This window comes from Orbicella franksi, chromosome 3 (genome assembly GCF_964199315.1).
Source record: "Orbicella franksi chromosome 3, jaOrbFran1.1, whole genome shotgun sequence".
NCBI classification, from domain to species: Eukaryota; Metazoa; Cnidaria; class Anthozoa; order Scleractinia; family Merulinidae; genus Orbicella; species Orbicella franksi.
This window is the reverse complement of record NC_138147.1, coordinates 25613456-25755707: the sequence shown is the minus strand read 5'-3', so window position 1 is coordinate 25755707 and position 142252 is coordinate 25613456. Positions and strand designations below refer to the sequence as shown.

The following is a 142252-nucleotide window of genomic DNA, read 5'->3' as shown; positions in this document are numbered from 1 at the left end:
GCCAGAGCTAAGTAAGTTATACTCCAAAGAAGTTGGTGTGGTGCCTTTGTGGCAAAATTGTACTACGACTTGATCGTCGCCAAGAGCTATTATTCAATTTCGACAAAGTTACTACGAACTATTCTCTAAGGGACCGTTCATTTTTATGAGGGAGGGGGGAGGGGCTTTCGGAATTTGGGAAGCATCATAAAACAATCGCAAGACCCCCCTCAACTTACCAATTTTTTTTTTTACATAGTCCCCCTCCAGCAGTCATTTTTTCGGATGACCCTCCCCCCCCCCCCAAAAAAAAAATTAACCCTCTCTCTCTGGCGCTGACTGGCTCATTTTTATCCATAAGAGTACAAATGGATAAAATTTTAATTTGTGCAAGCTTTCAAGAGTTCAATGTTCAGCTGTCAAACTGTCAACTTTTTAACCAATGGGATTTTATTGACTTTCTCAAGTAGCTAATCATAAAGCGAGAAAAGCTATCGACAATGTTCAGGTCATTTTGAATAAAATTCACTTAGCTTTGTTTACGGCAAGTTTACGGCGACTTTTCCCGTCATTTATTCCCAGCATTTGACCACTTTGGAGTCTTGTTATTGTAAAAAACAAATTGGCAGTTTTTTGTGCGTCTGTCCTCTTAATGAAGAGACCTTTCTTAATGAAGAGGTTGCAGGAGTTCTTGGTCTCAAGGAGAGATACCACACAGTTACAGTTAATGTTTTGAACAATGAGGTGGAAACATTCAAGTCAATGCCATTGGATGCGACAACTGAGAGCCTTGATGGGGAGTTTAGTAAAGACATTAAAGTAAAGACTTGCCCTAAAAGGATAACTGGAAACTACAAGGTAGAGAACTGGAAACAAAGTAAGGATAGATGGTCTCACCTTAAGGAATGTGACTTTGCTGAACCTGCCCAAGATGTACGTGGTGAGGAGGGGGACCCAGTTGCTCGCCTGGGGCCTTTGGGTTGGACGTGCATTGGCTCACCAGAAGGAAAGTAGTGGACAGGAGCAAGGGCACACACTAGCCGTACTTTGTTTACCAGAGAGCCCAATGTCAACGTCAATGATGTTTGCAGTGATATTGATCGTACCTTGAAGGGATTCTGGGAGATAGAAAACTGTGGCATTGAGAGACATGACACTGTGATTTTCACCGAAGAGGAGCGAAGCCTTGAAGAAACTTAAGGAATCGATTAGTTACACTGGAAATGGATACTAAGTGGGAGTACCGTGGAGAGAGGATAAGCCTCTGTTACCTGATAATCATCACACAGCATTATCCCGGTTATGCAACAAAGAAAATAAATTGAAGAAGAACTGTGCTCTAGGAACAGAGTACTCGCAAATTATCCAGGCTTATGTCGAGAAAGGTTACTTGCGAAGGGTCGAACCAGATGAGCTGTTGCCACCGGAAGTTTGGTATTTGCCTCACTCCCCAGTTATTCGTATGGACAAGACTACGACTAAAGTACGCATTGTGTTCGATTGTTCTGCAAAAACGGACGGTGTATCATTGAATGATGCCATTTGTGCAGGACCTAAATTGCAGAAGGATTTGTTTGATACGCTTATTCGGTTCAGGAAAACCCCATAGCTTTGACATGTGACATTAAGGAAATGTATTTGCAGGTGGAGATTGAAGAGAGAGATCGTTCTTACTTTCGACTATTATGGAGGGACCTTGATTCTAGCCGTGATGATGTGATGTCTATGAGTTCAGTCGAATAGTGTTTGGTAAAAACTCTGCACCAATGGAGGCTCAGTTTGTCGCTCAAGAGAATGCCAAAAGGCACTAGGATGTGTATCCATTGGCAGTTGAAATTGTGCTCAAATCCACTCACATGGATAACTCGATTGATAGTGTGGAAACAGTGCAAGGTGGCATTCAGTTGTACAAAGAGCTGGACAGTCTGTGGGTAATTGCAGGCATGCAGGCGAGGAAATGGGTATCAAATTCTCTGGAAGTTGTTGCAGCCACGCCTGAAGCCGACAGAGCTACTGAGTTGTCGATTACTGCGGGGCAGGAACCTGTTGTCAAGACACTTGGTGTTTCCTGGAATATTACCGAAGATACGTTTACTATTTCAGCTGCAAACATATCTACAGAGCTTCCAGTGACAAAGCGAAATGTACTGAGGAAGGTTGCCACCGTATTCGACCCATTCGGGTTTGTGGGTCCTTTCGTTATCAAGGCGAAGATCCTGCTTCAGGAACTGTGGGCAAGGGGCTATGACTGGGACGATGTTATTCATGATGAAATTGCAAGTAGAATCGGAAGTTGGTATGAGCTTAGGAGCCTAGGTAATGTGCAGGTGCCTAGATGTCTGCGTGAAGTAAAGGAGGTAGTCGCTAAGAGAGTCATCACATTTGTGGATGCTTCACTGCAAGCTTATGGGACTGTTGTATATTTACAGTGTGTATAGAACGATGCTACCGTTTCAAGTCGTTTGGTCGCTTCAAAGTGTAAGGTAGCACCATTAAAGCCTGACAGTGCCTCGGTTGGAACTTGCAGGAGCTGTATTGGGCTTGCGCTTTACACAGCATTTAACGCTTGTACTTGGACTACCCATGCAATCTCTAACATTTTATTCCGACAGCATGGATGCGGTGTGGTGGATTCGGGGTCATAGGTGGAGCTTTCGTCCCTTTTTCCCTATGTTGTATCGGAGAGATACAGATGGTGACAGAGCCATCGCAGTGGCAACATGTACCGACAGGAGAAATTCCAGCTGATCTGTGCACAAGGGGAGCAACACCAGATGAGCTATTGGAGAACTCACTCTGGTGGCATGGACCAAAGTGTCTACTGTCAGAGGGCTTGAACCCACACACTTTTCAAGTTGGACACGCTTAGTGCGGCTACAGGCCAGGGTGTGGCGACTGATCTACGATATGCGCAGTCCAAAAGAAAGAATAAAAGGACAAGAACTGTTGCCAGAAGAAATTGAAGATGCAGAGGAGGAAATTATTAGTCGAGCACAGTTGGAGACATTTCCCGAAGAGTACACGGCATTATTAACGGGAAAGGATATTCCAAAGAAGAGTCCACAGAGCAAGCTATGTCCTTGGTTGGACGATCAAGGTGTGCTGCGATGTGGTGGTCGACTTCAATTCGCTGAATGTCTTCCGCGCGATGTCAGGTTTCCCATTATACTGCCAAGAGGTCAGTGAGTGACAAGATTGGTGGTAAAGCATTACCACGAGTTGTCTAACCACAGTGCTGGGACAAACTTTGTACTATCGCAGATTAGTGGAAGATTCTGGATTGTTGCAGCACGTGAGGAAATAAGAGCGTGGGAGAATGAATGCAGTGAGTGCAATAGGTGTAGGAACAAGCCAGCCACACAGATAATGGAGCCAGTACCACAAGTAAGGCTGCGCTTCACATTTCGTGCCATTGAGGTTTTTCCTAGTAAAAATAAAGTCAAACGTTGAGTTTAACCGCGGATTTATTGCGTCGTTCTCAACGCCTGGGTTGTTCGAAAAGTGGATAACGCTATCCAGTGGATAGCGTGGTTTGTTTTGTTAACACTTATCCACTAAATAGCGTTTTATCTGGTGGATAGCGTTATCTAGCCTAGGCTGGGCACAGGACCCCCAAACAACTGGGCCCTGGAGTATAACAAACACACAACATGAACCTTACAGTATGACAAGGTAAAGGTATCAGCACATCAACATATCAGCAGTGCTAGGTGGAGTTAGGTGGGGTGGGGGAATAGAGGAAAGGCAGATAATTCTGCGATGGAGGGGTCGGTGAGTCTCTTCTGAGGAACGGTGATTTGCGGCGTGTTGGGGAGTTAAGATGGGTATGCTTTCGGATCTATACTACACCAAACACACCAAAGAGTAGCACTGATTTTATTATCTAATATTATCTAGCCCTTTATTGCGTGATTGTTCTTTACTCTCAAGCTATTAAAATACATCAAGCAATAAAGTATAGTTGGTATTGACAAGTGGAATATGACTCGTTTCACTTATGCTAGAAGTTTAAGCATTTAAACTGTGGTCAATGAGCTCTGTAGTCTACATCATAGCTCTCATCTAAGGTTGTCACAATTCTGTTATCTTCCCCCTATTAGCCATTGTGCAATAGCCTTAGGTTAATGTCCAATGTAACGCAATCGTTTTACCATATGGGCAATCATACGACAAAGCTCCCAGTGATTTTCCACCATGCTCTCATGTGATTTCAGCGTGTCACACCCCTCCCAACTCCTTTCGCCTGCTGAACCTTCTCGGTTCATTCACTGCCACGTTCTATTTCTTATATTGTGTGTAAACCATAGCTGCTTAGTCAATAAAAGTTTTCAGTGGAAGGGAAGTGCAACCTAGGCTGCACTTTGCCCCACAGTAAGTGCTGTGGCCACCCTTGGAAATAGGTCCGGATCTCTCCAGGATAGTGCCATCGTACCATCTGACCCATTGTCCTCCCAGAAGGGTACCACTCTTCTGGTCTGTCCTATGTTACCCCAAGGAAATACGTCCGAATCTCTCCAGGATGATGCCATCGTACCATCTGACCTATTGTCCTCCCAGAAGGGTACCCCTCTTCTGGCCCCCTTAATAACATAGGTTCCCCTAGAGACGCCGCTACTCTAGGGGAGATAGGCTCTGTCTTCCCTGCCACCCATGTTTTGCTACTATAATCAGTGTTTTTTGTCTCTGTTTCTTGCATCTACCCAGCACAGGGGGGGGGGGGGGGAGGGGGGAGGGTTGCAATTTGGTTACCCATATAAATTTCCTTTTAGTGTGGCCAAGGAGCCAAATCTTCTCGCTTTTACTGTTAGTTCTGCCCCCCCCCCCCTGTATGGGCGTGGCTGTCATATATTAAATTGCACAGCAGCAGGGTCTCATTAATCATTTGCTTATGAAGTGCATACCACTGAGACCACTAATTATTTCCTAAACTGATATAATATGTCTTGACCAGTTCTGTTAATCTGTGTTAATTGAGCACACATACTCGCACTACTTATTGTACAGTTGAAGGTCTTACTGAAAATCTTATCAGGGATCCATAGTCTTTCAGCAATGTTTCTTCCATTTTATCAGTGGTATCGTGTTATGCTACGACATATACTTCGACTGCCATAGTGTTACATTGAATAGATTCGTTTCCATTTATACTGTACGTGCTTTTAGTATATCAACGGAGCTCCGGCGGCCCGAAAGACCGCCAAGTGGAGCCCCATTCTCAAAGATACCCGTGAATTGCATTTCTTATGGTAACAATGGCAAGCGGTATTGCTCTTGGGCCTGTTCACACGACAACGATGACGTCGAGCAACATGGCGGCCATACTCCAGCTAATAAGTTGACGGAGACATGCAGCCTCAGTTTACAACGTATTTAAAAGTAAACAGAGGTAGATTTGCGTTGATTAATCGATAAGGAAAGTGTAAAAAGTTAAGATTGACGATTACCGATAGTACTTTCGTTCACAAAAACAGGTCAACACGACAATTCCGCCCGCTTCCGGAACCAATCAGATTGCAGAAATTGTTGAATGCCGCTCTTTCGCGAACTGAGTTAAAAAAAAATGTGTACTTATTGACTGAGTAAGGTCGGGCCTGACGGAAAAATATTTGGCTCTCGGTCAGGACGTCCTGACCGAGAGCCAACTATTTTCCGTCCGGCCCGACCTTACTCAGTTAATAAGCATTTTGCCATATGACCACTTAACGCTGGTTTTCACTAGCGACGGAGTCGGAGTTGGAGTCGTAGTCGGAGACGGAAGAGTGCTTACGACCTAGTGAAAATCAAAAATCGGAGTCGTAAGCGGGAGTCATGAGCTCGACGGAATCGGAGTCGGAAGAATTAGAACGTTTCCATTTCTTCCGATTCCGTTTACGACTCCGTCGCTTATGATTTAGTGAAAACAGATTATCGGAGTCGGAAGTAGAAGCGGAAGAACCAACCAATCACAAGACCCGGAATCGAGCACTGTGATTGGTTTATTCTTCCGGTTTTGCTTCCGACTTCGGCAATCTAGTTTTCACTAGATCGTAAGTGACGGAGTCATAAGCGGACTGGGGTGTTCTTCCGACTCCGTCGGTTTGATTTTCACTAGATCGTATCGCTTTACGCTTCTGATTACGACTGCGACTACGACTCCGTCGTTAGTGAAAACCAGCCTTTAGTGCTGAAAATTTTGAAAATTCTGTTTGAACATAAATGGGACGCGATTACATAACATCAAAAGGCCGCGCGCGGAGATACAAAAAGGATTCTATAATAAAAACTTGTCATTTATTTCTTCACGTCGAACAAGAAACTCACCATTCATCGAAAAACACGACTCGTTTTCTCATTTTTGTTTCTAGATGTGAGTCCACAATTACGACTCATGCAAACGGGATTGGCTAACCTGTTTAAAATGACAACAGAAAGTTGACATAAAGCTGTCAAAAATATGTGAAAACCATCAAAAACTTAGCGAGTGACAAACGTTCGCTTCACGCCTCGCTGCAAATGTTCTCAAATCTTCAAGCTTCATTTGAAGACTCAATAAAATGTCGGCGTCGCTTCAAGCTATTTGTCTACCTCTTGGATTCTCTTGAACAAGGGAGAACCAGCAACTGAATATTAATGAGACCGATGTTGGCTCCTGCAAACAGTGCCTGGGTTTGCTGCCTTTGCTGGCCTTGCTGTGTAGTGGAAATTCAAGCGAGTTTTATTATCTGGATGAACTGTACGGTAACGAACTCTGAACTTGTGTTCGTACTCAGTTTTGTCTCTTCAAACAACAGTGATGTAGAAACTGCAGAGCAATTTATCCTACTGTACACAAGGTATGTTTGTGGTTTCTCTGGTTCAACCAACTTCTCCCAGAAACTCTGGAAACTCGAAGAAAACTGAAGAAAACATTAAACTTATGTCGTATTTTGTTTTCCTCACGTTGTTTTCTTGCTTTTGACCCATGCTTTCCACTGAAAGAAGTTTCGCCTCAAGAGTCTGTTTGCTTATTCGAAAGGTTAATTATCGGACAGTTCATCCGGAAAAGTTGTTTTCTTGACAACCTGTTTGCTTGTTGTTGACTTCTGAGAAAGTTGTGAACTTCTTCACTTGTGAGGAGTGTTGACTTTCGTTCTGTGCTTTCCGAGTGTGTTGGCGACTGAAGTAGTTCTGCATGCCGGACAGTTTGACTGGATAGTAAAATTTGCTCTCAGAATTTTTCAGAAATGCTCACGTTCATTACTCATTTTAAAGGAAACAAAACTTTACAGCAAAAAAATAAAGTGTTTTTGCCATTATCTCGCATCGATTTTGCCGTACGCTTTCCTTTTAGGGCCGTACGTATTTCTAGTGGGGCCGTTACGCGTTTTTCCGGTCCTATCACTTCGTGGCACACGGCCCTCATACGGGACCTTTTTTGTTTTGGTTTTCCAAGTAAATTGCGCGCGGGGCCGTATGAGTCATATGATAATAAACCGTATTTCTACATAAGCTTAGTATCAAGGCACATTTTGAAGCTTTCTTTGTGTTACTATGGACAACCGCTTCTTAGACTGTAAAATTTATTATTCTGTCATGATTGGAAACCAAGAAAGGATTTGGGTTTTGACCCTAGTAGTTCTGTTAAATAAATGTCATTGAATTTAACACGACGGCATTAAGCTTGTATCAAAAAGACAGACGCAGCGAACAAGAAAGCGTAATGGAAGTTGACATTTTCATGTACGTGAATTTTATTTACTTCTATTCTTTAAGTTAATATTCTATGAATGCTGAAAGAAAGAATCTAACCTAAGAATATGGAACAAAAGCAAAACAACAAGAAGAAAAATAACTCATGGCTTAAATGTTAATTTTCATTTAAGCACAGATAGATAATCGTATATTGTCATGGTAAATTAAAACCTTGTATGATGTTACAGGGTTAGCCCTATCATATGTATTTTATAGACATGAACTTTCTTAATGCAGGGTACACAGGATTCCGTGACTAACTATTTTTCTTTCATTTTTCGTGTTTTGCAGGTGATGGATTTTACATGTAGAAAAAAAAAAAAAGAAAAAAAATCTTAAATGAGATAGAAATGGGTGGCTTTCATGACGAGTAAAACTATTCATGGATATGTTGCTCAGCTCTGCTAAATTGTCTCAGGAACCTCTATTTTTGCAACCTAGAGTCCACACAAAATTCTAACTAATAACTAACATGTGTGTATCAGTGGCCCTTGCTGTGCACTATATACTGTTATCCTGCCTTGACTGTGCACCAGAAACAACTTTGACAGAACAGTTTTAACACCTACAAACTGACATATTTTATTCACTTAATTTCCAAACCATTGGTGTGTTCAATGGTATTAAACATGATGGTAACATTGCTAGCAGTGTTATTGAGTATGTACTGTATGGATGGTTTTAAATGTCAGTTTTTTTTCATTACAGAAGACAACAAAATAAACACATACATAACCTGACGTTAGTGATGGTTGCGAATTAGATTATAGGTAAGGGGAAAAAGTACAGAAAGTTGGGACCATCTGTCCTTCAACACACCTCCTGTCTGTGCATTTGTGAGAGGTTATATACAAGGAGTTATGTAAAGCTATAAACTTTAAAATATGACCAACTTCTCTTTCGCTAAAAAGGGCTTGAAGGATTTAATTTTAATTGTTTTCACTCTCTGCGAATAGAGACTCCACAGGCGAATTACCAAGTAATTCTTCAAGTGTGGGAAAATAACATTGCAAAAAGTTACTGAAAAAGTTACAATGGAAGTAAGAAAAATGTTAATATTGTCACAAGTTCTCCGTGAGACATGATGTGCATTGTACATCATGTAAAGATATTTGACGTCTGCCAAAGACATGTAAATTTACATGTATTTACTTTTTTAGGAACAACAGCGACGTTTTAAATAATGTGATAAGAAAAATAAAGAATATTGTCCATGCAGTACCAGTTTATGGACCGCATATGCAGGCAGCAAGAGAGGTACAAGGAAAGTTTCATGTGTTTCTTCAAACCCGAAAGTTTTATGCTTATGACTTCTTGTCCTTAGATATTTGTCATTAAAACAACACGTAATGAAAGATGCAATTTATTTTTGAAGGTAAACATAAAAATCTGCCTATACTGGATACCGTGCAGCCATGTGTAAAGTGAATTAAAGCAAACACACTGTTAAAGAATTGCGCATGTTAAACTTGAATGATCTGAAATTTCAGAGAGTTTGAAAATATCATATCATATCTTTGATGGTTTTGTGGTGGAGGGCTGCTACATGTAGACGGCTCATACACGATTTTTCACTCGTAATAATGAATTATAATTCAGCTGCCAACATATATGTTATCTAAATTAATACAATTGTCTGTTGGTGGGCAACTATCTACAGCAATAAATATGTACCGTGTACGTATATTAACCAACTGTTTTCAGTTGACCAACGATCCTAATGTGATGTTCAAGCACAAATTTGCAAACATGCCAGGTGTCAACTTGTCAAATGTATGAATTGGGCAGTCTGGATTACAAAATTTTCTGAAAGTTGGAATTACCAAGTGAGATATTTTAAAAGCATATTTTGTAATTAATGATTTCGCAGACATTGTTTTCTTCAAAAAAGATCCCTACCCCACATGGAGGGTTTTCCTTTAAGGGCTCCTTCCTCCTGATATTTTTGGATTTCCAAAGACTGCTCATGCATGAGCATTGGGTGAGAATATTTTCTGGAACTGCACATTCAGATTTACTAAGCAAGAACATCAGTATTTATCGTGACGATGTCATTCTGACAAAGCTTAACAAATACATAGTTGTATTTATACGTACAACTAATTAAACAGTCTGAATGCTTCTTTGATTGAGACTTTGCATTGTTTTAGTGCAATGTTCCAGTTTCTTGTTTAAAGCAATTTGCATTTGCTGAACCAAGTTGCCAAGTTCATAACAGTTAGTTTGCATCTCAGGGCAGAGCCTGCCGTTGTGAAAGTTAGGGGGTACCTACCCCGCCCTTGCATTTGATTCACAACCGACATTCAATAAGCAACTAATAGTGAAGTACATTTTATATCATTGGAAGGAATGTCATCCGTTGGTGTGCAAAGATTATAATAACTTATAATCGACATGTCTTTGTATAAATAATAGTGATCTTCAAGTATCAGCTACAGTACGACTCCTGTCAGTCAATATATGAACAGTGTACATATGGGCGGTCTGGATTAAAAAAAAAGAAAAAAAAAAAAAATTTTCAAAGTAACAATGGCTACCTAAGATATTTCCAAAGGAATATAGTATTAGGCCCTCTATTTCTTCAAGGCATTCATTTTTATTGTAAACAATATCTCACTTGGTGTATGTTCCATGTGTATAAATTGTTGTAGAACACAGAGACCATTGTTATGACAGAGATGTTAATGTGTGAAAAGCTTTATTAAAAAACTGCATGGAAACACAAATTAATTCACAATCACGTCATTTCATAGACACTAACCTGTTTGACACCGCGTTCCACTGAATCCCGGTACACAGCTGCACGTAAACCCATTTACTCGGTCGGTGCAAGTTCCCTTGTTGAGACATGGGTTACTAGAGCATTCATTGACATCTAATTCGAGATAAAAAATAACAATAAAATAGAAATAGAAGCAACGTCATCTCGTATTCTATCATAGGTCCCTGTTAAAGGCATCCATTTTTGACCTGATGTACATCCTCCCAGCTTTATTGCTTTCAATTTCTCAGTGTCATAGTCCTAAAACCCCTTCCGCACTAGTCTCGCTGAAACACCAAAAGTATGGTCTACTATAAATGTGGCCAAAGTTAGGTAAATTATACTCCAAAAAAGTACGTGTGGTGTCTTTGTGGCAAAATTTTACTATGACTTGATCGTCGCTCAGAGCTATTATTTAATTTTTGATAAGGTTACTACAAACTAAATTCAAAGTCTCTTGATTTTATTTACGAATGTTACATGCCACTTCTTTTAAGAGTAACTGGCATGTAGACACTAACCCGTTTGACAACGTGTTCCACTGAATCCTGGTACACAGCTGCACGTGAACCCATTTACTCGGTCGGTGCAAGTTCCCTTGTTGAGACATGGGTTACTGAAGCATTCATCGACATCTAATTCGAGATTTAAAAAAAATAACAATAAATAGAAGTAGAGTCTCGTACTCTATCATAGGTTCGTGTTAAAAGCAATCATTTTTGACCTAACATACATCCTTCAAGCTTTATTGCTTTGAATTTCTTAGTATCATAGCCTTAAAACCCCTTCCGCCCTGGTCCCACTGAAACACCAGAAATATGGTCTACTCTATAACTGTGTCCAGAGTTAAGTAAATTATACTCCAAAGAAGTACATGTGCTGTTTTTGTGGCAAAATTGTCCCATGACTTGATCGTCGTTTAGAGCTATTATATTATTAAATCTTAGAGAGGTTACTACAAACTATACTCAAAGTCTCTTTATTTTCTTTACGAATGTTGCATGCAACTTCTCCAAAGGATAACTGGCATGTAGACACTAACCTGTTTGACAACGTGTTCCACTGAATCCCGGTACACAGCTGCACGTGAACCCATTCACTCGGTCGGTGCAAGTTCCCTTGTTGAGACATGGGCTACTAGAGCATTCATCGATATCTAATTCGAGATAAAAATAACAATAAATAGAAATAGAAGCAACGTCATCTCGTATTCTATCATAGCGGAGCTCCGGCGGCCCCAAGGGCCGCCAAGCGGAGTCCCATTTATCATATAGGAAAGAATACGAAACCCATGAGTTGATTTTCTCATGGTTATCATTGCTAGCGGTATTACTCGTGGGCGCGGGCGCATGACGGCGACGACGACGACGACGACGGAGTCGCTCAACATGGTGGCCATACTCCAGCTAATAGGTCGACAGAGACATGCAGCCTTGGTTTACCATGTACTTTTTGATATTGGACATCCATGTTATGCTCAATTGACACCTGTCAAGACAAGGTATCCGCTGACCAGTATCACGTAAATATATCGCCGACTCAAGTTTACAGCTCATTTTTGTTAAAAGCAATCATTTTTGACCTAACATACATCCTCCAAGCTTTATTGCTTTCAATTTCTTAGTGTCATAGCCTTAAAACCACTTCGGCCCTGGTCTCACTGAAACACCAGAAATATGGTCTACTCTATAAGTGTGGCCAGAGTTAAGTAAATTATACTCCAAAGAAGTACATGTGCTGTTTTGTGGCAAAATTGTCCCATGACTTGATCGTCGTTTAGAGCTATTATATTATTAAATCTTAGAGAGGTTACTACAAACTATACTCAAAGTCTCTTGGTTCTCTTTACGAATGTTGCACGCAACTTCTCTAACGAATAACTGGCATGTAGACACTAACCTGTTTGACAACGTGTTCCACTGAATCCCGATACACAGCTGCACGTGAACCCATTCACTCGGTCGGTGCAAGTTCCCTTGTTGAGACAAGGGTTGCTAGAGCACTCATCTATATCTGATTGGAAATGAAAATAATAATAAAAACACAGAAAGTGATAATAACAATTTAAAAAAAAAAAAAAAATGTCCTGATACTCAAGGATCCCGATGTTTCCATGACAACTGGTTTCTGACTAACATTTTTTTTTTGTTTTCTGAAGTTTCTCGCGGTACCTGTTGCTACCTGCTTCGGTGGCTTGTCAGATGCGAGATCCAACATAAGGACTGAACATGTGACTAAACAAAGAGTTTAGCGTGAACTGGATCTGCTTGCACGTCCAGTTCTGGTTTGAGTTTGTCTGTGAATAGCATCTACTTAAAGAGGCAACCATTTTTACTGGTACATTTTGCATTTCGCAGGCACTGTTTGCTGTGGTACCCGAGCATTTTGTTCGACTTGGCAATGTTTGTAAATGAATTACGACTTCAATATAAATTTGTGTCCGTCCACGTTCTGGTGAAGGTGCTCACGAGTGTATCCCAAATAGCCTGCATCATGCGCACAGGTTCCAACTGAATTTATACGCTTAGTGCACGATGTAGGGCTTAGTCTTTTGCATCTTGAGATCTTCATTGAACTTTCAAATTGCACACACAAGTTGGATGGCCTCAGTATAACTGGTCGTAATTGAGAGTTAATTGTTAAACAAGCTCCGCTCTTCGGTTCAGTGTGGGCCACGTGTATGACCGCAAATCGAATTGGGCTCAGTCCTGTTACCGCTGTTCGTTACAAAACGCTAGAACGTTTCACAATACTACCTGCTACCTACAACAGCTACCTGTTTCACAATATTTCCCTGTGTATCCCTTGGCACATACGCACACATAGCTGTTCTTCTCGTAATGTGCAGCACAAGTTCCATTGTTCTGACAGGGCCAACTAATGCATGGAGACTGAAAAGGAAAAGAAAAGGATCTCCTCGTGCCGAGCAGTTATACCAAGGCGCTCTGTCGGCTCTGTTTTAAAAGTTTATTACTTTCCCTGATATTTAGTATTTGCATGGCTAGTGGCAATCAAGCAGTTTTTAGAGTCTCGTTTTAACAAGTTTAAGATTTTACACCTGACGGATAATTTTTGGCCAAGTCCTCCAATTAAACAGACAATCCACATGGGTAAGAAATTTACTCCTTTTTTAATATCCTTATTTTTTGTTTTTAGGTGCTACACTCAAAGATTTTTAGTTTTGAGCTATAGCAATATCAGCTCTTCCGTTTGAAAAGGAAATCCGCCAAAAATGGGCTGTAAAGGCCTTCCGAAAGACTAAACTGTTGTGGTAATTCAAACCCAGCAATGTTCACACTTTCAATTCAGAAATGAAAGATGGTCGAACTTTCGAGAAATGACGTGACATTTAGTAGGATGTCAACAAAGTTACCACCTGTCCCATTAGAACCCTTGGCTACGTAATTAAGCATGGCCTCCGCGACGATTTGAAAGTAATTAGAGTAGAAACGTCACTGAGCTAGAGGAGTAGAAGTTGAAAGAAGCTTTAAGTTAAAATAAACTGAACCCTCATATCTTAGGAAACTGCTGAACGTTTTAATTTTGAAAGTTATATTTTATTTACAGTAAATTCAAAATAAAGGAGCTCCGAGTTCTTTTAAGTGTTTTTTTTTCTTTTCAGGCTTAGTTTTTTCAGCAATTCAAACTAAGACACGACTTTAAAAGGTGAAAAAAAGAAACAGATAGAAATTTTCAATGTTTTAAAGTTGAGTTTTCACTTACCGCGATGCTATAGTGATGATAAATATGGCTTGCGACGAATTTCTTGGAATTGTTGTAAATGTCGGATGGGAGCAACTCACATAAGATTTTTCCGTTGTTAATATCTGAGAATGTAGCCAGGTTAAAGGAGAAACATGACGGTATGTTGACGCAGGCAAGCCCACACTCACTGCCTTTGAGAACATAATCCGAACCAATGTTGGTGATGTCGAGGAAGGAGAATTTGTGAGCCTTAAATTTGGCGTAAGCCATTCCTCTATCTGTACCTCGGCTGAGAGTTTTACCACCAACATCAATGACTTGAATTATAGAGATGAAAAGAATTAGAACAGTGCAGTTATGACAACTCCAAGAAAAAAAAACGGACTGTGACTAAAGTAATGCCTTAAAGTTACAAAAGGAGAAAAACTTTACCATTAGAACCATTTGACGAACAGACAAGTATTACCAGTACAAGCAAATAGTTGCCTAGTTCATAAAATCGAAGTTCCATTTTCTGTTGCCGATGTGAACCAACTTCACAGTAGGACTGTAAATTGAGAACGATAAGTTTCAAGCAACGTTTTTACCCGAGTTCGTGGCAGTGGACTGCAATCTTATTATTCGCATGACGAATACCAAAAACTTTGGCTCTGATATTCGTGCAATTTTCTACACTAATTGTCATTATAATTTCAACCCGTGTGGTATTTTTAAGAAAACGACGTCATTTACTCCAATTCTTAACCAACACTTAGAACAAGGAAAATTAATGGCGGCCGTAAATTCTCGAAGATAAAGGTCCGAGAAACGTGAGTTCTAATGTTCGAAATGTAGATTGACCAGAGTAAACCAAAGCAGGAGCATCATTGCATGTAAATTTTAACCTAAATTTTCGAGCCTGTACTTAGGAGAGATTTTGCTGACAAAATCTGTGATGAGAAGAGAATTATTGTGTAACTTAATTGTATAGATAAAATAGCGAGCGAAAAGCAAGGAGTAGTTAATCTTTTTTTATTTTCAGAAAAAAAATGTAAAAAAAAATGGATATCGAGAATTTGGTCATAGTGGCATAGTGCATATGACATAAAAAATTATTCTGGCTTATTTGAAAGGCCTTTCAAAATACAGAAGAATCGCGTTTTTCTTTTTGAAATATCTTTTTTCGTTTTAAAGATATTGACGTTATTCTGCCATGCAAAGTAGATCTGTGATGACGTCATATTGCTTACAACTAAAAAATGGTAAAATACTGAATAAACAATATCTCAATTATATCAATATCAATATGTCAATATCAATATCTCACTTTTCGTTGTTTCCGTATCTGTTCGTCACCTTCTCTTTTGCGCTCTTGTTTGAATGAACTGAGGAAGTTGTTGTTACAAAATGGATACCCTGCGGGTGTTATCAATCACAACATTAATGACGTTTTGAACAGGCAGCAACGCAAACCGAAGAATCCAACCACCACAGTCCCTAAAAAGGAAATAATCTTAGTTCTACCTTATTTAGGGGTACAAAGCAAAATTGTCACCAAGCAACTGAAGACCTGCATTAAGAGTGCCTGCCTGTAAAAATCAGACAGATTCCTAATTTCGAAGCAAGGGTCCAAAATTCGATTTCGCTCATATTTTTACGTTAGATAGGCTAGGGTATGACAAAAACTACTGGATAGTCTTTTTTGGCAAAATATCCTTTTATTTCAAAGAAATGTGCAAATTACCAAATTCCGTTAAAATCCGTTTATTAAACAAGTTTGAGAGCCTCGCATGCAAAACTGCATCATTCTTCCGTCTTTAAAACATTCAAATATTTTTGTGCAAGTTTAATTGTGTTAAAAATGCAGATATTTGACCATCCGTCGTCAAATTTCAATTTACGGGTTAGACATATATTTTAGCACGCGCCACATGTCTTGAGCTATATTAAGTTGAAATAGACACAGAGCTGATAATTTGGAAACGTTCTAACCTTATTTGCTGTAAAAGGCAGGTCCAAAAGGCGATTTGACGTGTTTCTGTCACCATTCGTCGCACATAAAGCAGAAGTTTGCTTTTGCCTTTTACACAACGTCCGATGTACATTGCCAACTGTCAACTTATTTAATGGTCGAATACCATGAATCTATGACCCTCTTTCGACACATATGATCCCCACTGCATCTAAGTCAAAAACTGCTAAGTGATTTGTAGATAGTTGCTTGCTTTGCACTACACCAAAATATTACGTTTGATCATCGTTTGAGCTATTGCTGCTTGAATCCTTGCTTGCAGCGGTTCCTTGTTTGTTTGTCACGCAATGCTGTTTTCCCATTTTAGAGGGTAGGGGCAGGACAATTTCTATCCTAATACGTAAGGGTCCGTAAGGCTTGGAACCACAGGGAGCACACAATCTTGTTGAGTAAACCATTGCCCGTGTTGTCATCTTTTACTAGACAACCACTACCTACACGCCATGCGTAAATACTGTAACGCTAGACTCGTACCTAGGTCTTTTCGCGTTGTGCAATTATTTTTGGTTTACATATAATACAGTGGGCTACCCTCGGGGAAATGGAAGGTGGCCGCTTAATAGGGGCTGGCCGCTTAATAGAGGTTGGTGTACCTTGAATATTTTTTTTACCATCGGGTTATAAATCTCTTAGTGAACATGGAGTCAATTCAAGACAATCATGAAAGACGTCATCCTCGAAGACCCAGGGGCAGTTATTAGAAGCGGGGAAAACTCTAAACGGGTGAGAAAAAAGTACGGGCGAAGACCCTTTTAGACTTTTTCCCCGCCCCAATGTACATCGGGCATGGCAATGTACATCGGACGTTGTGTAAAAGGCAAAAGCAAACTTCTGCTTTATGTGCGACGAATGGTGACAGAAACACGTCAAATCGCCTTTTGGACCTGCCTTTTACAGCAAATAAGGTTAGAACATTGCGAAATTATCAGCTCTGTGTCTATTTCAACTTAATACAGCTCAAGACATGTGGCGCGTGCTAAAATGTATGTCTAACCCGTAAATTGAAATTTGACGACAAATGGTGAAATATCTGCATTTTTAACGTACTTTGAAAAGCTCTCGCGTCGCTCACAATCATTTGCCCAAAGAAATTTTTACAGGAATCTGTAGAACATCCTTCTGCGATTCAACCACCAGAAGCTTAATCCATTTGAAGGTTTCGCACATGGTGAAAATCAATTATTTTTACGAAGTACTTTTAAGTAAATAAAATACATGTCTCCGAAATTTAATTATTTTGCACCCAACAAAAACCGCAACATTCCCTAAAATCAACCCAGTACACAATTAAACTTGCACAAAAATATTTGAGTGTTTTAAAGACGGAAGAATGATGCAGTTTTGCATGCGAGGCTCTCAAACTTGTTTAATAAACGGATTTTAACGGAATTTGGTAATTTGCATATTTCTTTGAAATAAAAGGATATTTTGCCAAAAAAAAACTATCCAGTAGTTTTTGTTATGCCCTAACCTATCTATCGTAAAAATATGAGCGAAATCGAATTTTGGACCCTTGCCGAGTTATTTTCCATATTTATGGACAGGGACTCTTAATAAGTTTTATGGCTGCATTAATCCTAAGATTATTTTCCAAAGCGCTTATCGCATCAAGTCTTTATTTCCTACAAAGATAGGATCAACCGTTCCCAACTGTCAAAAGTTGTGTATAAGGCTAGTTGTTGGGACTGCCAGGATTCCTACATTGGAAAAACAAAACGTAGATTGCATGACAGAAAAACTGAAGATTTTAAATCGATCACGAGTAGTTATGCTGCTGCTATTGCAGACCACGTCATGTCAACTGGTCACAACTTCAAATGGGACCTCTTTGATATATTAGCAAAAGGTCGGACAGATACACATTACAAGACAAAAGACACTCCGCTAATAAGGGAATTAAAACCCACCCTAAATGATAATGTAGCAGCGAAAAGCTTTATCTCTATTAGTTTGCATTTTTTATATACAAATTTTTCTCAGCTTCTGTCATTGTAATTGTTAATTAGTTACTTATTTTAAATTGAAATTTAGTTGTTACTTCTATTCCTAACGGTCACTTCTGAAGACGTATGTCGAAACATACGAAACGTCAAGTAAATGAACTTTGTTTTTTAACATGCGTTTTATTGCCATGTTTATCACCGCAGTTTGCGTGTTACTTCTTATCAAGCTACGATGGCCAAAGAAAAAGAGTATTGAAGCAGTGTTCTTGAAACTTGGCACCACAAACGTGCATCATAAAAGCAACAAAATGACACCCTTAGGGCTGTGGCCATAGCAACACTATCGGCCCAGTCTCTTTCTGTTAAAAAAACAAATATCCCCATTTGCAACCTCTAAAGTGAGACAAAGGGTCCTACTTGGAACAGACAGTTCCCAGATTGTCTTAACTCCCATCATTAGATTGGGTGGAGTAGATGGTTCTTGGTTTCAGACAAAAACTGGGAATTTCAGTTTTTATTAAGACAGCACCAGCGACAAAAACTGTTTTCATGGCAACAGCACTAAGGGTGTCATTTTGTTTTTTTCGTGATCCCATTTCTGGTGCCAAGTTTCAAGAACACTGCTTCAATCTTTCCAGAGATAATAATCTAAATTTGCAACTAAAACTACGAAAAGGAAACGTACAAATACTCTCATTCTTCGCAAAGAAACTACCTAAAAGATTGATATTTTTACAGAACTTGGCATGGACGAGGAAGACGAACATTTATCAAGCGAATTTTATTATCCTGAAGATCTGGAAACGTCTGGTGTAGAAAGTGAAACAGGCGTCAGCGAAAGTCAGAAGGCCATAGACGATTTTTATATAAACAAACAGAAAAGTGCATACTCAATTAAGAAGACAGCTACTGATATGAACAGTCCTCTCCGCTACATGGAAGCTAACGGTGTGACAAAAGAAAGAATTGAAAGCCTACCTGCGTCGGAGCTTGACCAGCTTTTGTCCAGATTTTTTCCGAACACACGCAGGAAAAAATGGAGAAGAGTACGAGCTAGCAACAATTTCCAGTTTCCAGCGCACTATACAGAGATATTTAACTGAGAAGAAATATCCATTCAACAGACTCAAGGACAATGAGTTTGAAAAATCGAGAAGCGTACTAGCTTTTGTTTTTTCTTTTTAGATATCGTTTTCTTTATTTTTATCGTCATAATCAATTATAATCCCTATTTAGTGCTGTCTTTGTCCTTCAATCTCTTTTTTTTAATCGTAAGTTAATTACATATACAATAGTAACATTACTTACCCTACTAACACTTCTTACAATACTAGCATTACCTACAGTACTTACATTATACTAATATCGTAATACCCCTTATATCGCTTACACCGTTGCTGACATTAAGTAAAGAAGCGTACTAGCTGGTAAGCGCAAGTCCCTTGTTTTACGAGCACGGCAAGGAAACTGAACAAGCCGCAAGCCGCTAAGGCGACTGACGAAAACGAAGAAGATGCTCTTTTTCAAGCGGGAGAATTCGGCGTGTTTGCACTTTTCTGTTTGTTTATAAAATCGTCTTGAAGTCTTGTTTAAATTCAACATGATCTACGCTCAATAAATTTGTTTTCAAACTCGTGTAATCTTCCAGGTTTCCACCCTTTCTGAGTTGCTCGAGTCATCAAAAACCCGTCACAGCGGAAGCCCTTTGAATAGGCCCTTTGCACGATCCGGTCAAATGGTAAGGAGTAAATTATGCTGGGACGCAAGTTACACAGTGGGATTTCCAAAACAAAGGAACTCGTACCAGTCCAGCCCGACTTTTCTTTGTTTTGAAAGTCCCACAATGTAACTTGCGTCCCAGCATAATTAATTCCGTACCATGTGATCGGATCGTGCAAAGGGCCTATTCAAGTTACCGGAAGTGCGTTCTAACAGTAAACGAACAAGCACGGCGCGAGGGTCAAAAGATAAACTACTTACTAACCTAGCTGACTCGAGCCGTACTAGGGAATATTGACCCTCGGTCGTTTTTGTACGGACCTCGCTGCGCTCGGTCCGTACTGCCACGACCTTGTGCCAATATTCCCCAGTACGGCCCTCGCGCTCGGTTAGTAAGAGGTTTATATCTTCATCGGGCTTTTTCAGTGAGTTTGGGTGGAGTCTGTCTAGGTCGGTCACGCAAACTCTTGTTTTATTTCGCGAATATGTGCAATTTTAAGCGTTCTCTCATAGACCGCAGCCTAATTTCCTCAGAAATTTCCCCGTCCCTAAAGAGGGTGGATCTCTAAATTTCGTTTAAATGTGATAAAGGTAGTCGGATAAAATATTTTCTCAAGTTAATAAGTGATTTCCACAGAGGAACAAATTGGTTTCTTTCAGGTCCCACACAATGTCAGACTTTTTTAAAATGTAATTACAATATAAAACCTGGGAGAGTTGTGAAATGAGCGATTCCATCTAGATATCTTCTGGCTTCACACTTAAGGTGGCTGGTGCCAGTTATCTCGCGCGGGGAGTAAATAACCATCGCGCGTCATGCGTGAGTAACACGTGCGATAGAGGCGCGAGATTTAAAACCCAAAAGACCAAAACAAATATGGCTATTTTACAAAACAGAGCAAATCTACCCAGAATTTGTGTGCAAATCCTACAGAGTAAGCCCAGGAGGTTGTCTTTAACGACAACTACAACTGTAAATGATGTTTTAGCAGCAAACAAAACAAAACGCTTGTTCGGAGCCCGCTCGCCCGCGTGGGCACACGAAGCAGTCAGCAGTAGTCAAAATAGCTCATGAGCAACTGCTGATCTTATAAAGTCTGGATTTTTGAATGCGTGTCTACGCCCGTGGGAATAATGGAACGAGCGAAGGCTTTTACATGAAAACAAGCTCGGTGACCCCTTCTTTTTATTGTTTTAATATAATATTATTATTGAGAGGAAGCGACAAGAAATCGGCTCCGTAAAATTATTTTAAAATTGTCGTGCATTTTCATTTTCAGATGCCAAAAGCTATTGACTAAAAAAAACTCGGGGTCACCGGGTTAATGTTTTAGTTATTAGTGACATAAGCGAAAAATCAGGTCTGGAAAATCCTTTTAGAATGTTGCCATGGTAACTGCTGACGACCAAAAGAAAAGCATATTTAGGTCAAGTATAAATTATATAGTCCAAACCTACAAAAATATTACAATGGCCCTGGTCTGCCTTTTTGTTCTATTCTTACAAAGATATGAGCGGTCAAAAACCTGAAAACTGGTACGAGCCACCTTAAGGCAGGTATTATTGTTCAAAATGGCTAATTTTCAAGGCTAATTTTCTGCCAAAACAAACAAAATTTATTTGACAAATGAGCCACATAGCGATGAATAGTTCAATATGGACTACTCATAGCCAAAGCCTGAGCGATGTTGAAATTTTCAAGTTTGCCACTCAATGTCTTATTTTTGTGGACACATGGTTATAAAATTTTCTTTGAAACTCAAGCGTAAACGGAATAGGCGTAAAACTTTGGCCATGGAAATTAAAAAAGATCAAGCATTATATCGCGACCAAATTCTGGTCTCGTTTGTCCTTAAAAATTTCTTTGGATATGGTGAATCAAATAGGTTTTTGACCAATCAGAGCGCCCGTAGTATCTCAATTATTTTATAAAAACGGATAACAACTCAGGCCTGGGTTATTCGAAAAGTGGATAACGCTATCCACCGGATAAATCACTATCCAGTGGATAGCGTGGTTCGTTTTGTTAACACTTATCCGCTGAATAGCGTTTTATCTGGTGGATAGCGTTATCTCGCTTAGGCTGGGCACAGGGCCCCCAAACAACTGGGCCCTGGAGTATAACAAACGCGCAACATTAACCTTTCAGTATGACAAGGTAAAGGTCTCAGCGCATCAACATATCAGCAGGGCCAGGTAGAGTTAGGTGGGGTGGGGGAATAAAGGGAAGGCATATAATTCTGCAATGGAGGGGTCGGTGAGTCTCTCCTGAGGAACGGTGATTTGGGGCGCGTTGGGGGGTTAAGACGAGTATGCTTTCGGATCTATGTTACACCAATGACACCAAAGATCAGCACTGATTTTATCATCTAATATTATCTAGCCCTTTATTGCGTGATTGTTCTTTACTCTCAAGCTATTAAAATACATCAAGCAATAAAGTATATTTGGTATTGACAAGTGGAATATGACTCGTTTGACTCATGTTAAAAGTTTAAGCATTTAAACTGTGGTTAATGAGCTCTGTAGTCTACATCATAACTGACATCTAAGGTTGTCACCAGTTCTGTTATCTTCCCCCTATTAGCCATTGTGCAATAGCCTTAGGTCAATGTCCAATCAGTAACGCAATCGTTTTACCATATGGGAAATCATACGACAAAGCTCCTAGTGATTTTCCATCATGCTTTCATGTGATTTCAGCGTGCCACACCCCTCCCAATTCCTTCAATCACCAGTCAGTAAAATCCCATTGTTTTCTGACCCTGTCCCAGTTGTGAGCTGGTATTCAAGCTAGGCCGTTGTCCGCTTTCCCCTCCCTCCCTCCCTGTATTGGTGGCTTTGTCCTTTCCCATCTTTTTCCTCCATGTGGCTGTAATTACCTTTCGTGAGAAGGTGGCTTTCGCCTGCTGAACCTTCTCGGTTTATTCACTGTCACGTTCTATTTCTTATATTGTGTAAGCCATAGCTGCTTAGTCAAAAAAAGTTTTTGGTGGGAGGGAGGTGCAACTGAAGCTGCACTTTGCCCACAGTAAGTGCTATGGCCACCCTTGGAAATAGGTCCTGATCTCTCCAGGATGGTGCCATCGTACCATCTGACATATTGATCTGCCATAAGGGCACCCCTCCTCTGGTCTATCCTATGTTACCCCCAAGGAAATGGTCCGGATCTCTCCAGGATGGTGCCATCGTACCATCTGACCTATTTTCCGGGCACCCCTCTTATGGTCCCCTTAGTAACATAGGTTCCCCTAGAGACGCCGCTACTCTAAGGGAGATAGGCTCTGTCTTCCCTACCACCCATGTTTTGCCACTATAATCAGTGTTTTGCTTGTGTTTACTGCATCTACCCAGCATGGGGGGGGGGGGGGTGCAATGTGATTGCGTGGCTTTCATATATTAAATTGCACAGCAGCAAGGTCTCATCAATCATCTGCTCATGAAGTGCATACCACTGAGACCACTAATTATTTCCTTAACTGATAATATCTCTTCACGAGTTCTGTACATCTGTGTTAATTGAGCACGCATACTCATACTACTTATTGTACAGTTGAAGGTCTTACTGAAAATCTTATCAGGGATCCATAGTCTTTCAGCAATGTTTTTTCATTTTATCAGTGGTATCGTGTTATGCTACCACAAATACTTCGACTGCCAGACATGGCCAATTTTGGTATGTAATGAGATAAAATCGAACGAATCTTCCTTGTGCGAAATAGCTCAATGAATGCTGCATAATACCAGTGCGAGTGATTTGGAACACCTAAAAATGAAAGGAAAAGAAACCTCTTGTTTATGTTTTAAAACAAAATGTAGAAACAAAAATTTCATAAACGATAGGTGATAACTTATAAAAATTTGAAGTTCAAAACCTGTGCTTATGAGCTTCAGTGATGTTAAAAGGTCAGTAGAGTACCTAACCAGGAACCCCCGGAGAATTCTGTCAAAATACATCCCCTATCCCTAATTCCCCCCCCCCCAAAAAAAAAAAGAAAAACGAAATTCGACTAGCCCTTCCGTTACGTCAATTGCCATTCCTGTAGTAATTTTAAGCGGCGTGGGGAACAAAAGAATTTGTGCGGGGACTGAATGCACAGCTACTAAAAAAATTTACCCTCAAGAAGGAAATAGCCTGTAAAAATTCCCTATGCCTCCCCCTTGTCTCTAAGTACGCCGCTAGGGTATTTCGCATTCATTTTAAGTTGCACCATTCTCTCTTGTTTCAACATGAGAAAAGATAGTCGAAGCCCCCAGGAAGTCTGATATATTTTACCAAACAAGCATGAATATCCTTTTCAAGGGCAATGTGCATGCACTTGTACTCTACCAGTAAGAAGAGAAGGATAATAGAACCAAGCAGATTCTCCCATTTCCAATGGAACACGATGGGTGTCTGTTAATTACAAGAAATTGATCTATGAGATGACAACGATCTGATATCGATTAACGTACAATCGCAAAAAAAAAGACGCCTCAGTTTTTTTTGTCTCAGTTTTAGTTGCGTTTGGAGAAAGCTTGCTAATCTTGCGTGAACTCCTGGGTGTTTTGTGGTTGTCATAATCTATCATAATCTTCGATTACTACTAGTCTTAATATACCCCTTTCATTTACTTACCTTGTCAACATTGTTTTCGTGGTAGACGTTCCAAGTCACGTTATCTGTAGAAAGTTGTAATTTGAAGCTTTTGGCATAGAGTGCATTTCTTGGTCCTTGCGTTGCCACTGCACATACAGAATGAACTGCACCCATATCAACTTGAAGATAGTCTTCATCAATCTGATTCTTCTCTGTACACCACACCCCATTATATCTTGTTCCGTTCAGACGTCCATAGTGGGGAAGATCTCTTGGGTGTGTTGAGCTTGCCGTCATTTTATCATCTGGTATTATTTTTCTATCCGCTACACCTACAGGTGTGCATCGTGTTTTGAATACTGAAGAACAAGACGAAAACAACTACAGTCAATCACACACGAGCGTGGGAATATCACAGTCCAGTTATGTCAGGGTTTCTTACTTTCTTTCTTTCTTTTTTTTTTTTTTTTTTTTGCTACAGCATCTCTTTGAAGTATTTTTTAAAGACAAGGTTGTAAGCAAGGTGTTATCAATTTTTGAGCAGGAATTTAATTTTTTTCAGACAGGGCTTTTTATTATCTTTTACTAACGGGGAAGACGGATTCACAATCTCAAGAGTATTAAATCAACGATAATGAAATTCTTTACAATGAAAATTAGCGATATGAAAAGTGAACGACGTTTCGATGACTCCATGTGATCATTATTATGTACGAAATACCTGATAGAATTGAATAAATATAAATAGTAAAAATGGTGTGAAAATATTTAATTGTTATGTAAAGAGTTTGGCGCGAACTGAATCTGTTAACTGAATCAGCGTGTTAAGTTTTGGTTTTTATGTTCCTGATGAACAGCATCTCGTAGATCAAGCGGTCAAACTTTGTGCGGCATTTCTTTAAAACTGTAAATTGGTCTTGTAGATTAGTTGCTTGCAGCTTGTGTTCTTCTTTCAGGTGTTTACAAATAGAAGAATGTTAATGTTCGGCGATGCGTTGAAAGAGATGTCGGGAAGAATATCAAACATAATCTGTATCGCACAAATCACATGAAAATTTGTAAACGCAATGTTGGTTGATCAGGGGAGGTTTGACTCTACCACTTTGATGTCATCAATGTTTTTTCTACTAGTAAACAGTGGGCGCTAATCACTACAAATTTTCTTGCTAAGTTCGCTGAGATCTTTTCATATAGCGTCGGCCGATATTTTCACACCATTTTTACTATTTATATTTATTCAATTCTATCATGTATTTCGAACTTGATAAGTCATCGAAACGTCGTTCACTTTTCATATCGCTAATTTTCATTCTAAAGTGCTTTACGAAACTTTTCATGATCAAATAATGAAATGGTATATGGTATATGGTATATGAAAATTTAGCCGTTGACAAAAGTAAGATGAGATAATGACGTGATATTACGTTATAGTTTTCGGCATGAAATTCAAGTAACCGGAAACAACTTGACGATTTTATGGTAACGAGGTTGTCTCATCATCATCAGTTCTCGAGGCGCCAGAAGGCGCATAAGGCCGTCTGTTTAAGTCTAATTCATTCGAGTTCATAATTGCGAGTGATGATAACCGTGTAATTCTTCAAGTGAGCGGAAATGACATTGGAAAAAGTTACCAAAAAAAGTTACAATGGAAGTCAGAAAAATGTTAATATTGTCACGAGTTCTCTCGAGAGACATAATGTACATTGTACATCATGCAAAGATATTTGGCATGTGCCAAAGACATATAAATTTTCATGTATTTAATTTTTCAGGACTAACAGCGACGTTTTAAAAAATGTGATCAAAAAAATAAAGAATATTGTCCATGCAGTACCAGTTTATGGAGTGCATATGCAGACAGTAAGAGCGGAACTGTACGCATTACCAGGTAAGTTATATGTACTTCTTAAAACCCAAAAGTTTTATGCTTACGACTTCTTGTCCTTGGATATTTGTCATCGCAAGAACACGCAGTGAAAGATGCAATTTAATTTTGAAGGTAAACTTAAAAATCTGCCTATACTGGATACCAGCCATATGTATAAGTGAATGTAAAACAAACACACTGTTAAAGAATTGCGCATGTTAAACTTGAATAATCTGAACACTTCAGAGACTTTGAAAATATCATTTCATATCTCTGATGTTTCCGTGGTAGAGGGCTGCTACATGTAGATCGCTCATACATGATGTTTCACTCGTTATAAGCCGCAAACACATATGTTATCTAAATTAATATAGTTGTCTGTTGTTGCGCAACGATCTACAGCAATAACCTATGTAGAGTGTATATATTAATCACACTATGCTGTTTTCAGTTGACCAACGGTACTAATGTTATGTTAAGGTTACCGTATACCTTCAGGGGTGTCTCGCGTCCAAGCGATGTAGCGCGTCCGGTTTAAGCTGTAGATACCTAAGCCCCTATATCAAATTAAAGCTTATAGAGCTGGCTATCAAACCATACCAAAAATTTTGAGATAAAATGAATTGCCAATTTTTTCACGGTCACCAAATGCAAGCGTCCTAATCACCTTTTGGAAGCTACAAGTCAAAGCGAATTTTGTGTTTCGCCAATTTATTTTTTTCCTCGGTTTCAGGACAAAAAGCGCTAAAAAAGCGTGTCTGCGTTTTTCCATATTCAATTGTAGTAAAAAGTTACAGAACATTTTCGAAATAGGATTTAAAAAATGTGAAGTGATCGTACGAAAATCGCTCTCGGAGAAAAAATATTTCGAAATAAACAATTCGCAGACATGTTTTTGTTTTTTATATGTTAATCTAGCTACTGTCCAAATTTGAGGGCAAACAAACAAATTCCGTTTGAGTTGTAACTCTTTAAAGTGTCTGCTTCAAGTGAAAAAATTTCTTCGAGAAAACAGCGCTAAGAAAAATATCTTGCTTCGCAAACAAACTCCGCCCACAAACGCCTTCAACTGGGTTCTCAGATCACCGAGCCAATCAGCGCTTGGAAAATTTATTACCATTAACTCGCGGTGAAATTTACGTGTGAATCTGCAAAAAAACCTTGCGTTTCGCAATGCACTCAAGGCGGAGAGATGATTTTTCTGCAGCTGGGTTTTTCTTGAAGCTGGTTTGGCAAAATGGGGAAGACGAAAAAGGATACAAACATTAGAGTAGCTGGGCGACGAGAACAAACAAAAGAAAGCGCGGCAGAGCAAATGTGCATGGCTAATATTACAATGGATCTCAATGAGTTGGACGATTCATCGGTATCGAACTCAACAAAAGAGTCACTGTAAACATCGCTGTTATCGCTGTCGAGTTCCCAAATTTTACACAACCTTTCTCTTCTCTTGACTCGATCTTTTTGCCCGCTTGACACGTGCGTAGCTTCATCCGCGAGGCCAACTTTCGCTTCTTCACTTATTGATGTAATTTTATTCATTCTTCGCTCTTTCGAACTGGTAAACGGAGTTTTCCGTGGTCCATGTTTACTCATAACTTAATAGAATTACATCTAATACGAAAAATGCTTGGATTAACAATGCTGATTAACTGAGTAGCCAGCCAATTCGTGGTATCCATATCGGTAATATTCCCGCGAAAGTAGTCTCGGTTGATTGCATACACGTTATAGGGCTGTCAATCAAGAGGGAACTTTTACTTCCGGCCATAACGTAAAACATCCATTTCTCCGCCAATATTAGGTTTTTTTCAATTTTGTTTTCAGAAATTAGAGATTACTCTTCGACCATTAGTTTGAACCAAAAATCCAAATTTGAAGAAAATTGCCGATCTGAAGGTATACTGTAACCTTAAAGCACAAATTTGCAAGCATGCCAGGTGTCAACTGGTCAAATGTATGAACTGGGCAGTGTGGACTACAAAATGTTTTGAAAGTTGTATTGGAATGACAAGGTAAGATAGTTTTGAAGCATCTTTTGTAATTAGTGATTTCGCAGACATTGTTTTCATCAAAAAAGATCCATACCCCACATAGAGGTTTTCCTTTAAGAGCTCCGTCCTCCTAGACTGCGAAACAGTCGTATTTTTTGCGAATGCGGGCGACGGTCAATATTCGAACGAAAGGTCTGAAGCCAGGCTCGAGCGCTTTACACGCGAGGATTGCGCTTACGGCGCTTCGCGCCCTCCGAAAACGTCCAAAAACGACGGTTTCGCAGTCTACCCTCCTCCTGATACTTTTGGATGTCCAAAGACTGCTCATGCATGAGCATTGGGTGCGAATATTTTCTGGAACTGCACATTCAGGTTTACTAAGCGAGAACATCAGTATTTATCGTGACGATCTCATTCTGACGAAGCTTAACAAATATACAGCCGTATTTATATGCACAACTAAACAGCCTGAATGGTCCTTTAATTTGATTGGGACTCTACAGTGTTGTAGTGCAATGTTCCAGTTTCTTGTTTAAAGCAATTAGCATTTGCTTAACCAACTTGCCAAGGCTAATAACAGTTAGTTTGCATCTCAGGGCAGAGCCTGCCGTTCTGAAAGTTTGAGGGGTACCTACCCCGCCCTAGCATTTGATTCACAACCGACATTCAATAAGCAACTAATAGTGAAGTACATTTTATATCATTGGAAGGAATGTCATCCGTTGGTGTGCAAAGATTATAACAACTTATAATCGACATATCTTTGTATAAAGAATAGTGATCTTCAACGACAAGTATCAGCTACAGCACGATTCCTGTCAGTCAATATATGAACAGTGTAAATACGGGCAGTCTGGATTAAAATAATGATAATAAAAAAACATTTTCAAAGTAACAATGGCTACCTAAGATATTTCCAAAGGAATATAATGTTAGGCCCTTTATTTCTTAAAGGCATTCATGCTTGTTGTAAACAATATTTCACTTAGTGTATGTTCCACGTGTAAAAATTGTTGTAGAACACAGAGACTACTGTTATGACAGAGATGTTTTAAATGTGTGAAAAATTTTGTAAAAACTGCATGGAAACAAATTAATTAATAATCAAGTCATTTCATAGACACTAACCTGTTTGACACCGCGTTCCACTAAATCCCGGTACACAGCTGCACGTGAACCCATTCACTCGGTCGGTGCAAGTTCCATTGTTGAGACATGGGTTACTAGAGCATTCATCGATATCTGATTCGAGATGAAAACAACAATAAAAACAAATAATAAACACGTCATTTCATATTTTATGGTAGGCCCTTGTTAAAGGCATCATTTTTGGATCTAAATCCTCCAAGTTTCATTGCCTTCACTTTTTAGTGTCATAGCTTTAAATCCCTCCCCTCCCCCTGTCCCAAAACACCAGAAACAAGGTCTATCTTATAAGTGCGTCCCTAGTTAAGTAAATTAAATATACAGCGCAAAGATACATGTTAAGAACTTCACTCAGAGTCGCCTCAGAGATATTATTTTAATAAGGCTTATACAAACTGTACTCAGTCTCCTGATTCTCTTAAGGAATGTTGCATGCAACTTGTCCAAAGAATAAATGGCATGTAGACACTGACCTGTTTGACATCGAGTTCCACTGAAACCCAGTACACAGCTGCACGTGAACCCATTAACGCGGTCAGTGCAAGTTCCATTGTTGAGACATGGGTTACTAGCACACTCATCGATATCTAATTCGAGATAGAGATAGGAATAAATAGAAATAGAAGCAAAGTTATCTCGTAGTCTATCATAGGTTAAAAGCAATCATTTTTGACCTAGCATACATTCTCCAGGCTTTATTGCTTTCAATTTCTTAGTGCCATAGCCTTAAAACCCCTTCCGCCCTGGTCCCTCTGAAACACCAGAAATATGGTCTACTCTATGAGTGTATTCAGAGTTCAGTAAATTATACTTTAAAGAAGTACGTGTAGTGTTTCTGTGGCAAAATTGTACTTGATTGTCGCTCAGAGCTATTGTTTAATTTTTAATGATGTTACTACAAACTATACTCAAAGTCTCTTGATTCTCATTACGAATGTTGCATGCAACTTTTCCAAAGCTAAGAATAACTGGCATGTGGATACTGACCTGTTTGACACCGGATTCCGCTGAATCCCGGTACACAGCTGCACGTGAACCCATTAACGCGGTCGGTGCAAGTTCCATTGTTGAGACATGGGTTACTAGAGCACTCATCGACATCTGATTCGAGATAAAAAAAAGTAACAATAAATAGAAATAGAAGTAACGTCATCTCGTATTCTATCATAGGTCCTTATTAAACGCAACCATTTTTGACCTAACATACATCCTATAAGCCTCATTACTTTCAATTTCTTAGTGTCATAGCCAAAAACCCCTTCCGCCCTGGTCCCACTAAAACACCAGAAATATGGTCTACTCAATAAGTGTGTCCACAGTTAACTAAATAAAACTCCAAAGAAGTAGGTGCGGTGTTTTTGTGGCAAAATTGTACTATGACTTGATCGTCGTTCAGAGCCATTATTTAATTTTAATAAGGTTACTACAAATTATACATAAAGTCTCCTTATTCACTTTACGAATGTTGCATGCAACTTCTCCAAAAGAAATAAAAAATGGTATGTAGACACTAACCCGTTTGACAACGTGTTCCACTGAATCCCGGTACACAGCTGCAAGTGAATCCATTCACTCGGTCAGTGCAAGTTCCATTGTTGAGACATGGGTTACTAGCACATTCATCGATATCTAATTCGAGATAAAAAATAACAATAAATGGAAAGAGAAGCAACGTCATTTTCGTACTCTATCGTAGGTCCTTGTTAAAAGCAATCATTTTTGACCTAACATACATCCTCCAAGACTCAATGCTTTCAATTTCGTAGTGTCATAGCCTTTAATTAAAACCCCTTCCGCCCTGGTCCCACTGAAACATCAGAAATATGCATATCTCTTTTACAAGTGTGTCCAGAGTTAAGTGAATTATACTCCAAAGAAGTAGGTGTTGTGTTTCTGTGGCAAAATTGTACTTGATCGTCACTCAGAGCTATTATTTAGTTTTTAATAAGGTTATTACAGACTATACTCAAAGTGTCTTGATTCACTTTACGAATGTTGCATGCAACTTCTCCAAAAAATAACTGCCATGTAGACACTAACCCGTTTGACAACGTGTTCCAGTGAATCCCGTTACACAGCTGCACGTGAACCCATTCACTCGGTCGCTGCAAGTTCCGTTGTTGAGACATGGGTTACTAGAGCATTCATCGATATCTAATTCGAGATTAAAAAAACAAACAAACAAGTAAACAAACAAACAAGCAAACAAACAAGCAAACAAACAAAGCAATAAAATAAATATTAACAACGTCATTTCGTATTCTGTTATAGGATTTTGGGGACGGAAACATTTTTGGAACCAATATGCATCCTTCAAGCTTCATTACCTTCAATGTTTAGTATCCCCCTCGGTTCCCACCTCCCCCCCCCCCCCCCCCCAAAAAAAAGATACAAGATCTGCATAATAGGAAGTAAATTATACCCCGCAGAAGTACTTCTGGTGTTTCTGTGGCAAAATGGCACTTGAACGCTCAGAGCTATTATTTCAATAAGCTATTACAAACTGCGCTGAAAGTTTGAGATTTTTTTCACGAATGCCGCTTGCGACTTCTGACGAACATGTTTTTCTGAACTTCTTTGCAGTAACTTTTGCCACCTGCTTCGGTGGTTTGCCAGATGCCAGATCCAACATAATGACTGAACATGTGGCTAAACAAACAGTTTAGCGCGAAATGGGCCTGTTTGCACGTTCAGTTCTGGTTTGAGTTTGCTTGTGAATAGCATCTTCTTAGAGATGTAATCAACTTTGCTTGTACATTTTGCATTTCGCAAGCATTTGAAACTGTTCGCTGTGGTACCCGGGCATTTTGTTCGACCTAGTAATACTTGCAAATGAATTACGACTTTCATTTGTGTCCGACCACGCTCTAGTGCAGGTGCTCACGAGTGTATCCAAAATAGCCTACATCATGTACACAGGCGGGTTCCAATTGAATTTATACACTTATTCAACACTATGGAGGGTTTAGCCTTTTGCATCTTCAGATCTTCTTGAGAGCTTCTGACTTACACACACGAGTTCAATGGCCTTATAACTGGTTGTAATTGAGAGTTAAGTGGTAAACAAGCTCCGCTTTTTCTATAATGTATTTCTTGAACTTTTTCTTCGGTTCAGTTTGGGTATCTTGTATGACTGCAAACCGAATTGGGCTCTACCCAGTCCTGTTACGTAACCGCTGTTCTTTACAAAAAGCTAGAACGTTTCACAATACTACCTGCTAGCTACAATAGCTACCTGTTTCACAATATTTCCCTGTGTATCCCATGGCACATGCGCACACATAGCTATTTTTCTCGTAATGTGCAGCACAAGTTCCATTGTTCTGACAAGGCCAACTAATGCATGGAGACTGAAAAGGAAAAGAAAAGGATCTCCTAGAACCAAAGTTACACAAAGTCGTTCTGTCGGCTCTGTTTTAACAGTTTATTACTTTCCCTGATATTTAGTATTTGCATGGTGAGTAGCAATAAAAAAAGTTTTCAGAGTCTCGTTTGAACAAGTTTAAGATTTTAGACGGATAATTTTAAGCTGGGTCCTCCAATGAAACAGACAATTCCTTATTGTCTTTAGGTGCTACACTCAAAGAGCTTTAGTTTTGAGCTATGGCAATATCAGCTCTTCCGTGAAAAGAGGAAATCCGCCAAAATTGCACTGTAAAATCCTTCCGAAAGACTAAACTGTTGTGGCAATTCAAATCCAGCAGTGTTGACGCTTTCAGAAATGAAACACAGCCGAAATTTCGAGAAATGACGTGAAATTTATTAGGAAATCAACAAAGTTGCCACCAGTCCCATTAGAACCTTTTTGCAACGTCAATAAGCATTAAGCCTCCCTGACGTACGCTTTGAAAATAATTAGAGTAAAAACGTCACTGAGCTAGAGCATCAGAATTTGAAAGGAGCTTAGGAAACTACTGAACGTTTTAATTTTGAAAGTGACATTTTATTTACACTAAATTCCAAATAAAGGAGCTCCGAGTTCTTTTAAGTATTTTCTTTTTTTTCTTTTCGGGCTTTGTTTTTTCATCAATTTGAATGAAAAGGCACGACTTTAAAAGATGAAATAATTAAACAGAGAGAAATGTTTGATGTTTTAAAGTTGATTTTTCACTTACCGCGATGCTATAGTGATGATGAAACTGGCTTGCGACGAATCTCTTGGAATTGTTGTAAATGTCGGATGGGAGCAACTCACATAAGATTTTTCCGTTGTTGATATCTGAGAATACAGCCAGGTTAAAGGAGAAACATGACGGTATGTTGACGCAAGCAAGCCCACACTCACTGCTTTTGAGAACATAATCCGAACCAATGTTGGTAATGTTGAGGAAGGAGAATTTGTGAGCCTTAAATTTGGCGTAAGCCATTCCTCTATCTGTGCCTCGGCTGAGAGTTTTACCACCAACATCGATGACTTCAATTGTAGAGATGACGATGAGAATTAGAAAAGTGCAGGTACGACAACTCCAAGAAAAAAACCGTTTGTGACTAAAGGGATGTCTTAAAGTTACAAAAGGAGGAAAACCTTACCCTTAGAACCATTTGACGAACAGACAAGTATCACCAATACAAGAAGATATTTCCCTGGTTCATAAAATCGAAGTTCCATTTTCTGTTGCTGATGTGAACTTACTTCACAGGACGACTGTAAATTAAGAACGATAAGTTTCAAGCACGTTTTTACTTGACTTCGTGGCAGTGGACTGCATTCTTATTGGCTAATTGGTCGATAGGTAATGTAGATTATTTGTTTAATGGTTTACTGCTATTTTCATTCGTAGCCAATTACATGCTGCTAGCCGACGAGTAGTAATAGAGGACCTGCTTTGCATAATATATTCGTTGACAAAGTAGAAAATAAAGTTACTTTTTAATTTCTCTCTCTTGGTATGTAACCTATTTATTTGGAGATTCTACGACCTTAAATTCTTCCGTTTATCGCAAACAAACTGGGAAAAACAAATGGGGAAATATATTTAAAATCTAGGCAGTGAAGGAAATTGACAAAATCTCGAATTTCTCTGCTGATAGAACTGAATTTCAATTTGAAAATATCAACAATGTCCGTTCTTAAAACCATGGAATTAACTGGTGACGTTATATTGGAAAAGCACGCATCATACCTTTAACTTGTGGCTCTATAGTACTGTAGCAAATTGAATTCACAGGGTTAATGAAACAAACTCTAAATTGCCCCCGCTAAATCTTCTCGGTCTCCATCTCTGTCCCTCACTAACTTATGTATGGACGCTATTAAATTAACAGGTAAATTGATGTTTGTCTCCTAGCCTGGAACGCAGCCTCCCCTTATTTTTCCATCCGGCCCGACCTTACGTAGTCAATAAGCATTTTGTCATATGACCACTTGTGTTGAAAATTTTGAAAATTCTGTAGGACGCGATTACATAACATCAGACGGCCGCGCGCGGAGCAACTACAATAAAAACTCCTCAGTTATTTCTTCGCGTCGAACAAGAAGCTCAGAATTCATCGAAAACCACGACTCGTTTTCTCGTGCAAACTCCACATTTACAATTCATGCTAAAAGGCCAACAGAAAGTTGACATAAAGCTGTCAACAATATGTCAAAACCATCAAAAACTTAGCGAGGGACAAACGTTCGCTTCACGCTTCACTGAAATTGTTCACAAATCTTCTTCATCTGAGGACTCAAGAAAATGTCGGCGTCGTTTCAAGCTATTTGTCGACCTCTTGGATTCTCTTGAACAAGGGAGAACCAGCAACTGAATATAAATGACACCGATGTTGGGTCTCGCAAACAGTGCCTGGGTTTACTGACTTTGCTGGCTTTGCGGTGTAGTCAGTGGAAATTACACTATTAAACAGAAGCGAGTTTTATTACATGTATCTTGATAAACTGTACGGTAATGAACGTGTGTTCGTACTCAGTTTGCCTCTTCAAACAACACTGATGTAGAAACTGCAGAGCAATTTATCCTACTGTACACAAGGTATGTTTGTCATTTCTCTGGTTTAGCCAACTTCTCCCAGAAACTCTGGAAACTCGAAGAAAACATTTCACTGATTTAAGCCTATATCGTACTTTGTTTTCTTCGCGTTGCTAGTTTTCTTGCTTTTGACCCACGATGAATTCTTTGATACTCTCCACTGAAAGAAGTTTCGCCTCAAGACTGTTTGCTTATTCCAAAGGTTAATTATTGGACAGTTCATCCAAAAAAGTTGTTTTCTTGAACGCCTACAGGTTGCTTGTTGTTGGCTTCTGAGAAAGTTGTGAACTTCTTCGTTTGTGAGCGGTATTTACTTTCTTTCAAAGCTTTCGGAGTAGTTCTGCATCGGACAGTTCGCCTGGATAGTAGAATTCACTCTCAGAATGTTAACTTTGCAGCAAAAAATTGTTTTTGTCATTAACTCCCATCGATTTTGCTGTACGCATTTCTAGTAGGGCCGTACGCATTTCTAGTAGGGTCATACGGGTTTTTCCGGCCCTACCACTTCGACGCGTACGGCCCTCACACGGGACCTTGTTTCTTATGGTTTTCCAAGGAAATTGCGCGCGGGGCCGTACGGGTCATACGATTAGTGACCTTCTGCTATATTTCAAATTTTCGAAAATTTAAGCTGTCTGTGATCCCACTCCTCTTACTTCTCCCCTTCTTGGGCGTGGGCAAACCTACGCGACCTTCCGCATGCCTGATATTAAATTTTCGAAAATTAACGGTTGTTGCTGGACCCCACTTCCTCTAGAGAGTTATTTCTTTTAAAATTTGCCAAAAGTTTGAGTTCGATATGCTTCTCACAATTCGATAATACAACGAGCCGCGTTTGATTGATCAGTACCTTAAGCTAACTAAAGGGTGCTTTTAACAGGTTGCATTGTTGCTATGGGAGCTTATTGTTCCTTTCGTGAGCTTCTACTAAATTTCAAATTTTCGGAAATTAAAGGTGGCTGTGTCGCCACTTCCCCTACATATGTATATATATTTTTGTATACTTTGCCAAAAGTTGTAGCTCGATATCCTTCCCACAATTCAATAATAGCACTTTAAACTAAAATAAGGGGTGCTTTCACAGTGCAACGAGCCTTACCGTGGGCACCCAGAGACCTGCAGAGAAGGATTTGAAGACATGATTCATCGCAGTTATGCACACAACTTAAGTAACTGTGAAATTAAAGCTTAAGTTGCTTAAGTTGCGGGCATAACTTCGATGATCAATCATGTCTTCATATCTTTCGCCGCAGTTCAAATATACGATCTATCTTTCACATATTTACTTGTATTCTTCAACATCTGCGGGTATATTACTAACTCACAAAGTGACCAGCTCCCAGATGGCATGATAGCTCAGTTGGTAGAGTACTGCACCGATATCGCAAAGGTCATGGGTTCGAATCCCGTTCTTGCCTAAATTTTTTTTCAGGTTTTTATTTCACAATTACTTAAGTTTTGTGCAAAAACTACGATGATCAATCATGTCTTCATGATGAGTGTTGTTGGCTCAAATTTGATATTTTCATGCAACATCTCTGGATGCTGCATGATGTTGTAGTCGTTTGGTCAGGTTAGTGCAACAATGTTGCACCCGGGCATGCGCACTAGATCGATTTTCAATACCCAACATGTCGCAGCACGTCGCAACAGGGTGGCTAAACGCGCGCAACATGTTGCGCCCAACAATGTTGCGATGTGTTGTGTTCAAATGTTGCGATCGTTTGGCCGGAGCTTGCAAATGCTGGGCCAACAATTTTGGGATATGTTGTGCTGAAATGTTGCGACCGTTTGGCCTGGGGTTTACATTTGAACTAATAAATAAAAATATCTACATTTACCTGCAATAATAATAAATTTCAAAGCTTAGCAGCGTTGTCATTCATAACTTGCTGTCCGTAATTTCTTTGGTTTTGACAGAGAAAACCACTTCAAGTGGGTATCTCAGTATCGATTCTAAGGTACGTTTTAACGAGAAGACGGTATTTTTTAATACTCCGTGAACAGCACTACTTAACTGAAGCTTAATTAAGACTGAAAAATTCTGCGTAAGCATAAATAGTTTGGGATTAATTCTTTTCTCGTGAACTGCACGTATTGCAAATGATATCGATGGGAGCCTGACGAATACCATCACTGACGAAAACCTCCTCGCCATCCCAATAGTGCATTTTGGACCAAAAACAATCGTCCATGTCCTAGAAATCACTAAGTTGTCGAGCGGATAAGACCCGGTTCATTCGAAATTTCATGTAATGTGAAAAGCAAAGCCTTGATGATATGTTAGTATATTCCAAAATAAGACTACGATTACTCGTCCAATTATGGAATTCAGAACTCATTTAAAATCCGTCTACAAAGTCTTGGGCTTAACCATAGTAAACAAAGCATCGGGAATGTCAGAATATGTCCAATACAAGAATAATTCTTTCTGTTTGTTTCTAAAATCGGGATGAAATCTTCACACACATGATTCGCCTTTACAAGCGGCAATCTGATTGATTGTTTGTTGGTGTGATATACATTCACTCACTCACTCACTCACTCACTCACTCACTCACTCACTCACTCACTCACTCACTCACTCACTCACTCATCCATTGACCCGCTCATACCATAACCCAGATCCGTTGACTAAAGCCTGGTTTTCGCTAGCGAAGCAAGTACAAGCGCAAGCACAAGCGCAAACACAATTAATCTTATTTCACCGGCCGTGAAAACGGCCTTGACCCAGGCATAAGCGCAAGCACAAGGATCAAAATTTTTGCTTTTTTTTGTGCTTGCGCTTATGCTTGCGTTTGCTCTGCAGCAAGAGAAAGCGAAATACCTTTCAGGCATAACACAGGCACAAGGATATTTACCACACGTGGTTACGTTTGGCCAATGAAAGCACTGTATCCAAATTACCTCGCGCTTGAACAATTTGGAAGGTTCGGATGATTTTGCTTGTGCTTGTGTTTGCATCGAACTTCGTTTCACTCAGTTGGGTCTTCCCTATTGCTTGCGTTTGTGCTTACGTCGCTAGTCTGTGCTTGTTTACAAAAAAAAAAAAAGAAAGAAAAAAAAAAAGAAAAAAAAGATCAAAAATGTACGATGAGCTAATTATCACATTACATCCGACCAAACCAATGGGATAAAAATTCACGAGCTATGGCATTCATTAGGAAGCTTCTATACTGGTTAAAACCACGCCATCCACGTGAAAATAATCAAATTAAAGTGCCGGCTACGAGCCGCTCAACTTGGTAAGTGGATCATTGTGGCAATTTTGATGCCACTGAACTGAGTTTTAATCCGTTGGTCATATATCATTTATATATCAAGCTAGACAGGCGAAATATGAAGTTAAAGCCAACTGGTATTGTTAAGAAATAGTGCAAAACGCAAGGGTAAGAGAATACATGACGAGATGTGACAGAGTTGAAAACATTGATAAAGTTATCGGTGATCCTTGTCCGAGACGTTACCACAAAGAATTGAAACTACTGCTTCCTATCCAATTGCCAAAGCAAGTCAAAATCTCCGTATTGCCGGTCCTCATTATCTTTCCTATTTTTTTTTTTTTCGTTCTTAGTTTTCCAGTATCACTGATTTTCCTCCCCCTGCTTAGACCATCCGTTGCGAGAGTTTGAACGCTCCATCGATGTAAGGTTGTGTTTATATAACTTTGATAAAATCTAAACTGAATGATCTTCAGTTAGGCATTTACGATCGCAGGTTCTAGGGTCTCAATGGAAAATGTTCGTATTCTCGTTATTGACCTGGAACTAACTTGCAACTGAGGCCAATACGGGAAGTCTTTTCAAATGCAAATGACATAAATGTTTTTTTAATGACATTTTCCCGCATGAGCCTCCATTGCAAGCTAGTTCCAGTCCAATACCGAGAGTACGAAAAATGGTCTATTTTAAGTGTAGGCTTCCATTTTTTTTTAATTTCTTTGCTATCTTTTGAAAGATCTTAGAAATAAAAACCTGTGTTCAGCGTGGAATCACCATACCACCAGTACAGCACGGCGTTTCGCCAGATCAACAAAGTTAAGCCCTTTTCGGCGCGCGGGTTTCCTGATTGGCAAGGTAATACCCCTTTTTCTTTCTTTCTGTTCTTCCCTTTTCAAGGCGACATCAGTAGCTGCAAAACTCCCAGCCCTGCGTAATGTCTTTTTCTTTTCATCAACAATTTGTTCACTGGATCATTTCGCCATGTCCATATTTATTTACGGTAACGTATAAAGAGCTTAAGCACATCGATTTGATTGAATTTCATACAACTTCAAATGCAGAACATTTAGCTCAATTGCAATATAGCTAGTGCTTCTCAGTATAAAGACTGCCTGGTTACACGCAGCAAAGCGTCTAGTTTTATTGAAACTGATAACAACTCTGGAGCATAACGAACACGAAACATGAACCTTTAGTATCACATGGAAAAGGCATCAGCATATCAACATATCAGCAGGGCTAGGTAGAGTAAGGTGGGGTGGGAGAATAAGGGGAAGGTAGCTAATTCTGCGATGGAGGGGTCGGTGAGTCTCTCCTGAGGAACGGTGATTTGGGGCCCGTTGGGGGTTAAGATGGATATGCTTTCGGATCAATACTACACCTAACACACCAAAGATCGGCACCATTATTATCTACTATTATCTCACCCTTCATTGCGTGACTGTTGTTTACTCTCAAGCTATTAAAGTAAATCAAGCAATAAAGTAAATTTGGTATTGACAACTGACAAGTGATGTATGACTCGGTCCAGTAATGTCTTTCCCCCGGGGGAGGTACTTTGGGAATTTCTGGGTGAGGATGTGCCCCTTGGATCCTGGAACCCTTAGCCTATACCAGAGCTAGTTCAGCTAAATTTTGCTACCCTATACTACAGTAAAGTCCCCAAATCCCCCATCTATCGACACTGTTGAGGCTGATTTGCGTAAATTTAAACTTGCTGATTTGAATTTTTCATATTTTTGAGTGGCAATTCTTGGTTTCCTTAGTCTAGATAAAATCTTCAACCAACTAGTCAGTTTTGTGAAAAATGATACCCTATTCTAGACCCAAACGCTCTGATTTATATACCCTATCCTAGAGTAAACTGCTTGAAAACCATACCCTTCACAGCGGCACATACCTATATAGCCCATATATGGCAGTGCTCCCCCCCCCCGAGTCTTTCCCGATGATGTGCAAACTACCGAGACCACTTAATATTTCCTAAACTGCTATAATATCTTTTGATGAGTTCTGTAAATCCGTGTTAATCGAGTACACTCATACTCATACTATTGTACAATAGAAGGTCTTAATGAAAATCTTCTCAGAGATCTATAGTCTTTCAGCGATGTTACTTTCCATTTTATCGGTGGTATAACGTTACACTACCACAAATACTTCAACTGCCAGACATGGCCAAGTTTGGTATGTAATGGGATAAAATCGAACGAATCTTCCTTGGGCGAAATTGCTCAATGAATGCTGCACAATACCAGTGCGAGTGATTTGGAACACCTAAAAATGAAAGGAAAAGAACCTCTTGTTTAGGCTTCTTAACAAAATGTAGAAACACAAATTTGATAAAATGATAAGTGATAAATAACCAAGTAAAATTTAGCCATAACAGCGAAAGACGTTTGGAGTCGTCAAGATACCATTTTTAAGTTCTAAAAGATAAGAAATAAACTGCCAAAAAAATATCAACATAAAAACAATTAATAAATATGCACTGTCACGCAAATAGTTTCGCCCGGATTGAGTCTGATTTGACATTGAGAGATGGTGACAAGTCTATAATAAGTAACATTTCATGCACCAAACAATCAAACTTATTGTGGCACTTCTTAAGGACAGAAAACTGTCTTTCGGGACAATACAGTGTGTCTCTATAGTGCGAGTGATTTGGAACATCTGCGAATGAAAGGAAAAGTAACGTCTTGTTTATGTTTTAAAACAAAATGTAGAAACAAAACTTCCCTAAATGATAAGTGATAACTTTTAACAATTTGAAGTTCAAAACCTGGGCTTATAACCTTCTGTGATGAAATAAAAGCCTAGCACAGTCCGAACCGATATGGCACCCACGTTTTTTCACAGGAAGAACAATTACAACAAGGTTTGACATACAGCTCGAGAGAACAGAAAGAAAAAAAAAATAAATGGAGTATTCTGTCAAAAACAACCCCCTCCCCAACCAAAAAAGAAACAAACAAACAAACAAACAAACAAGCAAACAAACAAATAAATTTTACTTCCTTGCCGTTACGTCAATTGCCATTCCTATGGCAATTTTAAGCGGCGTGGGGGAACAATAGAATTTCTGCGGGGGCTGAATGCACAGCTACTAACAAATTTCAACCTCACGGAGGAAATAGTCTATAAAAAAGTCCTTCCCCCTCCCCCTTCTTTACTAAGCGCGCTTCTAGGGTTCTTAACAGTCATTTTAAGTTACGCCATTCTCTCTTGTTGCAACATGAGGAAGTCTGGTATATTTTACCAAACAAGCATGAACTTCCTTTTAAAGGGCGAGGTGCATGCAATCGTGGTCTACCAATGAGAAGAGAACAATGATAGAACCAATCAGATTCGCAGATTTCCAGAAGAACACGATGGGTGTCTGTTAATTACAAGAAAATGATCTATGAGATGGCAACAATCTGATATCGATATTTTCACAGTTAGTAACGTACGATCGCTAAAAAGACGCTTGCCTCAGTTCTAATAATTGCGTTTGAAGACTGCTTACTAATCTCGCGTGAAATCCTGTTTGTCCTGTGCATACAGTCTTCAGGATATTTTTCATTCGTCGTCGTTCTTCTTTTGTTCTTAACTGACGTCACATTTTCGCGGCGCATAAGATCCTGCATGCAGCAGGGGAGAAAACAAATTAGTTCTCATCACAAAGCACGTGCATACGAGTTGGTTTGTTTGTTTGTTTTTTCATCGTTTGCTCATTTGTTATGATTCTGCACCATGCAAATGAAAACAAAGGTGGCCGGTTTTGACGGGATGCGAGATAATTACGCGTTACGTGACTGAGAAAGTGCTTTGGTCTGTTCACGAACACGTGTAACTTCGAATCGCCTTGGCTTTGGGATGTTAACCGTTGGAACAGCTATATTTCGATGGCCGTTTTTGAATAGAGGACGCATTATCCGTCCAGAAGGATAATGCATCCTCGCCTTTTTTATACACTTAAGGCGCATTATCCGTCTGGACGAACTTGGGCAAGCATTTGTAGTTCGTCTGGTTATGCGTCTTTAGTATAAAGACGGACACAAGACGCATTATACGTCTAGACGGACTATCCTTCGAAATGCGTCTTGAACAACGTACACGTCATCTGCCCGTCTTTATAATAGAGACACAAAACCAGACGAACTACAATTTTGTTTGCCCAAGTTCGTCCAGACGGATAATGCGTCTTTAGTACGAAAACGGCCATGGTTGTATTTTGATTACATTTGTTGATTAATTCCAGTGGCAACGGAAAGTCTGGTCTATATCCCGCCAAGGTCGAATATTGCTTGGAATCGCGGAGAAGCTCTCTGACGTCTTGAAGCGAAGATCTACTAGAGTAAGCCTGAACTAAGGATCGGCAATGTAAATGCTTTTTATATCTATTCATTAGTGGAAATATTCAAATTGAATTTGTTTACGAGTTTGTTTTTGTTTTTTTTACTTTTCAGGGCTTACGCATTACCAGTAAATGTTAAAATATTAAGCCGGCATGAGGTTTGAAGGCAAATTGAGTAAGTCTACTTGCTAACCATAAAAACAGGAAATAATGAAATTTTTCATATTGTTACATTTGTCCGAAAAACTTCGGTTGTTGATATAAAAATGTTGATTTTAGCAATGTACAGGAGTTGAAAGTCAGCTAATGAAATCATTCATGGTAGAAAGTGAAGCTGTCCAACAAACTCTCGTAACCTTTGATTACTACTAGTTCTAATATACCCCTTTCATTTACTTACTTTTTCAACATTCTTTTCCTTATAGAAGTTCCAAGTTACTCCATCTGTAGAAAGCTGTAATTTGAAGCTTTTGACCCAGAGTTCATTTCTTGGTCCTTGCGTTGCCACTACACATACAGAATAAACTACACCCATATCAACTTGAAGATAGTCTTCATCAATCTGATTCTTCTCTGTACACCACACCCCATTATGTCTTGTTTCGTTCAGACGTCCATGGTGGGGAAGATCTTTTGGGTATGTTGAGCTTGCCGTCATTTTATCATCTGGTATTATTTTTCTATCCGCTACACCTACAGGTATGCACGGTGTTTTGAACACTGAAGAGCAAGAAGAAATCAAAACAACTAGCGTCAATCACACGAGTGTGGTGAATATCACAGTCCAGTTATGCCAGTGTTTCTTTTCCTTCCTACAACATTGCTGTGCAGCAGTTTTTGAACTCAAGATTATATCAAGGTGGTATGAATTTTGAGTAGGAATTTAGTCTTTCTCAGGCTGGGCTTTTTATTATGTATCCTTTAACATAAGTAATTTGAGATGGTGATGTCATTTCACGCGATACTTTTCGGCATGATATCCAAGTAACCGCAAACAACTTGACGTTTTTATGGTAACGAGGCTGTTTGTATAAGTCTAATTCATTCGAGTCCATACTTGCAAATGAAAATTAGCTTATTATCCTTATTAATTAACTTAATATATAGATTTAGGCCAGCCTAAAAGCTTAGCTCCTGGGCCGGGTTGTTCAGAGCCCGATTAAGCTAACCCAGGAAAAGGTAGAATTTCGATTTGAGTTTTCAACTTTGCGGTGAGGTTTTCTGTATATTGTTTGGCCTTCTGTTTTGAGTTTTAATAATCACCATATACGTAAAATAAGGTAGCAAAAAGCTTTTGTATAGAAGAAAAAGTTATAATTCGGTTAACTTTTAATCCTGGGTTAGCGTTAATTGCCTTCCGAACAATCCTGCCCTGTTTTCAACAAGTTAACCTGACATGAACCCGCAATCCAATCGAAAACCAGCACTTGGTCAGCGGTGAACTTCAAAAAAACGCGTGACCGCGATGAGCTGTAAACTTGAGCCCGCGATATGGTCACATGATACCAGTCAGCAGATAACTTGTTTTGACAGGTGTCAATTGATCATAACATGGATGTCCAATATCAAAGAAGTACACGGTAAAGCAAGGGTGCATATCTCTGTCAACCTATTATTTGGAGTATGGGCGCCATGTTGCGCGACTCCGTCGTCGTCGCCGTCGCCGTCGCCGTCGTGCGTACGCGCCCACGAGCAATACCGTTAGTCATGATAACCATGAGAAAATCAACTCATGGGTTTCCTTTTCTTTCCTATATGAGTATGAGGCTCCGCTTGGCGGCCCTTTGGGCCGCCGGAGCTCCTCTATTAATAACCGGACAGTATATTTACAACATTCTAATTTAACTTATTGAGAGTGATCAGTGTTACATGGAATATATTCGCTTTTATATTCTTGCTTTTCGTCTTGTAAATTTTAGACGAGTAACAGAAAATTTCACAGGAAGCCCAAAGTAGCTCACCTTCCTCACAGTTTTTGCCGTTATATGTTTGTTTGCAAGTGCATCTGTAGCGATGTAAATCGTAAAGCGCTCGGCAGGTTCCACCGTGCTGACAAGGGAAGCTTTCACAAGGACTCTGGAAAGCAGAAGTAATTAAGATCATTTAGATAATCTGGTTTAATTTATGGTTAAAGAGCTGCTGGTAAAGTTCTCTAATTATAAGTTGGAACAAAATACCCAATTGAAGTGCTGAAATTAATGCACAAACGAGAAGATAAGGGTTTAATAGAGTTAATCTGACATAAATGTCTTATGCTAATGGCAATCCCTCTCAATTTACCGTTGAATCCAGGTTTTTCGAACCTCCATCGGGGGTGAAATAAGGGGTAAAATTACAGTGTTCAACTGAGGAGAGGGAAACGACTCTTTGTTCGAGTTATCGGGAGGCTCGAAAAAATGAGGGTTCGAGAAATCGGGATTTTACTGTATTAATTTTTAGACCAATTCTGGTTACAGAGTCTATAATTAGCCAATTCTGTTATATAATAATCAAATTAATGCACGCGCTCTGATTGGTCAATCAGCTATGGTTTATTGTGCCCGTAAACTCGTGGAAATTTCGCGTGTCTTCTGAATTATTAAATAAAAGCAATAGATCACAAGTTTTTATGGTTTATAGGCTGATAAACCACTTGAGATGTTGGAAGAACACTCGAAGAATTCGTAAATCACTCACCTGCGGCTCGTGATTAACGAATTCTTCTCGTGTTCTTCCAACATCTCAAGTGGTTTATCAGTCTATAAACCATAAAAACTTGTGGTCTATTGCTTAATTAACTGATCTTACTCACGGGGACAGCCCATGTAGTCTTGCATGTATTTCCATCTTCCACGAAAACATCATCGTAACGCGCATGGTAAAATTACCCGGGAGGGTCTGGGTTTCATGTGTTAAAGATAACTTGATAAAGATTACCGTAGGCTTGAGCGAAGAAAAATGGAAAAAAGAAGAAAAAAAGAGGAACACAAGAAAGCCAAGAGCCCTTGACATTTATTAATTGAAGTACCATAGCAGTTTTTGTACAACCTGGATGCATGTCGTTTTCGTCAACACTAGAGCGAGATAGGAGACATGTCTGCACTGAGAGCGATACCTTTTGCAGGGAAATTCTGACTGTCTTTATCACCAGGGAAGTCCTGTTGTTGTTCCACTGGCTTGCGGTATCATGAGGTGAGATAATCTCCCGGCATGGCACGAGTTGTTTACAAACCTTTGTGAGCTAAAATCTCGCGTGCAATTTTGGGAAGAATACAACAACTTTTTGAGCGAAAGTATATATAGAGTATGTAGATTTGACGGATTTTGGTGAAATTTAGCCAAACAATTCTAAGGATAATGACCAACAATGCAATGTCAAATTATTAAAATATTTTTCCCACGGCACCCATTTACGCAGCACGTCACATAGGTTCTCTAACTCAAGCTTTAGATGCGGATATCTTGACAAGCAATCAAGATATCGAAAAAATCTGATACGCACAGTTCCTGATTGATGCTTGGTGAATAAGACTGTGCATCCATCTTTAGTGGTACACTAAATTTTTTGACGTTTCTACTGATATATGGTTTGTTTGAGTTTGGTTTAAAATGACACCTAAGGACACTTGCCAAGGTGGAAAGTCATTTTCATAAAGACGAAGTCACTCGTCTAAATATAACTTCATTCGTTATCCCGCGCACTGAATAGAGCCAAACCGAACGAAAGGCCAGCGGAACTTAAGGCCTGTGAGGTGATCCTAGTTATTAGAGAGCTTAGGCAACGACGAGGGCGACCCCGAGGACAACGCCTTGTAAAAATGACTTAATATTTTACCTTCGAATTTCAAAATTGTCTAGATCTGTTCAGTGCGCCTATTGGTCTCAGAACTTCCTCGTCCTGAATATGTAACGCTAGCGTTCAATTCCAAATAACGAAAATACGAAACTTAGCCACCTTCGTTCGCGTTCTCCAAAATATGCAGAACCTACTCATTTCACGTAATTGTTGTGTAGACGTCGGCACGTGCAGAGCCATTGTTCTACTCATTAAACTTTTTGTTTGGTGGTGTTCTCGTTGCCGTTGCCGGCGTGGTTTGCCTTAGCTCTCCATTCACACGCTAACGTATCGGTCAAGTATCTTTTTTGCTGTTTTTGTTTCAAACATTAATATACTATGGCTACTCTTTTCCAATTCACTTAAAAATCTGAAAGTGAAAGCGACTGATTCTTAGACTATTAGAGCAGCATTTGCCAGAAACTTTGAGTCATTAGGGGCTGATACAGCGTCGTCCAGCTGCAGATAACGTAGAAACTTCACACATGCACCGTAAAATCAGAGCAAAGCATGCCAGACGAGACTGTACATAGTTAAAATAGACGTAAATAATACTCACCCTAATGCTGTAGTGATGGGAAGTATAATTCGCTTTGAACTTCTCGGACGCACTGTACTTGTCAGTTGGAAGTAACTCACAAGAGATCTTTCCGTCTGGTAGATGAAAAGCTCCAATGTTTGTGGAAAAACAGCGATCGTTGTTTAAGCAATGCAGCAGGCATTGTCTTCCCGTTTGAACAGCGACTTCTTCCACTTTTGAGACGTCAAGAGCATGATAAAAATGTTCTTTGAATTGTGCATGGCTCAGCTGTTTTTTCGGGTCGCGATGAAGGCCGGCCCAGATAGTGGCGTCACAGAAGCCATCGTCTAATATCTGATACGTAAAGCAGATAAAAGTACTAGCCGATAAAAGCGCGAGTCCATTCATGATTAGCAAAATGGGTTAAATGTCATGACTTGGTCTCAACTTCTCAGATAAACTAGTAGCACCCTAACATCATTTATTAATCACTTTTTTCCCCCAAAGAATTGCGTCTCTGAATTCATTAATGTACTTAACATTTCTTTCTTTCATTACAATGGTATCGCCTTTTTGTCCTAATTAAAAGTGTTTGTCGAGTTCTCCCAAATTTAATTTCACTATTTTTCATAGCTAATATTGCCTATAAAATTACAAAGTAACGAATAAGAGGTTAGGCCAGCTACAGGATTGAATATCGTGATTTCTTCGAAATTGACATAATACTTATTTTTGTGGTCTGACGGTGTTTGTTCAAAAGTTGTGCCCAACTTTACTGTCAAAATCTTGAGCTACCTTAATTATGGAAAATGAAGACCAGTCTTTTCAAATGAATATACGCAATAATGAACACACACAGGGTAAAAAGTTGTAAAATTTCCTCAGATGCATGCTAAATCTCAAATCGCCGTAAACTTTTCAAGATTGACAAAGAATACCACTGTCGTAGTTTCATGCAGTGACATCTATGTAGCTGATTAATTGTGCTCAACTATTTCGCTTATTTGTACTACTTTATGGAAAAATAATTCTGTCTTTTTAAGGCCAAAATCTTCCTATGTAAAATTTAAAAGCTATAAATAATGAATACATTCAAAGAGTCAATTGTTCCGACAGTTTCGCAGATGGCAAATTTCCGTGAATTCTTTGAATTATACATTTGACACATATTTAACAAACTCAGGAAGCAATAAAATAAAATAATTTTCAGAGGTCCCGGCTTATGCATACATTAGCACTTTTTGAGGGGGGGGGGGGGGTATTTGCCGAAGGAAATTAAAAAAAAAAATTATCGAAGGAAATAATAATAAAAAAAAGAAACGTAGACCGGAGTCGAGGGAGTGGCGAAAATCAAGTCCAACGACATTAAGAATCGTGCGTGTGAAATGCTTCAACGCATAATGGAGCACTTGGCGATTCCAGAAAGTGCCCAGTAGGGGCACCTGTTTATCCCTCGACTCTTAATGGGGGGACGGGGGGGGGGGAGGGGGAGAAAGCAGTCTTCTGGGGTATGATTTTTTTTTACCTTATAAGGCTGTTTAGGATTCAGCTTTTTTGGTGGGCAAGAGCTTGTGCGTATAACTTTTTTAACATCGAAAACAAGACCTGGATATAGAAAGCGCATGCTCGATTTTTCCTTTCCCGTGGCTCCGATTGCACGATTTTTTTTTCACGGTTTTTGGTGTGTAGGAATTATTAATAGTTTTTGGAAATTGCCTCCCCCTCAAAAAAATAACGGGTCGGTCCCTTAGTACACCCCTATTAGTGCACGTTTGATTTGCGAATGCATATTCGCTATATAAATTTCCTCGGCTTATCACCATTTGAGTCTCTTGTGAGAAAATGACGTTGATCACTTGATACTAGTTTCCGATCAAAATTAGAATCACAAGCATTTATTGGAACACACGTGTTGGCACAACTTTGATATTTGCTGCTGCTTAATTTATAGCCACTCGAGTATTAATCTTGCACTGTTGGTGCCTTTTGACACAATTATAGTGCAAGAATTTATTTTATTTTGTTTTATTGATATTGTTTCCTTATACTAGCATTTCAAATCTCTATAGCTTTCAGAAGTCCATATGACGTCTATTTTAGGTACCTTAACTTTAACATTAAGTGCATTCATACAGATTAACAAAAAAAGGATATACTGATGGTCTTTAAATTTTTGAGAAAATTTGGATCAGTGATTTCCTACTTACTTTGAAATGTAGGTTCACTAAAATTTATTATCTAATAGTTCTAAGTAACATTCAAACTTAGCCTTTTTAAAATAGCCTTTCAACGCTACTTCATTGTAGCAACCTTATGTGTTTTTCAAATAATTCTATTTCAGCTAATACCGATGCTGGACTCTACGCGGTCTTATGACGTCATACGACGTCCGCATTATTAATGGTAGACACAGACTCACGGCAGGCGTATTCTGATATTTAGAGGTATACGAGCCTACAATGGAACAATCGTGAATTTGAGACTTTCCATACCTCTACGAAGATTTAGATGATCTTCTCTTGATATAGGCTGTTGTATTAGCATGCTACGAATTACGTCTTGAAACAGATTGATAAGTTCATTGATAAAACACCCTGAGAGAAACAAGTGCTAACAAGCCTTACTTTCCTAACTGGTACCAGCACGAGCGAGTGAGGTAATTATGGAACTGATAAAGAGAACTTGCATTTTGATAATCGAAATAAACAAGCGAGTTTCTTTTCTCCTTTACTCAGTGTTTCCTAAAAGAAATAGAAAACATTTTTTTTTTTTTCGCGGCGTTAGAGACTGCATTCATCGAATATACACTATCATCACATCGGCAGTTCCAACATCAGCTGAAAAAGAAAATGAATAAAATAAGGGAAAGTATAACTAACACAGATGGTAGTCAACACCATCTTTATAGAACAGATTCATGAAGTGTCTTCCCCAAGGACACAACTCAGTGACCCTGGCCAGGGCTTGAAACCGCATTATTCGATCCGGACCCACTGGACCAACGCATCTCCCGTATCTGCCCTTTATAATATCTGATAAAACAATTTGACTTCCCGATCACAACGTTTTCTAATAGTGATGGTTAATTAAATTTGCTTGACATGGGAGATCGACATCTTGCTTAATTTCTTTACCTTATCCGATAGTATCTATCATTACAAAGAAGATTACGACAAAATTCGAGATACTTGATATTCGCAATAAAACACTTATCTACAGTGTTCGAATTGTTTAATAAATCACTTTGCAACCACTATCAACTAATTAATGACATTGTCTAACACACCATGATGTGTATTCCAGGTGATGCGTGACTCTGCTTACTGTAAAGGATGGACGGGACAGGGTGTTTTGTTTCCCAAGAACAGGCAGATCCCGTGATCAACATCCACGTGACAGCCGCCATAGTTAGCCATGATCTCAAAGCCACGCGAGCAGCAAGCACCAGGAACGGCAAAATTCAAAAGGTTTTTTGGGTTCTTTAGATCACTCCATGGCGATTGGACAAGATTATTCTGTGAAAACCAGTTGTTGTTGTCTGTCCCTGTGACATTAAACTTGAGAGAAGCGACTTCCTTTCCACCCTTGTATAGCACTACGCTGGCCTAGAATCATATTCGATTTAAGCAATTCAGTATTAACGGCATTAAATATATACTGCCATGTACAAGCTAACCCAAGCTGGAAACGTCAGCGGCAGAGGGGGGGAATATCTCGCCGGCCTAGATGTCCAGTTTTTTTTTAGTCTGATCATTTTGTCCCATTTAACTGAAAAATCCAAATTCCAGCAATATGTCGCAGGGCCAGGTTGTTCGGAAGCCGGTTGACGCTAACCCAGGATTAAAAGTATCATTTTTCTTGTAGGAAAATGTTTTTCACTGCTAATTCTTTGTGTAGTTTAAGGTGATTCAAATTCAAAACTGGAGGACAAACAATATAAACAGAAAACCTCACCGAAATTAAAGTTACAAAACTTAAATCAAAATTCTCGCTAATCCTAGAGTAGCTTAGCTTTGGGTTAGCTTTGAACAACCCGTCCCTTATTGCTATCTTGACTCCTCGTTTTCTCAGTAAAATGATGCGATAACGCAAGGTCTGGATGGGGTTTAACTGGTTTCTGTGACAAAGTATTAACTGCCAGTTGAAAGTTGGCACGTTTAGTACCAGATAATATCTGAGATCTTGGATCGGCAAACTTTTCTGATAGCTGAGAAATCGCCAAAAATGTACTGACGACTTAGATCCTAGCACTTCCATCCAGACCCCCCTGTAGTGGCCCTCGTTTGAGAGCTCTTAATGGCATCAATCATCTTGAATCCGGGGGCACTCCCATATATTGGCGATAAAGGTATGTCTCGCGGCAAAGGGTATGGTTTTTGAGGTAACCGATCCTTAAATATGGTATCATTTTTACCCCTGTTGCCATTGTGTTCCTGACGTGATCCTTAGATAGACTAGATACGGTAGCTGAATTGTATCAGCTACGACTGCAGTGCGCAAAGGCCCACGATCATGGACAAAAGTCTTGGGACAAATTTGCACTTTTGGCACTTTTGCGCACACGCCAGACGCGAATACAGCTTTACCTGAAAAACCTCGCCCCCCACCCCCACCCCCACACAATGTTGAAAAATACTACCTGCAATTTCTTCTGATTTTTAACACTGTATTGGGTGGGGAGGGGGAATAGCAACGCGTTCTTGAAATAGTACGTAGCGCTTTTTTTCAGACTTCAGTGGTAAAACACATACAATCCGTTAAATTACATAAGTGTCCCGCGGACTTTTGTCCACGATTGCAGCTAAACGAAAAACAAATTCTATGATTGATGCTTGATTTTCTATGTTACAGAAACGAAATAAACCTGAAGCGCGAACGCCATTCTTAGTTTTTGTTTTTCCCTTGAACAGGCCGGGTGTGACTTTTCGGGTTTGTGTCTTAAATAAGGTATCACTTGGCATTTGCTTCATCCTTAAATAGAGTAAGGGTTTAAGACCTGTCGCGGCAAACACCTATCCGAAATTCTGCGAGTAATCCGACTCCCCCCCTCCCCCCCCCCTCGTCTTGAATACGTCGTTTCGTTTTTTTTTTTTTTTTTTTTATGATTCTCCTTGTAAGGGAAATCGCTTGAGATTTAATTAGAATGCTACAATAGTGGTAAACTGTAGTGTTCTAAAGTTATATCCAGCCCTGCCTCAGAACAGGACTTCAAGGAAATTTGAATGACAGATGTCACTTGAAATAAAGCTGTTTCATCTCAAAATTCACATCTGCTTACCTCTAGAGGATTAAACGTTTGCCAGTTTTGTACAATACGGTTTTTGTAGTGACCTCTATGAGTTGACGTGGTATCTAACGTGGAAATCACATGCTCAGAGATTGTTTTAGATGATGTCCACAAATGGTTAGTGCTGGGTGATGGTATATTTCCTCCAACAAATTTAAATACCATTGTCCAACCTTAGATATCGCAAAACCAAAAAACAAAACAAAACAAAACCAATGCAAAAGTGAATATCTGATTTTCATGGCTGCATGCATTTAAAGTTGACTGATAGACAAAATGCTTTGTTCAGGTAGCTTGTAACGGCTGACAGATTTTTTTTTTTTTCACTTTAATGGATTGATACAACCAGCCTTCCAGCTAATGTCAAGCTATATAGCTAATTGCATTGGGGACGCGTCCAATCTTGGTGCATGCGTTATAACAGGAATCTTCTCCACATAAAAAAGAAAAAAAAAACATAACAGATTAACGTGGTAACCGTACAGTCTGTCAAAAGCAATCTTAACCTTTAAAGCACGTTATTAGGGAGCTTAAGCAGCGACGACGTCGACGCCGGGGACGACGCCTAGGAAAAAATGAATTTATATTTTACCAGCGAAATTCGCGATTGTCTAGATCTGTTTGGTGCGCCAATGGCTCTAAAAACGTGCTCAAGCTAAATATGCAATGACAGCGTTCAATTCCAAATGGAAATACGAAAAATTAGCCGTCGTCGTCCACGTTCAGTAGACGACGCAGAATTTGGTCATTTCACGTTGTTATTTTGCAGAGGACGGCAAAGAAATGTACAAAGATTTATAACGCACATGCACAGCTATTGTTTTGCTCATTAAACCTTTTGTTTGGTGGCGTTCTTGTTGCCGTCGTCGTCGTGGTTTGCTTAAGCTCCCCATTATACATTGTAGTCACCATCTACCTTCGGCATCGGCTGATAACACTTACCTCGACCTTGATTATTCCGGATATCACAAAAACCTCATCCAATAATTGTTTATTATTATACTCGCTTGAGGTTGAATTTGAATGTTTTCAGGTCTCAGATTTAGGAGCCATCCATCAAATCCACCAATTCATAGCTTAGTTGGGAATTTGTTGTGTCAGTTTCAGTGGCGTTATATGGCGTCATAAATGAGAGGTGATTGCCACTGAATATAAACATGTTGTGATCCTTTACACAACGTATAAGTTTAAAAAAGAGAGGGAAGACGAGGGAGTGTGTGGTGAGTGTGAAGTATTTAGCGTCTGTTTGTGCCACGCATAAATTAAAGCACGACCAGGCTAACTCAAGTGATCTAGTTATAATGCTTTATAATGAACATATCCAGGCTGAGAGCTAACGTGTGTTATATAATGACAAATAAGATAGTTACTGTACCTCCTCCATCAGTGGTTTGGTCACAGTACACAGGGAGTAGCTCCGATCCTTGATTCAGACTTGTGTTGAGTACTCCGGTTGTCGAAGATGCCTCCGAGCAATCACGCACAACTATAAAGCAACCAGAAAATAGCTATCAGGATATATAATATTATATTAATCTATTAAATATTTTCGCTGAAAAGCGATTGGTTTTAACACGTCACGTGACTGAATATACCCAAACTAAAACTAGGGAATATCCAAGTGATATTCCCAAAACTGCGGATGTTGTGGAAAATATTCGGAGTAGAATCAATAGTCACCATTTAGCGCGAAAATATGCTTAGACATTTGTTCTTGGACATTATCTGTTCCTCAAAACTCACAGTTTTCCTCGAGCTACGCTCTCGAAAAACTGTTCTCTTCTTGGAACAGATAATGAAACAGAAAATGTCCGCGGACAAATATCCGTGCATCTTTTCGTGTAAATGGAGGCGAGTTTTCTATCTTTTCTTTTCATAGTCCCCCCTCCCAACTAAAAGAACGCCAGGAATAAGCCACGGCAGCGTTGGCTAGAGTGCTTGTCAAAAGAGGGAACAGTTAGTACCATTTTGCTTCCTTGTGCGGTTGAAAATTACGTTGGCAATGTTTACGCCTTATAAAGAGAAGGAAGTAAAAGTCATTGAAACACTAAGAAGAACAGGGTAAGTAATCGTTACAGGGTATTCAAAAACCTTTTGTATTTCCCAAGTGTAATGTTTGTAGCAAAGATAGCAAAGACAAAATTAACAAGATGAAAAGTAGCTCATTACAAAATTGCAAGTAAAAACGGAACAAAGCCGAAGACCCCAGTTTTTTACTAACGTAGGTACTAGTTGCACTTTAAAATTCATGAACAGTTAGTAACTACGAGAATTCCATTTGACTTTCTTAGTTATCTAAAGGATTCTCTTTAAAGTGGGAGCCGCATAGCGACGGAACTGATTTTTCAATCCGATGCCTTCTGGATTTAGTGCATTTCTCAATCGGTTGCAAGAAAAAAAATTAGAAAAAAAGTTTACCTACAGTAAGGACCATGGTAGACATCGCTTTGGCAATCACCACATTACGCGTAGCCATGCAAGTATATCTTCCCTAGTCTTCCAGTCTAGCGCCCCAAATAAGAAGTGTTCCATCCACACTAACATTTGATCTTCCCAAGGGCAGTGGCCCGTTTTCTTTTCTCCACATGACTGTCGGCTTGGGATCCCCAGAAGCCTAGCAAGGGACTGTAATATTTTGATTTCCGAAAACTTTTAGCTGCGATGGCGGAGTTACTGCCAACTGTGGCAGTTCAGCGATAACGAGTTGAGTGACAGCTGATTCGTGCCCTAAGATATTTACCGCTGTACACTTGTACAAACCAGAATCTCTCTTTTGAGCATTTTTAATGGACAGGTGTCCATCATTGAAAACAACTCTTGCTTGTTCCATTTCATCGAAAACTCTAGACCACGTGATCACTGCTGGTGGAAAGCTAGTCACGTGACATTCTGGTAAGGTGATATTCTTGTCCTTTTCAACGTAGGATGGACCAAGAGTTAGAGATATCTTCGGTTTACCTGAGTAAAAAAGCCCTTTATTTTCTGACAAAGGCAAAACATAGATGTCAATTTAGTTTAGAAATATTACAGAGATAAACGTCTCATTCGGTAAGGTATAACTAACAAAATGATACTAGAGCAGCTTGTGAGCTTGGTAAAATAACCGTGGCAAGCTTAAGCTCCTAGTTTCAGCCTTATGTGCCACTTAGGCGCTAAGAGGATCATCATTCAAGCTTAAGCTTTAGGTCTTAATCGAACAAAAAGCTACGTTTTTCTTGTAGCATATCATGCATAAAGAAAATCGTATATTACACCCTGTTTTATTTCATGTTTGTACAATATAGTTTCTTGCAAAAACAGTTTAAGTGGGTGATAAAGTAAGTATTTTAGTAACCTACTTTGCACGATGAGACTTGCAACTTTTTCATCATTCCCCAGAAGATTTTTCGCCATGGATCTGTATTTCCCGGCATCCTCTGGCCGAACATCTTTAATCTGCATTAGGCCATCTGACGTCACCTTGGCCCTGTCGCTAGGTAATGAACCATACACATTGGTCCAAGATATGTGAGCTGTTGGCTTTCCAGTAACAGAGCAAAAGATGACAACAGTGTCGCTTTCATTGACAGTCAATTGTGAAGCCGCAGAAATGGTCACTTTTGGTGCAGAAATTGATTCTCCAGGTTCACCTTTAATCCCTGGGATACCTCATAAGATGGCATTTTGTTTACGACGGAAGGTCGTGAGGCTTTTACATCAAATTAGATTGTTACATGTTATTTTGAATGTATGACTTGCTTTAAGATGAATTATTTCTTTAGACATAAAAAGTAAATATATAGATAAACGTAAAAATTGAAAAGCAACCAAGGAATTGGAATCAAGGAATTTTAAGAATGGCCAGCTTTGTTTTTTAACTTATTTTTGTAATTATTATTATTATTTTTTTGCTACATGTAGTACAGTAAAAGGGAATGAGAAAGAACAGCTATGACATTACATAGAGGGCTGAAAAATTATATTTTATGTTCGAGACATCCTACCTTCAGTGATCGAAGCCTTTACCATTTCACCATTGTTCTCTTTAAGCTTCGGAATGACTTTCTCGACGTCCATTAACCTTTGTGGCAGATAAGCTTAGTTGTCAATGATACGATTACATACGTCCCCTTTCAGGTCAATCATTCTGCTGTTGTTTATTTGTTTGTTTGTTTGTTTGTTTGTTTTTCGGGCTATAAGGCTATATTAAAATTGTTCAGTTTTCAATCGTTTCGAATGCAATCCAAGCAAGAGTACGCTTTTGCATTAATTTGCAAGCATACACGCTGTTTCACACGGGAGTTTCTTAAAACTGATGCCATATAGTTTTCAGCTTCGATTTTACCCATAACCAGAGCTCTGCAGGGGAAATTGTTAGCTGCCAGGTCTGCCTCTGGACGTAATGAACTACATGTCGGATCGCCGACGCACACACTATTTGACAGTGCAGGATCTATAGTTCGACGTTAGAGAGCTGACAATAATGTGGTAATACGTTTTACTTCAATTGCTACTGAATTGAGTATTACATCAATTATATATCTAATGAACATCGTTCTATTTCTAAGGTATTGGACTATTATTGCATTGTATTATTAATATACTTTTTACACTGGGACCCAGTTGTTCAAAGCATTATTTAGCTATTTCAGAATTAGGTTGAATTTCTATGTCATTTTGTAACTTTTCAGTGAGGTGTTCTGGTTATAGTTTTGACTGATGTTAAACTCAGCAAAATGGTCGCTGTGAAAATAACACTTTCAAAACCACAGCAATTGAAATGTGGTTAAAGTTTATCAAGAAAAACTGTTCAGGATCCGGGCTGTTTGGCCAGTGCACACTAGAACTGAAACCAGCTATTAGACACACTTGTTACTTGAGAAAAATAAAATGAAATAAAATAAAATAAGCAAAAAATAAAGTATTTACTCAATTTTAAATAAATAAATATACCGTTCAAAACATTAAAACCTCTGCTACAAATAATCTAAATAACTAACGATCATTTAATACCAGATGAGGATAACACTCCAGGAAACAAGTGAAGCATAAATTTATCTTACAAAGGAACAAACGGGCTGATTTTTTGTTTGTTTGTTTGTTTGTTTTTTACAATTCAAAAATTATAATAGAAAACTGCACTAAATCTCTAGCAATCACAACTGTTGAACATACAACTACTAAACTTCCCATCTCTTCTCATCTCAATCTCATGCTCTGTCTATAACTGATACTAATTTTATTTCTTTTTATATTTATATCTATGTATATATATTTTTTCTCTTTCTACCTCTTCTTTTCTTTATTTTTCCTACAACCAATTTAAAGCGTAATAATTCTTGTAACTACTCAGCTCGTTTAGTTTTAACTATGTTGAGTAGTTTTTTTGCTTATTTAAGTTTAATGTATTCTTTTGCTATATGATATTCTCTGTATTATGCAAAATAAAATGTTTGTTGTTGTTGTTGTTGTTGCTCGCTCTAGAGGCGGCAACATTCACCTTCATTCATGTTCTGCGTTATTGTATTTTAATCCCTATTTTACAATATAGAATGATTTTCAACTGATTGTCGTAAAACCAAAACCAAACCAATTACTTACCAATAAGATTACTCAGCCAATCGCAAACTATATTAGAACCAACACCAAAGTAATTCTCTGATTACATTCGACACTCAACTGAAAACCGCTCCCGTCTCTCTAAAGACTTCACATATAATTTCCATTAGTGATCGAACATGATAAAAATGTACTTTGAATTGTGCATGACTCAGCTGTTTGTTTGGGTCGCAATGAAGGCAGCCCAGTAAGTGTCGTCACAGAAACTGATAAAAGCACGAATCCGTTCTTGATTAACAAAACTGGTTAAATGTCAGCGAAGTAAAGTAGAGTAAAGAAACAATTTTACGATAACTGTAGAAATTCTCGCGCGCTCATTGGCTAATTTCTTTGTCGATAAGTGGACAGACTCATGAATTTATAATTTATGCGATGCTTTTACGTCAGTTTTCCATGCGTCTCTCCTATCATTGACAATGAATTCCCTAGTAACATGGTCAAAGTAGTCTACGGATCCACTCGGCTATCGTCTCGTGGATCCACAGCTACTTCAACAGTTATGTTATGACGAAATTCATAATTAATAGCCTAATAGACGCATGAAAATTGACTTCAATTTGTTAAACAGAACACATGCCACACTGTGCCTTGGTTCGCTGAAAAACGACAATGGAAGATATTTTTTAGACGTAATTTGGACCAAGAGCTTGACTCGTTATGACGCGGTTAAACACGTTTGTAATCCTACTCTGAGAATATATCAACGCGCAACATAAAATGATTTGTTGTTACTTTTTTTTTTTTTTTTGTCTGGTATGCAATGGTTGTCTTAGGGTATCAGCAAAACATTAAAAGCGCGCGCGCGTGTGTGTGTGGCGGGGAGCGGGGGTGGGGGAAGAGACAGTCTTAGGTTTCAATGAGTCCTGTTGTAGGTAGGTCACTGTGTTACAGAATGTGACCTCACACATGTAGTACATAGTATGAAAAATAAAATAAGATAAAATCCCCGGATCTTGTTCCTTCGGGTCTAACGTAACTGACTCATGTGTTCTGAGTGTGATCTTTGAATCTTTGAAAATCCCACCCCATCATGACAGAAAAAGTGAATTCAACAGGTTATGGGCCCAGACGAGATGTTCTTGGACGATTTGGAAGGTTCATTTTCGATGGGGATGAGCGAAAATACGAGCAATGGGATGTCAAATTCCTGGGCTTCATGAGATTGCAAAAGTTGAAAGACGTTCTCGTGTCCGAGAGCTGGGATGAGGAAGCTAATGCTAGCAAAAACGAGGAGGCGTTTGCCGAACTAATCCAGTTCCTAGATGACAAAAGCCTAGTGCTGGTAATGAGAGATGCAACTGACGATGGAAGAAACGCGCTGCAGATTCTACGAGCCCATTACGCTGGTACTGGGAAGCCAGTGTGATTTCGCTTTACACCGAACTAACATCCTTAGTTAAATCGGTGAATGAGTCTGTCACTGACTATGTAATCAGAGCGGAGACGGCGGCGACAGCTTTGAAAAATGCGGGAGAAACTGTAACTGACAGTCTTCTTAGAGCAACGGCACTCAAAGGATTACCTCAAAGTTACAAACCGTTTGTTGTGGTTGTCACACAGAGCGAGAGGCAACAAACATTTAGCGCATTCAAAGCCTCTCTAAGAAGCTTTGAGGACACTGAGAAAACAAGAACAGCAGGTAATAACGACTCCATTTTGAAAGCAGAAGACAATTTCCAACAGCTAAAACCACCAGTGAGAGGAAAAGGAAATCTTACCTGCTTCAACTGCACTCAACAAGGTCATATAGCTCGTTTCTGTCCCTAGAAGCCCAAAGGAGGGAAGTGTGCAATACTTGTCGCTCAAGTTCGCACAGTGATCAAGCATGTCGTCACAGAAGAAAGAAAGGTGACAGGGTTAATCAAGTATCTGAGAAAACAGACCAGGACATTGAACACTCATTTGTTTTTGAGACTAATCCCCATGAGGATGAGAATGTCTCTGGTAAGCCTACATCTGGGAGGCCAAACACACTATTAGTTGATTGCGGTACAACTGCTCATATTATTACTGATTTGTCTAAGTTCACAAAGTTTAATGACACGTTTAAACCAGACAAGCACTTCACTGAATTAGCAAATGGAACTCGAGCAAATAATGTTGCCCTAAAAAGAGGAGATGTTGATATTACTATCGTCGATTCGCCTGGAACACCTGTGAAGGCAACTTTGCCAAATGCTCTGTTTATACCATCATACCATCTGCCAGTGCCAGTGTGACTTTCCAGCCAGATTCTGCTGAGTTGACGTATAAGGATGGCACAAAGTTTGTCACTGAGAAGCATGGCAGACTGCATTATTTGAACACATATGATAACATCACTGACTCTGATTCCGTAAACTGTGTACGCTCTATGAATGAGTGGCACAAATCCTAGGACACTGTAATTATGATGACATTAAGAAACTAGAGCATGTTGTAGATGGTATGAAGGTTAGCCATGAGAGTTCTGATCAGTTCTAGCAAACCTAGCGACTGTAATGTATGTATACTAGGAAAACTTACACAGAATAGGAATAGAAAGCCTGATGCACTTGCAACTGCCCCTCTAGAGTTAGTTCGCACTGACCTCGCTGGACCTGTTGATCCAACCTCTAAGGAAGGTTTTAAATATTGTTTGGCCTTTACCGATAATTTTTCAGGGGCACTTTTTGTCTACTTTCTGAGGTACAAGAGTGACACAGGGGCTGCTACAGAGAGATTTTTGGCAGAGTCAGCCCCTTATGGTAAGGTGAAATGTATGAGATCTGAAAATGGTGGCGAGTTTACTTCTGTGAATTTTGAGGCACTTCTGAGGAGGAATCGCATAAGGCATCAGATACCTCTGCCCCCTATTCACCACACCAAAACGGCACAGCCGAGCGGCACTGGAGAAATGGAGAGATGCCTGCTCATACAAGCCATTTAGCAAAGGTGTTCTGGCCATATGCTGTTATGGCAGCGGCATACACGCGTAATAGGTGCTGTAACAATCGCTTAAAGCAAACACCTTACTTTGCTCTCACAGGTCAGAGACCTAACTTGTTTAACATGAGAGTTTTCGGGTCTGAATGTTATGCCTATGAGCAGGGGAAAAAGAAGAAGCTAGACGCTAGGTGTACCAAAGGGATTTTTCTGGGGTACGACAAACTAAGCCCCGCTTACCTTGTGTATTTCCCAGAGATTGGTAAGGTCATGAAGCACAGGGTGGTAAAATTCCCTTCAGAGTGTTAATGAGAAACACACTCATACCGGAGGTCTGTTATGTGGTGAAGATGATTTCATGTTGTTAGGGCGTAACACTAACCCAGATATGTGAAGTGCATCTGGTGTTAACAGATCTGAGAAAATCTCAGGCGGACAGGCTGAGGACACTAACCCTGATATGTGTAGTGCATCGGGTGTTAACAGGTCTGAGGAAATCTCAGGCGAACAGGCTGTGAACACTAACCCAGATGTGTGTAGTGCATCTGATTTTGATAGGTCGGAGAAAGTCTCAGGTGAACAAGCTGAGAAGCTTGTGACTGAAGACAAAACTGATGGGAACCCCCAATCTGTGACTGAAGATGCGAGATACCCCACCAGGGAGAGGAGACGCCCAGCATACTGATCTGGATGAGGTTATTGCTGAGAGTGACCAGGTATCATCTAGTGTTGATTATTGTTCTAAGGTTTCAGCTTTTCCCCAGACATGCCAAGAAGCGATTGAATCTCCTGAGTCAGAAAATTGGAAGGCAGCAATGAGAGACGAGATGGATTCTCTTATCGAGAATGAGAAATTTATTCTAACCACCCTACCAGAGAGTAGGAATTCAGTGGGGGACCGTTGGGTGTACACTATCAAAGAAGGTTCTGATGGTGCTTAAACCTACAAGGCTAGGTATATTGCTAAAGGCTATAGTCAAGTGAAAGGTGTAGATTGTCAGGAAACATTTGCCCCACGGCAAATCTCACATCAGTACGTGCTCTGTTGCAAATAGCAGCACAACACGATTTAATTCTACACCAGATGGATATCAAAACGGCATACCTAAATGCATGCTCTCATTGATTGTGAGATATATATGGTCCAAGCTGAAGGTTTTGAAGCCCCTAGTAATTCTAATGGGAGACTTGTGTATAAGGTAAACAAATCCCTGTATGGAATGAAGTAATCAGGTAGAAATTGTAACAATGATTTACACTGTTTCCTACTTGATAACCAGTTTGTTCAGAGTCCAGTTGACAACTGTTTGTATACTAAACAGTTTGGGAGTAAAGTGGTTGTAATACTTGTTTGGGTCGACGACATCATTATTGCAGCAAGTGACATGGTTCATATTTCTTAGGTATTGATTTTGAACAGGGTGATGGCTTTGTGAAGATGAGTCAGAGAAGATACTTAAGCAAAATCCTTGAGAGGTTTGAAATGTGTAGTTGCAAGCCAAGGGCCTTACCTTCTGAGCAAAAGCTTGAGTTTGGTAGCGAAATACATTGTGATCCCAGAAGGTATCGTGAAGCTGTTGGTAGCTTGGTTTATGCTATGACGTGTACCAGACCTGACATATGTTGGGTGGTAAGTAGGTTGTCACAGTTTCTGTCTAGCCTACTTCAGGAACACTGGACTGCAGTGAAACATGTTTTAACGTACTTGAAGGGCACTCTCTACTATGAGCTGTGTTACAGGAAATGTGATGATGGCCTAACTTTGGTTGGTTATAGTGACGCTGACTGGGCGTCATCGGCAGATGATAGGCGAAGTACCAGTGAGTACTGTTTTAGTCTGAACAAAGCTGGCAGTCTTATTTCCTGGAAGTCGAGGAAAAGCCAACGGTGGCGCTGTCATCTTGCGAGGCTGAGTACATTGCACTGTCGCCAGCTGTACAGGAGGGTTTGTACCTCACTCAACTGTTAAGAGATATCGATGAGGTGTGTGGACCAGTTGTGATTTTTGAGGATAATCAGGGCGCAATCGCTCTATCTAAAAACCCTGTAAATCGGCAGTGATCGAAGCATATTGATGTCCGAACAATGCAAAACACTGGTAACGTTGTTGTCAAATATTGTCCCACAGCAGACATGGCAGCTGACCTGATGACTAAGTTAGCAACAAAGTTCAAGTTGCAGAAATTCAGGCGTTACATTTTTGAATAGAATACGTGGTTTTAGTTTACAAAACTTTGTTCCCATTCATAATTGTGCATAACTTTGCTATATTTCACATTTGTCAAGATAATTATATAAACATGGTTATGTCCTAGGCAATATCAGATCAAGTGGAGGTGTTACAGAATGTGACCTCATGCATGTAGTACATAGTGTAATAAAAAAAAAATCCCCGGATCTTGTTCCTTCGGGTCTAACGTAACTGACTCATGTGTTCTAAATGTGATCTTTGAATCTTTAAAAGTCCCACCCCATCATGACAGAAGAAGTGAATTCAACACACTGTACTGAGGGTTACTTTATGACAGATAAATTATCTATTTGGTTGTCTTGCTTCACATGTTTTTGTAGGTATTTATCAAGTTAAATCAGGATGGCATTAGTTTCCGGTTCATCTCTTAGATGACGCACTATGTTTAAGTTTCACACATCAGTAGAATTGTTTCGTTTGACGATAAATGGAGGAGTTATAAAATGATTTCATCCCGCTTGAGGAGCTCCAATAATGTTAATGCAGACTAGACAAGAAAGAAGGCAAACGCAAACAATATTTGTTATTGCATTTTATTTCAATAGCGAATTGAGTATTACTTCAATGAAGTATCTTCGTGTCATCTTTATGAACCTCATTTTAATTCAAAGGTATTAGATGTTCTACATTAGGATCCGTTAAGTTTAAGTTTAATAATACTTTGCCACATAAAAAGAGGGGTGGGGTAGTGACAGCGGGAGACTTACTTCCAGTCCAAGGCCACTCTCTTTTCATTAGTTTTTCTGAAACTGAATTAAGAGTGAAATTGCCTTCTTGTATTGCTATTCAGTCAAGGGGTTTTTAACTTACGTTTTATCCGATAGATGCAATGAAGAAAATTAGTTATTATATTATTTTAGCACAAATATTTCAACTCTCAAGCAGGGATGACTGTTATGTGTGACAGGATAAAATCGAATAAATCTTGCTTTGTGGTCAGTGATCAGGTAATGCTTCACAATACTATGTTGATCTGTGTTTCCTGGGAACACCTGCGAACGAGAAGAATACATCTCAGATTACGTAGTGTGAAGAGTGAACTGCTGGGTGGAATAACACGTTGAAACCTTTGGTATAAACTGCAAAGGAATTTCTTTAATTTCAAAATCTCCGAAGAAAGTAGCCATGCCCATATTATTATATAACGTAGATAGGAACCAGAAAGTGTACCAACGGAAACTATATGAATAAGAAATGAATATCAAACCATGTTATCGACTTCTTTCGAGTTATGTACCTTTTCTTCATTGTTCTCCTTGTAGGCGTTCCAAATGACTCCATCTGTGGAAAGATGTCCTTTGAAGCTGGTGGTCCACACACCGTCTTTCGGTGAACCTTTTATTGCCACTGCACAAACAGAGTGCACTGCACCCATATCAACTTGAAGATAGTCTGTTCTGTCTGCTGTTGTCTTTGCACACCACACAGCCCTTCCCCTCTGCTCATTCAGTCGGCCATAGTATGGAAAATAATCACTGTGATGTGTGCTTGCTGTCATTCTAGCATCCGGGATAATGTTTCTGTCCGCTACACCCACAGACTCACATACTGAAAAAAGGGAATGCGATAAAATGGTGGATATCCTATAAAACAGCAATATCAGCAGTCTCCATGCCCTTGCTGCAGCTAGATTTGCTTACAGCAGTTTTCAAAAACTGAACTTTAAAGGAAGAGTGTAAGTGCTATTGCTATAATTTTGATGGGTTACAATCGGCAATCTGCTTTACCAATTTCCGTTCCTGAGTCAAGCTTTTTCATTCCCGGGCGGGTTTGGCGACAATACCTAATGGTATTTCTTGAAGATGACTGAACGAATGTGGTAACGGTACTTAGGTTATAATGGTGGTTAAAGGAGGAGACAGACTGAATAGGGCGCCATATATTACAAATAGAACGGCAAATTTAAATATTGCGGGTAGTGAGAGGGTGGCCAGTTGGCTATTTACAAAGCGCAACACAGATGAATTCGGGAGCACCGAAAACACAATCATCTAGTGACAGAACTGAAAATTTGAGCCGCCCGGAACCTCCCGATCACAAGTACTGCGCCTATTCATAAGGGCACGCCGCCTCCTGACATCAAAATGAAAGTTACCACTGTCCTGCTCTACTTAATTGATTCAGTCCCTGAGTACGTGTAATGGTTACTAAACGGTTAGAAAGAAACGAAACAGCAGTCATACGCCACCAAATTTTGAGACCGAATGAAGAAGTGCGTTTAGATTTCGTGGCCTATTTGAAAGGGTACCATTTTTTTCTTCATTTAGCTTAAATGACTCGGAAGAACGAAGTCTTTTATGTACTTCACTCTAATTCCTAATCAATACTTAATATTTAAGGTGGGATTAATAGCTGTTGTAACGGTTGATTAGTGTTAAATTCAGAATAGTAATGATCAGAATGGTCAAGTCAAGATGTTTGTTACCTCCTACAGTCAGTTTCATTGCAGCGAACGCCTTGAAAACCTCCGCTGATGACGCCATACAAGTATATATTCCAGAGTCTTCCTTTTTCAGGTTCCAGATTTGAAGTGTTCCATCCACACTGAGTTTTGATCTTCCGAAAGGTAGCGCGACGTTTTGTTTAGTCCACGTGACCGTCGGCTGAGGGTTCCCGGTAGCCTGACAAGGGACTGTTATATTTTGCTGTTGGCCCACTTCCAACCTCGCAGGCGGACTGACTGTAAACTGTGGTAGTTCCACGACAACGAGTTGAGTAACAGCTGATTCATGTCCTAAGATATTTGACGCTTCGCACTTGTACAAGCCGGAATCTGTTTTTTGAGCATTTATTATTGACAGTTGTCCATCTTTTGAAACAGCTCTTGTTCGCGTCAGCTCACCTAGTACTTTAGTCCACGTGATCACTGCAGGAGGAAAGGCGGTCACCTGACATTCAGGTAAGGTGACCTTTTTGTCCTTTTCAACCTACGATGGGCCAAGAGAAAGAAATATCTTCGGCTTACCTGTGAGGAAAACAAAACAAAACCAGAAAAAGAAACGCATAATTTTACATAATTTTTTTTCTTTTTCTGACGAAATATCAGCAATTCATATCACTTAAGTGTCCTAGATTATTATTATTATTATTATTATTATTATTTTATTTTTTTATTATTATTTTTTTTTTTAGTTAAATATTTGCGAGATTCCATACTGAAAAAAATTCATCATACATAGATGGGACATTCTGGGCTCATTTCTAACATGTTTTCTCTTGGGTACGGCGAAGCAGACATCAGGAAGCTGGTCAGCCTCTTTGAAGACAAAAAAAGCGGTTCTAAACGAGGCATTAGTATTTCTTTAACCTACACACTATCTGCGTCAGGAAACGTTTCGTTTTGTATGTTTCTAGCATATTTTCTTTCAAGAAAGTTATGGTTAGGAAGGAGATAAAGTGATGAAATTTGTAACCTACTCTGTATGATGAGAGTTGCAACTTTTTCATCAATCCCCAGAAGATTTCTCGCCACGCATATGTATTTCCCAGAATCCTCTAGCCGAACATCTTTTATCTGCAGCAAACCATCTGACGTCACTTTGGTCCTGTCGCTAGTTAACGATCCATTCACCTTGGTCCAAGTTACATTCGCTGTCGGATTCCCAGAAGCCGAGCAAAAGAAAACGGCAGCGTTGCTTTCGTTGACAGTCAGTTGCAAAGCCGGAGTTATCGTCACTTTTGGCACAGAAATCGATTCTCCGGGTTCACCTTTAATCCCTGGGATACCCGGTGGCCCGATATCTCCTTTAATTCCTTTTTCTCCTCTAATCCCCGGTGGTCCCATAATCCCTTGTTTTCCGCTCTTACCAGGCGGTCCCATAATTCCTTGGGAACCTTTCCTACCCCTCCTCCCTTCGTTGCCTTTGTTGCCCTTGGTTCCAACTCTCCCCGGAGGTCCCGGCCGTCCACGTGGGCAGACGTTGAAGTTTCCACGTTTTTGGCAAATCTTTAAACTGGTGGTAAACATATCTTCGAGTACTTGTCTTATGTGGTACGAGTCATTAGAAGAAATAGGACCTGGAATAATTCGTTTGAATCTTTGTTTTGAGTCGTTGTCTGTGTCTTGCCCTGTGGGAGCTGTAAGACAAAAACAAGGGAATTAAGAACGCACGATCATGGAGTGTGGCTTAGAAAACTAACTTCTACAAAACATATTTTCATTTATGGAAACCTAAATGCGAAGGTCAAGTTAAAAAAGAAAAATACCTAAATGTGCTGAAGTCGTTAAATGTGTGATTGTTACAAAATAAGCTAAGAAGGAAAGTTACGTCAACTTGTGTTATCAAATTGAACAGATTTGGTAGACTTTTCCCTGTCCTGTCGTTGTAACCTGGAAAAACCGATTAAAAATAATTACATTTTCCTGTTCCTTGAGCAGTTACTTTCTTTTATTCCATAAGTATACTCAGACATGATTTTTGTACAGCTTCAGACCAAAAATGCAGCCAAATTGTCGTCATTGATAAAGTTGCTTTAATGAGTATTAATGGCATCTTAGAAAATTCTTTCATTTCCGCTGTAATAGACACTGTGTGTTTTTTTTTCAGTCTCGCGATCCAAGATTCAAAGGGCTTACTAAAAGAATTTCAATAGAAGTTCACATTACACCATGCGAGACGTTATGTTTCCCTTGAGATGCCCTACTTCACATCACGTTCCTTAGTCCCAGAGAACTTCTATTTTCTTTTTATTCCTTAATCAAATTTGTACTAGGGTACACATCACATCTACTCCAAAATGAATAACGGCATGGCATAAACAAGGATAAGCGTTACCCTATTCTAACTTAAACGTAAGTATGTAACGCAATTCAGTGGAATCTACAATAGAAGGTCTAGAAGGATTTTGTTTACGACAGAAGGTCATGAGGCTTTTATATCTAATTAAATTGTTATATGTTATTTTGAATGTATGACTTGCTTTAAAATGAATTATTTCTTTAGACATATAAAAAGTAAATATATAAATAAATAAAAAAAAATTGAAAAGCAATCAAGGAATATGAAGAATGACCAGCTTTCCTTTTTTTTTTTTTGCTATGTATAGTTAAGTAAAAGAGAATAAGGAAAAACAGCTATGACATTACAGAGACGACTGAAAAATTCTGCTAAGTAGGAGCTTTCATGTTCGAGACATCCTACCTTCATTGCAAGCCTTCGCCATTTCACCATTGCTCTCTTTAAGCTTCGGAATGACTTCCTCGACAGCCATCAACCTTTGATCGTAATCACCAAACTTTAACTCGTTCCTAATGAATCCAGCAGAGTAAAGAAGCAAACAGAACACAGACAACACTGTACCAGGGCTCACTGAAGAACTACGATCTTTGGAAGACATTTTGTATGGCGTTGTTTTTACCAAGAACTCGACTTGTTATGTCACGACTACGACTTCTCAATGAGATTAAGGGAATACCAACACGTATCGCGAGAGCAAATTTTTCCCAGTGAGGTATGCAAAGGTTATTTTTGGGCATCAGTTTAACCACAGGGGTCATGTGGAGAGTGTGGAAAATGGGTGGGAAGAGGGGGCGGCGGGGTGAGGAGGTAGGGACCGGGGTGGGAGTCAGAACATCTTAGTTTTCAATGATACGATAGTCACAAAGATTCTAGATACGTCCTGTTTCAGATCAATCATTTTGCTGTTTGTTTGTTTGTTTGTTTGTTTGTTTTGGGGGGGGGGGGGGGCTGCACTATAAGGCTATATTTAAAATTGTCCAGTTTTAAACCGTTTTAAATGCAATCCAAGCAAGAGCAGGCTTTTGTATCGATTGTTTCACACGGAATTTCTTGAAACTGATGGCATATAGTTTTCAGCTTCGATTTTGCCGATAACCAGAGCTCAGCAAAGGAAATTGTTCGCGGCCAGGTCTGCCTCTGAACTTTACAACCTACAAGTCGGATATGCGCACAATATGAAGACAGTGCAGGATCTTTAGCTAAGGTATATTTTATTGTGTAAATAGTGTCCCCAATTAGTTTTTTTAAGCTAAATACTATTGACACTTAAATAAAGTTATTCATTCATTCATTCATTCGACGTTCGACAGCAGACGAGGAAAGAAAGAAGACAGCATACCCAAATAAAGTGTTACCGCGTTTTATTTCAATTACTACCGAATTGAGTATTTCCTAATGAACATCGTTCTATTTCTAAGGTATTGGACTATTAGAACGGTTTTCAATTGAGTGTCGTAAAGCCAAAACCAAAACCAATTACTTACCAATTAGACTTCTCAGCTAATCTCAAACTGTAGTAAAACCAAAACCAAGACCAAAGTAATTGTCTAATTACTTTCGACACTCAACTGAAAACCGCTCTATTGCATTGTGTAATTAATATACTTTCTATACTAGGGCCCAGTTGTTTAAAGCATTATTAGGCTATTCCAGAATTAGGTTGAAATTTCTATGTCATTTTGTAACTTTTCAGTGAGGTGTTCTGGTTATAGTTTTGACTAATGTTGATCTCAGCAAAATGGTAGCTGTGAAAATAACACTTTCCAAACCACAGCAATTGAAATTTGGATTAAGTTTCAATCCTGGATTAGCGTCAATGAGCTCAAGAAAAGCGCTTCTAGACCCACCTGTTTCGCCAGTGCAGACTAGAATTTAAACCAACTATTATACACACCTGAGACTTAACGAAAAAAAAAAACGACTAAATAATAATAAAAAAAAAAATAAGCAAAAAGTAAAATATTCAATTAAGTTTAGATAAATAAATAAATACACCGATGAAGGCTTCAAAATCTCTGCTACAAAGCAAAGGCTAAAAACAATCTCAAAACATAACAATAGTTAAATACCAGCTGGGGATAATACACCAGCAAACAAATGAAACTTACATTTATCTTACAAAGGAACAAAAGTGATGATTTTTCACAATTTAATAATTATAATAATAGAAAACTGAACTAAATCTACAACTGTTGAACATACAACTACTAAACTTTAAAGAGACATATCTTCGAAAATATTGGCGCTTTTTCATTTCTTTGCTCGCTCTAGAGGCGGCAACCTTAACCTGAGAAATGTTCTGTGTTATTATTGTAATCAGTATTTTACAATACAGAGCGATTTTCAACTCAGTGTCGTATACCAAAACCAAACCAAATACTTACCAATCAGACTACTCAACCAATCTCAAACCGTAGTAGAACCAAAACCAAACTCACGTTATTCACGTTATTCACGTTAAACTCACGTTATGCCTTCTATTATTTTAAAGGTTCCGTTATTAGTTGATATCATTGCATACCCGCTCAATGACAACCAATCCGTTTCGATCCCATTGCATCAGCCATTGGTCTTAACCCTCGGACGTACAAGCTAACTCATACCCCCACCGTGGTACAAGAGGGGGTGGATGGACCCCCCTGGGTTTTTGTACTGTTAAGGCAGAGCGAAAGAAATTTACATTGATTAGATAGCCCTGAGTTTGCTCTATAAGATGATACCATTTTTGTTGGCTATGATGTCATATGACATCAAGTGACGTAATTTGACCCCGCCATCTTGGATCCGCAGTCTTGGAGTTTACTGTTTTCTTAAAAAGTCAAGAATGACGGAAATTAACACAAAATGAAGCCGCAATGCTTATGAAATATACAAATACATGAATTTCTGCAATTTGATGAAGAAAACTGGAAAAAAGCTACTCAATTATCTCAAAAAAGTTGATTTTTGGCCAAACTTACATGAAACTTGATGATTGCCATGGCATCATCAATAATGATGGACACGCAACTGACATATCAGAATTTCCGCAGAGAATGAAGGAACAGCTAATGAAAGTTTCAGCCCCTTAGAGTAAATCGTCTCTTCAACACTTTAAAAAAAGCCTAATTGGGGAGGGGGGTGTTGGTGGCATCTACCCCCCCTCCTTGTACGTCCGAGGGTTAGGTGCAACGCCTTTTTTTCCGTGCTGGATGTCTAGAAAAGACTCGTTGGAAATGGGCAATATGTTAAACAAGGCTGACCTTAACCTTTGGACACAAAGTTTCGAAATCTCTTCAGTCTTGTAAGTTCGTGTGAAAGAAATAGTCTCTCTTATTTTCCGTTAACGTTAAACGTGAAACGCCTATGTTATTTTCCGTAAATTGTCAAAAGACCCTTTTTTCCTGGAACGCGATCAAATCCCTTTTACCACGCTCTAAAATTGAGGATTATATGCATTCTTTTCAACTTTAATATAGGCTCGATTTTAACGATTTTAACCGATAACCAGAACTCTGCAAAGAAGCAGTCAGGACAGCCCCTAGACTTTGTAACCTGGATCTCGCATGCTAACACGATATGAAAACAGTGCAGGACCTTAAAATTCGAATTGAGTATTATATCAGTGAAGTATCTTTGCGTTATCTTTATGAACATCATTCTAATTTAAAGGTATTTAGATGTTCTACATTAGGATCCGTTTAATTTAAGTTCAAGTTTAAGCATAGTTAGTAGAGGGGACTGGTTATGAAGCCCGGTAAACATCAAAGGAGCAAACAAAGATGCCAAGATTTATGTTGGAAGGTCCACAACCGTGCACAATCTTTTGTTTTGCGCTCATACACTATGCATGAATTACGTAACCAACACGTTTCTATTGGTTAGTTCCTCAGTACGGAGTAAACTACTGTTGTGTTTTGTGCACGGTCAAGGCCAAAAAAGCGAACAAAAACATACCGCAAAGAACTTTGAAGGGTTTCATAACCATTCCCCTCTATTAACTATGGTTTAAGGTTTAATAATACCTTGCCACATACACAAAATCAAAAACCCGAGTGGCGAGATAGTGACAGAGGGAAACTTATTTCGCATTCTAAGGCTACTCGCCTTTCATCAGTTTTCCTGAAACTGAATTAAGAGTAAAACTGCCTTCTTTATTGCTTTCCAGTCAAGAACTTTTAAATTTAAGTTTTATCTGATAAATACAATGAAGATGAAAGGCCCTTCGGGCTGCCTCGTGTCATTAGTGCCGGCGTGTTGAATCGATAAAATTGATAATCGATAAAAAACCAATTGAAGAGATACTCTGTAATTCGTAGAAGAAGATATTTTCTTAACCATTTAACTATAAAACACTGCGACAGTATGGAAAATCTTAAAACCAAAATAAATAAATAAATAAATAAAACGACGACGTTTCGACGTTCGATTAACGTCATTATCAAGTCAACTGCGTGAATAAAATGGGTCAAATTTAAATATAAACTAAGAATTCCTAAGAGACACGAATGCAAAGAAACAATGATAAAAATTGATAAAAAAATTCTAAAAAGTGCTAATAGATATATATAATATAACATATTTGCGCGCAAAGAGCCACGTAAAAAGTTTGGCACGAATCGAGTCTTTCTGTATATTTAACATAGGGCTCAATTCTTCAATGAAAAGCATTTCAAAAAATAAACAATCAAACTTCGATCTGCATTTCTTCAAAATAGAAAATTGTTTGTAAAGCAGACTTCGTTAGCTTATGCTCCTCTATGTGCCTGCCGATTGCTGAGTATTTGTGTTCGCTGATGCGTTGGTGTAAATGTCGGGTTGTGTACCCAACATAATCTGCGTCGCACAGGTTACATTGAAATTTGTAAACCACGCATTGATTCAGTGCTAACAATAAGGGGCTTCTTCTCTTTCGGAGCGAGCACCTGGCCCATCGTCTTCCTTTGGGAGACAGGTTTAATGTGGACAACGATGTTGGTGTTCAGAATCTGCATTTGTCTTTCGACTGAATAAAATGGTAGTGGAATCATGATAGAAGGGGTGTCGTCACTATCAAAATTTAAGGAATCATCAAAAAGCGATCTTGTTAAAGATTATTAGTTACATGATTAGTCATATGTATTCACATTATGTTAGATTGCAGTTGTGTCATTGGTGTCATTTAGTCTTTCGTTAAATAGTGTCACCGTTCTGAGCCATATTAGATGTTCTGTTATAGCGGAGCTCCGTCGGCCCGAAGTGCCGCCAAGCGGAGCCCCATACTCATATAGGAAAGAAAAGGAAACCAATGAGTTGATTTTCTCATGGTTATCATGGCTAGTGGTATTGCTCGTGGGCGCGTGCGCACGACAACAACGACGACGGAGTCGTGCAACATGGCGGCCATACTCCAAATAATAGGTTGACAGAGACATGCAGCCTTGGTTTACCGTGTACTTCTTTGGTATTGGACATCCATGTTATAATCCCTTGACATCTGTCAAAACAAGGTATCCGCTGACTAGTATCACGTGACCATATCGCGGACTCAATTTTACCGCTCAGGTCGCGTGTTTTTTTGAAGTTGACCGCTGACCAGGTGCTGGTCTTCGATTGGATCACGGGCTAATCTCAGGTTAACTTGTTGAATACAGGGCAGGATTGCTCGGAAGCCGGTTAACGCTAACCCAGGATTAAAAGTTAACCGAATTATAACTTTTTCTTCTACACACATGTTTTTTGCTGCTTTGTTTTGTGTATATAGTGATTGTTCAACCTCAAAACAGGAGGCCAAACAATATACAGAAAACCTCAGCGCAAAGTTACAAAACTCAAATCAAAATTCTACCTTTTCCTGGGTTAGCTTAATTTGGCTCTGAACAACCCGGCCCAGGAGCTACGCTTTTAGGCTGGCCTAAATCTATATATTAGTTAATATAAATATCCGCATAATGTTACTATGTTTTATTAGTTGTCAAAGTTCTAAAATCGTGTGCTTCTCTTATATGAAAATTTTATACTCATATATAAATTCAATTATTGCAGACTTCCCTAATAGCGTAGTAATAGCTTTTTTTCCCTCGTCTTTTCCTTTCTTTTAATGTGTGCATTTGTGCTATCTTGCTGACCTATAATTTATTTCCATTTAACGCTGATGTCAATTGGCTGCTTGTATGTTCAGATTTCAACTGTTCAATATAAAAAAACTCTCTTTATTTTAAGTTGAGAAAAATTATAAGTATGATCTAGAATTTCCGTTAAAACTAGAAACATCACACTTATCTCGACAATTCCCCCAATATTAAGACGTTTAAAAACATGGGAATTCTTGTCCTGAAAAAGATGCCCATTAACACGTGTGTTAAAATGCCTATTGGTTTCACCAATATAACGAACTCCACAGCTCGCACAAGTAAACTGATAAACAACACGTGATTTAAGAGAATCGGGAACGACATCTTTAGGACTAAACATATCTTTAAGTTTGAATGGAGAGAAAATAATTTTTACGTGTAGGTTTTTGCAATACTTTTTAATAATTATTAATAGATGAAAATTGTCTTCCCGTGTAAGAATAATAATAACCGATATAAGGTAACTTGTAGAAATGACAGTTGGATGTATCAGATTTGGAAGTCTCCTTTTCTGTTGTTCTAACCCTACTAAGATAAACTTTAACTGATTTGTCAATAAGCCACTTAGGAAACATACTGCGTTTCAAATATAACAAAGATTTTTTATGTCATTATGAAAACCCTGAGAAGTGTTATTTCTTTTTTAGGCCCGGTCTATGAGAGTTTTGATCAACCCTAATTGAAATTTACATGTAAAGGGAGTAAAGCTAAAATGATAAAAACAAGTAATATGTGCACAAGCCTTGATGATCACAAGCACTGTGCATAGATAACAATACATCTAAAACTGGCAACTGACCCTTTTCCTCTGTTCCATAGTAAACTTAACTGTTAGGATGGCAGGTATTAAGATATTGAAAAAAAAAAACAAACGAGCATCATTAGATTTTGAAACAACAAATATCATCTACATACTATCTATCTGTAGTACCTTGGGACCAGTGTAGTTCTTTATTCAAAGCTTTTCATAATGACCCATGAAAAAATTGGCTCACTTGAACACGGGGGTTAAAGGGGAACCCATAGCTATTCCACCTATTTGATTATAAAAGGAACCGTTGAATTAAAAAAAAAAAAACATGGGTGTGGCTAATAGTATTAGAGAGTTTCTTAAGTTGAATTTTCTTGCGTTTGAGGTCTGGCACAGCATTTCTTTTAAAAACAGCATTGACAGCTAAATCGAAATTTTTGTAAAGAGACTAGTAGCATCATATGAGACTAAAAAAAATTCACTGAATCTACATCTTGAATTTCCCTAACAAATTAAAGAGAAAGTATCTGTAGCACAAAACTCTGACGAGAAGTGGGGCTTAAGTAAACAACAAAGATACTTTCCTCCCGTGGAGGAGACAATAGGTCTGAAAGGAGGAACAGTTGATCTAGAATCTTTGACTTTATGTAATTTAAGTAAACCATAAAACCTAGCTGGTTGAGAACCAGTAGGATAAACATCTCGGTATGAACCAAACCATTTTTCTTAAGCTTACGTGAATACCGTTGTAACGCGATATTAAATCAGATTGCAATTTCTTAATTTAGAATCAGGTCACTCTACAAATCACCCATTGCATTATTGTAGACTACCTTATCAAGCACCACAACACCATTACCTTTATCAGGTCTTAGGATAATGATGTTTTTGTTCTTTTTGAGTTTCTTCAGTCATTTAGCGAAGGCTTGAACAAAGTTGACATAAATGGTTGCCAAAAGCTGGATTTCACTTCTTACTTCATTGCTTTTGCTTTTGTCCGCGAGATGTCTTTTAAGATCTTGGTGAAGACGTTCAAATGCTTTAAAAACGTGACTTTTGTTTAGATACGGTGGTTTTATGGAACACGTAAGACCAAATTTTAAAAATGTCAAGTTCTTCTTCAGACAATTTGTTATACGAAATGTTGAAAACTGTATCTTTGTGAGTAAAAAGAACAGGAGAATTCATTGTGAGGCCCTAAAGCTTCTTCTTATGTACCTTGACAAATTCGTTGACTTTTCGCTGAACATTGTCTTGCGTGACTTTCTTGAGAATGAGTAGTTCACTGTTGTTCAAACCCTCATCGACGTGATCACAATGAAAGCGTTACACCGCCGGCAGCATTGCGAATGCAGTTCGATATACAGTAAGATATTTATCACAAACCTAACAATTAATTTTTGTGAGTTATTTACCTGTTTGCTTATTCGCCGAAAATGCGCTAAAGAGATTAGTTTGCGTGACTAAAACCCATATTTGTTGTCAAATTTAATTTAAACGCAAGCGAGTTGCGTGAGCCCAGGGATCGGACATTAACAAAATAAAATGCTAAAAACAGCCTGTCACAAATGGTTACAAATGCTTGAGTCTCCAAGGTCTGCGTCCCAGTCCCCCCGACAAACAAAATCAATAGTGTCTTGAATCTGTACAGCGTGATTGAAACAAAATCAATAGCACCAAACGTTGTCAATTTATCGCCGGTTTTGTACCTGGCTTTCGAAGCCAAAATTGATTAACACGTATGTTCCCTGAACCATATCTGTCTACCTATCTATCTTCACAGGAATCTTACATTAGAAACGTTAAGAATGGTTAGACAGGAATATTTTACACAGGAATGTACGGCTTTGGTCATGTGGACACGAGGCAAATATTAGTTATTATATTATTTTAGCACAAACATTTCAACTCTCAAACAGGGATGAACTTTATGTGTGACAGGATAAAATCGAATAAATCTTGCTTTGACGTCAGTGCTCAGAGAATGCTTCACAATGCTATGTTGATCCGTGTTTCCTGGGAACACCTGCGAATGAGAAGAATAGATCACAGATTACATAGTGTGTACAATAAATTGTCGGCAAAATCTCCGGAGAAATTCCGTTTAGTTATGCCAATGGTCATCCCCAACTACCAGGCGCATTTTTTTTGTTAAGCTCTGATCCCTAAACTCTTACCTATCATGAGATAGTCTTGAATGGAAATTGTAAACAATTATTGGATGAGGTTTTTGTGATATCCGGAATAGGCGTTATCAGCAAAAGCTTAAGGCTTAGGGCGAGACCTTGATTATTTCGGAAATCACAAAAACCGAATCTCATAATTGTTTTATTATACATTGTTTTAAAGAAAATAACGACAAACGCATTATCGCACCGAACACAGTTTATTTTCGACAAGCCATGTTCTTACGTGAACTTGACATTGCTCTTAAAAATCATGCATTGCGCGCGCAACCTACAGATTATTTATTAATCTACTAGCAGATTAGTGAATAATCTGAAGGTGAATTAACTGTATGCTTTTAGCAATAAGAAGACAGATGGTGACTACAACAGTATAATAAAGAGAAAAGATAGGTCACCTAAATTCAGGATATCACCTGACTTCCAGTACGATACCTTTTCTTCATTGTTCTCCTTGTAGGCGTTCCAATTGACTCCATCTGTAGAAAGATGTACTTTGTAGCTGGTGGTCCACGCATCGTCTTTCTGTGGGCCTTGTGTTGCAACTTCGCAAACAGAGTGCACTGTACCCATATCAACTTGAAGATAGTCTGTTCTGTCTGTATTTGTCTCAGTACACCACGCTGCCCTTTCCCTTTGTTCATTCAGGCGGCCATAGTATGGACGATATCTATTATCATAAAATGTGCTTGCGGTCATTCTAGCATCTGGTATTTTATTCCTATCCTCTACACCAACAGCTTCACATACTGAAAGACAAACCGAAAATGTAGTGAGTATTGTTTCTGCTTGACGTTATACTAACACCCAATATTATGTTTCTGTCCGCAACACTTAACGACTCACACAATGAAGAAAAAAGGGGAATAGCACCGACCTCAATCACAACAAAACAAATCTTAGAAACAGTCATATTAGCGCTCCCCATGCAAATCCCTGCTACTCTGTTTGCCTAAAGCATTCTTCAAAAACCGATCTCCTAATTTTAAAGGCGTAAGGGCTTAAGTGTAAATAACTGTAGTAGGTTGGAATCTGCTTTACCAAATTCTGTTCCAAAGTCAAGCTGATTCACCCTCAGACGTACAATTAAGCTTCATACCCCGACCGTGACACAAAAGGGAGATTGATGGAGCCCCCACAGAGTTTTTGTTTTTGCAAGATCATCAAAGTCATTTGATGCTCAGAGGCATTCCTCAGCTTGCTCTAATAACGATATGTTTTTTAGCAGATCAGCTTGTGTGATCGTCTGGGTGAGGGTAATTCTGAAAAGAACTGTTGTTGGTGACTAGTCACCAACTATGATCTGTTTTTCTATTGGTCATGAAGCGATATGACGTCACCTTAGGTCCAATGTCAGGCAGCTTAGATCCGCCATCTTGGACCTCACCATTTTCCCAAAAAATGCAGAAAGCAACATCAAGACAACCTTAAACTACTGTTAACATCGTTATTGCTAGCAGTATTAGAGCTGTTTTCGAATGAGTGTCATAAAACCAGAACCACATTAAAGTAAGTAACTCACACTAATCACAAAGAACAGAAGCAATCCAATAAAACCAATCAAAACCTAAGAATATACATGTCGACAACGAGAAGCGAGGGAAAACGCGTGCGCGTTAATGTCGATTGGTAGTTTTTACTTCTGATTAGATGACAAAATAGGGCGAGATTTTTAAGAAAATCACCTAACGAAGTAGCAAATGCAAATCGCTCTCACTCAAGTGAAAACTGCTCTATAATTTAGTACCATCAACTCTTGTTACACTTTTGTTGGTAGGTTTTTTTGCCAGCTGTAATAGAATAAAATCTCAAAAAATAAGAAAATACTGTAAATTGAAGGCAAATTAATACAGATTGATAAATGGCGTAATGAAAAAGAATCTAAGTTTGCAACACTGTTCAAGAAAACGGACAAAAGAAAAACAAAAACAAAGAAGAATTCTGTCAAAAAAGAGATGAAATGTGGTTTGACCTGCCTGCCAAAATGCGGTCGCTATGGCAATGCCAAACGACATAGAAAAACAGTTCACACGAACGTGGAATATTTCCACAAGGGATTATTTTAACGAATTTCGATTAATTAATTAATTAATGGATTGATTGATTGATTGATCGACTGACTGACTGGCTTAATGACTGATTAATTGACTGATTAATTGATTGACTGATTAATTGATTGACTGATTAATTGATTGATTGATTGATTGATTGATTGATTGATAAATGCACTGTTCACATTGTCGCTATTGTGCAATGGCTGAGATGTCCGGATTCTCAAAAGTGGATCTCTTGTTATTTGGCTCTTCTCGTGAGTTTATCAAACGAAGAAAACGTTCTGTCGCGTTCAGGGATTTAAAAGAAAAGTCCAAACGGTTTCAGTTTGTTTTGTATCTTAATGTGTTAAACATTTGTTTGTAGAGATATTAGTGTTTTCCTTGCATAAGCTATATGTTTAATGTAGGTGTACGTGAGCTCTCGGAACAAATCATTTAAGGTAAAAATAATAAAAATAACGAAACAAGACAGAAATCTTAAAGCTATGACGATTTAAGTGATTTATTTGTTAAACCTACCATCTGTAGAAGGTATCTCTGGTGCTGCTATTGAAAGATAAAAAAACAAAACACACAACATAAGGTTGAAATTGGATTATCAAGTTAAAAAATGAAACTATTTTCAACGAATAGGCAGTCAGACTTACTATCCGTACTTGTAATTTTTGGAGCTAGGAATGAAAATCCGCAGAAAGATAACATTAAAATTGTGACGATACACACACAAACACTTAACTGAAATCCATGTTAAACTTGCCACCTGTTGTAGCCATCTCTGATACTGGAAATGACAAGACACGAAAGATAGATTAGATTGAAACACAAAGGTTGTGATACGATAAGAATGAAAACGAATCATTGAAACACATGACTTCAATAAGGTAGTAATTAAGTTTAACTTACACTCTGTGGTAGTTGTCTCTTGTGCCGGAACTGAAATGGCAAAAGAGATCGTGTTAAGGATTAAAGTACACTGTCACAATTTTCACAATTGGCTTCGTAAACTTTCGCAACGAAAGTTCGCGGTACCTTGAGAATTCGCCGCAGGTCTTGAAAATTCGGTCCAAGTTTTGGAAACTTCTTCCCAAATACGATTTCCTAACAATCTGTAGTGGTAATCTCTGGTGCCGCAATTAAAATGGTACAATAGTTTAAGAGTAATTATTACTTTATCGTGATTGGTTGAGAGAAGGCCAATTTATCGTCAATTTTTAATTTGTACTGCACTGCAAAATAACGCTCACATGTTCGCAATTTTCTCAGCCATATAATAAATAGTTAATAGTATGAAAGGTCGAGTAATTAAGGATTTACACTACTCGTGATATTTGAAAATTCTTTCAGATAAGCAAACAAGAGATAAAATTGACTTGAGAGAAACCTAACCATTTAAAAAGGTATATTTTAGACTTACTATCTGTACAAGCTATCTCTGAAGCTAGGCTATAAGTGTCTCAAGAAAGATAACTGATAGGATATAGTGAGAAGAGTATTTATAAAATCAGAATGAAAAACAAAGAAAATAATATTTTTCTCATATCAATAGTAGGACTTATTGTCTGTAGTCGTTACCTCTTGTTCTGGAAATGTAATGAAAATGCATGAAATCGTTTAAAGATATATCGAAGTGTCACTAGCTAAATTTGATTGAAAAACAGAAACTGCGAGTGATAATTTGGTCAAACTTACCGGCATTTGTAGTAGGTATTTCTGGTGCTGCAGATGAAACAGCAGAAAAGTTAACGTATAAGAGTATAAAACGTACCATGACAAACTTCAACAACAACTATCACTATAGACTTACCATCTGTAGTAGTTATCTCTGGCGCTGAAAATGAAATACATTAAAGAGAAAGTAAAGACAACGATAATGGAATTTTACATGAAATACAAAAAAATTAAACAATTGCTAGTAATACTTGGGCTTATAACCTGAGCTGAAACTAGACTGAAACTGAAAAGGAAAAAGCTAATATAAATGCAGGTAATATTGATGTCAAATGTACCATCTGAAGTAGTTATCTTTGGTGCTGGGAGAAACAAAATATGCAAATTAAAAGTAAGATCAACACAGCCTAATTAGGATTGAAAAAAAATTAAATGCTGTTTATGTTAACCCTCAGTGACACAACGAGTTGTAGGAAGACCCTCTCTCCCCGGATTTTTAGAGTTTTGAAAAAGTGGTTCTGTTCTTTGATGCTGAAACTTTCAGTAGCTGTTAATTATCCCTTAAATTCCATCGTGTTACAACTGTTTCTCCGAGTTAATTGACACTGGCATAGCAACCGCTCTTTTCATCTGTGGGCTCGGCCATGTCTCTTTGATGGAGTTTTTCGGAGTTTTCTTTTCAGCTTTCTTGCGCAGCCTCACAGAAATACAAATTTTGTTTTGTTGTTTACATTTCATTATAATTTTGGAATAATGTTAGCTTATGTTCCATCAATTCACGTTAGTTTCTGACTTTTTACTCCGAATTTCTGACTTTCTAGCAAAATTGGTGAAATTCAAGATGGCAGACTTTAAGACGCCTGGTGACGCAATGTGCGCTACACTTCGTCATGACCAGCAATAAACATCCTCGTAAAGAGTGAGCTAAGAGCTAACTATTAAACTCAAATCATTATCATATGTCGTATTACAACGAAAACCTGAGGGGGTCCACCACCACCACCCCTCTCCCCTTGTACCGATACAGGGGTAAATATTGGCTTGTACTTTATGAGTTTATTCTTACCATCTACAGTAGTGATCACTGGTGCTGCAAATTAAACGTGTCAATCAGTCAATCAGTCAGTCCGTCAGTCAGTAGGTCAATCAGTCAGTCCATCAGTCAGTCCGTCAGTCAGTCAGTCAGTCAACAGCTACGTAAGTAAGTACTTTCTTTAGACACGTTTAGACACACAGTCCGACAGGTCAGTCCGACATTCCGACAGTCCAACAGTCCGACAGTCCGGCAGTCTGACAGAAATTGACAGACTGATAGTCGGACGGTGCGACAGTCTGATAGCCGGACAGTCCGACAGTCTGATAGACTGACAGTCCGACAGTCTGATAGTCGGAGAGTCCAACAGTCCAACAGACTGACAGTCCGGCAGTCTGATAGTCGGACAGTCCGACAGTCTGACAGACTGACAGTCCGACAGTCTTTTAGTCGGACAGTCCGACAGTCTGACAGACTGATAGTCCGACAGTCAGATAGTCAGATAGTCTGACAGTCTGAGAGACCGACAGTCCGACAGCCTGACAGACTGACAGTCCGACAGTCTGATAGTTGGACAGTCCGACAGCCTGACAGACTGACAGTCCGACAGTCTGATAGCTGGACAGTCCGACAGTCTGACAGACTGACAGTCCGACAGTCAGATCGTCAGACCATTTGAAAATCAGGCAGTCAGACAATCGGACAGTGGAGCAGTTATTGAAAGTTCGTCCGTCAGTCCATCTTTAGCCAGTCAGTCCCTTCTTTTATGATGCGTTTGTCGTCCGTTTCCGGTTGTAACGAGGCAACCATAATTACCACATTGTTCTTTGATCAAACAATTCTGTACCTAAGACACTTCAACCAACTATTTCGTTTTGATTTCAGATCTGTCGTGTACCTTATGTGGGAGGACATTCACACTTGCACGGCTTTACAAAACATGCCATGAAGTCTAAGTACTCTCCAGGCTCAGGGCACTCGTCCACTATACACTTTCTTGTACGACTCATTTCGCCCTGCCCTTCATCTACATTACATTCAGACCAGTCACTCCAAGGACCGTAAAGCTGGCTGTTCACCACAAAGTTACCTTCAAATGAATCGGAAGGATTATATCCTTTTGTTAAATACGATTAGTTTCCAAAGAAAATGTTGTGTTGCGTTGGCGGGAAATTCACCACCGGTTACTGACCAACTTCAAGTCGATCAAGGTAAATTGACCGCTATGGCGAATTTGTTAAGCTAATGTTTCGACCGTTAGCCCCTTGTCACAGGGCTTGCGGAACTCCAATCCTCTGTATTTGGATAATCTATTTATTTACTAATTTATTTGAACTTTCCTACCTGTAATACCCAGTACGAGGATCCAGATCAGTAACATGACTTGGAAGAGTTCTAAAAAAGAAGTGAATGAGATGAGCTGCTTGGAAGAGTTCAGGTCTAACTATATATCATCGATCGTTTAAATTTTGAAAAAAATTAATTCAATCTCCGGCTAGGTTGGCTTATGGATTCCATTCCTAGCTGGAACAGTGCTGACAGATTTCCCTATTCACAGCAAGCTAAGGCGAGCACCTCGCACACCACGAAGTCAAAAATACAAAGCATTACCAACCCGTAATTACACCCTTTATGGTACACTCTGATTGGACGAAAATAGCCCATGTTATAAAAAGCTATTACTTGGTTGTTACAACGCCGCGTAGACCTGCTCACTGGAAAATCGAAGGCGAAGGGAGTTTACCATGACCAAATAAACCCCTCTATGTAAGTTAAACGTGCGTGCTCACAAAGATTGGAGATGGAAATCGCTTTGTAGGTACGTAAACTGCAATCATAAACTCAATATGCCGTTGGAAAATTACCCTTGCATACGGTGGATGCGCGCGCAGTACGAGTGGCGGTGAAAGCCGAGCTATCCTACCGACACGACACGATTATAGTCGCTTTTCTTAAATCGAGAATTTTGGGTGTAATTTGACAAGGAGCGACTTATTTTGTTCAAAATAACACAACTATTATCTTACCTGCTGGTGACACTCGACGAGTGAGTGACCCATTTTTGGCGCCAAATTAAAAGCTTGAAGGTACAAAGTCTGTCATTTACTAATATGATTTAAAGTTAGAAATTCCTTTTTCCAGTCAGAAAAGATGCCCGACAGGATGAATGCATTTTCTTTTAACATGCATTTCTCGTCGGGACATTACAGTTTTCCCGTCTGCTGAATCCTGATTAGCCAATTTAATTTTAGGCGCACCGGCGGTATGCAAGGCCCCCGTAATGGCTGATTTGGGATTTGGACCTTTCAGGTCCCTCTCTTATTGGCAGCTCCATTCCACAAATCCTTCAAGGTGTTGAGAATAAGCCCCCTGAGGGGACTTCCTAGAGCTTAGGGTATCACCTGTTTCCCATGAAAACGACTACAGAGACCTTTTGTCAATCGGGCTTAGGAAAAGCTTTCGCCGCGCGAATTATTTTGGAAAATATTCATCATCGTCAGTTGGCGCACAGTGATAATTTTACTAACAACTTATTGAAAGTCGTGACAAAGGGAGTGGTAGCCCATTCTCCCGAGCCAGGGCTCAAGTAAAGGTGCTCGACAAAAAAAAAAAAAAAAAAAATACAGAAATACAAAAAAGAATGTGAATGTATATTATAATTCTCTTAGAACAAACTTCTTTGTAATCATAGATCGGATTACAAAGAGAATGTCTATCACCGATCGCAACACTGGAAGCAGTATATTATAATACTAACGACTACATCTGATTTACATAGGTTAAACACGTAACTTAACGAAGCTAAAAAACAACTGAGGTGACAGGGGAGGGGGAGGGGAGCCTCCTTATCCTAAGGATAGGATTTGGATATGTTAGGTTATGTGAATTGACAAAAGCCGGAGACCGCTACGCAGCAGTAAGGTGAAGGTCAAATTTAATGAAGACGCCTGTACGCGCGCAGGCTAAAATACCCATATGAGAAAACTCGAGACCTTTCTTAAGCCAAAGGGAGGGACGAAAAATTGAATTAACCCTAACGTGCGTGGCCCCAGAAAGGTGCCACGAGATAAGGTATTGTCTGCAAGCGTGCATGCCAATAGATAACCTTATACTAGAAACTAGATAGACATCCTGAGCGAGCGACAAACGTGTCTAGTCATGAATGGGATTTTAAAGGTGAAAACCAATCTAATAAACGATAAATGAGCTACTCAGATTACATTGCCGCATTTATAACATTCTAGCCGAGTTCTAACAGTATGACAAATGTTTATGAGTAATAATTTCACATAAAGACTCTACTGTAATGAAGAGATTTTAAGTTTATATCTATTTATATGTAAATTTGTAATTAGTGTGCGTTCCCGATTAAGTGGACTCGTCGAACCCCTTAAGACCAGCCAGTCTTAAGAATTATTTCTTTTTATTATTATTGCAGACACGAAAGACGCCTCTGAAGTCGTAACCAGAAACAATTCAATATTCATAAAAGAATCCCTGAGAGACTTGGCACGCAAGGGACTCGACACCCTAAACCCCTTCACGCAATCATGTGGTCACGAAATTCACCGAGATCGGGGATTCACCCTCAACAAGAGTTGTGAAAGTCAAACTTAGTAACAGGTTGTTTTTCCTGTTGTAACTGTCTGAAAAACTGCGTCGCCTGGCAAAGTTAAACAACTATACCCTTGATCTACTTCACAATTATTTTTTTTGTGCAAGTGTGGTCCACCAGCTTTGCAACTTGAAACTTTACCAACGAACCAGCCGCCGCAGTTGCACCACAAATGCTTCAAACATTATCGCAAAATCCACTAGTTCCGGTCATCTCAATTTAGAGTTGAAAGATAGAGTTGAAAGGATAATTCATATAACTGTAACCTCATTTTCCATAATTAAACTTTGTTGAAATGTTTCCTAGTTGAAAGGTTATGATCAGTGTTCTTGCAAGATCATAGCTAAAATCTGTTTTAATGGCTTTCGTCATCATCGTTCCTAGCAGTGTCTGGTGGCACACTGGGCGTTAAGCAGTGACCATCACCTCCGCCCCCCTGCTCCCCTCCCCTAGAACAACACGAGGGCATATGCACACGCTGTATTTTCCGGGGGTAGTTGATAGTTGATCTTACTCGAAGGAATCGTTTCTCTGCTAGCAAATTAACAGTTCTCGTATTTTAACCCAGTGTCCGTTGTTTAGTTTTGCTCGAAATATATCATGTAGTTTTTGGTCTTACTGCAAAACACTTTAGTGTGGCAAATCATAAATCCGAGATAAAAGAAACCTCAAAAATCTGTGGCATAGTCTGGAAAGTCAGACAAATGCACATGCCAAACTAAAGAGAGGGATTCAATTCTTGTGCATAGATTCGTGACCACAAGATAAGCTTTTCAATGAATTTTTACAATTAAATATTGGAAAACTCACCTTTTCTGTATCCCTGGCTACCAATGAGTTAGATTGTCGAACTAGCTCAGAACTCACGAGACGTACAAACAGCCAAAAGTTGCTTATAAAACGTCTGGTGTTTGACTGGAGAATACTAAAAGGTTGGTATTCAATTACGTCTCGTGTCCATATGATGCGATTACAGTACGAGGGTCTAGGATATCGGAAGTTGATAAGCAGTAAACAGACGACTAATCAGGCGACAAGGAAAAATAGAAACTAGATACAAAAACACAGTTGAATATACAGATTATCGATTAGAATATGCATACGTCAAATGCTCCTTTTTTGTAAAACAAACGTTTTAGGCAGCTGCTGTTTACTACTTATTATCTAACGTATTTCGCAGATTTAGGTCTCAAAGAGATCTGGCACCTCTCATCGCAATGCCACTGTGGTTTTGCATTTCTCAGGGTATTTGAATGTAAAATGATAGTAAGTAATCAAATCAAAAAATTGATACAAAAATTCTAAAAAGTGCTAAAATACGTAAAATATAACATATTTGCACGCAAAGAATCATGTAAAATGTTTGGCACGAATTGAGTCTTTCTGTTTATTTAACACAGGGCTCAATTCCTTAATAAAAAGCATTTCAAAAACTAAACAATGAAACTTCGATCTGAATTTCTTCAAGATAGAAAATTGTTTGTCCTCTAAAGCAGACTTAGTTAGCCCATGCTCATCTATGTACCTGCTGATTGCTGAGTATTTGTGTTCGCTAATGCGTTGATGTAAATGTTGGGTTGTGTACCCGACATAATCTGCGTCGCACAGATTACATTGAAATTTGTAAACAGCAATAAGGGGGCTTCTTCTATTTCGGAGTGAGCACTTGGCCAATCTTCATCATGCTCTGGAAGACAGGTTTAATGTGGACACCAATGTGGGCGCTCAGATTCTGCATTTTTCGTTTGACTGAATTAGCCGATTGCTGATCTTTAAATGGCAGTGGAATCATGATAGAAGGGGTATCGTCACTATCAAAATTTAAGGAATCTTTAAAAAGCGATCTTGTTAAAGATTATTAGTTACATGATTAGTTCAGTATATGTATTCACATTATTTTAGATTGCAGTTGTGTCATTTGTTTCACTTAGTCTTTCGCTAAATTGTGTCACCGTTCTAAGCCGCATTAGATGTTCTTTTATAGCTTACATAATATCCATACAATGTTATTATGTTTTATTAGATTTCAAAGCTATAAAATTGTGTGCTTCTCTTATATTAAAATCTTATACTCATATATAAATTTCATTATTTTGGACTTCCCTGATAGCGTAGTAATGGCTTTTTTTCCCTTCTTTTCCTTTCTTTTGATGTATGCATTTGTGCTATCTTACTGACCTATAATTTATTTCCATTTAACGCTGATGTCAATTGGCTGCCTGCCTAAAATAAGGAAGAGTTTTTATATCAAACAGTTAAAACTGTTTCATATAAAAATTCTTCCTTATTTTAAGTTGAGAAAAAATATTGGTATGATCTAGAATTTCAGTTAAAACTAGAAACATCACACTTATCTCGACAATTCCCCCAACATTAAGACGTTTAAAAACATGGGAATTCTTGTCCTGAAAAAGATGCCCATTAACACGTGTGTTAAAATGCCTATTGGTTTCACCAATACAACGAACTCCACAACTCGCACAAGTAAATTGATAAACAACACGTGATTTAAGAGTATCGGGAACAACATCTTTAGGACTAAACATATCTTTAAGTTTGAATGGAGAGAAAATAATTTTTACGTTTAAGTCTTTGCAATACTTTTTAATAATTATTAATAGATGAAAATTTTCTTCCCCTGTAAGAAGAATAATAACCGATATAAGGTAACTTATAGAAAGGGCAGCTGAATGTATCAGATTTAGAAGTCTCCTTTTCTGTTGTTCTGACCCTACTAAGATAAACTTTAACTGATTTATCAATAAGCCACTTAGGAAACATATTGCGTTTCAAAATATAACAAAGATTTTTTATGTCATTGTGAAAACCCTGAGAAGTGCTATTTATTTCGTAGGCCAGGTCTATGAGAGTTTTGATCAACACTAATTGAAATTTACATGTAAAGGGAGTAAAGCTAAAATAATTGGTTAGTAACCTGTTGTAAGTCTTTTTACGATAAAAAGAAGTGATATTTACACAAGCCTTGATGATCATAAGCACTCTGCATAGATAACAATACATCTAAAACTGGCAACTGACCCTTTTCCTCTGTTCCATAGTAAACTTAGCTGTTAGGATGGCAGGTATTGAGATTTTGAAAAAAACAAACAAACAAACAAACAAACAAACTAGCATCATTAGTTTTTGAAACAACAAATAATATCGTCTACATACTAACTATCTGTAGTACCTTGGGACCAGTGTAGTTCTTTAGTCAAAGCTTTTCATAATGACCCATGAAATAAACGGCACGCAATGCATGCAGAAGCGATGACGTTTAAAAATTGTTCCTAGAAGATTGGAACATGAGCAGACAAACTGATTCTTAAACTTTTGGGTTAGAAATTTTAGGGGTTTACATTTAGGGTAGTCCATTGATGGTTCATTCAAGTAGTTCATGTACCAGGTCCATCTTGTTAGTCCATGTGCTAGGGGTCAGCGAAATGTACCAACCCAAATAAAAAGCACTCCGCTGAAACGTTCCTCTCTCTGAAATCAACACCTTATGATCTTTAAAGATATTTGGCAAAGCTAATTACGTCACTGGAAATTAATCTGTTGTTTTAACCACATACTTGTCCAAGAGAAAATCATTTTCTCTTGACTTGGCGATTTGTGCGACCCGCTTAGTCTATCTAAAATTGTATGTATCGAAGATATGTTATTATGAGTTTGCCCGTGAGTGCAAATTTATCCGACACTGTATAAACCAAAATCCACCCCCAAATCTTCGTTTAAAAGCTGAAATTAAAAGCACTCCGCTGATCCTACAAACAGCAAAGGAAAGCCGCAAAGTACAAGTTTCTCTGCTTGAAATCGACACTTTATTATCTTTAAAGATATTTGGCAACGCTAATTACCTCACAGAAAATTAATTTGTTGTTAACCGTATACTTGTCATCAATGAACATTCGTATTGTCTTTACCCTGACAAAACGATTATCGATTGTTTAATCACAACCACTCTTTCGTTGACAGAAAATATAAAACAGCACATTTCCAAAACTTCATAAAAAACTGAAAACTGCAAATGAACCGTGCCCTGACTTCATTATCACTACTGTAAACTGTATATTTCAGCGCTCATACAATGCTCATTCAATTTACTTCAAGACTGGCAAAAGTACAACTGCGCTACCAATCCGTAAATTTTATGTAGACCCTTCAGCTATCGCGTGTGCGACTTGCTTGTCTATCTAAATTTGTATGTATGGACGATATGTTCTTATTACGAGTTTGCCAGTGAGCGCAAATTTATCCGACACCGTAAAAACCAAAATCAACCCCCAAAATCTTCGTTTAAAAGCTGAAATTAAAAGCACTCCGCTGATCCTATAAAAAGCAAAGAATAGCCGCAAAGGAAACCCGCAAAGGAATGTTACTCTCTCTGAAATCGACATCTTATTATCTTTAAAAGTATTTGGCAACACTAATTACCTCACCGGAAATTAATTTGTTGTTTTAACTGTATACTTGTCATATCGATTAAAAGCAATCTGCTGATCCAACAAACAGCAAAGGAAAGCCGCAAAGCCTTCACCTATCCCCCGTGCGACTTACTTGTCTATCTAAACTTGTATGTATGGAGGATATGTTCTTATTATGAGTTTGCACGTGAACGCAAATTTATCCGATACTGTTTAAACCAAAATCCACCCCTAAATCTTCTTTTAAAAGCTCCAATTAAAAGCACTCCGCTGAACCTACAAACAGCAAAGGCAAGCAGTAAAGGAACTCCCAGAGTGCATTTCGCTTCCACAGGGGGATAAAAAGTGCGCGACATAAGCGCACGGACGTAAGTGCGACAAACTATGCGAAATCACTATCCAAAGGAATGCATGCATGCCAGCATAAAGCGATTACGTTATCGCTTAAAAATTAGTTATCATATTATTTTAGCACAAATATTTCAACTCTCAAACAGGGATGAACTTTATGTGTGACAGGATAAAATCGAATAAATCTTGCTTTGACGTCTGTGCTTAGAGAATGCTTCACAATACTATGTTGATCTGTGTTTCCTGGGAACACCTGCGAATGAGAAGAATAGATCACAGATTACAGTGTGTACAATAAATTGTCGGCAAAATCTTCGGAGAAATTCCGTTTAGTTATGCCAATGGTCATGCCCAACTACCGGGCGCATTTTTTATTAAGCTCTGATTCGTAAGCGCTTACTTATCATGAAATAGTCCTGAATGGAAATTGTAAACAATTATTGGATGAGGTTTTTGTGATATCATGATCCGAAATAAGTGTTATCAGACGAAGCTGAAGGCTTAGGCCGAGACCCTGATTATTTCGGATATCACAAGAACCGAATCTCATAATTATTATATTATACATTGTTTTAAAGAAAATAACGACAAACGCATTATCGCACCGAACACAGTTTATTTTCAACAAGCCATGTTCTTACGTGAACTTGACATTGCTCTTGGAAATCACGCATTGCGCGCGCAACCTACAGATTATTTACTAATCTGTTAGCAGATTAGTGAATAATCTGTAGGTTGCGCTGTTTCCCAGAATTAACTGTATGCTTTTAGCCAATGAGAAGACAGATAGTGACTACAACAGTATAATAAAGAGAAAAGATAGGTCACGCAAATTTAGGATATCACCTGACTTCCAGTACGATACCTTTTCTTCATTGTTCTCCTTGTAGGCGTTCCAATTGACTCCATCTGTAGAAAGATGTACTTTGTAGCTGGTGGTCCACGCATCGTCTTTCTGTGGGCCTTGTGTTGCAACTTCGCAAACAGAGTGCACTGTACCCATATCAACTTGAAGATAGTCTGTTCTGTCTGTTTTTGTCTCAGTACACCACGCTGCCCTTTCCCTTTGTTCATTCAGGCGGCCATAGTATGGACGATATCTATTATCATATAATGTGCTTGCGGTCATTCTAGCATCTGGTATTTTATTCCTGTCCTCTACACCAACAGCTTCACATACTGAAAGAGAAACCGAAAATGCAGTGAGTATTGTTTCTGCTTAGCGTTATACTAACACCCAATATTATGTTTCTGTCCGCAACACTTAACGACTCACACAATGAAGAAAAAAGGGGAATAGCACCGACCTCAATCACAACAAAACAAATCTTAGAAACAGTCATATTAGCGCTCCCCATGCAAATCCCTGCTACTCTGTTTGCCTAAAGCATTCTTCAAAAACCGATCTCCTAATTTTAAATAAGGGCATAAGTGTAAATAACTGTAGTAGGTTGGAATCTGCTTTACCAAATTCTGTTCCAAAGTCAAGCTGATTCACCCTCAGACGTACAAATAAACTTCATACCTCGACCGTGGCACAAAAGGGAGATTGATGGAGCCCCCACAGAGTTTTTGTTTTTGCAAGATCATCAAAGTCATTTGATGCTCAGAGGCATTCCTCAGCTTGCTCTAATAGCGATATGTTTTTTAGCAGATCAGCTTGTGTGATCGTCTGGGTGAGGGTAATTCTGTAAAGAACTGTTGTGACTAATCACCAACTACGATCTGTTTTTCTATTGGTCATGAAGCGATATGACGTCACCTTAGGTCCAATGTCAGGCAGCTTAGATCCGCCATCTTGGACCTCACCATTTTCCCAAAAATGCAGAAAGTAACATTACGACAACCGTAAACAAACTACTGTTAACATTGTTATTGCTAGCAGTATTAGAGCGGTTTTCGAATGAGTGTCATAAAAACAGAACCCCATTAAAGTAAGTAACTCGCACTAATCACAAAGAACAGAAACAATCCAATATAAAACCAATCAAAACCTAAGAATATACATGTCGACAACGAGAAGCGAGGGAAAACGCGTGCGTGTTAATGTCGATTGGTAGTTTTTACTACTGATTAGATGACAAAATAGGGCGAGATTTTTAAGAAAGTCACCTAACGAAGTAGCAAATGCAAATCGCTCTCACCCAAGTGAAAACTGCTCTATAATTTAGAACCATCAACTCTTGTTACACTTTTGTTGGTAGGTTTTTTTGCCAGCTGTAACCGAACAAAATCTCAAAAAATAAGAAAATACTGTAAATTGAAGGCAAATTAATACAGATTGATAAATGGCGTGGAAAAAGAATCTAAGTTTGCAACGCTGTTCAAGAAAACGGACAAAAGAAAAACAAAAACAAAGAAGAATTCTGTCAAAAAAGAGATGAAATGTGGTTTGACCTGCCTGCCAAAATGCGGTCGCTATGGCAATGCCAAACGACATAGAAAAACAGTTTACACGAACGTAAAAAATTTCCACAAGGGATGAATGAGCAACAGCTAAAGATTTCAGTAACACAAAGTAAATCCCTTTCGTGAATTCGGGAAAAAAAAGGAAAAACAATAACAACATCAACAACGACAAAAACAAAGCAAAACAAAAACTCCCGGTATGGCATTCATTGTCCTTTCCCTTAGACGCCGGAAAGTTAATTTTTAAAGAAATGATACAGTTCGGCTTTTGTTGGAAACAAAGGGGTTTCTTCGGCAATACATAATGTTATTATTAGATATAAGACTGAACAAAGGTGATTACGGTAGTGTTGGTGATAATGATGGTTAAATGAGGAGATAGAATAGGGTGCCAAATTTTTGAAATATAGAAAAGAAAGCTTAAAATATCGCAGCGGCTGGGCGGCTGGTCAGTTGGCCATTTGCAAAGCGCGAAGGGGATGAATTCGAAAGCAGCGAACACAATCTCCATCTAGTGGCAGGAAGGAGGATTTGAGCCCGGGACCTCTGGATCACAACTCCAGCGCCCTAATCACTAGGCCATGCCACCTCCTCGCATCGGAACAAAAAGTCTCAGTTTTGTACTGTACCCAACTGATTCAGCCCCTGAGCCAGTACGTGTAATGGACACTCAACATTTAGAAAGAAAGGAAGCAGTAGTCATACCCCACCAAAAGTTAGGACCCAGTGTAGAAATGCGTTAACATTTCGTGGCTTATTTGAAAGGGTTGCATTGTTTCTTAATTTAGCGGAAATGACTCCGAAGGACTTGAAGTCTTTTACGTACTTCACGCTAATTCCCAATCAATACTTAATATATGCAGTGGAATTAGGTAGCTGTTGTTACAGTTGGTTAGTGTTTAATTCGGAAAAGTAATGTTCAGAATGGTCAAGTCAAGATATTTGTTACCTTCTACAGTCAGTTTCACTGCAGTAAATGCCTTCAAAACCTCCGCTGATGACGCCATACAAGTATATATTCCAGAGTCTTCCTTTCTCAGGTTCCAGAAGTGAAGCGTTCCATCCACACTGACTTTTGATCTTCCGAACGGTAGCTCGACATTTTGTTTAGTCCACGTGACCTTCGGCTGGGGGTCCCCGGTGGCCTCACAAGGGACTGTTATATTATGATTTGCGAAGACCTTTAGCAGCGGTGGCGGAGTGACTGTAAACTGTGGTAGTTCGACAACATTGAGTTGAGTAACGGCAGAGATCTGTCCTAAGATATTTGACGCTTTGCACTTGTAAAAACCGGAATCTAGTTTTTGAGCATTCATTATTGACAGTTGTCCATCTTTTGAAACAGCTCTGGTTCGCGTCATCTCACCGAGTACTTTAGTCCACGTGATCACTGCAGGAGGAAAGCCAGTCACGTGACATTCAGGTAAGGTGACCTTTTTGTCCTTTTCAACGTACGATGGGCCGAGAGATAGAGATATCTTCGGCTTACCTGTAATAAAAAAAAATAGAAATACATAATTAATTTTACAATTGTTTTTTTTTCTTTTTGTCTAAAAAATTATCAGTAGTTCATATCACTCAAGTGCCCTAGATTATTTTGTTTCTTTTAGTTAAATATTTGCGAGATTCCATACTGAAAAAAATCATCACAGATCGATGGCGCATCCCGGGCTCATTTCTAACATGTTTTCTCGTAGGTACGGTGAAGCAGACATCAGGAAGCTGGTAAGCCTCTTCGAAGACGAAAAAGCGGTCCCGAGTAAGACATTTGGATTTCTTTAACCTACACACTATTTGCGCCAAGAAAAGTTTGTCTTTGTATGTTTCTAGCATATCTTCTTTCAAGAAAGTTATGGTTAGGAAAGAGATAAAGTATATAATTTTGTAACCTACTTTGTACGATGAGAGTTGCAACTTTTTCATCATTCCCCAGAAGATTTCTCGCCATGCATCTGTATTTCCCAGCATCCTCTAGCCGAACATCTTTTATCCGCAGCAGGCCATCTGACGTCACTTTGGCCCTGTCGCTAGGTAACGATCCACTCATTTTGGTCCAAGTTAAATTCGCTGTCGGATTCCCAGATACCGAGCAAGAGAAAACAGCAGTGCTGCTTTCGTTGACAGTCAGTTGCGAGGCCGGAGAAATGGTCACTTTTGGTGCAGAAATAGATTCTCCGGGTTCACCTTTAATCCCTGGGATACCCGATGGTCCGATATCTCCTTTAATTCCTTTTTCTCCTCTAATCCCCGGTGGTCCCATAATTCCTTGTTTTCCACTTTTACCAGGCGGTCCCATAATTCCTTGGGAACCTTTCCTACCCCTCCTCCCTTCTTTGCCTTTGATGCCTTGGGTTCCAGCTCTCCCCGGAGGTCCCGGCCGTCCACGTGGGCAGACGTTGAAGTTTCCACGTTTTTGGCAAATCTTTAAACTTGTGATAACTATATCTTCCAGGGCTTCTTTTATGAAACCTGAGTCATTAGAAGAAGTGGAACTGGAAATAACTCGTTTGAATCTTAGCAGTTTAGATTCACTGTTTGTGGGAGCTACAAGGTAAAATAAAAAGTGAGTGAAAAGGATCCAATAATTAACCTGACTTCGAAGTCAAAACCTGAAAACCAGATACTTAAATTTATGGAAATCTGATTATAAAGATCCAATTTTATTAAAAATTACTATACAAGTGCACTGTCTAGCTGTTCACAGTCCCCTATTTTTCCGTGCGGTCGGAGATGTCGAATGTTGAGTTAGACGGGTGGCCATCTTGATCTCTTGATTCGAGCGAAACTGGGGAGAGTATAAAATGCCCCTGGCCGGGAAGAGGCGGTGGGTTAAATAGCGTGGGAGTGGAAGGGTTCTTTTTTTGTTTTTTTTGTTTTTTTCACCCCGCCGTGCTCTCCACCACCCCCTCCAACGGGCATTGCATACTCTCCCCGGTTTCGCTCGGATCAAGAGATCAAGATGGCGGTCCGTGGAACTCAACGATGGGCATCTGCGATCTCACGGAAAAATAGGGGACTGTGAACAGTCTGTGTACTATCCCGCAAAAAAAAAAAAAAAATCGTTATCTTATACGATAAGTCCTTTATTGACCATAAAAAGCGGGAGGTCAAGATTGCTGAATATTGGCCTCGTTCTTTTTACATCAACGCCTACATAAAATACCTTGGTCAATGTCCAGCCGTCTTGATCTCACGATTGGTAAATAAACCATATGTCACGCAGTTTTAAAAGAACCTAACGACTGGTCGTTTCCTCGAAGAAGACCTATATTTTTGCCTTTCGTAAAATGACATGTTTTATTTTAAAATACAAGGGTATAAGGCATTTATATCTAATTCGATTGTTACACGTTATTTTGAACAAACGAAGCAAGGAATTGGAATCAAAGAATTCAAAAAAAATGGCGCGCCGTAGAATTTTTCTCGCTCTATATAACCTCCTTATAACACAGAAGAAAGAAAAAAACAAGTGATATGAAAGAACGGCTAACGCCAAACGCCAGGAGCCTAGGGATTCTATTACTACGGATTATAGTGCGCAAGACATCTTACCTTCATTATTCGAAGCCTTTCCCATTTCGTCATTGTCCTCTTTCAGCTTTGGAATGACTTCCTCGACAGCCATCAACCTTTGATTGTAATCACCAAACTTTAACTCGTTCCTGATGAATCCAGCGGAGTAAAGAAGCAAACAGAACACAGACAACACTGTACCAGGGCTCACTGATAAACTACGATCTTTGGAAGACATTCTTTAGGCTCGCTACTGACCAAGAGCTCGATTCGTTGTGACTCGATTCAATAAGCTTGAAATCCTATACTAAGAGTATACTAAGACGCAACATGAAAGGAATCAGAAATCCGGGATGAGAAATTTCTTCCAGTCTGGTATGCAAAAGCTATTTTAGGGTATCATATCATATTAGGTTTCGATGGGCTGAGGTCGAGGAGTATTAGATGATGAGTCCTGTTGTAGGTCAGTGACTGCGGTGGGGATATTACATGTAACAGATTTTAAATACTTTCAGGGTTTCCTCTACAATTATGTTAAAAAAAGGTCCATGTCAATATTCTCGAGTTGTTCGAGAATCAGTCTAAGAGAACGACATTAGTCTCCGGCTCATGGTAATCTCTTGAAACTTGCGATATTTTAAATCATCCACACATCAATGGAAAAAAAAAGGAGAAGATAAAAGAGATCTCAACTCCACCGAGGAGCTCTAAAAGAAACGTTAATACAACGCTATTTATGGATATCTAATTTGCAAAATTACGTAAAAGCAGTGTTATGTAAAATGGCCATCTATTTCTTGTGAATCAGGCTGTTGCTAGTAGTCTTGAACCGAGATTTTCCAGAATAATTTTCCCTGAAATGAGAAATCATCTTGACAAGCTTAATTTGACGTAAAACGTTATTTTAATCATGCCTACTATAATTACCGACTTCTTTTATTAGTTGACAAACAATTCATCACCCGGCTGCTGGGTGAGAGCCAATCTATTTCGATCTCTTTAACTGGAGGTGCGCGAGTGGAGAAAATGTCGAATAAGGTTGTGTTTTGGACATAAAGTTTCAGCAAAATCTCTTCAGTCCGGAAGTTCGTGATAAAAAAATCATTTGCCTGTTTTCGTGTAATGCCTATTCTATTTTCCATGAATTATGAAATGATCTTTTTTCTTGGTGAAACGTGTTCACGACCCCGTCCGCTTTGCCACCATGCAAAGACACTACATCTTCAAAATCTTCAACTGAAGCCTTCACCATTTCCCCATATCGCGATTTCAACGGAGGAATGACTTCTTCGACGGCTGTCCACTTTTTATGGTATTCTGGCATTGAACTCGTTTCTAATGAATCCAGCGGAGTAAAAAAGCAAACAAACCACAGACAACACTGTACGTGGCTTAGTGAAACGTTAGGATCTTTCAGAGACCATTAGCAAGCTGTTGAAGGTGACTCGTAATGACACATTTACAATCGCACACTATCAAACGGATGATAATTCTCAACTATAACAACACCCAACATAAACATTTCAGTCTGGTACACAATTCAGGGTATCAGCTTATCAGCAAGGTTATGGGAGGTGGAGTAGAAGGGACGTAGGATAATTCTGCGATGGAACGGTCGGTGAGTCTTCGGATTCGTTGAGGAACGGTCATTTTGGACCGGTCGAGGGTGGATATGTCTTGGGATCTACATCTCAGATCAGGAATGTTATTATCTATTACATGAAGCAAGAAAGGTAAATTTGGTTTGACAACTGACAAGTGATGTATACCTCGTTCCGTTTATGGCATTCATCAATGACGTATATACTGCTAACGCGATGTAATATTTCTCAACGGGTTCTGTAAATCAGCGATAGACTAGCAAATTCACACAATAGCTTTTTCGGAAATTGAACGAAATTTAGCTTTAATTGAACAGTCCCGTTTCTCCTATTTACAAAAGCCCGAAAGCATTTTAGATCTGCTGGGAACGTGGAGGTGGGAGTAGGGGTGGGGGGTATCAACTTTTAAGATGTATAACTTCTAAACAATTGGAGCTATAACCAACCAAATTAAATACAATATACCGTAATAACTTGATTTTCTGATGTGATTTTTATTTTTGCACTGTCAATAACCAAGGTTACCACTTTGCAAATTGAATGGGTACAGTGTGATAATCATATCTATTATGATACAGTTTTATACAGAAGTTATTTCATTTTTAACCATTTTTCACCATTACACAACCTGACAACACAATGTAGTCGAACCTCTTTTAAGCGGCCACTTATTAAGCGGCCAATTGCAAAGTCCCGAAATCATTGTCAGTAAAATACTGTAAATAAAACCTTTATTAACTGGCCACCTCTATTTAAGCGGCCGAGGCCACCAGTTGGTCTCCTTGATGAGGGTTTTCCTATTGTTTTTATTCCTATTAAACGGCCACCCAAAATTGAATACCCTTAGTGTGGCTCATGGCTTTGTTTTGGCAAAGGCGATGATAAATAAGAATCCTAAAAAGAAATTAAAGGGACGCCTGATTAAATTATTCAAACACATGTTTATCATGACTGTCTTGAAGTAATTATATGTTTACTTAGCAGTTGACCCGATGTCAAAAAAAAAAAATATTCAAGGTACACCAACCACTATTAATTTAAGAGCCAACCTCCCATTTCCCCGAGGGTGGCTGCTTAATAGGGGCTCACTAACGGCGGGTTCGTCCAGAAATTGCTAAAAGCTTCTTTTGTTATAATGACTCAACTCTATCAGTCTGTCAGTCTGTCAGTCCGTCGGTCGGTCGGCCTGTCGGTCTCTCGGTCTCTCTCTCTGTCGGTCTGTCAGTCTGTGTGTTTGTCTCTATGTCGGTCTGTCGGTCTGTCGGTCTGTCTTTGTCTGTCTGTCAGTCCATTTCATTCGGTCGGTCGGTCTCTGTCACGTGATGTGTTTTTCTGCAGTATTATTAATCTGTAGATCTGTCAGCAATATTACTCCCATTTTACTGATCAATGTTAAACAAAAGAGGCGTTATCCTACGCTATCACAAATACTTCGACTGCCAGGCATGGCCAATTTTGGTATGTAATGGGATAAACTCGTATGAATCTTCCTTTGTCGGAATGGCTCAGTGAATGCTGTACAATACCAGTGCGAGTGATTTGGAACACCTGCAAAATGAAGAAGAAAGAGAATGCAAGGGAGAAATAACATGTATAAAACGACAAGTGACAATTCAGAACAATTTTCATTTGACAAGGAACAACAGCAACGGCTACAAGCAATGAATAAGTGCTCAGCAGTCACATAAACAACATCTGGTCTGCGCTACAGGCAGAGAGCTACATTAACCCACTCTTGTAAAAGCGCGTTCTTGGTACAAGAGGGAGGGGGATGGAGTGGATAGAATCTAGAATCCGCAGAGTTTTAATTTCGTAATAATAAGAAAGCGTCGTCAGCTTCCTCAATCAGATGAGATTTTCAACAATTACTGGATGAGGTTTTTGTGATATCCAGAAAAATCAAGGTCGAGATAGGGGTTATCAGAAGGCCGATAACCATTACCGAGACCTTGACTACTCTGGATATCACAAAAACCGAATCTAATAATTGTTTTATTATACATTGAACGAAAAAAATGGTCACGACATTCATGTTTTGGCTTCTTCACTGACGACAAGCAACACAAAACGCGAGAACTTGACATGATTACCCTTAGAAATCATACATCGCGGTCATACATGGCATGATTACTCGTGACCTTGAGTGTCCTTGACATGATCATTGTATAATCTGCAACTATATGACGTCACAGGCACTGATTTCGAAAATTCACTGTACGCTTTCGGCAAAATGAGAAAAGAGATAGTGAGTTCAATGAATAATAATTCTAATAATCAGGCTCCTGTGATAATGAAATCTACGAAGACGCTACTTTTAAACTGCTGTTCAAGAGAACGTGACAGGAAAAAAAAATTGGAGTTGATCTATCGCTTCGTTAGGTAAATTGCCATTGCTATGGCAAGGTCAAACGACGCTAAGGAATAATTGTATTACTGCGGGAAAGGTAAAGGGGAAGGGCGAATGAACAGCTAGTGAAAAAAAAAAGTCAGCATGACAGAGGAAATATCTTTGCAAAATTTGGGGAAAAAAAAGGACATCTCTTCTTTCTCTCCCCTTCTTTAATTAATTACGCGAACTTGAAGGTAAGTTGAACTGTCATTTAAGTTGCACTATGGAAGGTAACAACGAAACTCCCAGCACATTTTGTTCTTGCCACATTTTGACGTATCTGTGATCTATTTAACATTTTTAGCATAACTCTGCCTAAATTTCTTTCAAATAACGATTTCTAATCATTTCTCAACGCAGTATTAAACTTCATGCTTTAGCAAAAGCGTGCGGATTGAAGCGTTATGTGAAACTTGCAGTTGTGTAAGCGTGCTCATCAGCTCTTTAAAACACTTTGAGAAAGTACGATCGCTGAGAAAAAAAAAACAAAAACAAAAACAAAACAAAACAAAAAAGAAAGAAAACACAACAAAACATTAATTTGTTAGACATTCTAGTTTTAATATACCCAATTCATTTACTTACTTTTTCAACATTGTTTTCCTTGTAGAAATTCCAAGTTACTCCATCTGTAGAAAGCTTTAATTTGAAGCTTTTGACCCAGAGTTCATTTCTTGGTCCTTGCGTTGCCACTGCACATACAGAATAGACTGCACCCATATCAACTTGAAGATAGTCTCCTTTGATTTGATTCGCCTTTGTACACCACACTCCATTACTTCTTTTCTCGTTCAGACGACCATAGTGGGGAAGATCAACTGAGTGGGTTGTGCTCGCGGTCATTCTAGCATCTGGTATTATGTTTCTATCCGCTACACCTACCGCCTTACATACTGAAGAATAAGCGGAGTACAACTGCAGTCAATTTTCACGATTATGGGTATTATCGCAGCACAGATTCTCCAGTGTTCCTTTTCCTTGCTACAAGATATGCCTGAAGCACTGTTCACAGCTGATCCCAAGTATAAGGTAAGCGTTATTGAATTCTAAAATGGTCTTAGACGGGATACTACAGTAATCAAGTTTAATTTGTTCCGCTGTTGACAGGCTTATCGTAAGCTTGTTTAAGTCTGGTAACAAAAACATCTGTGTTTTCATCAGAAAGGAACTTCGCCGAGGATATCGAGGAAAGAGGATGCCAAAAGTACGGACATACAAAATGAGACACCTTTTTTTGATTTCATCATAACTTTGGAAAAGTCAATTAATAGCACAGTATTAAAGAAGGAAAGGTTTCACAATCTCTCAATGGAGGCTCATGTGGGAAATATCATAAATGTCATTTGCATTTGAAACGACTGCCAGTATTAGCCTCAACTGTAAGCTAGTTCCACTCCTATTCCGAGAATATGAATATGGCCTATTCTTTTAACACATATAGGAACGATTAAACCCCCGTTCAATTTTTTTTTCAGTTTTTTTTTTCCTTTTTTTTTTTTTGCTTCCTTGTTTGAATGGTTAGTTGGTTGTTGTTGTTGTTGTTGCTGTTTTGTTTAATGCTGCTACGAGTGTGACAAGCAGTCAATAAATTAAAATAACTCAGTCCCATAAGTGGAAAAAATCGTAAGCCACACATGTTTCAAGCACCAAGTATTTCAAACTTATTTGTCAAAACCACGTCAGAAAAGGACCAAACGTGGTCCAAAATAAATGAAGATCGTTCCCATATTAATTTCATATGAAGTCGTAAAGCTTGGCAACTGTTTACTAAACTGACATTTAATTTGACATGGAATTGAACGTCATGCACAAAGTCAGTGCGTGCACTTTCCATTCCCACCCACCCGGCCACTCCCTGGCCCACATAGGATTATGTGGTTCAGCAGTAAGAACATTTTTGTGCCTAACTAAAAAAGTCAGTTGGGGATTAAAAAAAACAACAACAACAACCAAAAAAAAAACCTCTTCGCCTCGGGAAACAGTAATGGTGACGGGAAAAAAGGAAAATACATAAATACATAAAGTTCATTCTTTCCCTAGGGGTCAGTCATTAGGTGCTTATTGTCCTCTGCAGTTCAAAGAAGAACCAAATATGAAAAGCTTACCTCTTTTGACAATAAGCTTCATTATAGAAATCGCTTGTTTTGTAACCACTTGATTTGACGAGGCCCTGCAAGTATATGTGCCAGAATCTTCCTGTTTTGTGTTCCAAATCTGAAGTGTTCCATCCGCACTGACTTTTGCTCTTCCAAAAGACAGCGGCCCGTTTTCTTTTACCCACGTGACTGTCGGCTGAGGGTCCCCTGTAGCCTGGCAAGGGACTGTTATATTTTGCTGCTGGCCAACTTCCAGCCTCGCAGGCGGAGTGACTGTAAACTGTGGTAGTTCTACTACAACGAGTTGAGTAACAGCTGATTCGTGTCCTAAGATATTTGACGCTTTACATTTGTACAAACCAGAATCTCTTTTTTGAGCATTTATTATTGACAGCTGTCCGTCTTTCGAAACAGCTCTGGCCTGTATCAGTTCACCGTGCACTTTAGACCATGTGATCACTGCTGGAGGAAAGCTAGTCACGTGACATTCGGGCAAGGTAATATTCTTGTCCTTTTCAACGTATGATGGGTCAAGAGTTAAAGATATCTTCGGTTTGCCTGTGAGTAAAATAATAATAATAATAATTAATCAATTTTGCAATTATTTTGTTGCTTATTCTTTCAAAGAGGCAGAACATAAATGTACTTCTAAATTAAGTTTGGAAAAAAATGCCAGAGACATAGAAACGCCTCATTTGGAAAGCTCTTTGTTTAGTACTCCAAAGTGTCTTGCCAATGTCTATTTCTCGATATCCACCAGAAGAATGTGAGAGTAATGAACCCAGAACCCGTCTGTCAATTTCGTATCAAATTCCGCAAATATTTCCAGCAATACGTATGACTTATGCTGAAATAAGTTAAGTGCACTTGGCTGGAGGGTAAATTGTGACACGCTTTGTAATAGTAACTGGATCGAGTGTAGTACAATTTAGGGAGTAATTGGACGAGCAACTTCAAAATGGGACGAGCTAGCGCGTAGCTCGAGGCTGATTTGAAATCACGAGCGCGATTGCTCTCTGAATTTCATGACAGGAGGTCCAATTACTAATTAATCGCATCAATAACAAAATTTCAAAATTAAAAAAAAGATCATTTGAGAATTTCTTTTGAGCGAAAAAGAGGGTAGCACCTTCCATGGTTGTAGGATATGTCAAGAAGAAAGCCATTCAAGCGCGCGTAAACAGAGGCACAAGATAATCTGGAAATGGTCTATAACAGGTATCCTATTACAACTTGTTAAAATTGGATACTTGTCATTCGACACCCACGTTATCAGGCGCCGATCGACTACGAACCAATTACGATCGAAAAAACAAAATTGTTATAGATACGTACGATAAATCTTTAATCGAACAAAAAAGTACCTAGTTAAGAATCATTAGAATGGATTAGCTGAGAGAAAAAGTAAGTATTTTAGTAGCCTACTTTGTACGATCAGACTTATAACTTGATCATTATTCCCCAAGAGATTTTGTGCCATGCATCGGTATTTCCCGGCATCTTCTGGCCGAACATTTTTAATGTCGATTAGACCATCTGACGTCACTTTGGTCCTATCGCTAGGTAACGACCCATTCACCTTGGTCCAAGTTACTTTCGCTGCCGGATTCCCAGAAACCGAGCAAAAGAAAACAGCAGTGTTGCTTTCGTTGACAGTCAGTTGCGAAGCCGGAGAAATGGTCACTTTTGGTGCAGAAATAGATTCTCCAGGTTCACCTTTAATCCCTGGGATACCCGATGGCCCGATATCTCCTTTAATTCCTTTTTCTCCTCTAATCCCCGGTGGTCCCATAATCCCTTGTTTTCCGCTTTTACCAGGCGGTCCCATAATTCCTTGGGAACCTTTCCTACCCCTCCTCCCTTCGTTTCCTTTGTTGCCCTTGGTTCCAGCTCTCCCCGGAGGTCCCGGCCGTCCACGCGGGCAGACGTTGAAGTTTCCACGTTTTTGGCAAATCTTTAAACTGGTGGTAAACATATCTTCCAGTACTTGTTTTATGTAGTATGAGTCGTTAGAAGAAATAGGACCTGGAATAACTCGCTTAAATCTTTGTTTTGAGTCGTCGTCTGTGTCTTGCCCTATGGGAGCTGTAAGACACAAAAAAAAGTGAATTAAGAAGGCACATCATGGAGTGTGACTTAGAAAACTAAACTCTAGAAAACATATTTTCATTTATGGAAACCTAAATGCGAAGGTCAAGTTAAAAAAATACGCAAATGTGCTGAAGTCGTTAAATGTGTGATTGTTACAAAATAAGCTAAGAAGGAAAGTTACGTCAACTTGTGATATCAAATTAAACAGATTTGGTAGACTTTTCCCTGTTCTGTCGTTGTGACCCGGAAAAACCGATTAAAAATAGATACAATTTGCTTGCCCTTGAGCAGTTCAGTCAATCTAAACAAAGATTCTTTTATTCCATAAGTATACTCAGACATGATTTTTGTACAGCTTCAGACCAAAAATGCAGCCAAATTGCCGTCATTGACACAGTTGCTTTACTGAGTATCAATGGCATCTCAGAAAATTCTCTCATTTCCGCTGTAATAGACACTGTGTGTTTTGTTTTTTTCAGTCTCGCGATCCAAGATTCAAAGGGCTTACTAAAAGAATCTCAATGGAAGTTCACATTACACCATGCGAGACGTTATGTTTCCCTTGAGATGCCCTACTTCCACATCACGTTCCTTAGTCCCAGAGAACTTCTATTTTCTTTGTATTCCTTAATCAAATTTGTACCAGGGTACACATCACATCTACTCCAAAATGAATAAAGGCATAGCATAAACAAGGATAAGCGTTACCCTATTCTAACGCAATTCAGTGGAATCTACAATAGAAGGTTTAGAAGGATTTTGTTTACGACAGAAGGTCATGAGGCTTTTATATCTAATTAAATTGTTAAGTGTTATTTTGAATGTAGGACTTGCTTTAAAATGAACTATTTCTTTAGACATAAAAAAGTAAATATATAAATAAAAAAATTGAAAAGCAGTCAAGGAATTTGAAGAATTTGCCAGCTTTCCATTTTTTTTTTTTTTTACTACGTGTAGTTAAGTAAAAGGAAATAAGAAAGAACAGCTATGACATTACAGAGACGGCTGAAAAATTCTGCTAAGTAGGAGCTTTCATATTCGAGACATCCTACCTTCATTGCAAGCCTTCATCATTTCACCATTGCTCTCTTTAAGCTTCGGAATGACTTCCTCGACAGCCATCAACCTTTGATCGTAGTCACCAAACTTTAACTCGTTCCTAATGAATCCAGCGGAGTAAAGAAGCAAACAGAACACAGACAACACTGTGCCAGGGCTCACTGATAAACTGCGATCTCTGGAAGACATTTTTTTATGGCGTTGTTTTTACCAAAAGCCTGACTTTTTATGACACGACTACGACTTCCAAATTAGATTAAGGGAATACCAACACGTACTGCGAGAGCAAATCTTTCCCAGTCAGGTATGCAAAGGTTATTTTTGGGTATCAGTTCAACCACAGGGGTCATGCGAAGAGTGTGGAAAATGGGTCAGAGGAGGGAGGGGGAGGGGGGCGGGGGGGGGGGGGAAGAGCAGACAATCTTAGTTGTCAATGTTACGATTACATACGTTCCCCTTCAGGTCAATCATCGTGCTATTGTTTGTTTGTTTTTTCAGGCTATAAGGCTATATCAAAACTGTTGAGTTTTCAATCGTTTCAAACGCAATCCAACCAAGAGCAGGCTTTTGTATTAGTAATTTGCAAGCATACACGCTGTTTCACACGGGAATGTCCTAAAAACTGATGGGATACGGTTTTCAGCTTCGATTTTGCCGATAACCAGAGCTCTGCAGGGGAAATTGTTAGCAGCCAGGTCTGCCTCTGGACTTAATAAACTACATGTCGGATGCGCTCAAAATATGAAGACAGTGCAGGATCTATAGTTCGACGTTCGACAGAAGACGAGGAAAGAAAGAAGACAGCATACCCAAATAATGTGTTACTGCGTTTTATTTCAATTGCTACTGAATTGAGTATTACCTAACGAACATTGTTCTATTTCTAAGGTATTGGACTATTATTGCATCGTATTATTAATATACTATCTACACTGGGATCCAGTTGTTTCCAGAATTAGGTCGAATTCCTATGTCATTTTGTAACTTTTCAGTGAGGTGTTCTGGCTATAGTTTCGACTGACGTTAAACTCAGCAAAATGGTAGCTGTGAAAATAACATTTTCAAGGCCACAGCATTTGAAATTTGTCAAAGTCTCAATCCTGGATTAGCGTCAATGAGTTGAAGAAAAACGGTTCAGGATCCGGGCTGTTTCGCCAGTGCACACTTGACCTGAAACCAACTATATATCAGACACTTGTGACTTGAGAAAAAAAAGATAAAAAAAGAAATACCCCCAAAATATTCATTTAATTTTATATAAATAAATAAATACACCGTTGAAGGCATTTAAACCTCTGCTACAAATAATCTAAAAAATTAACGATCATTAAATACCAGCTGGGAATAATACTCCAGGAAACAAATAAAACATACAATTATCTTACAAAGGAACAAAAGTGCTGTTGTTGTTTTTTTCTTAACAAATCAATAATTATATTAATAGAAAACTGAACTAAATCTCTAGCCATTAGAACTGTTGAACATACAACTACTAAACTTCAAAGAGACATAGCCTCCGAAAATATTGACGCTTCGTCATTACTTTGCTCGCTCTTGAGGTGGCAACATTCACCTGCGAAATGTTCTGTGTTATTGTTGTAATCAGTATTTTATAATATAGAGAGGTTTTCAACTCAGTGTCGTAAAACCAAAACCAAACCAATTACTTGCCAGACTATTCAGCCAATCTCAAACCATACGAAAATCAAAACCAAAGTAATTGCCTGATTACTTTCGACACAATCGAAAAAAGCTCTAGTGAAACTAAAAACTTCACATATAATTTCCATAGGTGATCAAAATCTTATCTCTCCGTACAATATCAACACATTGCCAATCAGACAGGTAGTAGGCAATAAAAGAAAACGCACAATTATCAGATCTTGATTTGAAGGATAACATATTTTCCGTAACTATCACACAGTGAGCAGTGACATACGTATCAAATTTCAGAGTGGGGAAAACTGAATGAAGCATTCTCGCCAAGATTACAAAGTCTTCCTTAAAAAGTTTGTCAGCCTGCTAGTGACTAAGACAAGGAAGTTACCCATGAAGTCAAAAACCTGGCCGGAAAACACTTCATTGACCAAAATAAGACTAGTAAATTTTCCACTAATTTTTCTTTAGAACTTTAGAATTTTCCAGACCAGATAATAAATGCCATGATTCTTCCATGATCTTCATTCTTTCCTTTCCTTTTTCATGAAAACTGACAGCCCTGTAAAATAATTCTTAATTCAACGACATCTACTCAGAAAATATCCTCAATCTGTTAGGATATCATTTTCTCAATTCGCATGGTCTCTGTGCTTGACTGCGCAGTGATACTGGGGAGAAATAAGACCTTGATCAACTTTGGGTCATACAGGATTAATTACAAAGAAGCTTCTAAGGCGCAAACCAGTTGTGGACAGAAGCTTCCTTGGCTACCATTAATTTCCTCAGCTATGTACATCTACGTACTATGTCAATAAAATGATCTTAAATAAACATAAAATAAAGCATTTGTGTTAAAGCCAACAAAGAAATGCTGAGCTTATATACACTGAGTTACCGGAAGCTAAATAAAATTGAAATGTGACCTCACCAGCTCGACTGGTAAATGGACAAAAATAAATCTACCGGTACCCCATATAAAATAAACTTCTATAGTCATTTCAATTTAAAATAATTAATTAATTAAAAAAGAATTATTTCAACGTGAGCATAATATCAGTTCTGATTGAACAAGAACCGCATGTCCATTTTATAAAAACATCTACATCTATAGCATGTACACTAACACATATTGCACGATTTACCGTGTGTTAATTTTCAATATTGCACCTTTTAGCTAACGTTGATTTAATAATGATGTAATTTATACGTTCTCAACCACCTAAAATATTCTAACTACTGTCATGAAAGATTCAGTGAGTCATTAGGCTAGACATCTGTTACATGTTGGGCAGTATCCTAGATGTTGTGCGTTAAGGAGATCTTTTTTGTGTGAGATCACCTGTGGACAGACTGTCCATGTAAGATTAATGAATCTATACAAGGAGTATCCAGCAATGAATTGACTGTTTACTGTCTAAGACGAGTGTGTAGGATACAATGTAAAGTTAACCATTAATGCGGACTATTCAAACGAATTGTAGAACTACATGTATAGTCCTTATATTTACAATTAAATCGCGAGCCCATAGTTCAAAACAGGATTGAAGCCAGTCCCAAGTCAGTGTGAAGCAGACATTCAACGCTAAAACTTACGAACTGTATCTGTTGTTCTTTGGCTCAATCATTTTCTGAGCTTTGATTATGCCCATACTGTGAATATGGTAAATCTTGCTTTAGTATCAGCGTTCTAACAAACAAGCTCTGTAGAGAAAATGTAACATGAATGTACGGCTACCCACATGGGCACAGAGTGGTCACGGACTAACTTTTCAATGCACCGCAATTCATTCAGGTAGTTGTGCCTGCAACAGACTGTACCACTTTTATGAACCGACGCAACGCCTTACGTTCATGTGTTCCATAGACACTGCAGTCACACTGCTTGCAACTTCTAGCACTTTTGTTCAAGGTCAGGTCGACACGGTATCAAAGGAGGTACCTTCGTCTGAGAAAGTTTCTTTGGAAGTGGAGGAGGAGAATCACTTTCGAAATGTGCCTCAACGTTCTTCTTCGCAACAACATGGAAACCATTTACTCCAAGCACATTTTCATAATGCAACGCTCTCGAACTCAGACTGCCATTTTTGACGGTGCCGTTTTCTTTACATCGTTTAACCTTCGGTGGAAGCTCAGGAAGACAGGTTTCCTTTCCACAAGGCTTGCTTGGTAAGGTAACGTTCTCATAAGCGTTGCTACTGGTTCTAACAGGCTTAGCAACGACCACACTATTCTTGTTAGCACGTGGAGGCAAAGCTGGTTTCATGATCCCCAGTGCTTTTTTCGGTGGATCACTCATTGAGTTTGTATCCCGGCTTGACACAGCAGGCACACCAGCAAGAGTTCCATTCAATCTTTTACTCAAAACAGTTGCAAGTTCAGGGCTCACGGCCATTTCCCACCGGTGTTGTGAGGAACCTACAAGGGACTGGGTCCGTTTCATACGTGCAATTCGTTTCCATCGTGGAGGTGGGACAGGGTGATCTTGAAAATCCACATTATGGCCTTTGTCACCATCTAACCCGAAACTCCAGGGATCATCTTTATCCGCGTCAACGGTTATAGCATCAGCACTTCCTACTCTCTTTAAAGCCGGTGGGCTGCGCTTTTCCAAAATCATTCTCACGAATCCATCTAGCTCATTAGGCACCACTCCAACGCAATGGCTGTTTGTCGGTAGAGAATGGCAAAGCTTTCTGTCTTTTTTATCCTGGTATCTTGGGATTGTCAGGCCCAAAGTTTCTTCATCCTGGCTTTCCTTCTTCTTGCCTTCAATTTCACAATTCTCATACAAACTATCACCAACGCCTTTTTGGTCGCTCTCCAGATTGCCATTCTGCGATACTTTCGGTGTGAAGTTTCCGTGACTTGTGCGTCTTGGATTAGGAACGCAGTTTTCATATCTTTGTTCAGCGGTGCGAGCTTTGTCTGAAGAATTCTCTTTCTCTTGTTTGCAGTTGGCTATAGCTTCTTGGGAGTGCTCTTCTTTGTTTGCTGTAGTCTTACCGGTTTGCAGCTCGACATTCTCATAGCAAGCACGACTTACTTTGCGTGAAGCTTCAGTAGAATCACACGCCTCGTTCTTGATCTTCCTGTTGTCGCAATATGCATCAGAAGACCGCAAAGTGGTTTCCGAAGGTCTCAGCTTGTGGTTGTCATAGAAACGACTACCTGACTTAGAGGCTGCATCAGCATCTTTCAATTTGTGGTTGTCATAATTCGGCTGTGTGGGCCAAGTATTGCAACGCGCATCTCTAAGCTGATGGCCGTTTTGCAACAGATAGGAAGAATTGCACCTGACCTTGTCTTGGTCAGCAGCTTCCTGTTGACTGTTCTGATCACGTTTCTTAGTGCTTTGTTCTTTAATTGAGATGCGATGGTTCTCATATGAATGCACATTGTTTGCTTTAAGGGAGGTCTTTGAAGAAAGGGGTCCCCCTCCTCTTTCTGATGGAAAAGCTGGAACTGGTGCACATGGCCTTGACAAATCTTCATAAATGTCCTCTTCTTCCGCCTTACTTGAAGAAGAATCATTCGATTTGGCACCACCAACTCCTGTCAGGAACGTAAGCATTTCCTGAGCAAACGTTTCGCCTACGGAAGATTTCAGTGGAGACAGTTTCTCCGTCGGTGGAGAGAATGTCTTGGAGAGCCGTCGAGGTTTGCCTTCGAATTGCACAACTGAGCTGCTTGGGAGTGATGTTGAAATCTTTGTAGAAAGAGAAGGAGAGGTTGGTTTACCAACAGACAACTCTGGATCACCAAAGTTGCTGAAGTCCAGAGAACACTTCTGGTCTGTTGAAGGAGGAGAGGACTGTGTGCCATGCTGCTCCCTAGAATACCTTGGTTGTCCTGTACCCTGGTTTGGAATGGGTATGGGGTTAGACACATGCCCAGCTGGCGGCGACATGAACTCATACACTGTAGCCTTTGCGTCTTGTTTTCGGATGCTTGTATTCTCATACAAAGCCTCGAAGTTTGCTTTTTGCTGGTCGGGACTAATGTCACCAGTCGAAGAGTTAAATCTCCTGATGTCAACACTGGATGAATATCCACTGTCAACCTCTGTGGAAGACGTTAGGTCGCTTTCAACAGACCGGCAAGAGAAAGACGTGCCTCTGCTGCTACCAGTTGAAAACAGTTCCGATGAATACAAGAGGACTGGAGTCTCGTAGATGTGAGCGCTCCCACAGTCTGGGGAAAGGTCATAGTGACAGTAATAGTAAGTAAACGAGCACATGATATGTTAGTGTTTTCCCTTCACAAGGAGAAAGGGATAATTGCACATTATTATTTTCTCATAAAAGTGTGATAACGATAAAACGCCTTACCACAGTTCGGACGCTGGTTACACTGTTTGCTACGCTGTTTAACGGAACTTCTGGAAAAGGAAAAGAAACGGAAAGTGAACACGTAAATTAAAATATGCGTTCAAGGAGTTCGTGATTTGTTCAACATAGTAGCACAACAATAGCTTTGATGAGTAACAGAAAGACAGCACAAACAGTCCGAGTGGATGGACAGATGTGAGATGCACACAAACAAAAAGATAAAAAAAATAAATAAATAAATAAAAAGAACAGAAACAGACAAATCGATCAATGAAAAAGAGAATACTGACCTTGGCTTTGGCGATGTCCTGTGAGTTACTGGTGACACAGCTGAAATAAAAAAAAGGAAAGGAACAGACTGAGAAGATGAACCATGCAGTACATGTACAATATACAGGGGTACTCTGATAGCTTTGTTACCGCATAACTACTTAATTATTTGTTGCCTTTACCTCAGAGCAAACTCTACATCAACTCATTAGACATGTACAGTGAGTAACTATACAAATACATGAATAAGTAACATAATAACACACTGACATGGAGAATGCTGAAAAATTAGATTTACGTGTACTGTTATGGACAAAGCAGTGCAAAAAAGGCACTGTTCATGTACCTCTCCGTAATCCACTCTCTACCAGTTCTGATGGAAACATTCCAACTTGCTTTGTCCTCATGTTTTGTCCTTTCCACCAAGAAACATCCGGACTGCAATGTACAATAAAAGAAGATATTCAAAATCAGCAGACTCTTCCTGTTCTTTTTTTGTTAAATCATGCCAGTGCACATACATGTATACACACTAGTTCATCTGTCTCTTTATCAAAGCATATAAATTATAATTTTCGCACACACTAGCCCTACCTAGCTTCAAGTAATGTGATAATATCTCCTTCCTGGAAACTCAGATTTTGTTGGCACTTGCTTTCATATGGGAAAACAGCAGCAGCATTCACAGGATGGGCCTTCAGAGACACAGAAGAAAGGTAAATATACATGTACATGTACAATGTAAGTGTGAGCTATGACTGACAATTAACTGTGCTTGACTACATCAAGTACGTACATGTTCATTTTCTTGTAAGTTTCTGGATTTTTGTAATCATACAACTGTAGAAATGACCTTAACACCTTAGATAAATAAATAAAATAACTAAATAAACAATTTAAAAAAAAAAAATTAATGGACATCCGGAAGATTGATTTTCAAAATTCTCACCACCTAACAATTGATAATGCATGGATAAATCTGTTTGGATTTTCAGGATCGCATTACAGTAATTGTACTCAGTTCAATAGTGATTTATATACTTTGTATTGTCAGATAAACTGGAAAATGAGGACCTGCATGTACAGCTGTTAAGTGTCAACTGATCTTGGTTACCATGTACTGTGCATCTGTAAGTACAAACTACAAACACTAAACACTGAATATCAAGAAATTATAAGTTTGGAGCCTAACCTCATCAACCATCTTCTTCAGCATGCTGAACCTTGCTCGCTGATGAGGTTCGTGAGCCCAGCAATGTGACAGCAGGATATTGTAGATTTCTGTCGGGCAGTGATCAGGTCTTTTGGGTCGTTCACACAATGGCATGTCCACCTTTTCCAGTATCTGGTTTTGAACACCGAAAAACAAAACAAAACAAAACAAAACAAACGTTTCTTACATGAAAAAGGTGTGTGACTGAGACTACATGTACGATTACTAATAACAGGCCATTCACAAGTACAGTTCGTACAGTACATGTGTACACTTGTATGACTGCACACCCTTTACTTGTAAGACCAAGAATGCTGTATCAACAGTTGCTGTTGGCAAAAAAACAAAACAAAACAAAACAAAACAAAACAATTGGACAACTTGGAAGGCAAATGAGAAGGGCCTTTGGGTTTACGGACCAATCAGATATCCATATACAGTGGAATTCTGATTCTCAAACCCTCATCTTTTTTAACCTCCCCATAACTCAAACCAAAAGTCACTTCCCTCCCCTCAGTCGAATACTGTAATTTTACCCCAGATTTCCCAAACTATCCAATTTTTCAAACAAAATTTTTGTTTCCCTTGGAGGTTTGAAAAATCGGGATTCCACTGTGCTACTATCATACACCTATTTGCCAACAAGGCAACTGGAAAATATTGACTAAAATTTTCTTTATCCCTTGCAACTGCTTGAGGAAGTTACAGGCTAGTTCCCTCACCTCAGCTCCATTCAGTCCTGGCCAAGGTTCCATTCCATATGAAAATAATTCTAGCATAGTGATTCCAAAAGCCCACATGTCAGAGGCATGGGAAAACTTGCGAAACTTAAGAACTTCTTGTGGACACCTGAAAAGAACATCACATAATCACTAAGGGATCTCTTTCATCCAGGTTCATAACAAATGCTTGAAGCAAGCAGCTTTATTGTTGGAGACTAACCAGAATTAGTAGAATTGTACCAGTACACTAATGCAAATGCTGCAATCTGATTGGCTGAGTCACTGAGTGAGTGATTGTACACTATCAGCCATAAGTGTGCAGTGGCTGGAGGTCATTTACCAAATGGCTGTTTTTTTCATTTTTCCAAAGTTTGCAGGAACATTTTAATGCCAACAATAATTTAATAAATTCTTAAGACTAAAAAAAGGACATTTACAGTTTCTCCACTTTAAAAAAAAAACTTGGAATTATTGAAAAAATATGTGAGTGCCCACAACTGCAATTTCAAATCACAGTTCAGTCCAATGGATCTGTTTATAGTGCAAGTTTACTAACACATCAATAAATAATTGGAAACTGTTCTTTGAAGTAAACTTCAGTTAGAATTCTGCAAAACAATGAAATAATTTGCTCTTGATTTCTGTGAGGTGATAGTTGATTCGACCTTTGGCCTCATCAACAATCACCCCACAGAAATCTCAAGCTCATAATCTAATTGTTAATTAGCATACATCTCTTTTTTGTGAGGTGTTCACAGTTAGATGCAGTTAGGAGAATCAATATTTCAAACTTACCAGGCAAATGGAATCTTCCCACTGGGTTGCATTGTATAGTGGTCGTCTTCTTCAGATAGTTCACGCATCATTCCAAAATCTCCAATCTTGACTTTCTCATAAGACTCCAGCAACACGTTTCGAGCAGCAAGATCCCGATGAACAAACCTGTGGGACTCAAGATATGCCATTCCTGATGCTATCTGGACCACAAAGTCACTCAGACCATTGATGGTGAAATTTTGGGATTCATCTCTGAGCTGTGTTAGCAGACAGCCAAGTGGCGCAAGTTCAGTGACCTGAAAATAAAAATCTTTAATACTGTAGACGTGTATGAATTTACAATAAATTGGTATATTTTTGATAAAGTGTGTGTTCTAGATAATTGGGCACACTTGTCAACCAGAATTTGCCAGAAGTTTTCAAAGAACATTGCTTTCTTCACATCATCTTGTTGTGCATGTACACGTGACGTGCTTAATAAGTTCATTTTGAAATAGATGCAAGCATCTTTTAAATCACTTTAATTTTCCCAAGTTCTTGTTTTACAGTGTACATGCACTGTCCCTTTGCATACACTTAGAGGAACTAAACATATGCACCTATGATGAACAACTTGTACAGTAGTACAGAGCATGGACAAATCAGGCCTATCAAAATGTGAAGACAGCTAGCAATTTGGTTGCCTACAGAAAATTATTTGTCACCCACATGTACTTCACGCTGTAGGTCAATAAATATGAGTGTGTATTGACCAAGCGTGAGGTCTGGTTGGCTGCATATTGGCCGAGACGAGTCTTGGTGCACAATCACACATACAAAAAAATAATAATAAAAATATTATAAATGATGAGGCCAATATCCAGCCATCTTGATTAAACAAGCTTGGTCAATAAAGAAATAATCATATGGCTTTCGGGACAACTCTTCTTGTGAGACACAGCAGGTAGTCCTGAGCATGCAAGATATTGCCATCTTGCCCATTCAGGTAGCCAATTACAGTGCGGGATTTGGTTCATCTTGCCTCCTCACTGAGCTAGCCATGTAAGAACCCTGCTTACTACTTACTGCTTATTGCCCATTTCTTATGTTATCCTGCCTGCTGCATGTAAGTGCATATTATACTACATGTACAAAGCATTGTTCCAGCAGCAACAAGTGAATACAGAAAATTTGTGCTGTGCATACAGTACAAGTTAAATGCACTTACACTGCTATCAGTGAACTAAGTACTCACCAGCATCATGGGAACAGAAAGCACAATGCCATAGAGCCTGATAATGTGTGGATGATCCAATAAACTCATTGCATTAGCTTCTTTGATAAACTCCATCTGCATCTGTTGGAAGGCCCTGTCATTCCAGGCCTTTAAACATTTTACTGCCACATTGATCTAAATGTTGTAAATGATTAATATTATGTAGTTAAGCAAAATGCACACACTCAAAAATTCACTTTTATAAAGTCCCATTGTTCTTTCCTTCCATTCCCAAGATGCATGCTCACTGCTGTTTTCTATTCAACAATGAGCTCAATGAGTTCAAGATTTCTATCGCAGCCCAAGTCAACTATCCCACACAAATAGAAATTGAGTGCAAATAAACTAATTGTTTTATAATAAATCTAGTAATCATTTTAACTTTATCTAAATCCTCATCACAGACACTTCAAAAACATAAACAAGCAGCCACCAATTTATTAACAACCGCACACTGCTTGGCTACTCACTATCTACAGCAGAATAGATAGTTAGTAGTGACAGTGTAGCCAGTCAGAGAACAGCAGCCATGATAGAATGCTAGTAGATTTATACTAAATCATATGTGCATGTTCTGATTCAAACATATAATTTTCAGTTTAGAAATTGATTACCATAACAAAATCTCTAAACTCCCAAATTTGAACGTCTGAATTTATCCTGTGAGATCTTTCAAAAAAAGTACTTTACTTACATACACGTACATGTAGGTAAATAGTTTACACGTACACGTACATGTAATATACATGTATATGTGAATGCAAAGGTATACTGGAAACAATGTATATTTATGCAGATGAACACACATGCTAATATTTAACAAATAGATTCCATGTTGCCATGCGCCTGTTCAGTAAGAGATCACAGATGACGTCAAATTGTGGTAAGAACGAGTGTGCCAGTGATTGATGTTAATCCCACATTTTGATGTTTTCTGTGATCTGCTATAACAGGTACATGGCAGCATGGAATCTATCTGTATGATATAAGAATAATAATAATAACAGCAACAACAACAACAATAATAATAATAATAATAGAGATTCTATGCATCTGTCCTCCTGAGATATATTTATAAGTAAGAACCAATCAAAAATGCAAGATTATTTAGTAACATTATTTGACTTAATATACAATACACCATGTACAACTGATGTTGCTTGGTTTACCTTCTTATGGGGATTTTTTGCCCATTTTGCTCTTCTCACATAACCAAAGGCACCATTTCCAAGCATTTCATAAAGCTCAAGTGACTGCTCACCAATGAGACATGTCAAGGAGTCACCAGCAATTCCATAACAACTTGTGCATTCTGCTGTACCATCAGTTTGAGCTTCTGACTTCTTTGATTTCTGTAATTAACAAAATTAATCAACATGTCAATATAACCAATCACTGCTTAGACTATGAGTAGTCCCTCTTTCGCTTAGTCCATCGTGCGTGACGCAAAAGAAATTCGTGAGAAAAAAATGGCCGCATGAAATCCTGGGGGCTAGGAGCGTGCGAAAGGAGGGACTACCGCCTAAGCCCAAGAGTTTGCCCTTTCACGGCCGAGTGATTTTTCGGTGTAGTATTTCTCATCTTAACGTCCTCTTATTGTCGCCTGTTATCAATAGCCCCAGGAGATCTGAATAAAATTGCTCTACTCTACTCTTCAAGTAGCCAGGCAAAAACATATGCCGTGAGAAGTATATCTTCGTTCAGTGTTCATTCAGCAAAACTGCCAAAGAAATTATAAAAAGAAGACGGCGAAAGAGGCCTTTTGTAACGATTTTCGCTGCATCTAAAAGCTATTGCGAAAATTTCAACAGAGTTTCAACCGAGAATTTACATTATACATTACACATTATACATTATACATAGGAGATCATCCAACTGCGCTGATATGTTTGCCGATAGCAGTGGAAAATTTCAGGTGAATGTCCGGTTTCAAGTGAGAGTCCGGTTCAATCTTTCAAATGGACAGCAGAAAAAGGCCAAGATCAGTGAATTTATAGTCACTGACTTAGATGATGCTGTTGAGCAGTGAAATCACTAACACACTCGCAGTCGGGTTGGAGGCAGAAAGCTTTGCCAAACAAAACACTGGATAAATTTAAATCTTTCCAAAGCCTGTTGGCAGATTCACAAGAACATCACGGCTTGCGAAGCTCGATTCCAACGCTTCGATTTGCTCTGGTACCGCTTCGATTTACTCCGGTTCCAAAACATTCCTGCAAGACGTCACAGGTATCTCGAATGTTGACAACACGTTGTCAACGCTCCTAACATAAGCCAATCATATTTTTGCGTTGTGAGAGCAATGCATAATTCAAACTCTTGGGGTTAGGCGGTAGTCCCTCCTTTCGCGTGGCCATTTTTTTCTCACGGTTTTCTTTCGCGTCACGCACGACGGACTAAGCGAAAGAGGGACTACTCGTAGTCTAATCACTGCTAATTGTGCACTGTCATATGTAGGGCACATTGTATGACCAACCAATAATTTATAGTATACGATAAATTTCTTTGTAAACTTGTAACTCTACATATAAGAGAAATTGCTGAAGTAAATATAGTAGTGAGTGAATTAAGGTTAACCTAGATCATTGTGAATGTCCTTAGCCGAAAAAAGTTGTAAGTGACTCCACACTGGGTTACAATTAATATACATGTACATGTAGGGCATTCAGGACAGAACTGAAAAATTTTAACCCATGCAATATTAGGGTTTCACACAAAGAAATAATATTCATAATAATAAAAACACAAAATACTATTTAACCCCCACTGGGGTTTAGAGACAAAGCTAACACAGAATGATTGTTGTGGACAAATTTAAGTAATGAAAACATTTAACACGCATATCATCGAAGAAAACTGGTAGGTTTAACGCAGAGTTCAGTCTGTATTTTCATTTTCCATGCATGTACCTGAAGGTGATGCAAGACTTTTTAATAATTCTTAAGCTTAACTAAGTTAATTCTAATCACGTGCGGTTATGCATGTCTATTACTTTCAAAGTACGATGTGATTTCATGATTGATTATTCGACAACAGATCTGAAATATGAAGATCTGATCTCTTGGGTATAATGAAACGTAAATTACGCTGTCAAAACAAAGCGAAACTTTTAAGGTATTCGCTATGATGCGCTATTTAGAAATATTTTAAATATTTGCCCCTCAACAGTGAATTACACAGTCAATGGTTTGTTTACCATCGCTTAAACGCGCGACGAAACAAGCTAATGGTAAAATCTCGTCTCAGTATAATAGCTACACACCGCTTCCGATTTCACTGAAACCAGGAAATCTGTATGTATATCTAAAGAAAGGAAGAACAGTAATTTTCCTATTTCGAAGTGACCCTGTTATCGATATGTAAACGAAAGATGGCCAACGCACGTGGACAGGAACTTCGAAGGGGTGGGAACGCACGAATTATAAAATCGCCCGAGGGAGACTTAGTCTCGACAATAAAAGAGTGAAATTTGCCGCTGTCACTGTTCCAAGAAACAAGCTTTAGTATTCATCTTGTAAAGCTTTCGAGATCAATGTTAAATTAACAGTGTGAAATATGCAAACGTGGCATTATTTCACAGTATCGATCGACGCGTGTGACCTTCGATAATTTGTGCCATCATACACAAGACTTCCCCGTTCAAAAAATGCTATTCAGTACGCTAAAAACACAAAACATAAAACTGTGCTGTCACTTAACCCCAATACGACAAACATAAATTTCACTATTACAAGAAAGTACCGCTGGGAATTCCAATACAATGAACAAATTGTAGTCAAAACACAACCAACATAGGCGACGCGAACATCAAACTTCGCCGTTTTAGCAAGACTCGATCGTCCTAAGTGTAAGAACTTACCTTTCGTCTAAAACTGCTGAAAAGCGACTTTTTCTTGGCTTTCTTCAAAGCTTCAAACAACCGTCTCTGTTCTGGTTTAGCCATGCCAAGATCGTCCAGATCTTCTTCAGTGACGTGGTCGAAGTGTGAAAGGCGTGTAATGTGTAATTTGCCGTGAATCTGTCGATAGAACTGGTCCAGTTGAATGTCCTTTAAAAGATCCTTGACTTTTTCTTCTTCGGCGATATCCATTTGATTCGTGTTTAAAGTAATGTTTAGTTTTTCGACAATTTACTACGACATTTCGCTTAGCGTTGTCATCGTCCGCGTAATCTGTTTTCATTCATTCATGCCGTCTCGAGGATGACTTCTGGCGCGCAATTCATCACTAGCAAGAATTTGCATGCCAATGAGATCATCATCATTTTCTAGCCAAAAAAAAAAAATCAGTTAAAACTAAGAAATAAAGAATTTAAGGCAACTATAACTAACAATAAGTTTTTGCTTCAATTTGATTTGAAGTTATTTTGGGCTGTGTGGGTAACGTCCAGATAAATATGGAATTTTATTTGGACTCAAGTCGTAAATTCTCTTTACAGATTGCCTCGGGGGGTATGTATTCTTATGCGAGCCAATCCCGATGGCGCATTAGTCATACGCATCACGTACCTCGCGTTGTTTCACGTAGAAAAAAATCACCTGATCTCGAACGATCTCGAATGGTAATGTTTTCATTGGTGGAGATAATAAAATAGCATGAGTAATTCTCGTCATCGATAACGATGAAACACGGTTGTTTCAGTAGCCGCAGGTTCCAGCTTGGTTTCAGTGGCCCCTACTGAAAAAGTGTCATTTTGCGTGGGCGAGAAAACTATAATAGTTTTTTTTTTCCTTTCTTTCTTTCTTTTTTTGTCTCTCCGGTTAGAAACCGGAAAAGCGCTCGAAATTTCTTTGAAAACTGAAAAACTGCTATTAAAATAGCTCAAAACCGAAATATAACAACAACAGCAACGTATTTCCATAACGATACATGGCATTACCTATTTAAGTCATTTAAACTAAAGAAAATATAATAACATCCAAAATAAAAACAAAACTTCTTTCGGCTTAAGCGAACTTTCATGGTATATTGCTTGGAAAAAAAAAAGCAACGGTTGATCGACATACAGTAGGAGCAATGCTGTTAAAGAGAGACAAAACGTTTGCTTTAATATCTAACTCAAGACTCTATAATTATATTTGTCTGTTATTTCATTACCACCCCCGAAAATGAGGATATATTAAGCTGCGCGAATCTACCAAGCTTGATACGTCAAGACTCCCGGCATATAGTCAATCGGACCCAGTGAGAATGGATACGATCTAGTTGAGCTTGTTTGCCAAACTTAATGGGACACAATCATGGGTTGAGTTCGACTGGGTTCCATTTCCTCGGAAATTGATCTCACATCCTCACAGAAAGTTCGGTGTCTGATTTCGTTCGATTGCCGAACTTAATCGAACTCAATCCACTAATTGACTGAGTTCGATTTTAGATAAACTTTAGATAGATAAACTTTATTTAAGCACGATAATAATTAAAGCTAAAAGCTTGTGGGGTCGTGTATTTAAATTTAACTTTGCTAAAAATTTAAATTTACGATTAAAATGTTCGATGATGTCGGGCAGATTTCGGGCGCCTGGGAGATCAAACTTTTGTTTTTCTCCTGCTCCAGCAGAGAAAATTACGCCCTGATGTTGCTCTGTTTGTCTTTGGCTTTGAGTGATGGTTAGAAACTGATTTCCTGTTAATGAAGGAAGAACCAAGCCATGGGCGATTGCATGATCACGCGTGATATGTTGCGCCAGGAAGCTCCATTCGAATTCACGAGGTATTTGAAAACGGATCTTCAAATTTGAAAATTTGAAACGTGTCTTGATCGCTTCAAGCCTTCAAGTCTTACTGCAATAGCCCCCGTCCAAAAAAAAAAAATACATGAAGAGACTTTTTTATGTTTGTTTGTTTGTTTGTTTGTTTGTTTTCCTGGATCTTGGAACGACTGACGGTGATGGAACGTGAATATCCAAACAGCCGTAAGTCGCTGTGATTTGCATGAAGTTAAGAAACCACAACAACAACGGCAACGGAAACGTCGCTAAACAGTTTAATGAATAATATAATGGCTGTGCATGTGCGTAATAGTATCCTAAGTGCATTTATTTGCCGTCCCTTGTAAAACAACAACGAGAAATGTGGAAAACGTGGACCACGACGGACAACTTTTTATTCAGATTCGAGACGGATTGGGATTGTTTATTTATACACGACCCCACAAGCTGCAAGCTTAATTACTTATCGTGTTTAATTAAATAAAGGTTACTTACTTACTTACTTACGGTTCTGTCAAAGAGAGACAACTTGAACTATATAAATGACTTAAGAATATCGCGAGATTTGTAGGTAAAATATAAATTCATTTTTTAATCGACGTTGTCCTTGGCGTCGCCGTCGTAGTTACTTAAACTCCCTAATACAATTAACTACAACCGACTCTTGGTAGCTTTTACATCTGCTTTGGATTGTACTGTCGTTCAGTTGGTCTCAATAGGCGAATCTTTGCTGACGTCATTGTTTACATTTTTCCTCATTTGCATACGACTTCACTCATAGAAGCCGTAGCCGTATATATGAACTAACCGGAAAGGTTGATAAAGCTGATTAAGTTGAGCAATTTGTGCAACTTTCAGCTCTTTGCAAGCAAAATTGAAGGAAATATCAGCCATCAAAAACTGAAAAATTGCTGTGTGGCAAAAAAGTTAATGAGCCATACATTTCTCTGTAAAATTTCGACTTTTTAGAAGAGAATTTCCCCGAAACCATTCCGTGTATTGGACTCAAATTTTCAGAGGTAACTGAAACTGTTATGCCCTTTCAATATTCAGAGTTCTTCTTTGATTAGCGTCATCAGATAGCGATAAGCAAATGCTAATGAGGCAAAAAGTGTAAACAAAGAGTCGCCTATAAGCGGAAAGACACATGAATTTACAATTTATTCTTTTAGTCATTAAAAACAAAGCAAAAACCACCGAAAAAAGAACTGACGTCAGTTTGTCCTGCGTCTCTCCTGTTACGTTGACAATGAATTTCGTCATAACATTGTCAAAGTAGTCTGCAGATCGTCTCGGCTAGCTACCGCCTCGTAGTTCCACAGCTACTTTGACAATGTTATGACGAAATGTATGATCAATAACAGGGCAGACGTATGAAAAACTGACGTCAATTTGTTAACTGTCTTCTAATAGGAGATTATCAACTACAGTCGAACCCCTATTAAGTGGCCACTCTCAGGGAAATGGGAGGTGGCGCTTTTTAGGGGTTGACCGCTTTAATAGGGGTCCGCGTGAATCGAATATTTTTCACCGTCAGGTTAGCATATAATCACGTCAAGACAACCATAAGAAACGTGTGTTTGAATATATTTATTAGTCGGCAAATTCTATTTCAGACTCTGATAATTCATCGCTAGGGGTGTCCTGGGGTGCCATGAGGCCCCCCCCCCCTTCTCCCCTCCCCTCCCCACACTTTTGTAAGCCGGTTTTAAGCAAACAACTTACAACAGGTAACATAAGATAAGATGAGATAACTTTATTTATACACGGTTTTTCCATCAGTCAATTAAGTTACTGGACTATCTACCGATTTACCTAGCTGCAACAACAATTCAAATTTTAAAAAAATGCTTTTCATGGAGGCCGTGTCTAAAAAACTACTTAAAATTAAGATATTACTTAAAACTATGGCAACTTAATTTAGATTTGAAATCGATCTGTGAAGATACTTGTCTAAGGTCTATAGGTCCGCTATACGAAAAACCTCTCTAAGATAATCAGTTCGAGGTTATGGAAGAACTAATTTGTTTTCGGTATTCCTTAAAAGATAAGCACTTACATTGTCACGATATACGAATCTTGATCTTAGATAATCAGGTGTCATACCACGTAGTGTTTTATACATTAGGATAGACTTCTGTTCCAATCTTTGATAGTAGAGTCTTCGCCACCCCAGTGCCCGAAACAAATCATCCATATTACTATCATAGCTCGCAGAAATTGGGGTGCGAGCTGCGTTATTTTGAAGCCTTTGGAGTTTTTCATAAAGGCCCTTGTTACAGTTTCCCCACACTACATAGCAATAATCACAATGTGGTTGAACAAGGCTATTATAAACTTTAATCAAAATATTGAATGGAGTGAGATGCCGAATTCGAGTAATTGCACCAATGGCACAAGCTATCTTCTTAGAGATATTTTCAATATGACACTCCCAGTTTACATTTTGATCGACATAAACTCCAAGGGATTTAGTGGAGACTACTTGCTCTACTGCGTTCTCGTTTATAGTAATCGAGGGACTTTCCATAACTTCTTATAACTTCTGCCTTGATGCAATAAGAAGCTTGTTTGAAACTAAATTGCAAGCTTCTACAGCTTTAGCTCTCATTGGGTATTCTTCTCTCCGTCAGCTTAACTTGGTAACGTCACCAGTACGATGAAGTACGACACAATTAATCCAAAGAGCTGTGGAACCGCAAACAAAACACGCGTAAGTGTAACATATCATAAGTTAACTTTCAGGAGGGTTGGGGGAGGGGGAGGTATGCAGATTCGGGTGGAAGATGCCGATTTATGCTAATCCTCATTCAAGTATTGGTAAAATTTTCGTTCTTTTTTTTTTTCTCTCTCTCTCTCTGGAAACGATCTCCTGAAACACCTGAGATCTGCGAGCTCGCGACCGAAAAGACAGCTCGATTAGTCAGTCCGTTCGTCAGTCAGTCAGTCAGTCAGTCATCAGTCAGTCAGTCATTCAGTCAGTCAGACAGTCAGTCAGTCAGTCAGTCAGTCAATTATCAGTCAGTCAGTCAGTCAGTCAATCAGTCAATCAGTCAATCCGTCAATCAGTCAATCCGTCAATCAGTCAATCAGTCAATCAGTCAATCAGTCAATCAGTCAATCAGTCAATCAGTCAATCAGTCAATCAGTCAATCAGTCAATCAGTCAATCAGTCAATCAGTCAATCAGTCGGTCAGTCAGTCAGTCATAAGTCAGCCAGCCAGTCAGTCAGTCAGTCAGATAATCAGTCAGTCAGTCAATCAGTCAATCAGACAATCAGTCAATCAGTCAATCAGTCAATCAGTCAATCAGTCAATCAGTCAATCAGTCAATCAGTCAATCAGTCAATCAGTCAATCAGTCAATCAGTCAATCAGTCAATCAGTCAATCAGTCAATCAGTCAATCAGTCAATCAGTCAATCAGTCAATCAGTCAATCAGTCAATCAGTCAATCAGTCAATCAGTCAATCAGTCAATCAGTCAATCAGTCAATCAGTCAATCAGTCAATCAGTCAATCAGTCAGTCCGTTCGTCAGTCAGTCAGTCAGTCAGTCATCAGTCAGTCAGTCATTCAGTCAGTCAGACAGTCAGTCAGTCAGTCAGTCAATTATCAGTCAATCAGTCAATCAGTCAATCAGTCAATCAGTCAATCAGTCAATCAGTCAATCAGTCAATCAGTCAATCAGTCAATCAGTCAATCAGTCAATCAGTCAATCAGTCAATCAGTCAATCGGTCAGTCAGTCAATCGGTCAGTCAGTCATCACTAGTCAGTCAGCCAATCAATCAATCAATCAATCAATCAGTAAGTCAGTCAGTCAGTCCTGCATTGCTAAATAAAATGATGATAACTAAGTTGTTGACTACTAAATAACATGATGATGATGATGATGATGATGAGTTAGTCAATCAATCAATCAATCAAGTAGGAAGTAAGTCGGTCAGTCAGTCAGCCAAGTCAGTCAGTCAGTCAGTCATTCAGTCATTCAGTCATTCAGTCATTCAGTCATTCAGTCATTCAGTCATTCAGTCATTCAGTCATTCAGTCATTCAGTCATTCAGTCATTCAGTCATTCAGTCATTCAGTCATTCAGTCATTCAGTCATTCAGTCATTCAGTCATTCAGTCGGTCGGTCGGTCGATCGGTCTGTCGGTTAATCAATCAATCAATCAATCAAACAATCAATCAATCAGTTAAGTAAATAGGTAAAACAGCAAGCAAGCACTCCAAAAAGAACAAAAATCAGGACAGCGGCAGTCACTCGAAACTGCTTGAAGAGTCAAGCGGAGTTATTCCAGTTTCAAGTCATGAAAACACAGAAACAAAGAACGTATCTATTTATGTATTGTTTCTTTGTATTGTCTCTACTGTTTGTTGGTATTGTTATGTATGCTGTGTAGCGTTTCGCTCAGATGTGCAGTATAGTGTCTTGAAACTCAAAACTCGAAACTACATACTCCCGGCTCCTGATTTTCTTTTCAAGTTGAAAAATCCTATTTAAATTAAGCTTTGAAGCCCCTCCTCAAACGCCCTGTCAATGTAGTAATGTAGTAATGTAGTAATGTAGTATTTCTCAAGGCTTTTACCGGTGAAAATAATTTATTAGTTATATTTCTGAAGGTATAAATGGCAATGAAACCAGATATAGCACACAGTTGGGTTTTGACGTCCTGAATATTTTAAACTAGAATAGCGTCGCGCACAAATGGCGTCACGAAAATTTAATCCCCGGTGTGACTCAGACAAACAAACCATTTCATGCGTTACTTCTTTGAAAGCGACGTATGGGACAACGGCGCTCGCGAGCGCTGCAGCTCAATACTCAGTGAGCAATTTCGCGCGCTGATGGCCTCAAATGTTAGAGAAAACTCCCAACACGTACCTTGGAATAATAATAATACAGAGATTGAAAGAGGGCGGCAAAGTATGATGGTAAATACAAAGGCTGTTTATGCGTCGTTACGTCCTTATTAGATCTTAGTAGATCATACGATTATACTCGACATCCAGGTGTATTACTTACAAGAAAGCCAGCAAGCCAGCAAAGAAATGCCATAGATTCGATCCGATTGGTTGCCTTGCCGTGATGAAATTGGCCCACTCTGTCTTGGCATATACAAAGACAGTTTTAGCCCGTGCTATTTATGTTACACGTATCGGACCATATTTATCTATGAAATATATGCAGTTGAGGCCTGCTAACAGTCACAGATTCGTTTATGTGGTCGAATAAATGGCTCTATTAAAATCTAGGTCCTCTATATTGCACAGTAAACCTAATTCTGCCATGCATTTGGAATTGTCTCAGGGATAATAATTATGTCCTCCTGTTCTATCGTATTTGCTTGAGTGGACGGCTCAGGTTGTACAAATTTGGGAATTTTTGGCAATAGGTCAGCTGATAAGTCTTCTCTTAAGGCCACGATTAACAATGGATAAGATTCTTCCGATCCATCGTAATACGTTTCCCTGTGAAGTATTCTAATCGGCTAGTCACAACCGCCGCGCTAAAAGTTCTCGACTTCTAATTTCTGATGGTTTCTAGATCTGTCCGACTGTCACTGCAGCTTTGTAAGATCCTGGAGCAATTTGTGACATTCAGGCTCTTTTTTGGACACCTTGAATCCGTTTTACATTACCCACGGCAGCAGTGTTTGCTTTCTAACATTATTTAAGCTAAGCAAGAACCTAGACCACCAATCCTTCTTTTTTGCCTGATTTTCTGGTTCAGAATACAACGCGCCCATAACAAAACCTTCTACCGGACTGTAATTCTTGTCTGTGTCATGTGTGGGGTCTCTGGTGACGTAATCTATTTTCAAAAACTGTGCGCGACGCTACTGATACTTCTGACAGGTCACGTGGCATGTCACGTGACGTTTAGCGGAAAATAGCCACTATTTGAGGAATTAATGAGTTGCCAGTAATCGGATACCCGTGTTTGCGCGAAGAACTGTGGGATCGTCAGGGGGCAAATATCGCTAGTCGCTCAAAGGAAATGTATGGCGAAGAGTCGTTTCGAGGTACAACAAAACGATTTTTGAGAGAGATCAACGCTTTTTCGCCGTCGTTTTTACCGCGAATGGATTTGGGCAATGTTGATATGTGGAATATGTAAGTTTTTGTTTGAATAACCGTGAAATATGTGACAAAATCTACCGATAAACTCCGCTGCTTGCGTGAGGTTTATTGCGAAATTTACATCGCGTAATGGTCTGAAAATATTACAAAATTAATTAGGTATAAATCGAGAAGAAATAACCCAGTAAAGCCTTTTAAGTTGTGTACAGGCTACTTTTGGCTTATTTGAAAGTTCAGTCATGCAAATAGTACTGGAAATGAGCGCGGTGGCGATCATTGTACTGTCTGGGGTTGATTTAATGACAAATGAGTCCTCGCGACTCATGCTGTGTGGCTACTGTGTTGCTCAAAGCCTTTGTTTTACTTTTACAAGCACGTATTTCAGTAATTTTCCTTTTCTATAACAGATCAAGGGTGGCTCCTTGAATATATCTCGGAGTATTTGTATTTAAAATTGCCATTTGTGCGTGATTCTGCTTTCCAAAGTTTGGTATTGACGGTTGAGTGAAATTGCCCGACACAAAGGGTAGTAGTTCCTTCTGCAATTTTCGATTTCTGTTTTAGAGCTTCTTTTTTGTCTTTATATTTAACTTCTTGGAGGGTCTTTTCTACCATTTGTTCCGGGTAGCCTCTCGAGATCAGGCGTGTATTGAAATTTTCAATATTCTCTTCAATGTATTTCACAATCACGCAGGCAAGAGGGAGTTTATCGGTAAATTTTATCATTTATTTCACGGTTATTCAAACAAAAACTTACATTTTCCATGTATCAACATTGCGAAAATCCATTTGCGATAAAACAACGGCGAAAAAGCGTTGATCTCTCTCCAAAACCATGTTTTTGGGCGTCGAAACAACATTGCGCCATATATTTCCTTCTAGCGACTTGCAATGTTTGCCCCCTGACGATCCCAGAGTTCTTTACGCAAACATGGGTATCTGATTACTGGCAACTCATTCATTGGTGGCGGTTTTTAGTAATAACATCCTGCAAAACCGCGTTAGAGATGCAGATCAATTATTACCATCCTCTCACGTTTGGAATGACCGTCCCTCTTTTCACAGAAACATTTTATAGGGTGAAAGGTACTTTTTTCAACAAAATTCGACTTTTGATCATTTATATCTTCCATAAACGAAATCAAGGGAGATCATTCCAAACGTAGCAAGGTAGATAATTTAAATTTGCATCGCAAACACTCATTTATTGACCGATAGCATGAAAATTCGCCACCAATTCGCCGATTTACCAAATTTTAACAAAATGATCAAATGACATGTCGCGTGAGTTTTTTAATCAGGGAAAAGTTCAGCTTGGTAAAACAAATATAACAAGAGATATAGTTGCCCAGCCATACTTCTACTTTACAGTCCTGACCCAGGCCTTAAACTGCCTGAGTTGCTATTTACAGTCATCATTGTTTGTCAATTGTATACTAACCGTGAGGAACACCGACTTGCTGATGACTGCCAATCCCCCCACAGACAATCCGATGGGATCTCCCCGCAGGTGGGCAAGGAAGAGCATCAACTACACAGAATAAAAACCATTACGATGTAATTAACATTATAATCTATTTCACATCACTGGTTGGAAGACTGGGTCATAGAATATTTTAATTATTAATTGATCAACTGATTCGAAGCGAGAGACAGTGATTTGGCCTCTAATCCTGAACCCGCCTTCATATGTGGGGTGGGTTTGGTATTGGTTCCAGTCCTTGCTCCCAAGGTTTTTATATACTACAATTTTCTTTAAATGAGTTGGCCTGCGAGGATTGGTAAGATGGACTCATCAAGAATCTTCGAGAGGCTAACAATGTTATCGGGCACTCTATTGGAAAAAAAAATTGATGCACCTTTTTTCTTTATTTCCTTTTTGCTTTCACAAAGTTATATATACAATGTTTAGAAATTACTGTTGCATTTGCCCCATATTGTTAACGCTATTATTTTGGTCATTGTTTGTAAGGGTATGTGTTCGGCTCGACCCCTGATGATCATTAAAACACCCTTTTCGTTTCCAGCACGTACCTCAGTGTTTTCTTTTATGTCTTCGACAGAAACCTTAGATTTCTGTAAGGTCTCATAGAAACTGTGAGCCTGCATGTAAAAAGTTTGGGAAAATAAGCCGACTTTAAAATATAATGCAACATAATTTTGGTGTCTTACAACACTTAAAAACTTACTGTTGCCATAGTTAATAGAGGGGACTGGTTATAAATTACGAAGCAAGGCAAACATCAAAGGAGTAAACAAAGATGCCAAGATTTATGTTGGAAGGTCCACGACCGTGCACAGTCTTTTGTTTTGTGCTCATACACTATGCATAAATTACGTAACCAACACGTTTCTATTGGTTAGTTCCTCAGTACGGAGTAAGCAGCTGTTGTGTTTTGTGCACGGTCAAGGCTAAAAAGGGAACAAAAACATAGTATGCTGTTGCCTTATAACACGAAAAAGGAACGTTGCGTGTACACCTGGACTGAAGTGATTTATGAGCAGATAGTCCGAGATCCAAGGAAGTTCAATCTACATTACTATGACAACGTGATAAGGGGCAAAAAATACTCTATTTTTAACGAGTGATAGCTCATACACCAAAGGCGGGAGTGAATGGAGTCATCAGACAAATTAGTGGTCGATCGGTTGGTCGTCCGTCAACTCCCGCTGTTAATATAGTCTGTCAGCGGGTGATTAACGTGATAGCATAATTAGAGAGAGCTATAGGAGTGACCAGATAATGCAAACGAGCAGGCGGTAGGTCGTTCTTGTGGGCCGAATGATTACTGTAAAATTTATGCTGTTTCACGCAACATACAACTCCTCAAAAGCTTTTTGACAACCCTTGTCAAATGTATGATATGAACATGTCCGTTTCAAGACCTGATTAATTGATAAGGCTGAAATAGGTTATAATACAAACTACAGCTGGGTGCGTCGGTTTCACAGCAACAGCAACAACAAAACATAAACATTTACTATAATACCCAGAGCTGTACCGAGTTCCATTTTCATCGTACACACTTTCTGAGTAAAAATTTGCGGTGCTGTACACATTTTCGTTTTCGTGCCGAACGTGTTGACTTTACTCAGGGTTAAATGGCATATTTACTTTTGATCTCGTTTTCTCGATAATCATGATTTATATACAAACGATTACTTTCTTTAAAATTTGCATTGCATCAAATTTGTCCACGCTGAACCCAATAAAAAAAATTAATAACAACAACAACAACAACAATAATAATAATAATAATAATAATAATAATAATAATAATAATAATAAGGAAATGGCACTTAAAAAGGGAAGCAGTATAAAGGAAATTCATTAGTGTTCTGCTCTGCAAGATATTAAATAGAAATTTCTAAAAAGGAAACAGTGTAAATGTAAAATAAATGGATGCAATTTCATATAAATCTGCTGGAAATCACTTTGAGGCTTTTAATCGCCCCATAGATATGCCGACGCAAATCAAAATGAATAAATTAAAGACAAATGATTATACCTCTGATGGCTGTGGCTTACAGAAAAAGGTATTTTATATCAAAGCTTTTTTTTAGTTTTGCTTTTTGATGATTATCTATGGCATAATACACTTAATTTACGGACTATAGCTTAAAGAAAAAAAAAACATTTATGTACTAGGTTTTAAAACATTTGGAAATTTCTGGTACAGTGCAAAGCCAAAAAAGACCACTAAAAAATGCCGATTAAAAGTACAACTCCGACAAACTTTGAATCCTAGATGGCACAAATCCGCAATATAATTAAAGTAGATAAAATATCTCTTTACCTTCTCGTTAACGCGGCTTCCAAACATGAAAACAACCCCTAGCAAAGTCGCTATACACAAACTCCAGTAGAGGTAGCTGATAATAACGATGGTGTCTTTTTGGCTGCTTGCCGACTCGATGAGTTGATGGAAGCTGATGCACAAAAGCGGTATGTCCAGTGAAACGATTACAAAGAGGAGCGGCGAGAACACAGCATTAGCCAGCTCTACCATCTCACAAAGCTTCAGGTGTTCCCGCCTCAGGTGTGCTATGGTGAAAGAGGGGATGGATTCCTTGGACATTTTATTTTGCAGAGTTTCGAACGTCTTTTCCAGGAGCATGGAGGTGATGCAGATGATCATGGCTGGAAGAATCCAAGCGAAGGAGTCGAAAGTCCCAAAGACCACTTCCATCACTCGCACTGCCAAGTACGTATCTGAGTTTGGATACCATGGTGGGAAAATAGAGATTATACCTCTATAGCAGACACTGAAATAGGTGACGACAACGGTATTGATCAGAACTGCAAGACAACCCAAAGTTAAACCTTTCACTGCTTTTTCCTTCATCCCTTCTAGTACGGGTGCGTTTGTGCCAAAACTGGAAAGAAATCGAGCAAATCTCGATGGTCGTCTGTTTTGCGCTAATGGCAAAACGACCAAGCAAACGGCGGTACTACTTGCGCATTGGACATACCAAATGGTGGTAACCAATAGGAAGAAAAACTTCGGCGTGGATGAGAAACCTATGTGAAAATGACTTATAACACTCAATACCACGAGTAGCCATTGGCCCAGAACGACGAGCGTGCTGAAAAATCGCGAAATGTAGCCTGTTCTTCGGCGACCTATTTCAGCCGGTGCGGTTTCTCCGAAAAACTGCCCAGACAATTTCATGGCGATCAAAATTGGACTGAAGATCGCTGAGAGCTGATTTTGACGATTTGTGTTCATTTCGTTTTCTCTCGGATATTCTTCGGTTGAACCAGTATTATGAGTGTTATTTATAGAACTTTGGCTAATTTCTGGAGGATACACTGCTCGTGATGATAGCATGGCGTTTTCCGAGCTTGAAATGAAGGTTTCTCAGTGTTGAGTTTCGAAGACGTCGTACAATGATGGACGAATTTATTCTGAATATTAAATCTTCAAACAGGTGTTACTCGCAAACTCAATTACACTGCAGAGAACTTGATAATGTTTTGTTATCATATGGAAATCGTTTGCCGTGTTTATTTATTACTGCTGACTATAAAGATCACTACCTTTTGACATAAAACTTAAACCAGCTCGATTCCAATGATTTAGAATAGTTTTTTAAACGAAAGGTTGCTGTCAAAGGACAGTGCTGATTGCTTAACAAATGAACTTGCATAACAACTTAGGGAAGACTCCATCCAAAGTTGACCATTATGGCAGCCGCTGATCTTCATTCAACCAATTACAGTATGGCCAGAGGGTCTCAACAGGATATTGTACATGTTTTAATCTTTTTTTCATGTCTTCCTCTTTGATAAACTGCTTTGGCTGAAATGTTTGGTCGTGGAATTTTTTCCATATTAAATTATTTAGTGTTTGGAGTTACATTCAGAGGAATAAAGAGGTAAGAAAGAAAACTTTGTGTTGAATTCTTATTCGTTTTGTTTGTTTGTTTGTTGTTTGTTGTTTTTCTAAAAATGGAAATTGGGAACTTAAAGCTTCATTTGGTACGTGAAATGAATTTCAATCACTTCTGTTCCTAGGGGTTTAATTAATACTTTATCCTACGTGTTTACTATATATTCCTTATTATACGTAATGTATTAATGGACTCCGAAAGGGTTTGAATCAGTGTATTGGTGGTAGAAAAAACGTTCAAAAGTTATCTTTTTCATTCCCGTTCAATATTTACCAGGTGTAAAGGTGTGTAAAGATATTTTCTAATTGATATTCATGATCAATCGGATGAGAAGGAGCAATTTGCTCCTCGTTACTCTACTCCATAAGGTTTACAATATTACAGTGACTACGGAGTCTTACTAATTTTTTACCTAGTATATATTATGGTAAGAAAAGTTGCGTCGCTGTTTTTTAGTTTGAACAATTTATTAGAGTCAGCAATAGTGTTGCCCTCTTTTTTGGGTCATTTTTCAGTTTCAGTCTTTTGCCTGTATTATTAAGTTACACAGAGAATTATTTTGGCCATTTCCAAGCATAACGACCCCTGGCCATCTTCAAATTGAACCTTACGGCAACAATTCGTGGATTTACAATCACATCTCCTAGTTTATTCCCGGTAAAATTATGATTGCTCAACTCGTTTCTAAGTTGTCTGGTTAAGTAACAGCAAAATAGTTTCCACAGTTTCCGGGCATGAAGAGGTCAGAAAACCAACTTTGCTTAGTGTATAGCTGGTTTGTCAGACGCAAAGTTGTTTCGAAATGTGCTCTTCTGGGTTTGTTGTTTTGCTTTTGTTCTCTTTGGATGTCTCAAACTTCCAATGAACAACAGCTTTAACAAGGCCACATCCTGTAATATTGCAACCCGTGAATGTCCTGCTGAGCACTCCTGAGTTGGAAGCTAAATTCCAAGCTTCTACAACTTTAGCTCTCTTTGGGTATTCTTCTCTCCGTGAGCTTAACTTGGTAACGTCACCAGTACGATGAAGTACGACACAATTAATCCAAAGAGCTATGGAACCAAATAAGGTAAGGTGTAATGCAAGAGACGCTTATATACACGTCAGTTTAAGCTATAAGATAACTTTCAGGTGGGGGTGGGGAAGGGGGTGGGAGTATACAGATTCAGGTGGAAGATGCCGATTTCTGCTAACCCTCAATTCAAGTAGTGGTAAAATTTCCGTTGTGGTTACCTGGCCCAGACATTTTTTTTCTACGGGAAGCGATCTCATGTAACCATGGAAAAAACTGAGGGACTGAGATTCAAGACCGTAAAAAGAGCTTGTTAAACAGGAAGCCTGCAGTCCAAACATTAAATCAACCAGTCCATAAATCAAACGATCGATCGATCGATCAATTAATCAATCAATCAACCAATTAGTATTGTCTCGAAACTCGAATCTCTCGACTCTCGACGTCCGACCCCTGATTCCCGACTCCTGATTTTTTTTAAGATGAAATAGCCTATTTACCCGCTTAAGCTTTGAAGCCCTCCTCAAACGCCCTATCTATATAATGCAGTAATGTAGTATTTCTTATTTACAGTCATAATTTTTTGTCATTTGTATACTAACCGTGAGAAACACCGACTTGCTGATAACCGCCAATCCCCCCACAGACAATCCGATGGGATCTCCCCGCAAGTGGGCAAGGAAGAGCATCAACTACACAAAATAAAAACCATTACGATGCCATTAACATTGTGGTATATTTTACTAGACTGGTCGGTTGACTAGGTCATAAAATATTTCGATGAATTCGAAGTGAGAGAAAATGATTTGAGTTGTATCCTAGACCCGTTTTCATATGTGAGTTGACTGTGGAGTTGGTTAACATCCTTGCTCCGATGGTTTTTTTCTGCTGCAATTTTGTACATGGGTTCGCGAGAGGGGACTACACTTCTGCAGCATTATTTAAATGCAGAAAAATTTTCTGTTTCCTACAAGAGGCTAACGATGTTACTGCGCACTTTGGCAAAGAACCGATGTCATAATTGATGAATATTTTTCTTCTTTTCTTTCTTTTCCCCACAAAGTCATATATATAACATTTAGCGATTACTGTTGCATTTGCACAGTATTGATAACGCTATTGTTTTGTTCATTGTTTGTAAGGGTATGGACCTCGTGTTTCGTTCGACTCCTGATGATGATTGAAAAACCCTTTTCGTTTCCAGCACGTACCTCAGTATGTTCTTTTATGTCTTCGACAGAAAACTTAGATTTCTGTAAGGTTTCATAGAAACTGTGAGCCTGCAAGTAAAAAGTTTCGGGAAATAAGCCGACTTCAAAATATAATGCAGCTTATGGTGTCTTATAACACTTTAAGACTTACTGTTGCCATATAATACGAATAAGGAACATTTAGTTTACATCTGGAGTGAAATGATTTATGAGTAGAGAGTCCCAGATCTAAAGCAGTTCAATCTGCATCACTATGGCAAAGTGATAAGGGGCAAAACATACTCCATTTTTAACGAGTGATAGGATATAGCTAGAGGGAGTTTTAGGAGTGATCCGGGCAGATTTATGCAAATTAGCGGTCAGTCACCTGGTCTTCCGTGAAATCTCGCTGTTAATTTATTCTTTCAGCAGGTGATTAACGTGATAGGGTAGCTATAGGGACCTGGAGTAGTGACCAGATAATGCAAATGAGCAGTCGATCAGTTGGTCGTGTGGGGAATGATTGTTGTGAAAGGTATGCGTTCTCACGCAACATACAACCACTAGAAACCTTTTTGACAAACGTCCTTTTCAAATATCACAGGTTGGGTTAAAGAGCTGATTGGTTGATAAGGCTAAATTACAATGTAACCTATATACAGGGTGCGTCAGTTTTACAGCAAGAATAAAGAGAAACGTTTACTGTAATCCCCAGAGTTGTACCGAGTTTTCAATTCTACGTACACACTGTTTCTGAGTAAACATTTTTGGAGCCGTACACATTTTCGTTTTCGTGCCGAATGTGTTGATCTTACTACGGTGTTTAAAATGACATAATTGCTTTTTGATTTCTTTTTCTCGACAATCATGATGTATACACATACGATTGGTTTCTTTAAAATTTGCTTTGCATCAAATTTGCCCAACCGACCCCAATAAAAAGCCCAAAATAATTAGGAAACTGCACTTAAAAATGGAAGCAATATAAAGGAAATTCATTAGTGTCCTGTTCCACGAGATATTAATACAAATTTTTCAAAAAAAGAAATAGTGTAAATGTTAAATAAATGGAAGCAATTTAATTTAAATCTGCTGAAAATCACTTTGAGGCTTTTTAATCGCCTCAGAGATGTGCCGAAGCAAATGAAAATGAATAAATTAAAGACGAATGTGGCCTACAGTAACATATATTTTATATCCGAGTTTTTTACTTCTGTTTTTTTTTTTTATGAGAATCGTATGGTATAGTATACATAATTAATGACTCTTAATGTACTTACTACGTATATAGTAAAATGTGCAAAACATTAATGCACAAATTTTAAAACATTTTATTTCTGCTACGGTGAAAAAACGAAAGAGGCCACTGAAAAATGCTGATTGAAAGTACAGCTTCGATGCATTTTGAATCGTAGATAGTAAAATCTGATATATAATGAAAGAAGATAAAAGATCTTTTTTTAAGACAGTTAAGACTTGCCTTCTCGTTAACGCGGCTTCCAAACATGAAAACAACCCCTAGCAAAGTCGCTATACACAAACTCCAGTAGAGGTAGCTGATAATAACGATGGTGTCTTTTTGGCTGCTTGCCGACTTGATGAGTTGATGGAAGTTGATACACAAAAGTGGTATGTCTAGTGAAACGATTACAAAGAGGAGCGGCGAGAACACAGCATTAGCCAGCTCTACCATCTCACAAAGCTTCAGGTGTTCCCGCCTCAGGTGTGCTATTGGGAAAGGGTGGATGGATTCCTTTGACATTTTATTTTGCAGAGTTTCGAACGTCTTTTCCAGGAGCATGCAGGTGATGCAGATGATCAAGGCTGGAAGAATCCAAGCGAAGGAGTCGAAAGTCCCAAAGACCATCTCTATCACCCGCACTGCCAAGTACGTATCTGAGTGTGGATACCATGGTGGGAAAATAGAGATTATACCTCTATAGCAGACACTGAAATAGGTGACGACAACGGTATTGATCAGAGCTGCAAGACAACCCAAAGTTAAACCTTTCACTGCTTTTTCCTTCATCCCTTCTAGTTCGGGTGCGTTCGTGCCAAAACTGGAAAGAAATCGAGCAAATCTCGATGGTCGTCTGTTTTGCGCTAATGGCAAAACGACCAAGCAAACGGTGGTGCTACTAGCACATTGGGCATGCCAAATGGTAGTAACCAATAAGAAGAAAAACTCCGGCGTTGTCGAGAAACCTATGTGAAAATGACTTACAACACTCAATACCACGAGTAGCCATTGGCCCAGAACGACGAGCGTGCTGAAGAATCGCGAAATGTAGCATATTCTCAAACGACCTATCTCACCCAGTGCAGTTTCTCCGAAGAACTGCCCCGTCAATTTCATAGCGATCAAAATTGGAGTGAAGATCGCTGACAGCTGACTTTGACGATTTGTGTTCATTTCGTTTTCTCTCGGATATTCTTCGGTTGAACCAGTATTATCAATGTTATTTATAGGCCTTTGGCTAATTTCTAGTGCATACACTGCTTGTGATAGCATGGCGTTTCCTGAGCTTGAAATGAAGGTTTCTTGTCGAGTTTCGAAAACGTCGAACAATGATTGACGAATCTATTTTCAATATTAAAATTCCAAACAGGTGTTACTCGCAAACGCAATTAGTGAACAGAGAAGGAGGGGTTAATAGTGTTTTCTTATCATATGGAAATCCTTTGTAATGTTTACTTATTACTGTTGAAGATCACTACCTTTTGACATAAAACTTGAACCAGCTCGATTTATTTAGAAATTTCTTCAAACTGAAAGGTGGCTGTCAAAAGACAGTACTGATTTGCTAACAAATTAACTTGCATAACAACCCAAGGAAATATCCGTCTAAAGTTGATAATTATGGCAGCCGCTGCGATCTTCTCTCTGGGAATTACAATTTAGCCAAAGTGTCTCTAACAAGATATTGTTTTTAAACTTTTTTCAATTCTCTCTCTTTTATAAACTCCCTGGGCTGAAAATTTTTTGGTCACGGAATTGTCTCCCTGTGCAGTGTTTGAAGTTACATTCAAAGAAATATAAAAGCAAGAAAGAAAACCTTGCACATGTCAAGAAGGTTTATTTTATTTTCTTTTTTTTTTTAAATGGAAACTTGGAACATAAAGCTTCATTTGGTACGCGACATGAATTTAAATCATTTACTACTGTCCCATGAGGATTAATCAACACCTTTTGCCACCCGTTTACATTATTTCTTATTGCGGTGTTTAATGTCATAATGGACTACAAAAAATGAGGTTTGAATAAGTGTGTTTGTTGGAAAATAATGTTCACATATAATTGTTTTCGCATCCGTTCGATTAATATTTACAAGGGGTAATTTTACTGTGTGTAAATTGGATGAAGAAAAGCATTTTGCTGATAGTTACTCTTCTCCGTTAGCTTTAAATTATTACAGTGAGCACGGAACCTTACCTAATTTTTGCACTTTGTGTATTATGTTGCATTGCAAACAAAAGGATGAAAAAAGAAAACAAACAAACAAATAAACAAACAAACAAAGCGTACGTTGTTGTTTGATAGTTTGAATTATTTATACATTCGAGTCAAACTATAGTGCTGCACTCCTTTATATTCGGTCTCTTTTTAGTTTCAGATATGTTGCCTGGATGCTTCAAGGGACACCGTCACCATTTTTAGCAGGATTTTGGAAATCTCAAAAACATATATCGATCCTTGGAAGCTGAACAACAATGCCTTTATTTTGTAGAGCAGTACTCGACAAATGATTAAAACCCATTAGGAAGTAATGATGGCTAAAGCTCCGGCCAAACGATAGCCACATGTCAGCGCAACATATCGCAACATTGTTGGGCGCAACATGTTGCACGCGTTTGGCCACCCTGTTGCGAAGTGTTGCGACATGTTGTGTCTTGTTGGCTCAAATTTGAAAATGGTCAAATTTGAGCCAACAACACCCAACATGTCGCAACACGTCGCAACACACCACAACAGGGTGGTGAAACGCGCGCAAGATGTTGCGTCCAACATTGTTGCGATATGTTGCGTTGACATGTTGCGATCGTTTGGCCGGGGCTTAACGATAGCGGCCATGGAAACCGATTGCGATGTGGAGTTTTGAAAAAGCATCAGGCTGTCAGTTTTTCAAAAGTTCAAGTTTGGCTCAAAAATCGTTGAAATTTTGCCAAATTGATGCTGCACTGTGGACGTTCTTCAAGAAATTGCCTTTAATCATCATTTCGTTAGAGCTAATTAAGTTCTTACTACATAAATTTAGGGATCATTTCGTGAATTTATAACAGTTTTGAGCAAATATACCGTGACAGCGTCTTAATTAGGGTGTACAAAGAATTCTTTTGGCCATCTTTAAACATAACGAACTTTAGCCGTCTTCAGACTGAAAGGCAGCAATTCATGGATTTCCAACCACATCAGATTGGTTAAAGAGTGGAATACAAGTAATATGCACATGCTCAACAAATCAGAATTGGGTCCAAATCCGTTATCTGTTTACGGAAAAGATCACCTTCCTAGTTGGTTCGCCGTAATGAGATTCTGCTGGTGTGCAATTTAGTGTAAATTATTAAAGCCACACCCACACAGGGGGAGGGGCAGATCTAACAGTACCAGCGAGGATATTTATATGGGTAACAAGATTGCAATTCCCCCTCCCCTTTTGCTGGGTAGATACAGGAAACAGAGACAAAACACTGATTATGGTGGCAAAACATAGCAGGGAAGACAGAGCCTATATCCCCTAGAGTAGCGGCGTCTCTAGGGGAACCTATGTTACTAAGGGGACCAAAAGAGGGGACTCCTTCTGGGTGGACAATAGGTCAAATGTTACGATGGCACCATCCTGGAGAGATCCGGACCTATTTCCTTGGAAGTAACATAGCATGGACCAGAAGAGGAGGTGCCCCTTTGGGAGGACAATAGTTCAGATGGTACGATGACACTAACCTGGAGAGATCCGGACCTATTTCCAAGGGTGGCCATAGCACTTACTGTGGGGCAAAGTGCAGCCTAGGTTGCACTTCCCTGCCACGATTGTGTGAGCTAACTGCTAGCCCGAGAGGGGGAGGGGTGAACACAATCACCCCACAGGAAAGAAAAGCAAAGCAGACCTCCATAGCAGTAGGAGGTCTGCCACACACAATAAGATACAAGAAGCATGGTTCTCAATGAATAGTACTAACTAGATTCACAAAGTTATAAATCAATAGATAATGGAATTAACTTAAATGATTGACCCTTTCAGCCCAGTTGTGTAAGCAGCATTGAAATTAAAGTGAGTATTGCTGCTTGGTAGGCAGTAAAGGACGAGAAATTGTGCTAAAAAAATAAGGCCATTTGGGAATCAATCTCTTTCAACCGACTAGTGTTAGTAAATAGGATAAGCCAGTGGGAGGAAATTTGCATGTTGATAATAAGGCTGAAAGGGTCCAAGCAGATCTTATAGTAGACCTAAATTACAACATTAGAATTATCCATGACTAATTTCTTAGGGATAGCTAATAGTGTTTCTTGAGGAGTTCTGATGTAGCGTTCATAACAGTCTGAGCTCCAGCGACCCAGTACCTTGATAAGCCACGAAGGGACACCTGCTGCAGCTGCAGTGGTAGCTGCACCAATACGGATACTGTGTGTGAAATAATGATCAGCAGGTAGGCCACAACCTTGCAGTACAGAACGGAGCTCCTTAGTCAGGGAGGCACGGGAGAGCCACTTGCCATTGGTGAAGGTAAACAAATTTCCTGTAGCAGCTGGTTTACATCGTAGCAGGTAGTCTTTCATAGCCATCACAGAACAGATAGAGGTGGTGGATCTTGCTATAGTTAAGGTACAGCCTTTGCGAAAGGGGTCAGTTGTGGATTGCTTAATGGAAACAAGCATGTGGTTGTGGGATTCATTGTCAGGGATAAAGGTAATATCCATTAGCCAAAGATGGACAGTAGGGTTAAAACTACTGCTATTACAAGTAAATTCACTTGCACGTAGAAAACCAAAAAAGGCTAGGGTGAAGGCAGCCCACAGCATTATCTAGTCTACATTGTAACTTGGGGGGGCGGGGGGGGGGGGGCGGGGGGGATGGGAATAATTGTAAATTGAAACCAAAATTTGAATAGTTATGGGGTGGCGAGTTAATTTGGGAGGCATTTGGGACCGTTTAATGCCAGTGAGGACCTTTTGCAGGCGGCAGAGAAAACGGAGAACGGCCTAGCTTGAATACTAGCTCACAACTGCGACAGGGTCAGAAAACAATGGGATTTTACTAACTGGGGATTGAAGGAGTTGGGAGGGGTATAGCACGCTGAAATCACATGAGAGCATGGTGGAAAATCACTGGGAGCTTTGTGGTATGATTTCCCATATGGTAAGACTATTGGTTTGCATTGGACATCAACCTAAGGTTATTGCACAATGGCTAATAGGGGGAAGATAACAGAACTGGTGACAACCTTAGATGACAGCTATGATGTAGACTACAGAGCTCATTAACCACAGTTTAAATGCTTAAACTTCTAATTAAACTTTGGTAGCTTGACTCTCTTCTAAGTTAATTTTGAGCCTGAAAAGGCTCTTGAAATTGTCAAATAGTAGTAGCTGGTTTATTAAACGTTTTGTCTTTAGGCTTTCTTCAGTTTGATACACTCAAGAAGGACTCAGCCCGAAACGCTTAGTAAACAAGCTACTATCGGACAATTTCAAGAGCCTTTTCAGTCTCATTTTTATTTTGTTGTCATAGTGTCTCATTTCTACTGATTCTCTTCTAAGTTGTCTGCATGGTTATAAGTAAAACCAAAACACGATCGCCATTTAGTTACAGATCTGATCTAGGAACCCCAGTTTACGGGGTTGGAGAGGTCAGAATAGCATCTTTACTCAATGGAAAGGTGATTCCCCCGTGGCAGAGGGGGAATTGTTTTGAAGATCAGGTGGAAGTGTCGGCTCTTTTGGGCTTGTCGTTTTGTTCTTGTTCTCGTTGGATGTCCCAAACGTCCATGGAACAACAGCTGCAACAGGGCCACATCCTGTAATATTCCAACCTGAATGTCCTGTTGAGCACTCCGTATATGACTGGGTTGATTGCAGAACTAATTGATACCAAAAAGACATTGAGGAGATATACTCGTCTGGGTAAAGAGTGGTTCCCCGTGGCAGAATCAGTAAACTCGATAACAAACACAGGGACCCAGCAAATCGTAAACCCCAACACCATGGCAAACAGGGTCTTGGTAATGTTTACTTCCTCGACACTGATCCTCGAACT

At 39.0% G+C, this 142252-nt stretch overlaps 12 protein-coding genes and 3 pseudogenes across 19 annotated transcripts in view; all 15 read right to left on the bottom strand.

Moving 5' to 3' along the window:
• The window catches only part of LOC145482454 (uncharacterized), a 19069-nt gene extending 6127 nt beyond the window's left edge, over positions 1-12942 (bottom strand). Inside the window, exons 1-5 of the mRNA XM_081461067.1 lie at positions 12919-12942; positions 12350-12581; positions 11493-11606; positions 10972-11085; positions 10451-10564 (exon numbers count right to left, since the gene is read on the bottom strand). Coding sequence (XP_081317193.1) covers positions 10451-10564; positions 10972-11085; positions 11493-11606; positions 12350-12581; positions 12919-12942 — 598 coding nt within the window. The remainder of the gene's footprint in view (positions 1-10450; positions 10565-10971; positions 11086-11492; positions 11607-12349; positions 12582-12918) is intronic.
• A 3-nt stretch (positions 12943-12945) lies between these two features.
• On the bottom strand, positions 12946-14774 carry LOC145482888 (sushi, von Willebrand factor type A, EGF and pentraxin domain-containing protein 1-like). Its single transcript, XM_081461529.1, has 3 exons — positions 14588-14774; positions 14174-14472; positions 12946-13341 (listed from the first exon to the last, which is right to left on the bottom strand). The coding sequence occupies exons 1-3, from the start codon at positions 14664-14666 to the stop codon at positions 13210-13212; spliced, it is 510 nt and encodes a 169-aa protein (XP_081317655.1). The 5' UTR covers positions 14667-14774; the 3' UTR covers positions 12946-13209.
• Positions 14775-23191: 8417 nt separating this feature from the next.
• Positions 23192-34094, bottom strand: LOC145482810 (uncharacterized). Of its 4 annotated transcripts, none has more exons than XM_081461452.1 (10): positions 33945-34094; positions 33530-33828; positions 32650-32764; positions 31455-31568; positions 30930-31043; positions 30402-30515; positions 29888-30001; positions 29397-29510; positions 24447-24766; positions 23192-23594 (listed from the first exon to the last, which is right to left on the bottom strand). In XM_081461452.1, exons 1-10 carry the CDS (start codon positions 34021-34023, stop codon positions 23460-23462), a joined length of 1518 nt encoding a protein of 505 aa, XP_081317578.1. In that variant the 5' UTR covers positions 34024-34094; the 3' UTR covers positions 23192-23459. The 4 variants fall into 4 exon arrangements, with proteins under 4 accessions (XP_081317578.1, XP_081317580.1, XP_081317579.1 ...); XM_081461454.1 differs by having other exon boundaries at positions 33530-33633; XM_081461453.1 differs by lacking the exon at positions 30402-30515.
• A 6532-nt stretch (positions 34095-40626) lies between these two features.
• LOC145480461 (peroxidasin-like) lies at positions 40627-56620 on the bottom strand (annotated as a pseudogene).
• Positions 44780-47783, bottom strand: LOC145480462 (uncharacterized). The gene is made up of 2 exons (XM_081458716.1): positions 47317-47783; positions 44780-45019 (listed from the first exon to the last, which is right to left on the bottom strand). The coding sequence occupies exons 1-2, from the start codon at positions 47683-47685 to the stop codon at positions 44780-44782; spliced, it is 609 nt and encodes a 202-aa protein (XP_081314842.1). The 5' UTR covers positions 47686-47783.
• Positions 49995-52737, bottom strand: LOC145482914 (uncharacterized; annotated as a pseudogene).
• A 5659-nt stretch (positions 56621-62279) lies between the features above and the next one.
• On the bottom strand, positions 62280-69329 carry LOC145482796 (uncharacterized; annotated as a pseudogene). Its single transcript, XR_014048817.1, has 5 exons — positions 68459-69329; positions 66735-67394; positions 65743-66282; positions 64555-64865; positions 62280-64309 (listed from the first exon to the last, which is right to left on the bottom strand). The product of XR_014048817.1 is annotated as an uncharacterized LOC145482796 (transcript).
• Positions 69330-75450: 6121 nt separating this feature from the next.
• LOC145482882 (lactadherin-like) lies at positions 75451-79719 on the bottom strand. The gene is made up of 3 exons (XM_081461521.1): positions 79659-79719; positions 77521-77834; positions 75451-76925 (listed from the first exon to the last, which is right to left on the bottom strand). The coding sequence occupies exons 1-3, from the start codon at positions 79717-79719 to the stop codon at positions 76785-76787; spliced, it is 516 nt and encodes a 171-aa protein (XP_081317647.1). The 3' UTR covers positions 75451-76784.
• A 152-nt stretch (positions 79720-79871) lies between these two features.
• LOC145482797 (uncharacterized) lies at positions 79872-96468 on the bottom strand. Of its 4 annotated transcripts, XR_014048818.1 has the most exons (11): positions 96196-96468; positions 94537-95187; positions 93593-94132; positions 91100-91413; positions 90389-90487; positions 83185-83235; positions 82739-82930; positions 80944-80967; positions 80829-80855; positions 80043-80072; positions 79872-79920 (listed from the first exon to the last, which is right to left on the bottom strand). XR_014048818.1 is itself a non-coding variant. In XM_081461432.1 (7 exons), the coding sequence occupies exons 1-6, from the start codon at positions 96392-96394 to the stop codon at positions 83212-83214; spliced, it is 1827 nt and encodes a 608-aa protein (XP_081317558.1). In that variant the 5' UTR covers positions 96395-96468; the 3' UTR covers positions 81487-82930; positions 83185-83211. The 4 variants fall into 4 exon arrangements, 3 of the variants coding, with proteins under 3 accessions (XP_081317558.1, XP_081317557.1, XP_081317559.1); XM_081461432.1 differs by lacking the exons at positions 79872-79920; positions 80043-80072; positions 80829-80855; positions 80944-80967 and having other exon boundaries at positions 81487-82930; XM_081461431.1 differs by lacking the exons at positions 79872-79920; positions 80043-80072; positions 80829-80855; ... (1 more) ...; positions 82739-82930; positions 83185-83235 and having other exon boundaries at positions 88104-90487.
• A 712-nt stretch (positions 96469-97180) lies between these two features.
• LOC145482795 (roundabout homolog 1-like) lies at positions 97181-105681 on the bottom strand. Its single transcript, XM_081461430.1, has 5 exons — positions 105386-105681; positions 103668-104327; positions 102252-102800; positions 100732-101039; positions 97181-99305 (listed from the first exon to the last, which is right to left on the bottom strand). Exons 1-5 carry the CDS (start codon positions 105579-105581, stop codon positions 99171-99173), a joined length of 1848 nt encoding a protein of 615 aa, XP_081317556.1. The 5' UTR covers positions 105582-105681; the 3' UTR covers positions 97181-99170.
• Positions 105682-106697: 1016 nt separating this feature from the next.
• Positions 106698-119841, bottom strand: LOC145482772 (uncharacterized). The gene is made up of 11 exons (XM_081461395.1): positions 119476-119841; positions 116786-116968; positions 115596-115751; positions 114380-114657; positions 113585-113711; positions 112842-112994; positions 112244-112344; positions 111996-112087; positions 111670-111709; positions 111380-111429; positions 106698-111242 (listed from the first exon to the last, which is right to left on the bottom strand). The coding sequence occupies exons 1-11, from the start codon at positions 119704-119706 to the stop codon at positions 108943-108945; spliced, it is 3711 nt and encodes a 1236-aa protein (XP_081317521.1). The 5' UTR covers positions 119707-119841; the 3' UTR covers positions 106698-108942.
• A 3349-nt stretch (positions 119842-123190) lies between these two features.
• LOC145482815 (uncharacterized) lies at positions 123191-132371 on the bottom strand. Its single transcript, XM_081461458.1, has 4 exons — positions 131201-132371; positions 129438-129506; positions 128845-128934; positions 123191-124011 (listed from the first exon to the last, which is right to left on the bottom strand). The coding sequence occupies exons 1-4, from the start codon at positions 132233-132235 to the stop codon at positions 123958-123960; spliced, it is 1248 nt and encodes a 415-aa protein (XP_081317584.1). The 5' UTR covers positions 132236-132371; the 3' UTR covers positions 123191-123957.
• A 1161-nt stretch (positions 132372-133532) lies between these two features.
• Positions 133533-137511, bottom strand: LOC145482919 (uncharacterized). Its single transcript, XM_081461563.1, has 4 exons — positions 136480-137511; positions 135021-135089; positions 134412-134501; positions 133533-133849 (listed from the first exon to the last, which is right to left on the bottom strand). The coding sequence occupies exons 1-4, from the start codon at positions 137509-137511 to the stop codon at positions 133796-133798; spliced, it is 1245 nt and encodes a 414-aa protein (XP_081317689.1). The 3' UTR covers positions 133533-133795.
• A 2880-nt stretch (positions 137512-140391) lies between these two features.
• On the bottom strand, positions 140392-141018 carry LOC145480460 (uncharacterized). The gene has a single exon (XM_081458715.1). It carries the CDS (start codon positions 141016-141018, stop codon positions 140446-140448), a length of 573 nt encoding a protein of 190 aa, XP_081314841.1. The 3' UTR covers positions 140392-140445.
• A 701-nt stretch (positions 141019-141719) lies between these two features.
• The window catches only part of LOC145482830 (histamine H2 receptor-like), a 1403-nt gene continuing 870 nt past the window's right edge, over positions 141720-142252 (bottom strand). The window contains exon 1 of the mRNA XM_081461469.1: positions 141720-142252. This exon is cut by the window's right edge and continues 870 nt beyond it. Coding sequence (XP_081317595.1) covers positions 141914-142252 — 339 coding nt within the window. The 3' untranslated portion in view covers positions 141720-141913.

Coding starts and splice junctions, on each gene's coding strand:
- LOC145482888 (XM_081461529.1), bottom strand. CDS start 14,666: ATGGAACTTCGATTTTATGAACTAGGCAACTATTTGCTTGTACTGGTA. Junction 14,473..14,587: donor TTCGTCAAATGGTTCTAATG/GTAAAGTTTTTC, acceptor CTATAATTCAAG/TCATTGATGTTGGTGGTAAA. Junction 13,342..14,173: donor ATCATCACTATAGCATCGCG/GTAAGTGAAAAC, acceptor TTTCCTTTTCAG/TCTCCATGCATTAGTTGGCC.
- LOC145482810 (XM_081461452.1), bottom strand. CDS start 34,023: ATGGAACTTCGATTTTATGAACCAGGGAAATATCTTCTTGTATTGGTG. Junction 31,044..31,454: donor TGGAACACGTTGTCAAACGG/GTTAGTGTCTAC, acceptor ATCTCGAATTAG/ATATCGATGAATGTGCTAGT. Junction 30,516..30,929: donor TGGAACACGTTGTCAAACGG/GTTAGTGTCTAC, acceptor ATCTCGAATCAG/ATGTCGATGAGTGCTCTAGT.
- LOC145480462 (XM_081458716.1), bottom strand. CDS start 47,685: ATGAATGGACTCGCGCTTTTATCGGCTAGTACTTTTATCTGCTTTACG. Junction 45,020..47,316: donor CCCATCACTACAGCATTAGG/GTGAGTATTATT, acceptor TCTGCTTTCCAG/AGTCCTTGTGAAAGCTTCCC.
- LOC145482882 (XM_081461521.1), bottom strand. CDS start 79,719: ATGTTGTGTGTTTTGTTTTTTTATCTTTCAATAGCAGCACCAGAGATA. Junction 77,835..79,658: donor AGAGATACCTTCTACAGATG/GTAGGTTTAACA, acceptor TTTGTCTTTCAG/TATGTGAAGCTGTTGGTGTA. Junction 76,926..77,520: donor AGGAGAACAATGAAGAAAAG/GTATCGTACTGG, acceptor TCTCATTCGCAG/GTGTTCCCAGGAAACACGGA.
- LOC145482797 (XM_081461431.1), bottom strand. CDS start 96,394: ATGTCTTCCAAAGATCGTAGTTTATCAGTGAGCCCTGGTACAGTGTTG. Junction 95,188..96,195: donor AAAGGCTTCGAATAATGAAG/GTAAGATGTCTT, acceptor TTTACCTTGTAG/CTCCCACAAACAGTGAATCT. Junction 91,414..93,592: donor AGTGAAACTGACTGTAGAAG/GTAACAAATATC, acceptor TTTCTCTTTCAG/TATGTGAAGCTGTTGGTGTA.
- LOC145482795 (XM_081461430.1), bottom strand. CDS start 105,581: ATGTCTTCCAGAGATCGCAGTTTATCAGTGAGCCCTGGCACAGTGTTG. Junction 104,328..105,385: donor GATGAAGGCTTGCAATGAAG/GTAGGATGTCTC, acceptor TGTGTCTTACAG/CTCCCATAGGGCAAGACACA. Junction 99,306..100,731: donor AGGAAAACAATGTTGAAAAA/GTAAGTAAATGA, acceptor TTCATTTTGCAG/GTGTTCCAAATCACTCGCAC.
- LOC145482772 (XM_081461395.1), bottom strand. CDS start 119,706: ATGGATATCGCCGAAGAAGAAAAAGTCAAGGATCTTTTAAAGGACATT. Junction 112,995..113,584: donor CAGGACTGAATGGAGCTGAG/GTGAGGGAACTA, acceptor GTTCAAAACCAG/ATACTGGAAAAGGTGGACAT. Junction 111,710..111,995: donor AGAGAGTGGATTACGGAGAG/GTACATGAACAG, acceptor TTTTTATTTCAG/CTGTGTCACCAGTAACTCAC.
- LOC145482815 (XM_081461458.1), bottom strand. CDS start 132,235: ATGCTATCATCACGAGCAGTGTATCCTCCAGAAATTAGCCAAAGTTCT. Junction 129,507..131,200: donor GAAGCCGCGTTAACGAGAAG/GTAAAGAGATAT, acceptor TTTTACATGCAG/GCTCACAGTTTCTATGAGAC. Junction 128,935..129,437: donor ACATAAAAGAAAACACTGAG/GTACGTGCTGGA, acceptor TATTCTGTGTAG/TTGATGCTCTTCCTTGCCCA.
- LOC145482919 (XM_081461563.1), bottom strand. CDS start 137,511: ATGCTATCACAAGCAGTGTATGCACTAGAAATTAGCCAAAGGCCTATA. Junction 134,502..135,020: donor ACATAAAAGAACATACTGAG/GTACGTGCTGGA, acceptor TATTTTGTGTAG/TTGATGCTCTTCCTTGCCCA. Junction 133,850..134,411: donor GCAAGTCGGTGTTTCTCACG/GTTAGTATACAA, acceptor TTGGTTCCATAG/CTCTTTGGATTAATTGTGTC.
- LOC145480460 (XM_081458715.1), bottom strand. CDS start 141,018: ATGCTGTGGGCTGCCTTCACCCTAGCCTTTTTTGGTTTTCTACGTGCA.